Below are 144,179 nucleotides of genomic sequence, written 5' to 3'. Positions count from 1 at the left end.
TCTCCTCCGGAGGCACTAGGCACACATGTAAGCCGAACACCCAAGCACAGGATATTAAAACAAATAAATTTAAGACAATATTAAATGCCTTGGAATAAACCTAACTAAGGATAGGAAAGATCTATACATGGAAACTTGAAAGTGCTAAAGAGGGAAATTGAGGAAGCCCCTAGAAAATGGAAATACTTCTCCATGTACATGAACTTGCAAGATTAATTCTGTGAAAATGGCCATCTTACCAAAAGCAATCTACAGATTCAATAAAATCTCAATCAAAATCCCAATGGCACTCTTTATAGAATTTTTTTAAAACCTTAAAGTTCACATGGAAGAACAACAGACCCTTTATAACCAAAGCAATCCTAAGCAAAAAGGAATACTTCTGGAAATATCACCATAACTTATACTAAAGAACTGTAGCAATAAAACCAGCATGATACTGGCATAGAAAGTTAAATGGGTCAATGGAACAGAATAGAGGACCCAGATATAAGGCCATGCAACTACAGCCTTCTGAGTTTGACAGACACCAAAAATACACAGTGGCATGGACAGCATTATCAGCAAATGGTACTGGAAAAACCGTAAATCTACACATAGGAGAGTGAACCTAGATCCACATCTCTCACCCTGCACAAACCTCAATTCCAAATAGATCCAGGACGTCAGTGTAATGCCTGATGTTCTGGAGCTGTTGGGGGTCCAGGAAAGGAATATTCTTCAAAATATAGGCATAAAGAAAAAGAATTTTCTGACAGGGGTCCGATTGTTCAAGAAATAAGGCTAGTAATTGACAACTAAGGCTTTGTAAATTTAAAAGGCAGAGGGAAGCTGTTGACTGGAGAGACAGCCTACAGAATGGGAGAAAATATTTGTAGAAATATATCCAACAGAGGATTAGAGTCCAGGTTACACAAGGAACTCAAGAAACTAAACACCAAGAAAACAACCTACCAGTCAAAATGTGGGCTATGGCTCTGAACACAGAGTTCTCAAAAGAGGATAGAAGCCGGGCGGTGGTGGTGCACGCCTTTACTCCCAGCACTCAGGAGGCAGAGCCAGATGGATCTCTGTGAGTTCAAGGCCAGCCTGGTCTACAGAGTCAGATCCAGGAAAGGCGCAAAGCTACACAGAGAAACCCTGTCTCGAAAAACCAAAAAAAAAAAAAAAAAAAAAAAAAAAGAGGATACAAATGGCCAGCAACATTTTTAAAGTGTTTGGCATCATTAGCTATCAATGTGAATTAAAACTACTTTGAAATCCCACTTCACCCCAGTCAGAATGGCTATCATCAAGAAACCGAATGACAGCAAATGCTGTGAGGATGAGGAGAAACCTTATCCACAATTAGCAGATCCACTAACAGCCACTATGGAAGTCAGTCTAGACCAGTGGATCTCGAACTTCCAAATGCTGCAACACTTTAATACAGTCCCCCATGTTGTAGTGACCCCCAAACATAAAATGATTTCACTGCTACTTCATAACTGTACTGTTATGAATTATAATGTAAATGTCTGGTATGCAGGATATCTGATATGTGAGCCTTGTAAAAAGGTCACTTGTCCCCACAAAGAGGTCACAACCCACGGTTGAGAAACGTTGGCCTGGAGTCTCTAAAAGCTAAAAATAGAACTATAATATGACCCAGCTATACCACCCACAGGCATATACCCAAAAGACTTTATATCCTACTACAGAGATACTTGCACATCCACATTCATTGTCTCTATTCACAATAGCTAGGAAATGGAATCCACTAAGACATCCACCAACAGATATAAGGATACAAGAATATTATTTAGCTGTAAAGAAAATGAAATGATGAAATTTTTGCATGGAAATGGATACAGCTAGAAAATAATACGCCAAATGAGATAACCCAGGCACAGTAAGATAAATGCTTCATAGTCTCTCTCTTATATAGACATTGACCTTGAATTTTTTGGTTTGTTTGTTTAATTTGGAGTGTCTATAGAGGTCAGAAGACCAGAAAGGACTCATGGGGGATGCATTAATGAGAGATGGGGGTAATACTGGGTATTAAATGTTTAATTGGGGTTGGAGGCGTGGGGGAGAGGAGGTGGTGGGTTAATTAAAACTAAGGATGTATGGAAATGCCTTATGGAAACCTACCATTTTGTAAGCTAGTTGGTTGTTAAATTTTCTAAGTTTATTTAAATGGATGTTCTTTGCACGGGTAGACTGATATCTGTAGAAGACATGGATTATTAATGAAAACCTCAGCACCAGGCATGAGGTATCTCCCTATGAGTTACCTGGTCAGGGAGGCCCGACAGGCCTCCAAAACAACATGAGCTATTGCTATCATACTTGGTTGTCTGCCATAATTATGGTTAAGATACTATTATGGAAAACATCACACACTTTGATTGGAGGACACTAAGAAATCAATCTCCCCTTGGTATTTGTTTGATTGTTTGTTTTAGTTTTTGGTTTTCTGACAGGATTTCTCTGTGTAGCAATGGCTGTCCTGGAACTCACTCTGTAGCCCAGGCTGGCCTGGAACTCACAGAGATCTATCTGCCTGCCTCTGCCTCATGAGTGCTGTGATTAAAGGTGTGTGCTGACTGACAACTTCTTCCCCAGTGGCTAACTTTTATTGTAAGAAGCTATTATACAGATAGAGAAAAACTATCAATAGTCTTATCCGGTCAATGCATGCTGTAGTACCAGCCTGCCAGGCAAGACATGTCCTCGTTGAGGTTACTACTTCTGTGATAAAACACTATGACCAAAAGCAACTCAGGGAGAAAGGGGTTGATCTGGCTTATGCTTCCACATCACTGTTCATCATTGAAGGAAGTCAGGACAGGGACTCAATAGGGCAGAAATCTGGAAGCAGGAGCTGATGCAGAGGCCATAGAGGGGTGCTGCTTACTGGTTTGCACCTTGTGGCTTGCTCAGCCTGCTTTCTTATAGAACCAGAACCACCAGCTCGGAGCTGGCACCACTGACAATGGGCTGGGCCTTCCCCATCAATCACTAATTAGGAAAGTGCCCTACAGGCTTGCCTATAGCCTGATCTTATGGAAGCATTTTCTCAATTGAGACTCCCTCCTCTCTAATAACTCTAGCGTGTAACAAGTCAACATAAAACTAGCCAGCACAATGTACCTAGTGGTACAATAATGGCATAAAAGTTCTAGGGGCAACCAAATGCTTTCTGATTAGACTTAAGGCCTGCTTCTGTCTATCCAACTAAAGACTTAAGATAATAACTGTACCATTAGGGGAACATTTTGCTTCAGCTGTTTAAGTTGCACCATTTTTTCATGTATACCCCCCTACCTTTTAAGGAAGTTGCTCTCGTTATCCTGTTCAGTGAGAAGATTGGGCCACACCTGTAGATGCCTGTAACTCTAGCTACTCTGGAGGATGAGACAGGAGGAGAATAAGTTCAAGGCCTTCCTGGGCTACAGTGTGAGTTCAAGGCCAGCCCTGGCAACATAGTGAGATGCTGTCTCAGGGTATAAAATAGAAAAAGGAATCTGAGGATACAGCTCATCAATAGAGGAATTGCTTCAAATGCACAAGGCCCAAGTTCAATTTCCAGCACTATAGTAATAATAGTAGTAATAATAAATTAAAAATAAATAAAGGGCTGTGGATACAGCTCAAGGTAGAGCACTTTCCTAGCACATGTACTAGAGATTCAACCTCTAGTACTGAAGAGAGAGAAGACAGAGACACACAGACAGACAGAGATAGAGAGAGAAGAGCAAGCTGGGAAAGTGGGAAAGTTTGAGAACTTCCTCTGGCCCTCGGTTCAAATGCTGTCTCTGAGGAATCCCCTCTACAAAGCTTTCGTCCCTCCCCACTTCTTCCTTTTCCTCCCTGCCACTCATTTCTTTAACTATAACATAGATTAACATTTTTTAAATATATGTCATTTGTATTAACTATTTGAGGGTTTCATACAAGCATACAATGTATTTTGCTCTTACTCATTACCCATCCCTCCCTCTAACTCCTAGGTTTCATTTACTTTTTTATTGCCTATCCAACCCTTTTCACATATCAAATTCATGGGAGAACAGGGCTGCCTTTGTTTGCTGCTGTTTTCCCAGCACACAAAATACCTGGCATGGAGTTAATACTCAATAAATATTTGCAGAATAAAAAGAAATTATGAAAGCTGTCTCAGGCTGCAGAGCTAGTAGTTGGTAGACTCAGTATTTGGACTCAAGACTATAACCAGCTGTGGAATAATCCTTTTGTACACTGTGAATATGTGTTACTCTTGTTGGTTAATAAAGAAGCTGATTGGCCTATAGCAAAGCAGGATAAAGTTATGCTGGACAATCAAACTGAGGATATTGATGAAGAAGGGCAGAGTCAGAGAGCTGCCAGCAGAAGCAGAGAGAGGCAAGATTAGCATTCTGTGCTGAGAAAAGGTACCAAGCCATATGGCAAAGTATAGATAAGAAATATGAGTTAATTTAAATGTAAAAGTTGGCTAGTAACAAGCCTGGGCTATCGGCCGAGAATTTATAATTAACATTAAGCCTCTGTGTGTTTATTTGGGAGCTGCTGGAGGGACAGAAACTTCTGCTTACAATAACCCTCAAGCACACTGTCCTACATGTTGCTGTCAATAGAAGTCACTCAGTGTTTTAGAAGCCAGGGCTTCTACCACAAAAGAACAGAAACTAGACATTTATTTCTCATGATTTTAGAAGTTTGAGAAGTCTATGACCCAGGTAATTTTAAAAAATGGCATCTGAAATGAGGATCCACCTCCTGGTTCATAGATAATGTCTTCCTCACAAGCCTAATAGAACATGGGGCATCTTTCTTAGGCTACTTTTACGAAACAATGAACACCATTCATGAGGTCTTGACCCTCAGGATGGAATAACATCCATTCATAAGGCTTTACTACTGAATACCATCACTTGGGGGCTGGGATCTCAACATCTGAATGGGGGCATGCAAATAATCAAGCCCTCATACTTAGGCTGCTCTTTTCTAAGGACTCATCTGACTTCACATCAAAGTACTTTGCAGGAATTCCAGTCTGCCCTGGCCTTTTTCTGGTTACTCATCCTGTGGGGACTAAGCTGTTAGTATATTTACTTGAACACCACAGAAGGACACAGTGGAGTGGATGAGAGTCCTTAGTTGAAGTTCCATCAAACAGGGCAACTGAGAAAGAATTATCACAACTTTGTACATCTCAACAAACTTATCAGCCATGGATATTCTGTTCAGCCCTAATTGTCTTGCATTCCTAGAGTCAATATAAATGATGGGACTCCAAAGCATGCCAGAAGTCTCCAAAACCAAACCAACTTTTATGAAATTGAAATTGGAATATAGGTGTGTATATTATAGATAAGATTCCATTCCTACCCCACTAAACCAAATAACAACAATAAAAATAGGACATTCTCTAAGAAAACACATAAAAACTTAACAGCAGAGCTCTTCTGAACCAGGGGCAATTCATTTTCTTTTTACTCTTATGTATTTATTATATTATTTTTGTAACTTAAAATACACTGTTTTTTAAAAAGTTTAAAAGTGAAACAAAATGCTTCTGATACAGCTTTTCAGGCTAATAAAGTTTTATTAAAAGGACAGCAATCATCTGTTCTATAATTTAGACTGCCATTGAGTGATAAGCACTTATAGTTCTTCTAAGAAGACTGTAAGTTATTTTATAAAGCTTTAAAACAGCAGGAGTGCAGGACGGAAAGATATTACTGGCTGTTATTGCATTTCAAGCATGGATTAGACTTATCAGTAATATGCAGAAGACATACATAGCCCCCTACTCTGACCATCTGGCACTTAACTCCTTTTCTATACACAAAACAAATTGTCTCTGCTGGGTTTCCTCCATCCCCAGGTAAGGGTATTCAGGTAACACTGACCCAACGCTAAAGTCTGCAGTGGGTCTTAGGTGGCAAACACTGTCACCACTAACACAAGGTGAAAGTCCTCAGTTTGAATTCTGCCCTTTCTGCACTGGAGTGATCTCTCTGGACCACCCCCTCTTCTGGCCCCAGTGTCTCATTGCCCTCTTGTTCTGTGTGCCAGTCTTCTCAACTACATTGGCAGCCATCGTCTCTCTTCCTATGCCTTCAGATTTGACCAAAGCAGAAACATGTGCCTATGAGAAAGAGGGCCAAGAGGGAAGCATGTCCCATGTATAGACCCACCAATAGTCTTGGTGTCACCTTGTCCTCCAAGAACAATAGGGCAGTAATTAGCTGGGCTTAGCCAGCCAGCCAGCCCATGATAAAAGGCAATGAATGGCAGTAAACGAAAAGACAAAAAAAAAAAAAAGTTTATAAGCAGCATAGCTTTAAACATTTTATTATCATTTTAAATAAGAAGGTTCAGACCTTTAATTACATAATTAATAGCCCAAGAAGATACTTGTCTGGACAGAGGGCATACCAACTTCAAGCACCCAAGTGAGGATGCCCAAAAGCAAGTTGGACACAGCAAGGTACAAATTATAAATCCTTTTACAGACAGCAACATCTAAACTCCTCTGATCTGCCTCATGAATCTGCTTCCAGAAAGCAGGGTTCTGTTATCCCTGAGGGAGCCTCATAACTGGCAGTCAGAAACAAGGAGGGTAGACGACAATTAGGAAGGTGCTATGTGCTTTTAGAGAGAGCAACAGTGTTTCTTTCCAGAATAAAGTGCTCATTTCACAAATATCCTAGTCCTATCCCTCTCTCTCTCTCTCTCTCTCTCTCTCTCTCTCTCTCTCTCTCTCTCTCTCTCTCTGGGCCTAGGGTCAGTGCTGGATTTCAACTCCGTTTTGTTCAATCTTCTTTCACAATCATCTTGCTGCCAAGGTATGGTGAAGAATTAAGGAAGGTATCCTGAACCAAAGGTCTTCTCACTGCCACACTCTGGTTCATTTCCAAGTCTGTTTGCTTCTTGTCGAGATGATGGTGGTGGTGGTGGTGGTGGTGATGATGGTGAGGAGGAGGATGAGGATGATATGGTTGTTGTTAACAATGATGGTCATGATGGCCTCAGCCCAGTGGTTACATATGAGTAGCTGATGCTACAGAATCTTGACTGGGTGAAGGAGCAGCGAGTTACCCTGAGACTTTGATGTCAAGACAAAGGCAGAGGAGGGAATGCCAAGGTGACCATGTAAAATGGAAACCTCTAATGGAGTAGCCAGCTATCCAAAGGGACAGGGTGCAGAGGGATGAGATAACGCCAAGTTCAATGTTGATCCACACCTATGCTAATCTGAATTCAAGGCTCACAGAACCTGAGACAAATAAGCCTTCGAATGGTAAGAGGTTCTAGGTAAAGACCCTAGCCTATACAAGAAGTCTCTAGAGAGGCTTTTTTCTTTCTTCTTTTGTTTTTGTTTTTGTGTTTGAGACAGGGTTTCTCTGTGTAGCTCTGGCTGTCCTGGAACTCACTTTGGAGACCAGACTGGCCTCAAACTCACAGAGATCCACCTGCCTCTGCCCCCTGAGTGCTTAGATTAAAGGTGTGCACCACTATTGCCTGACTCCTCTAGAGAGGCTTAAGGAGTCCAGAGAAGCAGGCTGTGGTTGAAATCTAATTCTCAGAGAATAAAAAGTAATAAGGAATAAAGAGAAAGGTGACACATGCACAGCCATGGTCAGGCAACTCTGCATCCACAAGTGTGGAGAGCCAGGTATAAGGCAAGAAGAAGAAACTGAGGGATTAGTACCTTCAGCAGGACTGACTCAGGAGCTGACTCTGGGGGCCTTGGCATTGTAGCAGAGCTCACAGTACTGAGGGAAATCAGAGATGGCCTCAAGTTTCAGCATCTGGGCACTAAGTAACAGACAAGCCCCTGGAGGAAAGGAAATGTATTGAAATAACCATGAAAGATTAAAACTTGACATCTGCATCTACTCCAGGTTGAGGGTAATGGAAACCTGTTTGACAACTCTTTTGTGCTTCCACAAAGTGAGCATTTATGTAAAAATCAATACTCAGAATTCTTCAGCACCCTTCTGCTGTAGATGGGTAGAAAACCTAGTCCCTGGGGTCATGTGCTGCCTCTTTTGATATGAAGAAGACTGAGAGCCAGGTTAACCAAACCATCTTGCAAGAGATGCCTCTTACAAGAAGGCTCCCTCCAAAGCCAGAAAGAGCTCACAACTATGGAGAAACTTGAGCAAACTGGTATCCTACAACAAAGCTGAACTCTGCCCAGGCACTTCCTGACCAGCTTTTGGATGAGCACTGGCTCACCCAGCTGTGGACTGTCTCTTGTCTTTCAACACAAGGGAAAGTCAACACCTTGGAAACAGAGAGGCTCCCCAGAGCTTAGGTTTTCAGTTCCGGCTGCACCTAGAATCATTTGGAAAGTTTTCTTTGAAAACAACAGTTCCGTGGCTCTATCCTTAGAGAGTGTGACTTTCTCTGCCTGGGAAAGCAAGTCTGTCTGGGGATGTTTTGAAAGAACCACAGGTGATCCACACAGCTGGACTGGGAGTGCAGTTTCTCAAACTACTTATGAGTCTCTCACAACAGTACAAAACACACAGACAAATCCTTGTCTTTTGAGCTTCCTGCCTGGTCATACCCAAACTGTTTGTCCACAGGCCATATGCTGAGATGTGAGGGACAAGGACCTGTGACAGGAAAGGAAGGTCTACCTGGGGCTCCTGGTACACGGGTGTTCTCTGGTCAGCATACACCTTACCCATCCCAATCTCTGGACTCTGCTTCAGCAGTGGGTCTGGCTGAACAGATGTCCCAGGGCTCAGAAATGACCCTCTGAGTTAGTTATGATGATAAGCAAAAGCCCGAATGTCCAGTGAGTCTTCAAATAAACTAGGACAATGCTGATGGGAAGCCAACAGCCAGAGTCAAGCAGTGAACTTTTGAAAAATGAATCTGCTTTTGTTGTGCTTTGGCTCCGTTTGTGGGGAAAGTCCACGAGCAGAAGCTTGTGTGGCCCTGGCTCAGGCAGATGGCACACAGGGCTGTAAATGAGGAAGAGGGCTGGTAGAGATGGAGGGTTCCGCCAGCCAGAACAGAGTGCTACAGACCATATTGATAGGTGAAAAAAACCACTATTGCCGGGCCAGGGTCCCATCAAGACTTGACTCAATGGGTACCTCCTAGAGTGACTGCTACACTTGTGCATCTTGATCTTCCTCCCCACAGCCTCCTTCAACCCCCTTTCCTGGCCAAAAGTGTCCAGCAAGATGAACCGCACACCTCATTGAAGCATCAAATGTAGGCATTCTTCTTGCCTTACCTCCGAAGTTCAGGGACCATCTCCTCACCGGGGCTCCCAACACAGGGTTCCCCTCATGCCACCATCTCTCTCACACACTTCCAGTGACTGTGCTGAAAACACCCACCCTGTAAGACCCTGTCTCACTCACGGGTTTCTCTTCTAGTCATTCCAAACCACGGCCAGGCCTGACTTTCTCGATCACATCTAAAATATTCTCTTGTTGTCTGTGGCTTGACCATATGCTATTGCTCTCAACTTGACCATCTTTTCATAAGAATGTGGTGTATCTCTAGCCACATCATAAACTTCTGTTTGGTGTCCATGTCCTTTTATCTCCCTGCCTACTAGGGTTTTTTGCAAATAATAGATGCTTACTAAAATCTCTCTCATGTTCAACACAGTTTCTGAACCTGAGATTCCCAGAGGCAGGCAAGACTCTTGGGAATTTGTACTCACAGCCTTCTAAAACCAAGATCAAATGTCCTTGTCACCTTAGTGCCCCTTTAATGTGAAAGTCTTTTGCTGTTGTGTGGCACCTCACAGTCCCACTCTGGAGTCCCTCAAAGCCCTGCTTTAAGGTCAGACAGACATCCCATCTCCTCCAACCTTTGTGCTGGGTATACATCTATTCCCATAATGCAACCCTGGGGCTCATGCAATTTTCACCCCTCCTAAGGACTGCTGGGCTCCCTGCAGAGTCAGGTCTTCAGCCTGTTCCTCTGAAGAGAAAAACAAGAGGGTGTGGTTGGGAGAAAAGCAGAGTCCCAGCCAAATAAATGTCTCCTGGAAAAACCACTCATGCAGAACAAACAGGTATGACCACTCTGCTCACTCTGTGCCCATACAAGGCCACAGATGTGTCCACAGCAAGCCACCCAAAATTCTCTGCACCGACCCACAAAACATCTCTGGGGGAAGAGGGACTGCCTATAATAATAATAATAATAATAATAATAATAATAATAATAATAAATCACAGTCATGGAATATTCCCAGAGGAATACTTTGGAAGCAGTCTTGCTGGGGGGAGGGAGGTCTTCAGAATCACTTGGTAGCTGGTAGCTCTTGACAAACAACAGAAGAGAAGTGAGATACCTCAGCTATACATTTCTGCTTCTGCCCCAGGGCTCAGTGCACAGAATACCCCATATCCCTCCCCACCCCCTGGATACAGGGCCCAAACCACTGCTCTGGGCTGCATGCATGACTCTGCCTTAGCTGGATTATGTGTTGGCGTTGTGCACTAAAAGCTTCCCTGACTCCTCTCCCGTCCCCACTCCACCCCTACCCCTGGCTTTCTTGTCTATTAAGACAAACTTTTCCCCCTTACCCCATCCCTCTGCCATTTTAGAGAGGGGGAGAATTAAATTCAGGCAAGGCTGAGGATGGAGGAAAAGATTTTACCATTGAATTGCTAATTGAGGAAGTACCAACCTGAAGAAGCTAATTTGCACTGACCTATTTAAAACATCTAGCAGCAGATCACACATGAGTTGAGGTACAGCCCTTTTCGGCGTGAGCCAACTGGCTTTCTTTCAGAATCCCAACTATCAATAATTCCACGCTGAGGCCCATCTGATAGGCAATCAGCCGCCGGCCCCTGGAATGCCAGCATTCTTCACTGCTGTTTTCCCAGTTGTCAGCTCTGTCTATAAATTGTCCATTTATAGCAAATCCAGCACCTGCTAGGAACACCTCACCCTGCCAAGTGTTGGAGTGCATCTCAGAAAAAGCCACTATAGACACCCCCAAACCCCCGCCCCAGTGCGTGCCCCCTTCCTTTTTAACCTTTTCCCAACCTGGGAATTTGAATATTTGCATAGCAATTCTGAGGGATGGCTTTTTTTCTGCACAGGGAAAGCCAGATCATCAATTAAAAGTGAGTGTTTTGCTCCACTTTTTAAGAAGGAGGTGGGTGGGGTGAAGGGAGACAAGAAAGAGTAAATTCTTGATACAATGCTGTATTTCTTTGGGGACACATTTAAAATAACCCTGAAAAAAAATCAACAGGTTCAAAAAACCCCTGGAGACTTTAAGGGCAGGGATGGGGGGTGGGGGGTGGGGCTTCCTTTAAGTTCCATTATGTAGCTTTTAAGCTCATGGTCAACACCAAACCTCTGATGCAGTCTGCTACTTCAAAGTATTATGTAAAATACATTTCAGGACATTTTCCTGTACTAGCAATGTATCCTACCCCCTAGTTTGAGTTGGGTTTTTTATTTTTCCTTTGCCAATTATCCATTTGTAAAGTGCCTAGAAGTGATTCTCAAAGCCTCACTCCTCGTATGCTCTCAATTTCCTGTTCTTTGCATAAGATACAATCACTAGCATGTGGACCATCTATGGAGTGGTAGGCAGTTACCTTTCTGGGGATGATGATGGCCAGATGAGATGCTCTGCCAGACAAATTTGCTGAGTAAGGGGGGGGGGGGTAGGGAGACAGACCCCTTGATGCTTCCAGTGACACATTCCCACAGTAATCCTACTCAAGAATAAGATTGTCACCTTTTAAAGCCAGAGAGGGAGAGCCTGATTAAGACCATGTGGCAGAGGCAGCTGGTCTGAGCAAAGGACATTCCTGAGACCCGACTCTGCATTCAAGAAGGCAGCCCTGGATTTTCAGGGAAAGATGGGAGCCTTAATATTACTTTTTTTTTTTTTAATGTTGAGATGTCTGGATTAAAAAGGACACATGCAAGCTTGTTGTTAGTACCAAATCAGTAAAGTCAGATGGTCATGAGAACAGGAAAAACAGGAGTGGTTCCAGAGGAGAATTAGAGGGCTGGAATAAATACCTTTCACCCTTTACCAACTCTTCCCTGATGCTTGAGGCAAGGTGTTTTCCTTAACACAGTCTTCAACATTCTGGCCCCTCTGCCTCGAGGCTTTTGCTATACTTTATATCCAACAAGCTGATCTCAGATTACTCGGGTACCCACTATTTCTTTGCAAAATGCAACTGGGTTTCATGAATCCCATGCTCCTCCAAGGCAAATCATGCTTGCTTACTTCCCAGCCATTCCGTGGCCGGTCTATTTTATCAACCAGGATTCTTTCTCTGAGCACACCCCCATGGCTGAGCTGATCTCTGAGATGCCCCTGCTGGAGAAAGGAATGTGCAGATTAAGACACTACAAATCAGTTTGAAAACTCACTGACTCCTGCCCATAAATCTGTGTCCTTAATATTAAAAATCACTTGGAGGTGCTGAAAAGAAAAAGTAGTGATCTCTACAGAAAACAGCAGCCCGGCTCTTCCCGGGGCACCGATTAGTAGTGGAGAGGGGTTAGGCAGATCCAAATCCATATTCTACTACCAAAAATAGAAAAGAGGAAACCTTTGAAGCTAGAGAAGTCCTAAGAATAACTGTCAGCAAAGAGAGAGCCACACGGACAGGAAGCTATGCTCAAGCGGCAGTTTTGTGCAGGCTTCTCCCCTCCCCCGGTAGCTTTTCATGGTCATCCTGTTAAAAAAGACAGCTTTCAAAGGCTCCCCTTCAGCTCGGGCATGTCGGCCGGCCCGTACAGCCCGCCCTTCCACAGCAGCTCAGGGCCAGCTCTGAATGCTGCCTGCACACAGCCCTGGGTTTGGTGTCACTGTCCCCGGTGGCTCATTTCAATCTGTTTAAAGCTGAACAGTGACGGTTTCAGAGACTGCGCTGCACAGAGAGCCCTCAGTAGGAAACAGCTGGCTGAGAGCACTCATTTCCTGTTCGCCTTTTAATTTGCCATTGCACCCCAACCTAGCTTTCATCTTTCAGTGGTTCTGTCCTTGTGAAAGTCAAAACGATGAGGTTGGTGCAGTCTTTAGGGCAGCACTAAAGACGCTAGACAAACGTATCATCGAATATTTCCTATAAAACGGCATTGGTGATAGAAAAGGCCGTTGGAGAAGGCTTTGTAAAGATTGGCTGAACAAATATAGGACCAAGTAGGGGGAGGGCCTCGGATTAAGAGGTAGAGAAGGATCCTGATGTCCAAGGTGAGAAAACAGTGGGTAGAAGCTGAAAGAGGTATGAGAAAGGAAAGGAAGGAGACACTGGGGGTCACTGAGTCCTCCTGTACTTGAAACACAAATTGGAAAAGTGCACCCATAAACCCCTGCGAGGCACGGGGTAAGATTTTATCCCAGGCCCTTCCACAAGGCATAGCCTGCACCATGCCTTACATGGGGCCTCAGACAAAAATGTTCACAAGAGACTGAAAGGCCCAAATGGGGAACTAAAGACATAATGGAAGGAAGTGTGTGTGTGTGTGTGTGTGTGTGTGTGTGTGTGTGTGTGTGTGTGTCATAGATGCTTCAGTGGCATATCGGAAATCTGGCTGAAGTCAGAATTTTTCTGGTGGTTTCATGGACAGTTAGCAAAACTGATTTCTCCAAAGCCTCATTTTTCATCCGATGCCAGTCATATTGGTTTTATGGGAGCTCTGTTGTTAGTTACACCCAGTGAACTACTTCCAGAAATAATATGCTTTTTGTATTTGCTTGACAGGATCAAGATCTATGTTTAGATACAAACAGCTCCAATTATCATCTCAGCTCGACTCTCAACTAAATCATATCACTTGAGCTTCATAGGGTGATAGTGGAAATTCTTTTCCTTTTTAAATGTTTCTTAATATATGTGTGTCTGTGTGGGTATATTGTTGTGGTAGAGCAAGAGAGAGGGGCCTTGGTGGGTGGAGCCAAGGTGCCCCATGGTGGGTGCGAGACAGAGCTGACATGCAGACAGTGCTCAGTGGAGAGTTATTTGGTGGGGAGGAAGAGGGGGGGGAGGGAAAGAGAAACAGGGAGGAGAGAGAGAGGGAGAGAGGGGGAGGGGAAGAGGGAGAGGGAGGAGGGAGGGAGGGGGAGGGGAAGAGGGAGAGGGAGGGAGGCAGAAGGCAGGGGAGAGGTACATGCTACGTGCTATATCCTGGTGGCTGTGGCGAGCTGGGGAAGAAAGAGGCCCAAGGGGGAGGAGTCCTTTCTTAAAGGGACCCAGAACATAGAATGACGTCAGGACCCTAGGCAGGCCAGGGTATTATCTGCTTATTGGCCAGGATTCCAAGAAGTGGGGTCTGAATGCTAACATATATGCCGTATGCGTGTGTATAGGTCTTCCTCCCAGGGTCCAGAAGAGGGCGTAGGATCCCCTGGAACTGGTTACAGGCAGTTGAAAGCTACTCAAGTTGGGTGCTGGGAATCAAACTCTGGTCCTCTGCAAGAGCAGCAAGCGTTCCTAACCACTGAGCCATCTCTCCAGCCCCCACCTGAGAATTTTTGGGTTTATCTCAAAAATTCAAAGAATGTTCTACTGAAACAACTGGTTAAATGTCGGTCTAAAGTAGGAGACGTGACTCAGACCGAATTTTTATTTTATTTTATTTATTTGTAAGCCTTTAACTGGTACAACAAATCCTTGTCAAATTGGTCAGGTTAGGTCTATGAGTTAAATTTATGACTGGGTAAACAAAAGGTGTCCAAAAGCAACATCTCAGAGAAAAACAGAAAGAGAAAGATTAAAACAGGACCTTGCACATTGACTATTAAAACACAATGTTAAGCACTGAGGCTATAGCTCAGTGGTAGAGTGCTGGTCTAACACGTACAGTGTGATCCTGGCTTCATCCACCGCACCATCAAGCAGACACACACACATACTCAACCAACAATGTATCCCTCTGGTGACAGATGAGATGCTAAGAGATGGGGAGTGGGCAGGAGGCACACGGGAGCTCTGTACTTTCTGCTTAATTTTGTTATGGATCTAACACTTCTCTTAAAATTAAAAAAAGTCTATTAGGCAAACACAATTGGTTAAAGTTTTAAAAGGGCTTGTCTTCCAAAACATATCAGATGCATCATCTATGGACCTGGGGACAGACACCCTTTCTTTTCCCTGCTGTGGGTTCCATGCATTTTAGGCAGTGTGTATTTTGAACCTGTTAACACTACATCAATTGTAGTCTTTTAGATTCACTGTTCACTATTGCTTCTTCTTTTTTTGTTGTTGTTGTTGTTTTTGTTTTTGTTTTTGTTTTTCAAGACAGGGTCTCTTTGTGTAGCCTTGCTGTCTTGGAACTAGCCCTGTAGGCCAGACTGGCCTGGAACTCACAGAGACCCACCTGACTTTTTTTTTTCTTTTTAACTTCAACAAGGTACTTGAGCACCGGGCCCCATGGGCTTCTTGCTGACTTAATGTGCTGTTCAGGCGGACTTTCAAGATCATTCATTCTTATGTGGAGAGAGAGCCATGGTAACAGATTTCCTATCCGAATTTTTCCAGGGACTCTCCATGTCATTTATGAAGCAGGGGGCAGTAAATATGGTGGTTGCTGGGTTTTTTCCACTTTAGGAAACTACTTGATGTGAAATAAATAAGTATACACGTACATACATACAATTTTGGCTTGCACATAATAGACTTTTGATGGCAAAATCAAAGACGATGAAATATTAGTTACAAGTGGTTTCTGCTGTGCTTTAAAAGGGACGCTCTCTAGTGGTCTAGAAAACCCACTAAGCGCCCTATCTGAAGTCTGGGTTTGAGGCAGGGGGGCGTATTAGTTTGTTTTATTTTGTTCTAACCTAATTTCTCGTTACTAGTTTTGCCGGTGATGGCAGCTTCTCTTCACACAGCATAAACAATTTATTGCTTGGCCCTTCATTTTGTGACAAAGAGGGAGCCATTAGTATTTATATGACTGTTCACAGACCCTACTCTTCCTTTTACAGACACCATTCACTAAGAGCTCAGACAGCTCCTTGAACAAAGCATCATCTTGTCACTACCTCTCAGTAGATGAGGAAATAAAAAATGTGGACAAGTTAAAGTCTCATCCACGACCATACAACAGCAACTGACAGAATTAGGACTCCATCCTCTGGCTTTCCGCCCACATCGGTGATCCTGCCCACACAGCAACTCTCTGGTTCCTCTGAGACATCACCCAACAGCCTTGCACATCACAGACAGGTCCCTCGACTCCCAGGATGACAAGCATTCAGCCTGATGGGTGAAGGAGTGAACAGTAACTTATACTGACATCCTCATGACTCAGCATCCGGAAGATGTTAGCCTAGACTACTGTGTTCTCTACTGCCACTGACTCAGAAGGGTAACAACCAGATTAAAAGATATGATACTATGCCGATGGAATTGTAAGGCCAAAAGCAATATTAAGATCATACTTCAAACAGAACCGGTTTCCTGGGGTTTATGTTAGTTGTCTTGAACTGGTTTGGTGCAGTTAAGTGTGATGGTTGTTTTTAACCCAAGAGCATTTTGATGGATGTTACAGTTTGGATCTAGACTGTTTCCCTAAAGCCCATGTGTTATAGAAGTTATACAATAGTTGCTGCTATTAGGGGGTGGTGGAACATGTAAGAGTTGGGGCCTGGTAAGAAGGCTTAGGTCATTAGGGTATTCCTTATGGGGGATAGTAGGAACCCTGCCCCCTCCTATCTCTCTTTTCAAGGCCCCATTATGAGATGAAAAGCATTGCTTCTCCACATACCTTCTATCATGATGTGATGCTCTGTCTCTCCAGATGCCCAAAAGCAATGGGACCAACTGATGCTGGACCAAACTGATATCTCTAAAACGGTGAGCTAAACTGAGACTTTCTTCTTCTTCTTTTTTTTTTTTTTTTTTTTTTTTTTTTTTTTTTTTTTTTTTTGAGACAGGGTTTCTCTGTGTAACTTTGCACCTTTCCTGGAACTTACTTGGTAGTCCAGGCTGGCCTCGAACTCACAGAGATCCACCTGCCTCTGCCTCCCGAGTGTTGGGATTATAGGCGTGTGCCGCCACCACCACCCGGCTGACTTTCTTCCTGACAGATGTATTTTCTTAGATTTTCGTTACAGTATTGGAAAGCTAACAAACACGATGAACTTGAAAGTAGATCTTGCAAAGTACTCATGGGGCCAATGAGATGGTTCAGTGAATAAAGGTGCTTGCCGCCAAGTCTGACAACCTGAGTTTCAGACCCACATAATGTAAGAAGAAAGCTGATTCCCGTGAAATGTCCTCTGACCTGTGTGCTCATGTGTGTACACATGCACACACTTGGCAATTATAATTTTTTTAAATTTTCAAGACATTTGTCAAGATTTGGGAATAGCCCCTATAGGCTCATCTATTTGAATGCTTGGTCTTGAGGGTTGGGGATTTAGCTCAGTGGTAGAGTGCTTGCCTAGCAAGCACAAGGCCCTGGGTTCGATCCTCAGCTCAAAAAAAAAAGAATGCTTGGTCTTTAGAGAGTGGCACTACTTGACAAGGATTAGGAGGTGTGTCCTTCTTGGAGTGGGTGTGGCATCATTGGAGGAAGTGTGCCACTCAGGGGTGGGCTTTTAGGGTTTCAAAAGACCAAGCCAGGCTCACTGGTGCTCTCTTCATGCTGCCTTCAGATATGGATATAGAATCTCAGCTTCTTTTCCAGCACCATGTCTGCCTGCATGCCGCCATGCTTCCTGCCATGACAATAATGGACTAAACCTCTGAATGTAAGCCAGCCCCAACTAAATGTTTTCCTTTATAAGAGTTGCTGTGGTCATGGTGTCTTGTCACAGAAATAGAATACTGACTAGGACAATGTTCTTCTTGTTGGAGAAATAAGTTTAAAACTATAAATCAATTTGGATAGAGAAGAATGTTACACAGCAAATAAAAGTAATTAATTAGGTACACACATTTCGGAATGGTTATAAAATATATTGCAGAATAAAGAAACACAAATTGTCAAGGCGAGCCTACAAAGTGAATTCCAGGGCTGTTACACAGAGAAACTCTGTCAGGGGCAGGGGTGGGGGGGCAGAGGGCAGCGGGAAGAAAAAAAAGAAACACAAACTGAAAAGAGCTGTTTACAAGTTAGTATTTGAGTAAAACCCTAAAAACTATAGATACATCAAAATGTGATCAATGTGAGAAAATACTCTTGGGAATTTTGCACACTGTTTCACAGGTGCCCTGTGGGGAAGGATGGAAGCTGTAAAGAGAAGGTGTTCCATCAATATTCTTCAAAACTCTGGATGATTTCAGTTTCTACAACCCTTAAACCAGTAGAGTATTTGCATGAAAGCAGACAGGTCATCCAATAAAAGAAAATCATAGGTTTAAAATGTGTCCTCAAGGTAGAGTTAAAATGGTTTGGGAGAGAAGAATGGAGACTGAACTGGGGAAAAGTCTGCAGCAACTGGCACTGAGAAAATGGGACATCAAAAGTTAGGCCATAATTTATACTATATTTACAAACAGAGTCAAAGTGGATCAGAGTTCAATGGACACGCTTAGAAGAGAACATGGGAGAGGAGCATCATGGCTTGGGGTTCAATAATGATTTTTTTGTGACACCAAAAGTTTAGGTCCTAAAACATATATAAATTGGGCTTCATTCAAATTTCAGACTTTTATACATCAAAGAATACAGTTGAAATAATGGAAAGGCCATCCCCAGTGCTGCAGAGCATTCGAAGATAACTTTTCTGGTAGAGAGTTGATGTCTAGGCTTTAAGGGAAAAATACAAAAGCCATAACTTTAAAATAGCCCTGTCTCATCAATCAATCAATCAATCAATCAATCAACAAATAAATAAATGGTGAAAGGACTTGCTGGCATTCCTGCAAAGAAGATAAGTAAATAGCAAGTAAAAAGGTGTTTGCTATCTATCACTGGTCCCTAGGAAATGCAAATTAGAGAGATGCCACTTTACAGCCCTGAAGAGGAGACAGGGCCAAAAGAGAAGAAATGTTGAGGATAATGTTGAACAGTGGAAGCACAGCCACTCTGAAAAACAGCCAAGTGGTAAAAGGCTAAAAAGCACAGAACTGTTATATGACCCGTGCATTCCATTTCTAGGTAAGTTTAAAAAATGAATTGATAACAGGACTCAAAAAGATGTTTACACCTCAATATTCAGAGCCACATTGTTCACAAAACCATGGTAGAAACCACCCAAAAGTTCACCAATGAGTCAATAGATAAACAAGATATGGTGTGGAGATGCTATGGAATATGGTTCTGCCTTTAAAAGGAAGGAAGTTTTCTAGTGCATGCCAACATGAGTGAACCTTGAAAGCATTATGGTAAGTGAAAAAAGCCATACCCAAAAGAACACATATCGCCAAGATCACTTAGAGGAGTTACCTAGACTGGGAAGATTCACAAAGTAGAATAGTAGTGGCCACAGGCCAGGGGAAGGAACCATTGCTATTGCTTAATGGACCAGAGTTTCACTTAGGGATGCTGAATGAAAGGTTCTGAAGATAGATACAGGTGGCGTTGCCTCAAGTGTGAACACATTCAATTGGACTGAATTATATACTACTTGGGTTTTAAATGCACATTTTTGTTATATATATGTATAGTGTTTGTTTTAGGTATTGTTATATATTTATATATATATAATCTCAATAAAAGTGTTTTTAATCAAGAGAGATAAGTCAAATAAGACAAAATGTTAAAATTAAACCAATCTACACCCAGCAGTAGGCAGTGCTCTATTTCTAAGTTTCTGCATTTCCCTGTGGATTGAAAATGTCTTACCGTAATTGTGTTCCAAAGACTCATTCTGAAGAATCTGGGGCTTCCTGTGGCCTAAACCGAAGCCCCCTAGAGCTGGCACTGACTGTGCAAACAAATGACCTAGGAGTCATATTAAATGTCAATCCAATGGGTCTGAAGGGGCCTGAGAGTTTCCAGGTTCTAATCCCCGGGTGATAATGATGTCAAGTCCAAGTTGTGAGTAGCAAACTCCAGGAATGATAGGAATTACATAGATCTAACTTGCACCTGAAGTTTTCCTTTCGTTTGTGTGGTTTGGGTTTTGTTTTGTTTTCTGAGATAAGGACTCGTGGGATAGCTGGGCTGGGCTGGAACTCACTAGATTGCCCAGGATGCCTCAAACGCATGAAATAGTCTGCATGATTATCCTGGTTAATGTTTTGTCAACTTGATGATATTTAGAGTTGTCCTAGAGGAGGGCGCCTTAGCTGAGGAAATGCCCCCGTCAGATTGGCCTGTGGGACATTTGCTTGATTGATGATTGTTGTGAAAGGGCTAGCCCAGTGTGGGCAGTGCCAGGCAGTCCTGGAGAGCATAAGGAAGCAACCCATGAGGGGCAAGCCAGTAAACCATGTTCCTCTTTGGTTTTTGCTTCCGTTCCTGCCCCAACTCCCCTCGGTGATGGAGTAGGACTTGAGAATTGTACAATTCTCAATGAACCTTTCCTCCCAAGTTGCTTTTGGTCATGGTGTTTTATCACAGTAATAGAAACCCTAAGTCAGTTACATACCACCTAATAATAAAGGACTGAAATAAGCCATGAGGACTCTTGCATATAACATGCTAACATCTGCTCATTTGTTTGATAGATGTGTATAAGGCTGAATTAGAATTAAATCCTAATCATATTGAAAATGTTACAAACTTCATCATATTTAAATAATGCTGCCTGGAAACTTTTGGCTCTGCTGCCAAAAGCTAAAATAAATACATAACGTGGGCTATACTAATTCCTCTTCCCACAAATGATTTTTGAAACAGGGATTATTATGGCACAAATTTCCATTGATGACAAGTCACTTTACTTAATTATATGGGCCTTGAACAGCTTCTCTGGCATTTTTTCAATTGTAGGATAATCCCAGGCTAGGACCTAATAATTTCACCTGCTATAAAATGACTGATTAATTCCTAAATTGAAAAGACCCCTAGGAGAAGACTTCTTGCCAGAATTGTTTAGACTCTGTTCTGTCTTGTAGGCCTCTGGTCCCAATCTAATAAAGTTTTCAGATGCTCTGATGTCCAGAATTAGCCTAAATGCCACCCAGCTGAACAGCACACAGGGGCAAGCAAACCCTCTGCATCTCGGTTAGCATCCCAGTAGGTTTTCTCTGTAACCACAGTGGTCACGAGGAAGAACATCTCAGCTGCTAAGCTTTTCTTTGCAGCCTCCAATGAAGTTCTGAGCAGCACAAGGTTGTTTGCAACCTTCATCAACCTTCCATTAGCCTTGATTTCCAAAGGTCAAGCCATCTTTAATCCAAACCAAGAACCTGACACATGTTCTAGGTCAATGATACTTTTCAGACTATATGCCAGGCCTTTCCAAACAAAATACTAGCTTTAATAATAACAAGAGTTAATGGCTAAACTTTATGGTACCCTCAATAGTGTGCTAAGCCTTTTGTAAACATTTCATGTAAATTATTCCATAGCCCTTGGAAGATAGACATTATCATCTTCAACTCCTAATTTCAAGGAATCTCAGTAAATTAAACACATCAAAAGCCACAGAGCCCTGTTGTGTACTGTGATTGCACTTTTATTTTTTTCCCTTGCTCTAGCTCTCCTTCTAAGATAAGGTCACATTGCAGAGCCCAGGCTGGCCTACAGCTTGAGATAATCCTCCTGGCTCAGTCTTTGAGCTAGGGCTGCAGGAATGAGCCACCAAGGCTCTCCACTAGTAAATGCAATCTCTAACTGCTGCATAAAGGGTCTTAAACTAGGCTCCTCCAAACTGCCTCACAGCAGGATGATAAACAGAGAAACAATTTCTTAGCAAACATCCTCTTCCATAATATGCTTTTATTCACTCTCCCTCAGAGCATTTATTAGGCATATATGGATCTGCTAACTAATTACTGTCATGGGAAAAAGTCCTTACATATGGCAGAGAACCTGGGCTGTTTAACCAGAGGATCACTGGTGTGTCTGTTTAACGCTTCGGTTCCTGTTCTAATGGCCACTTAGCAGTTTATAGCAGGGTAAATACAATCTAGGAATTTGCTGAAATTCCTTTTTCTTATACTCGTTATTGTGTGTGAGAGAAATGTTAATGGGCACAAGTGGGGCTCAGCAGACAGTTTCTAGGAATCAGTTCTCTCCTTCAGATTCCAGATATCCTCAAGATTTCATTATAAGCACTTGACCGGCTGAGCTATCTTGCTGGCTTCTAAGGTTTCCTTCTGAACCACAAACAGTTGTAATGAAGACCTAATATGGCAAGTGCTGTTGACAAACATCAGCATGTTATCATGTCTAGAAGGAGTTGTATTGCCTTCTAAATGACTTACTTTCCTCAACAGAGAGGAACCTCTTCCTTCCTGGATCTGAGGTTTCACCACCAAGCAGAAGACCTTAAGGTGAAGACATCAGTAGCCCAGCAGAGCCATGTTCTCACCGACTCAGGAATCACTCCTACCTGTGTGTTGAGTCATGGGGAAAGACTGCCCAGGGTGGGCAGAGAAGAGAAAAGCTGAGAGGCTGACAGGATGGAGTGCCAAAGCAGAAAATCCAGTTGATCTCAATCTGTTTGCAGCTTAAATTACAACGTATGCTGACTACCTGTGTAGTAGATTGAATGAGAATATGACCTACAGACTCATATGTCTGGATGCTTGGTGCCCAGCTGGTAGAACTATTTAGGAAGGATTAAGAGGTGTGGCCTTGTTGAAAGAACTCTCTCTCTCTCTCTCTCTCTCTCTCTCTCTCTCTCTCTCCCTCACATCTTGCAGATCAAGATGTGAGCTCTCAAAAAAAAAAAAAAAAAAAAAAGATGTGAGCTGTCAACCACTCAAGCAAACATGCCTGCTTTTTGCTGCCACACTGCCATAAAGGACCCCTAAAGCCCTCTGAAAATGTAAACCCAATTAATGTATGTGTGTGTGTGTGTGTGTGTGTGTGTGTGTGTGTGTTGCCTTGGTCGTGGTATTTTATCACAGTCATATAAAAGTAACTAAGATAACAACTTTATTTCAAAAAGACATTTCTCAATAGACTGTAATTCTGTGACAACGTCCTTCCCAAACTGGTGCCTTATTTCTCTGGGTTTGGACAGCGGTTTTTATCAGGCCCTGAGGGCACTAATGATAAACTGAGATGAAGCAGCTTCGGAAAGGCACAGAAAATGAGAAATGATCCTTTTAAAAATGAACACTCACAAAGAAAATACTTTCAAAATCCCATTGAAAAGCAATTGTGTCGTTAAATCACAGTGGTTAACTATATAAACCTTAAGCATATTTCTCTTAATTATATGTTTTACTCTCACATATCTAGGGAGAAAATGGCAAAACAAAAGCATGCCTTTTGATTGGGATCAGAATTACAGGGTGGCCATTAAGTACAGAACATAAATACATTTTTTTGAAAATAAAAAAACAACTAATTGGAAGCCCTTAGTCACTTTGGGGGGCTGTGTAGAAGGCATCTGTTTATTTGCAACAGTCTGAATCAGAGATCTTCTGGGGCCTCTCATCACAGATGCAAATTCAGGGCTTGCTGGAAATTCTGGATCTGTGCATTATGTTCATTACAGTTTTGCCCAGTGGACTGTGTCAGTAAAGAAGAACAATCCAAAGGATGCCTATGTGTCATAATCCAGCGTGCAATTCATTCATTATGTGCAACTTGCCAGTGTGTCCAGACTTGAAGCTCACCCTACTAGTGCATTATCCTATTAATAGACTAATGCTTCTCAAATTGTCACATACTTAGAAATTACTGACGACCCTTGGTTTTTTGCCTTTTTTTTAAATAAAGCATGCTACATTTACCAGTGACTACTGTATTAGAAAGTAAACCAGAAAAAAAGTTACTTATTAAAGATTATAAATGATGAAAGCCTTCTTCCTGAGCTTCCATAGTTCCAGAAGGTGCTTTGCAGGCTGCCAAGGGAAGGAAGAAATCAATAGTCCGTTCCAGCTGTGATACCTCTGAACCACAACAATTACCAGCATGACCTACAGGTATAATGGGGGCATGCACGTCTTGGCAGCAACCAATAGCTATTTAACTGGACTAAAGGCCCACTCAATGGGAGGAAATGATGCCTGGTGCTGAAAGCTGAGCCAACCACCAGGACCGGTGAGGTCACTGATGTTAGAAGAGAATCTACTACCTCTACTTTACCAGACAGAGACCATTAAAGAAAACCACAACTGGCTATAATGTAGACATTAACTGACCATGGGGTGCCCAGCCCCCAGGGATGTGTCTACAACACAGCTCTAGCTCCTAAGACTGGAGTATCCTGGAAAGGAGTCAGAAAAATTTCAGAACCAGACGACCAGGAAGTGTGCTACAAGATGGTGTCTCCTAGAAATGACAGAGAAGTTTTAACCATGATGCCTCACAAATATGGCTGCCAAACCAAGGCCTAACAATGACAGCACGCATGTTAAAGTGCAAAAGGGAAATCTCACATGGCCTACACCTAGGGAGAGCTATAGGCAGCTAATGACTGTGGAAAGGGGGAAATTAGTCTTTTCGGGTATAAGCCCCCTAACTGGTTATCCAACACAAAGCGGTCCACCCTGAAATCATATACACATAAGCAACACTAAACAAATTCAGCAGGTTGTATTTGCATTGTGTGTGTGTGTGTGTGTGTGTGTGTGTGTGTGTGTGTGTGTAATAATCAAACTAAAAGGAGCAATCAATTTGAGGGGGGTGAGGAGAGGCATAGGAGGGAGTTAGGAAGGAACAGGAAGGGAAAACTTTCAAACTCCAAGAAATCTGCCCCCTGTACCTCCTAAGTGCTGGGATTAAAGATACATGCTGCCATACATAGCGAGGATTCTGTTTTTGGTTTGGCTTTTTTTTTTCTTTTTGTTTGATTTGGTTTTTTGTTTGTTTGTTTTTTGGTAAAAAAAAAAAAACAACAAAAAAAAAAACTCTGGCTACCCTGGTACTCACTCTGTAGACCAGGCTGGCCTTGAACTCATAGATATCCTCTTGCCCCTGCCTCCCAAATGCTGGGATTAATGGTGTGCGCCACCAACACCCAGTGGTTTTGTTTTGTGTTGTTCTATTTTGTTTGTTTGTTTGGTTTGGTTTTTTTATGCCAAGGATAAGTACTTTACTAGAGTATTCTCAGTTTGGGGAAAGGTTCAACTCACTGAGAAAATACAGTTCATAATACACCTTTGTTCAAAATAAGCATTGTAAGTATACATATTTATGGGATCCAATGTGATGATCAAAAACGTGTACAGTGTGAAATGATCATATCTGGGCAATTGGCAGTTCTCTCTATTCATCATTATTTTGTGTTTGGAGATTTAAAGATCCTCTCATCTAGCTATTCATACTAAGTGATGGGATATTATGAACTATGGTTGCCTCTGCTAAAGATTACTAGAGCGGTTGGGGATTTAGCTCAGTGGTAGAGCATTTGCCTAACAAGCACAAGGCCCTGGGTTCGGTCCTCAGCTCCAGAAAATTTAAAAAAAAAAAAAAAATTACTAGAGCTTGCTATTCTGTGTTGGAGAGGAGCAGTTCAATGACCTCTTCAGATAACCGTGAATATGCCTTTTTGATACTACTAAACTTCAGTAATAGTTTCTTTACAATTTACTGTAACATGGTATCTAAACAGTATCCATGAAGTTTTCACAGTTAACACTAAAATCCATTGGCCTCACATACTTTGAATGAATCTTTTACTAACCCTGTTATCTATGTATGTATGTCATCTATGTCAATTAGAAAATATCGACTCTCTGGTTATGAATATCTTCAAAGCACTGAGATATTAATTTACAAACAAATTATATTTGTCACCTATTAATAATTTAATAGATGCTATTAATATTTGTTATTAGAACACTCAGCTCAGAAAAACCCTTCAGGTATTATTTGGTAAGCTTCACTTCATGGTGAGAGATACAGTGTATTAGAATTGTAATGTTTGCTTGAAATCCCAGATGTTAACATTGGCAAACATACTACTGGCTGTTCTTCTTGGAATGGCAGCATTGTATCATTGGGGGTGGGGGGGGGAGATATCTGGCAAACACCTAGATTTTAATAGTCATGGTGTGCCAATCATTCTTTCAAGTAAATATGCTATTCACCAAATGAGATGGTTACAATGCCTTTTTTCAATCCAACCTTCTCTGCTAGCAAAACAGAACGCCCATACCATCACCAGAATCTTTAAAAAGTGTATCCATTGTGGGCAATGAAGAAGACCATGGCAGCTAAGTACCATGGGGGCTGATTTACATGAAACATCTGCAGATTCACCAACCACTGCTTTGGAGCCCACAAGTCCAGGTGACAATGGAGTTTGAAAGGGAAAGTCTTGTGGGTGGGGAGATGGCTCAGTCAGCAAGATACCTGCTGTGTGAGCAAGAAGACCTAAGGTGAACACAACTGTAACACCAGCACTGGGGAGATGAGGAGTCTCTGGGATTTGCTTAAAAGGCATTCTAGCCACTCAGTGAAACTGGTAAAAATCCAACACTGCTCTATCAATAATTCCAAAACATTTGTTATTGATGGAAAATCAAAAGCATGATCTAAAATGAATACATAGTCCTTATTGTATCTGAAACACACATAGGCCATTTCCACAAAGGATCAAACTTATACTAAAGACGTCTTGAGCAGTGTTTATTTAGTGCTTCTAAAATTCATTACATTGTGTAAGCCACTAAAGGGGGATATACAAATGCACAGGGCCTGATCTCTACCTCATATGTCATGGCTACGCCTTGTTGTGTTGAAGCTACTGTTTTAAACAGTCTTTGTAAATTAGAGTGAGTATCCCTTATCAAAAAAAAAAGCCTGACCAGAGTGTTTCAGCATCTTTCAAGTTTCTAAGCACATTTTTTTTTTTTTTAAGTCTGGAACATTTGCATGGTCTTTACTGAGTTAGCATCCCAAATTCAAAAATTCCAACTGCTCAAACACATTTCAACCACATCAAGCAGTAACAAGAAAGAAGCCACAAGGGATTTATGACAAGTTCCATTGGAAGAATTACACTGCAGTACTCATCCCTTATACCCTCAGCCCTTGGGTGTCTCAGTGTCTACTTTCTGAGAACCCAATTTGCAATCAGGGTGCATGGAATTCTTCCAACTTTATCACATGATGAAGATACAGTCCAGAAAGAGACAGAAAAAAAAAATTAACAGGATGCAATTGTCTGCTATCCTATGTTTCTGTGTTGCTATGAAGTGCAATCATTAACACACACACACACACACACACACACACACACACACACACACACACACACACACACACTCTTTAGGCTGTTTGAGTCCCATGTCGTTTCCCCCCAAACCTCCCCCCCACCCCCGAAATGTCTTAGGGTCTCTATTGCTGTGAAGAGACACCATGACCATGGTGACTCTCATAAATGAAAACATTAAATTGGTGCTGGCTTACATTCAGGGATTTTGTCATTGTCATCACAGTGGGAAGCAGACAGACATGGTGATGGAGACAGACATGGTAACTGAGAGTTCTACATATGGATCAACAGACAGCAGGAAGAGAGAGGGTTCTGAGACCTTGGGCTTGGCTTAAGCTTCTGAAACCTCAAAGCACACCACAGTGACATACTTCCTCCAAAAAGGCCACACATCCTAATCCTTTCAAATAGTGCCACACCCTAGGAGCCTATGGGGGACCATTTCCATTAAACCACCCCTCCCATGAAGGTTGTAGAAAGTATTGCTCATGTCCCCTAAGGGGATCTTGTATTACCTTTCATGGGAGAAGGCTACTGCTGTTTACCTTTCCAGAGTCAAGCAAGCCAGAGCACCAGAACCTAAGCCTGACCCTTTCCTCCACTGATGCAGATTTCAAGAACCACAGACTCATAGGATCTTGGAAGCTGGAAGGACCTGCAGTTCTGTACTCCTGCTTCACTGATAGAGAGGTTTCAGAGCATAATCATCCTTTTCTTGCCTTCTTTTGAGATAATGGCATGAAATCTAGAAGCCAGCCTTACCCATAATGTTTCCTCACAAAAGCACTCAAAAAGGAGAGATTCCCTTTTCCCTTTCTGTGATGTCTTCTTACCTATTCCTGATGTCCATAACTATGGTAGTCATCTAAGACATCACCACTATGCTACAGACAGCAGCACCATGAAACAGAGGAACCCATGTTATTCATCCTTGAACCGTGGACTGGCCCCCCGAAATAACTCAGAGTCCAGGGTTTGATGTGTGGCACGTTTCCTTAGTCTTAAAGCCATTTTTATTTGGGTATTCTGTTTTACATCCCAAAGCATTCTGATTAGGAATCATTCCATCAAATACTTTCTTTCATAAATAAAGCAACTGAGATTCACAAGACCCTGTCTTCCCAAAAAAGAAACAAAAACAAAAAAAAGAAAAAAGAAAAAGAAACAGACTCTAAATGCCTAAACAACTTGCCCAACGCCCCAGTGATTAGGTGAGACAGTTACAGCTCACAGCTAGTGTCCTGATTCTCAGGCTGAGCACTTCCCAGCAACTCCTAGAGAACAAACTAGTTACAGTCACATGAAAGTAAAGCCAGAAAGCAGCCTGGCTCTGCGGGGAAGCCATTCCAGAGCACTCAGGGAAAAGGGATTCCTGTGAGGAAGTACAGACCAAGGGGACAGGATCTGAGCCAACTGTGTTTCTTCTGCCTAATTCCGGATCTCTTAGCCCACCCTTACGTCCCAAGAAAGCCAATTAGAAACAAGCATTGACCATGTCCTTGTCCTAGATACACAAAAATAACATTACTGTACATGACCAACAGTAAACCAGATTCTCTGCATTTTTTTCCAACTTCCAAAAATAGTTAGGACTCACTGCCAAAGAGAGTGGGGCCTGAATTCCCAGGAAAAAAACCTTCAGTCCATGGCATTTGCTCCAGTGTAGAAATAATTAAATACACACTGAAGAAAGGAATTCTCAATGCTCTTTCACCCGATCAGCTTGCTTTCTGAAAGTTAAAAAAAAAAAAAAAAAAAATCAACAATGTAGCAATCATAGTGTTGCTGAGAATGTCCTAGATTTGTAATCAGGGTTGTCAGGGTTGTAGTCTGTAAAAAAAGAAAAGTTGCCACTCTTCAGTTAGGCAGTATCTGACCTTTTAAAATTAACTAATGAAATTTTTTTGGAGATTTTAGGAAGCCTTCAAAGAACCCATCTCTACTTTGTGTACATTTAAAGGGCAGACATTTACGTTTCCAGCCTCTCTTACAACTTGCTTGGGCACCTGACCTAAGTTCCACTGTGATGGATAATGGTATGTGCCAATTTGACCTGGGTACTGGATACCCAAATATTTGTTAAACATTATTCTGTACCTGTGAAGGTATTTCTGGACGACACTAGCATTTGAATCAGTAGACAAAGTAAAGCAGATTCCTCTCCCTGATGTGGATGGACCTCATCCAACCCACTGAAGAACTGAACAGGATCAAGAGAATAAGAGAGATTTTGTTTCCTCTGTCTGCTTTTCAGCCAACATATCCATCTTGTCCTTACTTCCAATTCAATCTGGAACACTGACCACTGGTTCTCCTGACTCCCAAGCCCACAGATTTAGATGGGGGCTGTGTCACTGACTGAGTCTTTCCCGGCTTGCCAACTACAGATCCTGACTTTTCTCATCCTCCATAACCACGTGAGCCATTTACTTATTTATATAGCCCTCTCTTTAGGTTCTATGCCATTTTCTCTGGGGACCTCTGATATATCCACCAACCAGAGCACCGTCAGCAGATGTTTAAGTGGGAAGTCTGGGTGATAAGGAAGTCAGAAATAGGGGTCGGCAAAGAGGGGGGGAAAGAATGGGTTAGAGACTCCTCATTGAGATTTTCCTGGAATTCTAATAAACAGTATGAGAGCTTTCCAGAAAAGATGGCTTTTGTTGTCTCTCTCAGTGGTGAGACACTGGACATGACTGATTTCACAAGTCTGGCTTTGATTATTGTCCACACAAGAAGCTCCAGGGGGAACAGGCTACCCTGGCCTATTTGCCATTGTATCCTCAGTAACTGCTTCAGTATCTAGAACTCCACAGCTGCCCAAGAAAATCTGCTGAACAAAGGAAACCCACTAGGCACAAGAACACGCCAGTCACTTCTTTTTAAGTTTATTAGATGGTGATGATGATGATGATGATGATGATGATGGTGATGATGATGGTGATGATGATCATAATGATGATGATGGTGATGATGATGATGATGATGATGATGATGATGGTGATGATGATGATGATGGTGGTGATGATGATGATGATGATGATGATGATGGTGATGATGATGATGATGGTGGTGATGATGATGATGATGGTGGTGATGATGATGATGATGGTGGTGATGATGATGATGATGATGATGATGGTGATGATGATGATGATGATGATGATGGTGATGATGATGATGATGATGATGATGATGATGATGATGATGATGATGATGGTGGTGATGATGATGATGATGATCATAATGATGATGATAAGGTGTGTCTACATGGATGTCTATGTACCACATTCATGCCTGGTGCCTATAGAGGCCAAATGGGAGTTTCAGATCCCCTGGAAGTGGAATTGTTTTAAACTACCACATGGGTGCTGGGAACTGAACCCAGGTCCTCTGGAAGAGCAGCCAGTGCTCTTAACCTCTGAGCCTTTCCTATAGCCCTGATACCAACCATTTCTTAAAGACAACATTGTCTATATAGCTAGTGATAAAAATATACAAGTAGCTTATGCCTTGGCTGGAAACTGGTATCTTCCAACCCATATGTCCTCATGCTGAGATGGTCTGGGAAACAGGTCACCAATCAAAAGCACTCTGCAGGGAGTTCTCATTCCTATCTTGATTGTTACATTTTTGCTGTTGCTGTTTGTATTAGTTATTTCCTGGTCACAATGTCCAACAGGAACAAGGAAGGGAAGATTTATTCAGCCTCACAGTTTCAGAGGGTTTGTAGGCCATCATGATGGGGAAGGCTGAGAGAAGGAGAATGTGAACCTGTTCATTTCATAACAGGCTAGGAAGCAGAAAGATCAGAACAGGAACCAAAGACAAGTAGACCCTCAAAGCCCACCCCTAGTGACCTGCTTTCATCAGCCAGGGCCTACCTCCTAAAAGTTCCAGAGGATGCAGAACAAGGCCACTAGCTGGGAACAAGCATTCAAGCCACAAACCTATGGAGGACATCTCACATTCAAACCGGAACACTACGAAGAGGTGAACCGAAACAGGAGAGTAAGCAGATGCTGTTTATAACTTCTCCATGTGTTCATTAATATCTCTAATAAAGAGAATTGAGGGATTGGGGATTTAGCTCAGTGGTAGAGCGTTTGCCTAGCAAGCGCAAGGCCCTGGGTTCAGTCCTCAGCTCCGGCAAAAAAAAAAGGAGAGAGAGAGAGACAATTGAGTTCAGAAAATAACCTGAAAGTTAGAGTTGTATTTTTTTTTAATTGCATTTCTTCTGCATTTAGGCGTGGCCATTAAAAAGGCAGGAAACAAAGTGGCTCCCAACAGTCCTTTATTGGCTCAGAACCATCTCTGGACTGACTGAACATATGATAGAAACAAGAGCCAACACCCGTGACTTCTCACGGCTGTCACTACCATTTTACATGCGCTGATGGAGAAACTCCTCACGAATCTCCATGGTATGCGTCACTGCCATCCTACCCACCTCATAGCTAAGACAAAGCAGACCCTGAGGAGTGAGTCTCTTGCCTGAGTTTGAGCAGCTAGAAGGAGTGTGCCCTTCACTGCTACACACCACAAACCCTGGCAGGGAAATGAGGCACTACCCGGCATGCCGAGCGCAGGGCTTACTGCCAACAGAGGGACCAGTGCTGAGTGTCAGTGAGGAGGAACTAGTTAAGAAAGAAGGCAAAGAAAAGTCTTTTTAAAATGCACAAAATCACCCCTACTATTTCCTTCTGAAATATAATATATAAACATGATATAAATATAAATCATATACTAATTAGAGAAAGTGTGAAAAACACAAAAAATATATTGAAAAGAAAACAGAAACTGACCTCTATCCATGGGTCTAACCTGCTGGTTATGCATCTTCTTTACCAATTCAGCATGCATTTGCCAAGTGCTGTGCATAGAACTGTAGACTAGTTCACTCTAGTTAATTTAGAAGAGGGAGTTAAACATACGTAAGAAATGTCTTGTCGTTTGTAATTGGAAGCAAGTTGTGATTAAAAGTGGGATTTGTGGAACACAGGGATTTGGGGGAAAGGAACTGTTCTACATAATACTGTCATGGTAAATGCCATTATAGATTGCTCTAACAAATAGACTAAACATGAATCTCAGTGCCAACTATGGACTTTGATGATCTGATGTGACAATGTGTGCTCACTGACTGTAACAAATATACAACCAGAACAGGGCAGTTACAGAATAGTAAGCTATAGACAGGGGTCATGGCATGTGACACTCTCAATTCTCTTAAACTTTGCTATAAACCTAAAACCACTCTTTAAAAAAAAAAAAAAAAAATCAAGTGTCCTTTCATCTCGCAAAGAGCAAGCTTTTAAGAAATTGATAGAAAGTTAAAATAGCTGATGCTTCTTGAGTGTATGTCATAGGCCACACATGATTCTATGTGAATTAACTCTTTCATTCTTCCCTTCACCAAAGGAGGCGAGAGGACCTTTAAATCCCTCTTTCATAGGTACGGACGGGAACTAAGGGGCAGAGAAGGGTCATAGCTTACCCAGACAATCATTGCTTGCTTAGAAGCTTGTATTGAATCTGAGCATAGCAATACATATCTAATGATTATGAATGGCACCTCAGTGGGGGTTCAGGGAAGGCCCCCCACCAAGGAGAGGAGGGGCCAGTGGTAGCTGAGACTTTCAAGAGTTTCATGAGAAGGGCAATGGAGCATCTGAGGTACATGAAGAATGGACAGAAATCCTTGGTCCTGACCCTGAACTAACCCAGAGCCTTACCATAGCCATGTTAGTTTCTTTGGAGGCCACAGTGTTGTTTCTGGTTTGTCTATTCTTTCCCAGGAGAGACAGCAATGGTCATAGCTGGTGTGTGGCTGGTGCTGCTACACACCACAGACACCTTGCATCTTTAAGGTGGAGTTGGATTCTCTGTCTCCAGTTGGTCATCTCATCCAACCTCCTTCTTCCTTCCCCTCAGCCCTCTCAGCCATATCTCTGATTGGTTCCTAGCAGTGGCATCTCCAGCCATGTTCCCTTCAGGGGTGACCTAGCATTCTCCACACCCTCCTTCCTGGCTTCTCTGCTGACCACGTGGTTTGGCCCTGGAGGTCTGAATTGGCCAGGGACAGCGTGAGCTGAACTTCGGGGAATGGGAAGTTCAGTGTTTGCCTGAGGCATAACTAGTCATTCAGCGATCAGGAACTTTTTACTTGTGAGCATTCCATCGAAGCTATGACTTCTCATGGCACCCTGGTTCTATTGAGGAGGGCCAACCCCAACAGGTTACTTCTGCTTCTCCTGTAAGAAACATTAACAAGATTACCTTCTAGAAAATCTTTTAAGAGGAAACATCAAAAGTCTATAAAATTTTATCAAACTAGACTTTAAATACATTTTCAAAAATAACCTGGACTCCAAAAATGGCTGCCAATCTCTGTCGCTTTCCCTAAAACCACATGCCACTCTTCCTTGGGGACTCTATTCCTTCTCATCCTTGAATCAAGATTAGTCTGAGGCTGCTGTCAATTGTAGTCTATGGCAAGAGTGCCACTGTTAGATCTGGACCCTCATCTTAAAGAGGATTATCAGCTTCTACTTCCTGCCTCTTAGGGCCCTGAGAACCATGGGAAAGAACCGATGTGCATGGAGAAGTCATGTCAAATGCCCCGTCCTCTGACTCCCAAGGGGGGCGGAAAAGCTGAGTTCAGCCCACTCACCCTACAGAACCACCAGAGGGGACAATAAGCTACTTAGGTTAAGGCACTAACCCAGTAATGTACTAACTTATTATGCAGCAACAGATAACTGAATTATGACTGTTCACTAGGAAGTAGTCTGAAATCTAGTCCATGGTTCATGAGCAAAGATGTTGACTTCATGTTGAAAGTCATTAAAAATAAGAAAAAAAATTAAGTTAATTATACATATGATCTATCATGCTACATTTAAATAATAATACATGACTATAATGTTAAAAATGTTTTAAAGCCGGGCGGTGTTGGCGCACACCTGTAATCCCAGCACTCAGGAGACAGAGGCAGGTGGATCTCTGTGAGTTCAAGGCCAGCCTGGAATACAAATCGAGTTCCAGGACAGCCTCCAAAGCTACAGAGAAACCCTGTCTCAAAAAAAAAAAAAAAAAAAAAAAGTTTTAAAAAAGAAGTCACTAAATTTAAATCATATGTAGGCTTCATGCATACATTTAGAAATGACTAGCAAGAAAAATAAATGACTTGAAATCATTTAACAAAAAATAAGGAAAAATGACAGAAGGGGAAGAGTATCCCTTGCTTGTTTACACTCCTTTTCTTTTCCTACATTTTCTATCATTGGGATTTATTTCGGATTTTTAAATCATAAATTGAATGCATGCATATTATAAAAGATTTAGAAAGCACAGAAATAGAAAAGGATAAAATGACCATCAGCCCAAGTCTACCTGATAGCCTAACTTCTGCTAACATTTTCATGTTGGTTATTTTCCAGTTTCTTCCTCTGGAGATGTCCACGTGTAAATGTGCTTTTGGAATAGTCTAGGATGCTGTCTGCTCTGTTTGCTTTTGTATTCTGATTTTTCTTTACTCTTGTTTTATAAGAAAATGCCAAAAGATATAAAGTTGATGCTATTTTTCTCAGACTAACCCACTGAGCTTTATCCCTTCCTCCACACAGGCCAGCACAAAGAAGACAAGCCCCCAAACACACACACACACACACACACACACACACACACACCACACCACACCCTAAGATAACAGAGTTAGGACTGACCACCAAGCAGTAATTCCCATGTTAAGAAAGCTGACCTAGCAAGACAGAGGCAAACTTTCATACTTCCCCTGCTTCTTCAATTGCTACTTCAATGTGAGGACCCCATTGGGTCTACACATCCCCCAGTGGGGAGAAGCTGTGAAGACAGTGGTGATGGGCTTTGTTCTAGTAGGGATTTCTGTTGCTGTGATAAACACCATGACCAAAAGCAGCTTAGGGAGGAGAGGGTTTATTTGGCACACTGGTTACAGTTCACCATCAGGGAAGCCAAGCCCAGAACTGGATGCAGGAACTGACTGATGCCATGGAGGAGTGCTTCTTGCTGGCTTGCTCCTCCCGGCTTTACTCAGTTTGCCTTCTTACACACACCAGGACCACCTGCCTAGGGGTGGCACTGCCCACAGTGGGCTGGGTCCTCACACATCAATCGTCAATCAAGAAAATGCCCTATGGATTTGCCTACAGGCCGATCCGTTGAGGGCATTTGCTCAGTTGAGGTTTCATCTTCTAAACTGGCGCTAGCTTGTGTCAAGTTGACTGAAACAAAAACAAACAAACAGACAAACAAATAAAACAAACAAACAAAAAAACCCAGAACAGGCAAACTATGCTCTGAATGAGACAGAATTCCTTTTCTCTCCCTCCTGGCTCTCCAACCTTGGCAAGTGACTTCAATTATGGGAGCTTCCATTTCCTCATCTAAGACAGGCCATTCTTAACAACCCCAAAGTAACACTGTAAAGACTGAATGGAGCAGTCAAGGGACTGTTTGGTAGGTTCAATTAATATCTAAATGGTGGTAATGTAGTAACTCTTCCTCTGTAGACAAGGCTGTTGCATTTGCTAGACCTCGAACCCCACTGAGACAAACCAGCATTCAATCTTCGATTTTTAAAAAAAGAGAGAACATAAATCAGTGGGCCATGGACACTGCACAGTGCATAGTATATATGAGGAAATTAAATGGGGATCCACAGTCTGTTAATAGTTCATGAAGTAAATTGACAAAGATAGTCTGGAGATAGCTATTAAAACATTGACATTTAAGCTTTTACATTGGTTTTCAGAAATTAGGCTTGACAACAGGAGGAAAATGGAAAATGAAGGAACCTATAATTGTTGTGTTTACTTTATCAAGTAATACACAAGGTGGGGAAGCCACAAAATGGATCATCCCAGTATTATTATCCCTATATTATAAATGAAGAGGCGGGCCACAGCTCAGTCATAGAGCAATCACCTAGCCTATACAAGGCCCTGCCTTTGATCTCTAGTTCTACAAATAATAACAATTAACAGTAAATGAAGAAACTAGGACTTAAGAAATTAATTTACCTGAGGACACACAGTGGTAAATGACTGAAGCAGGATTTGAACCCAGTACTTGATTCTAAGCTCTGGATATCACCTTTCTAACTGTTGCACAGTGTCTCTGTTCCCTTCAGCATGATCCAGAGTTAGTTCCCATGAGGGCTTCCATGGTAGAATCCTCAGATCTCTCTGAAATAGTCTCTTCCTCCTACCTAACGTGTATTATTTCCCAGATCAGAAGCTGATTTCATAGCTGAAATGTAGTATAACAAGCCAATCCTCTCAGGAAGGTGTTAAGGTCATAGGCATGGGTGAACCAAGACCTTGCCAGGTCTAGTGAGGCAGCATGAAGTGACATGGGCCTCCATGTTGATTCTGTGTGGACGTGGTGACCTCCTTATCTCACCACACTGCCCCCCCACCTCCCTTCAGGAATTTCCACTCTGCCTACCCAACTCCCATCCTAGGATGGTTCTTCTGTCCTCTCTCTTGTCCCCACCTACCTCATCAGTGACTTTGTCTCTTTCCTGAATAACCCATCTTCCTTTCAAAGCTTCCTAGTAGGCTTTGATGGAAGCAATGTCCAATTCATCACATCAGGAAGCATGGGAAACCTCTTTCTCCACACTTATGGTAAGAATTGGGGTGGGAAAGACAGAAAACGATCCTCCAGCTCACCAGCCATCCATCATTCCTAGAAACCTGTGAGTCCTATGTCTGATCTCCTTCTCACAGAGCTGCCCTGCTGACATCATTTTTGCTCCAAGAATTCAGCTCTTAGAAGCATCAGGCACTAATTTCTAGAAGGGAAAACTTGACTTGTTCACCAATGAAACTGCTCCAGAATCTGGAGAGATGGCTTGATCCATAGAGTGCTTCATGTTCTGGAAGACTTGAGTTTGGATCCCCCATTCCCATATGAAAAGCCAGGAATGATGGTATTCAGTAGTAACCCTGGAGCTGAGGGCTGCAGAAACAGGCTGGTCCCTGTAGCCTGTTAGTCAGCTCGTCTTAGCCCAATCAATGAACTCTAGGTGCAGTGAGAGACCCTATCGCAAGAAGTAAGGTGGAGGAAAATCCAGGAAGACAACAGATGTTAACTTTTTGCCTCCATGTTCTCTCTCTCTCTCCCTCTCTCTCATATATGTGAGCATGCACACATACACACATAAGCTCTGAATTAATTGTTGTCTCCATTGACTAAGAACTTCTGTGTGTTCTATGTCTGAATGAACCATTACCCAACATACTACCTTCTCGGGGCTGATGACACAGGTCACTGGTTGAGCAAGCTTCCTTAAGATGTGCAAGGTCCTGGGGAACCCCAGCACCACAAAAGAAAATAAAACACCATAACGAAATTCACTTCTCTGTATGCTAACCTTAAAATATAACTTAAAAAAAAAAAAAACTAGCAAAGCTCTAATAATAGAAACAAAACAGCTACCTCTGATTGGACTCTTTGATACTATATCTTCCCATTTTGATTGTTGATTTCCACTTAAAACTCTCACAGAGGCCATCAGCCACCATAAAATGTTTCTTTCTTTCCCCTGATAACCCCACAGAGAGGAGCTTTTGAGATAAATTAATGGTTTTCTTTTCCCATCTTTGACAGCTTGACATGACATGTCCCCAAGAAAAGCTTCCAACAGCCCAACTTCCTCTCTGCCTGTGGGTGGGAACCTGGGATGAAGATCTCCTCTGAGAAACTCGAAGCTGATTCCAGACTCTGCAGAGCCTTTCTCAAGCTCTGCATCCGAGAAGAACATCTGAGAAGAATCCAAGGCTTTGGGAGAGGGCAGAGCTTCTGTGCTGCTGTGAGGGGTCCTCTTGGCAGCGTGTTGGCTTCTTCACTCAACCCTCATCAGTAATTTCCTGTTTGTGGATGCAATAGATCCAGAGGTGCAAAGACACCGCCTCCTCCAGGAAGCCCCGAGCCCAGGCAGAGGCTACCACGGCTGCCTCCGGAACCCAGCCCTGCATCTGCAGCTGGAAGTTTTCCTGTGTCCTGCCTGGCCCTGAGGTCCTGCAGCTGCTGGTAAAATAATCACTCAGAGGCTTATATTACCTACCAACTATGTGGCCTATGGCAGGCTTCTTGCTGGCTAGCTCTTTCATCTTAAACTAACTCATTTCTATTAACTATTTAGTGCTACATGGCGTTGCTGGTCTGCTGACATCTTGCTGCTCCTTGGGTGGTGATTGGCATCTCTCCTTACTCTCTTTTCTCCTTTCATTATCTCCCCTGGATTTCCCCCCACTTCCTGCCTCCCCCTCCAACCCCACTCCATCCTGCCCTGCCATAGGCTAATGCAACTTTATTTATCAACCAATCAGAGCAACATATATTCACAACATACAGATATCCCATAGCACACATCCACACACAAGGTTACTTCTTTTCTAACTTGTGCCCCATACACCCTCCAAAACAGGGAAATGTGAACGTATATATACAGATATGTGTATGTGCATGTGTATGTATATACATATATAATTTAGTAACTTCTTGAAGTATATATATATATATATATATATATATATATGATGAAGCATCAATATATACTTCAAGAAGTTACTAAATTATATATGTATATACAATATATAATCTATCTGAGCTCTATCTGTAAGAGTTTCATTGATGAACAAGTCAAGTTTTCCCTTCCAGAAATTACAGTGCTTGACACTTCTAAGAACTGAATTCTTGGAGGAAAAAAATGTCAGCGGGGTAGCTCTGAGAGGAAATCAGACATAGGATTCACAGGTAGGGTGTATCTAGGAATGATGGATGGCTGATGAACATATATTTATATATTACGTGTGTGTGTGTGTGTGTGTGTGTGTGTGTGTGTGTGTGTGTGTGTGGTGGCAACTGTCTAGATGTGTGTTTTCATTTGTGAGCTCATTTCTCTTGAAGTTCAGCTTAAAGCTCTTCAGTTGAGTTTGTTAAACATTTGCAAATGAGACTTTTTTACTATAACAAATATTATCTGGAGAGGGGGATATAGACCATTTTAATTGTTCTCTATGCTTTTTCTAATGTTAAAAACCTGGATATTTTATTTTGGAATGAAATGTCATTTCATTCTGTTTTCCAAAAAGCTGGAGAAAGGGATGAAGACATCACACTTAAGTTAAAGCTATTTAAAACAAACAAACAAACAAAACCACTACCTAGGAACACTCAGTCCTAAACAGGATGTCACCATCAAATCTCTCCCCTCAGGGCTCAGGGAACTCTACAGAAGAGGCGGCAGAAACTGTGTAAGAGCCAGAGGGGATGGAGGACACCGAGGGAACCAGGCCTTCTGAACAGAGCATATGAGCTCACAGAGACTGAGGCAGTATGCACCAGGCCTGCTGGGTCTGCACTAGATAGGGTCTGAGAGCTGGGAGAAGTGTGCACCCACACCCATCCCTACCCTAGAAGCTAGCCAACTGGTAACACTTGCAAAGGAAAATTAGTTTTCACTGGGGAAACCACCCACCCTGAAGAAGACAGCCAACAGAAAACAAACCCAACATTTTAGGTTCTTCATCTCTTTTTTAATTAATTAATTTATTATGTATACAGCATGTATGCCTGCAGGCCAGAAGAGAGTACCAGATCAGATGGATGTGAGCCACCATGTGGTTGCTGGGAACTGAACTCAGGTCCTCTGGAAGAGCAGTCAGTGCTCTTAACCTCTGAGCCATCTCTCCAGCCCAATTCTTCGTCTCTTTCTCTCATAATGTGTCAAGGTTTTTGTTTCATTTTTTCTTTTGTTTTGTTTTATTTTTAAAGAAAAAAACCTGACAGGTCCTTTGTGTATATAGTTCGGCTTCCAGCTTTGTGTTTTTATGGGATTCCTGTGTATATGAACATGTTTGTCTCTGTGTCTGTGTTTCCTATGCTTTTTCTTTGGCTCTGTGTCTTCTGTTTTGTCCTGTTCTGATTCACTTGTTTTTGTTTTACCTTATTTTACCTTGTTATTACGCCTTAGATGCCTGTTTTCTAACTAGAGGCAGAAAGGGTGTGGAGCTGAGTGGGAAGGGAGGGGGAGAACTGAGAGGAGCTGGGGGGGACCATAATCAGAATATGCTGCATGAAAAAATTTAATAGAAGAAAATTATTACATAGTTTAAGTTTTTTTAAAAATGATCTAACTGAAAATCAGCCAAAATCCCAACAACCAGAATTTCCCCTGTCTGTATTTATTCCTTTTCTATGAACAGATAGGTATGTATAATTGAAGTTACTTTCTTTTTTTACATACCATAAAACTTGTTTTCTCCACTGATTATAAAAATGAATATTTTCCATACCATCAAGTAAATATTCTGTAAAAGAAAAATACATCTCGACTAAAAAACAGATTTTTCTTATTTGCATTTTTAGACTACTGCCTATACCAGCACCATTTTAGTTTCGTCAAAAGTTGTTACATTTTCTAACTGAAGAAAAAAGTTCGGAAGTTAAATACCTGAAGGCCTGGAATAGAACTTTTTAAGCATATGGTTATACTTTAACTGGATCTATAAGACAAAAATAATTGGTTTTCATGCAGATATTTTTCATGTCGACTGTAAGTATGAATGCTGTGAGCATTCTCCTACTTCTCCATTCCACACAAAATGTTACTGTTTCTGTGGCCCAACCCCCACGACCCGGTCTCGAAGTGTCTGCGGCCTCTGCTGAACGTGAAATGACCATCAGCATCACTGCGAACATCAGTCCGCAGACTATAGAAGGCCTAGTAAGGCAATGTTTGCAGCACTCAGCAGCTGAACCCACCGGGCCCAGAAGAAATGCCCCCATTGTCCTCCAGAGCAGAAATGACAATTCCCCACAATCACTTGTCCATCGCTGTTATAAATAGACTTTAATACACAGGCAGCTGTCTGAGGGTTTACAAGTGTTGACCGAAGGCACGGTAGGGAAGGGAAACAAGGGGTTCCAGATAGCCAGACAGCGGCTTGTCTACAGACCGCAGTAAACACGGATGCACACCGCACTCCGTAAAGTGCGTCAGCACGCCTGGGTGCAGGCTACAGTTATGGGAACAGCACTGTGGGCTGCACGTGGGAGTCTCTCGGGAGATATTGTATCCTGCCCTCGTGAGCATCCATAAATTCAAGATTGTGAAATAAATGGCAGTTACCAGCAAGCAGCTTGTAAAACGTCGGCCATGAGAGATATTCAGATACAGCGTGATGTGCCGCAGTTCGGCTTTGATAAGAACTGAGACCGCCTCAGCTCTCATCCATTTCCTGTTGTTTTCCTTCATCTTGCCGAGAACAGCTCTCTTTTATTCTGTTTTTCTTTCACAACTTTTCTCGTGGATAGTCGCTAGTGTTCTAGACAGTTCATTTTAAGCAGACCCAGTCCCTCGGGCATGATGGCTCAAGAATCTGATCAGGTGTGACAGAGCAGGGCCCAGAGCAGCCAGCCATGGACACATGGCTGGGCCAATGGCAACTCATCCCACCCACACTGCTCAGCCCCGGGGTGACAAGAAAGGACTGCAGGGGGCCGAGACTGAAAGTGGATGGGAGACTTGTTACAAAGTCCGGTGAGACCCAACAAACTGGACAAATGTGCCCTAGGGAGCCAAATACAGAAACAAAGAGGACACCAAAGACAGAATGCAGACTGCTTCAGAAAAGACAGTGTCCCCTTGCCCAGAAAAACAAAATGAACAAGAAGGCAACTCTTAACTGAATGTTACATCTTGTGCCTTTTAACGTATCTCTTTCGGGTGTGTCAATGTGAAAGATGATCTGAGATCCTGATGTCTTTCAAATGCCTTCCTTGTTTGACTCTCCACCTTTTAAAAACTTAAAGACCATCACCAATATTTTAAGTTACTTACAAGATAAAAAAAAAAAAAAACATAAGCCTATCATGATTGTCTTAAAACCCCCACACTCAATATCCATCCTTTAAGCTACGATCACTGTTAAATTACTAGAAGTGAGAAATGTACTGAGAGTTTTAATTAGAAAATTATTTTCCTTCCACCTGAGACAGTTTAAGGCCAGGGTCTAGTAATTGATAGCTGCCTGGAGGGGGAGAGTTAGTTGTCTTTAAGGGTGTGTCCTCTGGTAGGTGGATGGCCACACACCCAGGACCATAGCACTGATTGGACTCAGTGTGCCAAAGGGTACACAAAGTTAGCTATGGGATGGGGAAAGGGATCTGGAAGATTGGGATGGGGTGAATACGATCAAATTATAATATATAAAACTCAGTGAATTAATAAAAAATATTTTAAATGCTTCTGTTTCAAGATGACCAACTTTCTACTTAGTAGATAAAGGCATCTTCTCCCATAGCTGAGTCTTGACCTACTTGAGAATCTGTTGCTAGTGTGATGACTTGTGACCCCGGCAAGTCCTCTGCCTCAGTCTCCTCTTCTGGAAACCAGTACCTCCTCGGGTCTATCAAAGATCAACTGAGTTTCAGAAGCTTGCCTTGTTTCCAGTACTTAAAGTGAGCTAATTGGCAACAGATACACTATTAAGATTTTTTTTTCATTGCTTTTTCTTTCAAGGTAATTTCTTATTGAAGGATAATATACATGTGGAAGTACACATAAATACACAACTTGAATTTTCACACATCTACAAGGCCTCTGTTTAAGTATCCAGAACATTCTACACTTTGAGAGCTCCCCTCCTCTTGCAGTCTCTCTACAGCTCCACCTCCAGCAAGCAATGGCCGTTATGGTTGTTTTAAGTTAAATATTTTAATTGCGATGAAACACATATGGATTACTACCTTAACCATTGTTTTGAGACTGGGTCTAAATGTATAGACATCACTGCATATATGGAACTCATCTCATAGACCAGGTTGGTCTAAAACTCACTGAGATCTCCTGTCTCCTGAGTGCTGTAATTAAAGGTGTACCTGGCCCTTTTAAAATATGTATTTAAAGATTTTTTATTTTTTATTTTTCAATTGTGTGTCTGTGTGGGGATTTGTGTCCATGAGTGCAGGTATCTGTGGACGCCAGAGGCATCAGATCCCCCTACAGGTGGTTGTGACCCATCAGCTGTTGATGTTGGGAGTCAAAGATGAGTCCTCTGCCAGAGCAGATATATCCTTCACTGATGAGCCATCTCTCCAGCCCTGCCCTAACCATTTTAAACGCACAGTTTTGCACATTAAGCACAATCACGGCAGTGCAATTATTACCACCATCCACCAACACTCATCTTGCAAAACTGTACTTCACACCATTAGTTATCTCCCTATTTATCCTGCTCTAGCCCCAGGCAACCTTCAGGCTCCTCTGAAGCTGACCATTCTAGTTATCCCCATAAATGGAATACAGATGTGCATCCTGGACTTGCCATTTTCCATCTATACAAACGTCAGGTCACACAGACACCTCCTTTCCCATGTCTGCTCTCTTACCCCGAATCATGTCTGTGGCTTTCTCTTCCACTGTGAGCAGTCATATTTTATTCATTCTTATTATATCACCACCATTAATATAAATACCTATCATTGATAGGTATTTATAGTGGTTTTTCAGTTTGGAGTTCTTACATACAGCGTCAGTTTAACCTTCTGGTAAAATAAATGCCTGAGTGCAATTACTAGACCTTGGGATACACTATGTGTTCAGCACAGCAGACATCCTCAGGCCTCCACCCAGAGAATTTCCTTCCCAGGGTTCACCTACATTCATCACCCTCAACCTCGAACTCCCTGGACTCCACAGGGCTGCCTGCACTTGCCAGAACACTGTTCTCACACTCTTAACAGCCTTGCATCCTGTTCCCAACCAACAGTCCCCATTCTTCTGACAGTACTAGCTTTGTGGGTACTGTGTCATTCGGCCCACACACTTCCCGATTGGATTGCTAGCTCCTCATCACTCAGACCTCAGCGTCTTTGAGATGTGGTCCCAAAGGATGAGTGAAAGCATGTCTCTTCACACATGGGACCGAGTCTGTTCTAGTTCATTTTCTGCTGCTGCGACAACATTCTGACCCAAAGCGACCTGTGGAGGGAATGCTTTATCTTACAGTTTGTCCTACTTTGCCTTTTATTTTTGTGACAGAGCACTGGCCAGAACCAACACAAAGAGAAGAGGACTCACTTGGTTTACAGATGACAGCCCATCACTGAAGAAGCCAGTGCAGAAACTGAAGCAGAGACCATGGCAGGATGATGCTTACTGGCTTGCTTAGCGACCTGTCTGTGAGCCCTCTGCCCACGGATCAGGACCACTCACAGTAGGCTGGGCCCTTTCACATCAGTTGGCTATCAAGAAAATGCCCCCTACAAACACACCTGATGGCCAATCTGATGGAGGCAATTCCTCAGTTGAGATTCTCTAGGCTCATATGTCTAGATTTGCACTGGGTTGATGAAAACTAACTATGACACACTTCCAGGTCTTTCTCTGAGGAAAGCTGGTGCAGGAACTCCCAGCAGAAACCATGGAGGAACTTTGTTTACTTGCTGGCTGCCTGGCTCATGGTTACCTAGTGCATTCATGCAGTCGAGGTGCACCTGCATAGGGAGAGTGTTGCCCATAGTGGACTGGCTCTCTTACATCAATTATCAATCAAGAAAATGCCCTATAAACATGCTCACAGGCCAGTCTAATGAAGGCAATTCCCCAATTAAGATTTCCTCAGAGAAGTCTGGGTTCTGTTGACAGCTGAACTAACTAGGAAGCCTGTTTTTCATGTTAGAATTAAGGCTGACGCTCTGGAATTTCCCTCTTTCCCAGACAGTTTTAGTGTTTAGTGCTTCTGCTTCCCTATCTTTTAGGAGTTGTCTCTGGCAGTGCATCCCAACCTTCCTAATGCTATGACCCTTTAATACAGTTCCTTGTGCTGTGGTGACCCCAACCATAAATTTTCATCACTACTTTCATTGCTATTAACTAACTGCAATTTTGCTACTATTATGAATTATAATGTAAATATCTGTGTTTTCTGATGGTCTTGGGTGACCCCTGTGTAGGGTCATTTGACCCCAAAGGGATCAAGACACATAGGTTGAGAACTGCTGACCTATAGGAATATGCTCATTGTATGTAATGTAAATATTTTTGGAGACAGGTTAAATGGGGGGTTGTGACCCACAGCTGAGAACCACAGCTCTAAATCTTTATCCTTCATTCTCCATGGATGTATAGCATAATGCATAGAACATGTACAAACTCAACCCATTCAGATTGGCATCAGCAATCAGTTCAGTCCTCTTCCCAATAGTTAGTTGCCTATAATATCCTGTTGCTCTAGATGTTCTTAAGCCTGAGAACATACTAGAAAACAATGAACAGTGAATTAACACTACACAGAAAGACAAACACTCAAGTGAAGTTTTTCGGAAACTGAATGCAACACAGAAAATGCCACCCTGAATTGATATTTAAAATTGAACACACACATACCACCCCCCACCATCAAAAAAACTCTGAAAGTACATGACCTCAGTTACAGAATGAAGAGTCATGGATTGGTGGGTTTAAATGGGCCAAAAAAAAATTAGTTCTATTCACATTATCAACAGTAACCTGGACTGATCAGAAATAGTGTCAATAGAAATTGCTCATGACTTAAATGGCAAAAGAACACATTCAGATCGTTAATCATTCCTTACCTATGAAGTTCTGTCATGTTCATGGGTGGGAGTGCATGTCTTCTCTCTGATTAGCCTTTCAACTCAAACCTGTATCTGCATTTGTGGGGCTCAGCCAAGTCAAGAGGGGGGAAAAAAACCCATAACCTATCACAGTTTAATGAATACACTGAGCACACCCCCACAGAATCCTAAGTACATATTAAAGCTGCAGTAACTTAGTTGCCAATATTGACTTGAGAATTGACAGCAATAGACTTGAACAGAATGTCAGAAAAGTATTCATTTATAGAAGAACCAATACCCAGTAAAAGTGGGTGTTCAAGGTCAGTGGGGAACGTTTGAATAGTTGATGGAGTCAAGGCAATTGGTTGTTTAGATCAAGTGAGAGCTTTATCAGGATGCATTTGCTGGCTAATAACCTAAGAACAAAGCAGCGGCCAAAATCAAAAGAGATTTCTGATAGAAATCAACAATTGCTAGTATTGGACCCCCTGCTCAATCATGAACTCATCACAGGCTACCAGACACTCCTGAGAGCCAGTCACTGGTTTTGCTATGTTACTGTCACAGTTAGGGTTGCTATTGCTGTGAAGAGACACCGTGACCACTGCAACTCTTACAAAGGAAAACATTTAGTTGGGGCTTCATGGAGGAAAGGAAGCATGGCAGTGTTTAGGCAGACATGATGCTGGAGAAGGAGCTGAGAATTCCACATCCTGGTCCACCAGCGGCAGCAGCAGGAGACTGTGTCAATAGCTTGAGCATAGGAGACCTCAATGCCTGCCTCCCAAGTGACACACTTCCTCTAACAAGGCCACACCTCCCAATAGTGCCATTCCCTGTGAACCTATGGGGGCCAATTTCATTATTCAAACCACCACAGCCATAAACAAGAAATAATCTTTATGTAGCTCAAATAAGCTTGAGGGCCAGATTTTTTCATTATGTAACTTGGGAGACAGGAGCAAAAAAACTATTTTAGGACAAATGAAAGTAACATTAAATTTTAATTTTAATTCCCACCAATAAACTCTTATACAGCTCTGTTCATTTGTTTACATTTCCTCAAATGACAGTTTTAACCCTGGAAGTCCAGGATGGAGTGGGGGCAATGAGATTCTTCAGAATCTGCTCTCTGGCCCTTTACAAATGAAGCTTGCCCACTCCTGGCCTGCAGAGTCCAAGCTCCTTCAGCTTCCTTTGCTGGTATCCTTACATTGCCTTAGCAATGTAGTTCTTTGTCAGCACAGCCTCAGCCCTGGTTCTGAAACCAAAGCCTTCCTAGAATCCCAGCCAAATTCTGGCAGGTCCCTACCTAGAGGTGAGATCAGTCTCTCTCCCCAACCAGAAACAAGTTCCAGAAGGGAGAGGGTATGGGACCAAGACAGGGGCAGGAGAGCTGCAAGATATAGAACTCCTGTGATCTCTTCATAGGAAAGGCTACATAAGAAACCCAGGATCAATAAATATGAGTCTAATTTACCCCTAAAAACTCTATCCCTATAAAGCTAATTTATACAACTAATTTATCCCTAGAAAGCAGAGTCAACTAAAGCATATGTGCCACATTATTTTTTTCATTAAGAGTTTTACAAACCAAAAAAGGAGACTTAGTAACTCAAAGAATTCCGAAAGGCTTAAGAAATATTCAAATTCTCATTTTAAAAAAGATGCAACTGGAAATACAATGATGTTTTCCTCATCAGAATAACTTCCCCTGTAGAGAAAATGGAGACTCCCAGTTGCGGGGGAGGGGAGATAATGTGGCAATGTTTAGAGAAAAGCCTAATAGTTGGACTATGCCAATTCAGGACTCTTTAACTAGCAGCTGTCTACCATTTCTGCCCCAGAAATCCTTCTTCATGAAGGTATGTATTCAAAGACAACCAGCAACATAAGAGCCTAGGATTTTAAATTCCCATTTGAGTGTCTACAATAAAGAGATCAATTAAATGTGTTATTGAAGTCTTTAAAGTAGTGCTTTACACTCACACAGCAAAATACTATCATTCTGGAAACTTGAGTGGTATAATTTTGAAATGTCCCCATAGCACCTTGTTGAAGAGCTACCAACAAGAAAGCAGTGTCAAAGCGCCTATCAGACCTAACGCTATCCCAAGTCAGTCTCCGGAGACAGAACTGCATCCGAACAGTAGGGTTTTCATGTTGTTCATGATGTAGATCCTGCTATCAGAACCCAAGTAAATTACCCTTAAGTCTGCCAGAACTTGGACGGCAGGGGAGAACCAAACAAAACAGAGCCCACAGAAGATGAAGGCACTTGGCAGACAACCCGAGTTCAATCCTCATAACTCAATAGAAAACTGACTCCCACAGTGGTCTTCAGACCTCCACACACGTGCCACACACCCCCACCTTTAGAAAATTAGAAGCTACTACCAAAACCCACCTAGCACTGACAGACGCTTGGGCATCCCTGTTTACTTCAGAAACTCCAGCTCTTGCCAAGACAGAGCCCAAGAAAAGCAAAGCTGGGACATTACCCCAAGGCCTGCGGTGAAGCCAGCCCTCACTGCACCATTCCACAGAGATGCAGAGTTATGACTATCGACAAAGACACTGTCGTAAGGCAAGTCTGAGATTTCTCAAAGTCCCTAGTGTGCTCCTCTTCCCCTTCTGTTGAGGGGACAGAGCACATGACATTGGAATGTATAAAGTGTTTCTCTTCTACACAAAATCTGAAGGGTAATTTTGACAAGAAGCCCACACTGGAATCCTTCTCTATGTCTATTTTGGGCCATTTCAGAAGTCATTTGAGTGGATGCTAGAATAAACAGATTTATCATCAGAAGCATTCTCTTTTTCAGGATCCTTGACAGTGAGACTTGGAACCCAATATATACTCACTCATCTTGCTGTTTCAAGGAAAGGAGGTAGGGAATCCAAATTAAGAGACTCTCAAGTGATAGTACAACATTTTATTGAAGGTAATAAGAAAAAAAGTTAATTTCCACTAAGTTAAAGTTATTAGGCGGGAAGTCCCTTAAAACAGTGAGATCTAACCCTCCTGTGAGACAAAAGGCCTTCCCCCACTAGCCTGAAGGCAGTCAAGGGTCTTGATGTCCTCTACTCTTCACTAGCCTGTGACATCATACCCCCTCGACAGAGTTTCCACTCACTCCAGAGGCCAGGAATGTCGGGCTAAAGGGAACTGTCATTCAAAGGCTAGATCAGCTTCCATTCAGCCCCAAACCTATGGTTCAGACAATAGCAGAACAGCCTGGAAGGATCCAAAACAGAGCCCCATTTAGAGTAGAGTGTTAGCCCAACAGAGGGTAAATACATTCATTCAAGCTCTTCTTCCCCTGTCTAAGACTCCTCAAAGATGGCTGTTAAACCTGGCCTCCCTAGACAGTTCATGACAGGCGACTGAATACCCAATGGGCCCAGCCCCTCAGTGGTACCAATGTCTGAGAATAATAGTACAGAGGTGTCTGCCTTTAAAGAGAAGTATCCATGGAGAGGCGAGTCCTGAAACTCCATCTTTACTGTGCTTTGGAAAATAGGAACCAAATCCCCTCACTTATCCCCAAAGAGATCTGGAGACTATACCCTTAATAAATGACTAAAACTTAAATGAAGATCAGACCCACAAGAGGCTCCTCAGGAATCTCAGGAGCAGCCACATTTTTCTACCAGGGAAATGTTCATGTAGTGCACGCTCATCTTGTGCTCATCATCCTGGACCATCAAGGAGAAAGGACGGACCTTGGTAGGACTACAGACCTGAAAGAGCCTGGAGCAGGTGGGTACTTCCCTCTGCAGAATAAAGGACAGAAATATGAATCTATTGTTGTCCTGGGTCCATAGTTAATCAGCAGACACAGCAGGCCTAAGGGGGAAAGGAGGCTGGGCACATGGGAGAAGCCTCCAGATTAAGACTTGAGAAGGATCTTTTAAAAACTGGAGGTGTTCAGCTGGGCATGGTGGCTTACTCTTAATTAGAGGCAGGTAGATCTCTGTGAGTTCAAGGCCAGCCTGTTCTACATAGTAAGTTCTAGGACAGCCCAACCTACATAGGGAGAAATGACCCATCTCAAAACAGAACACCACAAAACAAAAAAACTGGAGTTGTGCATTATAACAAAAAATTAAAGTAAATAAGATCACATTGGGGGAAAGACATGACAAACTACGTTAGTGTAGATGACACTAACCCCACTTTCAGTGGCTTCTTTGGCTCAAAACGAGACATGCCCAGGAAGTCAAATGTTTAGTGCTATTCCAACATAGCCCCAAATAAAAATAAGGATCGTTTTGTACCTTGTAGTATTCGAAATTGGAGTGAAGGAGCTCACTGTTCAGGGCCAGGCAGATCCCTTGGCAGTAAGGGAAGCTGAAACTCTTGGGTGCCACGATACACTGGCCCCACGAAGCTCTGTGAAGGTTCACCTTTTGATCCTGCAGATGACAAAGCTTCTCTGTGGGGAGATGAGCGTGGTTAAGATCCAGCCGCTGGTGAGTCTGGTTTAAGAACAGCTGTTCCACATTGGGGATAAAGGGCTCCTCAACGTAAGGCAGGTGAAACAGAGGTGGCTGGGCATAGGACAAGGATGTGAACAGCAGCACTACATCTCGCTTGTCTTGGGTACTGGAACATTTCCACAGGACGGTTTCGGGGACAAGAGTGGACACAGACTTCTCTACCAGGAGGATAGGTACCACCTCCATCCAATACATTAGTAAACAGTAGATCTCCAATAACGATCCTCCTTCTGACTGATGAGATGAAAAGATAATGGGGAAAACATCCAGAAGGATTCTTTGTGAGTCGTTTTGATGGTTCTTGAACTCTAGAACGAGCTCTGAGGCATGAGGAGCAATCGGTACCCAGGCCCAGAGCTGTATTAGGGCAGTACCCTGAAAGGGAGCTGCTTCGAAGTGCAGAAGCCAGTAACTGTGCAGGAACTGGGTGCCTGTGGGGACAGAGGGAAGCTTCGGGAGGTCGCTCCACAGAGAAAGCTCACCCGACATCATTCCCCTCTTCCTCCCCACCACCCCAGACCTGCAGGTCAACCAGTCACTTAGCAGATCCAGCTGTGTACACCCACCCATGAAGCCAGCTCTTGATTCCATGGCAACCAGAAATGGATTTCTCAGCCTCTCCACTTACTACCCTGCAATTGGAATTGAGTCAAAGGATGACAGCCTCAGGGCTGATGACCGTACAGGCGCTGTATGATCCAGGATAAGCCACTTGCCCTGTTGCATTTCATAACACACTAGAATTGCTGGCAGGACACCTGTGTTGTGAACTTCATGCTTTAGAGCATCTTTGCATACAGAACACCAAGACATTTGCCATTATGTCTAAGGCCATCTTACCTCTGAGATCCATAGAGCTGAAACCAGGAGACAGACCTGAGGATAGCTAAGTAATCCTGCCCAGTATCTCCTTGTTCTACTCCCAAGGAATCCAGATGTCTGTGTCTCCCAACTAGCCCCACAAAATGCTACCAGATGGCTCCCAGATTATTGCCTCCCCAGCAGAGAACAAAACTGTAGTCACTTACTTTTAGACGTGAGGGTAAAGCCATGTTGTCTGGAAGAAAAGATGGTATTTATACCAGAAGGCAGAATATGAGTGGGACATTGCAATGCTTGCACCCGGCTAAAATTCATGCACCAAAGACCCAGGACGAAAAGACCACAGCTAAGCCAAGAGCTGCCACCCATGCCACAGCGAGCCCCCATCATACGTCTTTTCGAAGCTCACTGCCCCGTTTACTGCTTTTAAATACCCACCTACCCAGGTGTGGGCCTTAGGATCCCCGGCACAGCTTGGGCCTTCTCGGGAATCCAAGGTGAAGTGAATTCAGGTGGGGGAACCTGCCATTCTCCGCACAGCTTCAGAGCCTGCTTATTCCGTGGAGCTGTGAAAGTGATCATACAGAGTATTTCTCAAACTAAACTTAGAATGCACCATGATATCATTAGCAGTCAGACGCATTTATAGGGAATATGTGCATGGACGGGACGTGTCAAGCCAAAGAGTATAAAGAGGACAGGTATGGAGACTGACCCAGCTGCACTTTATCTCAACCTCAAGTCCTCCAGAGCATGGCTCTCAAATGTGAGATAACAGAATGGCCTCAGTGATTGTTTAAACAGAGATTGCTGAGCCCTTTGCCAGAGTTTCCCATCAGTTAAAGGAGTCTGAGTAGTTACCTTTCTAGAAAGTTCCCAGTCGATGCTGAGGCTGCTGGCCCTGAGACCAAACTTTTAAGAACCACCGATATCTGTTGTCTGTGTCACAGCCGGTACATAGCAGATGCCCAGTAAGTCTGCTCACTCATGAGAAATAAACAAGTGGTTCCTGGGTGTTGCAAAACTCTGGAATTCTTTATAGAAATTCCTTCACATTAGAAGGGTAGAATTCATTAGCTCTGGAAGTATCAAATCAAGTGCCCACATTGTCTTAATTGTGTTTGAGGAGAGGAAAAATGCAGATTGTCAAAACAATACAAAAATACTAAAAACAGGAGATTTCCACACGATCCTCTTCAAGAGTCAAGACGTAGTGATTGTTATGAGCACATGACACACATATGTAAGTAGAATGATAGAATGCATAGGATGAACTTGTCAATGAAGCACACAAGGTAAGACATGCCTCACTCACAGGTTAACCTGCCTGCCATAATGCTTGCTTTTATTAAAAGAACAAATCAGCTGGGTGGTGGTGGCAGTGCACGCCTGTAATCCCAGCACTCAGGAGGCAGAGGCAGGTGGATCTCTGTGAGTTCGAGGCCAGCCTGGTCTACAGAGCTAGTCCAGGACAGGCTCCAAAACTACAGAAAAACCCTGTCTCAGAAAAAAAAAAAAAAAATCACGTTGACATACACACAATCGTAAAGAAGAAACTTGCTTGAGGGAGATTCATGCTCATTAAAAAAAAATCTCAAGTTATGTAAATAAGCATATCAAAATTAATAATCAGTGCATTCTGTCTTTAAAAATGTTTCCCCAGCATCAGCTCACAGACTCACCCAGCAACAGAGAAGCTTGTGAGCTCAGCATGCAGATATTTGTTTTGCAGCTGGAAAATAAAAAAAGAAAGGTAAAGATCCACCCAAGGCAGGGTTCCCTCCGTTCCTAAGGCAAAGCAGGCTGTGTGTTAGGACAGTTTTTCTGGATTTTTGCCCTTTAAAAATCATGAGATATTGCCAGATGTGGTGACCCATGTCTTCAATCCCAGCATTCAGGAGGCAGAGCCAAGTGGAACTCTGTGAGTTCAAGGTTAGGGAGGTCTAGGCAACTAGTTGCAGTACAGCAATGGCTACATAGTAAGGCCCCTGTCTCTAAAATAAAATAGTAAAATAAAATAAATCATGAGCTACAGGGCTAGGGATGTGCGTCAATCAGTGTGGTGTTTGCCTAGCATATGTAAAGTCCTGAATTCAGTCTCTACCACCACAAAAGCCAGGCATATACATCTATAATCTCAACAATACAGGAGTGGAGGCAGGAGGAAAGAAATTCAAGGTCATCTTCAGCTACGTAGAAAATGTGTGGCCAACCTGGGCTTCATGAGACCTTATTTTAAAAAATAAATAAATAAATAAATTAATAATAATAATAATAATAATATCATAAAACTAGTTCAATTTGGAAGAAACTAGCTTTGGTGAAGGAATAGGAACTTTTAAAAGCTAAGGACAGAAAATTAACTTTGAAAGCAAATAATTTGTGTGCCCCTGAGCAGCCCACTAATTGCCAGCAGCCCTTCTGTTAATTTTCTATCCAGTGGGAAAGCGAGGGTAACTTCTCCGTGGAGTTATGCCTCTGCTTTTTAATGAGCCGATTTTATGGAATTCCAATTAAATATGTAGTGAGCTTATGGAATCTCAAGCAAACCCGGGTCTCCTTTTTGTTTACATAAATTAATCTTGAAATTCTCAGCAAGGCTTCAAAAGCTGCACCAAGTGTGAACGTGTGAAGGGAAATCCTTCCTGAATTTGCAAATTGCCTTCAGTCAACAGCTATCCCCGAATGAGAGCTTGTTTTGCTAATTTGTGGCTGAGCAGCTGTCATTTTTGTGAGCTTCTTTTACCAGAGAAAATTTGAAAATGAGTCAGGCAGAGAGGCCAGATTGCTTTCTCTGGTAAATGTTTTCATACGCTTCTCAGAGGGCATTCTTGTTTTGCATGGAAAAAGTCAGCAACAACAACAAAAAATCATTCATTAGCTACCACTCTGGAGAAAGTGTTGGCCAATGACACAGACACAGACACCTCAAATTGCAATGGATTATATCTCATGTGTCACACCATGCCACAACTGAGAGTGTGGGGTGGGAATATAGACCAACAAAATGGGAGCCAACTCCTCTAGGAGCCTGCAGGACCTAGCAGAGGCCGAGAGGGGCTAGCTGGTGCTGATGCTGTAGGCATAGGCCCTCACGGGGCCGTTCTGTACGCGTGGCTATCATGAGGACCAGAAGCAGTTGCAAACACTTCATAACTAATATGTTCCACCAATCAGGGTGCTTTGTAAATTGTAAACCGCGTGTCCCCTTCTATGGACAGGGTGTCATGTGTGCCTGTAACACAGTCATCTTTACGTTTCCTTGAGTACTTAGCCAATAAAAAGTAACAACTATACATGTTCAACCATTAAGAAACCAGGGCTGGCAAGATGGCTCAGCTGGTTAAGATGCTTGCTAGGAGAGTCTGATGGTCTAAGTTCAACCCCCAGGACCCATGTAAAGGTAGAAGGAGAGAGCCAAATGCACAAAATTGTCCTCTGCCCTTTACGTGTATACCTGAACACACATATTATGATGATGATGATGATGATGATGATGATGATGATGATGATAATAAATAAAATTTAAGAAACACTTTATAAATAATAAACCACAAGCAGTATATAAATACACCCTAAAACACAAAAACATAGAAATAGAAGAATAAGAAAAATACATAGGAATTCTATTTTTTAGTGTATTCTTCCTGCCCCAATGAGTTATCTGTGGAGATCTCACTCTATAGTCATACTGAACTTATGTGAAAATAAGGAGTAATAACCATAATTAACATTCACATAGGACATGCAAATACTGCTAAATATTACTAATTCTGGTGTTCCCACCATATTAACTTGTTTGATCTTGGTAATGGACTTACACAGAAGGTAAAATTATTGTATTTCTTTCTCAGGTGATGAAACTGAAGGCTAGATGGTCTCTTAATCTATCCATAGCCACACAATTACAAAGAAGTAAGTAAGGAAAGGCTTGAAACCCAGGCAATCTAAAGCCAGAATCCAGTGAACCTGAACCTGAAAAGCCTCGTAAGTTATCCCATACTAACCAGTAAGTGAAAGGGTTCATGTGCATTGGCTCCCATAGTGTCTGAGTGATGACATGTAACTTTCCATGTTATAATTGTTGCTTCAAATGCGTGTCTCCACTGCTAGTCTGAAAAGGCCTTTGGAGCAGAGACTGGGTTATGTTTGTTTATATGGCAGCATTGAACACCTGTACACATGCTCTTGGTAGGTATTGTTCAATGACTGTTGGGTAAAAGAAATAATATTTTTTAATTGTGTGTGTGTGTGTGTGTGTGTGTGTGTGAGAGAGAGAGAGAGAGAGAGAGAGAGAGAGAGAGAGAGAGAGAGAGAGAAAAGAAGGAGGAGGAGGAGGAGGAGGAGGAGGAGGAGGAAGAAAAAGAAGGAGAAGGTGTCAGATCCCCTACGGCTAGAGTTACAGGCAGTTGTGTGAGCTGCCTTGTTGATGCTGGAAACTGAACTCTGGTCTTCTACAAGAGCAGCAAGCATTTTAAACCACCAAATCTGCTCTCTAAACCCCAGAGTGGGGCAAAGAAATATTTTTCAAAAACTGGGTACATGGAAGAACTTACCCAAATCACTAATACGCACTGAAATTTTAATGTGCTTGAACTAGGACTGGAACTCTCTCTCCAATTAACAAAAATACTCAGACTTTTTTTTTTTTTTTTTAACTAAGAAATCAGTCTGTTGTTAAGCCAACACCTGGGGGAAATGGTCATGGATTTCATCAAGTTCCAAGCATGGATACTGTCCATTCATGATCTCCAGACCCTGAGCTTAGAGAACAAAGAAAAAAGATGAAAGAAGAGAGATAAGATTGGGCTGTAGAGGCACTATTCATGTCTCCTCTGATGGAAGAGTCAAACACAAAGAGCTCTGGAGACGATGGGAACTATATCTCATTGAAACAGTAGCCTGTGTATCTAGTTAGAAAAATAATAATAATTGAATAATTTTCAAAAAGAAATATGAGTGAACAGACAAGTGGTGGCCTTCCTTTGCATAAACCTGGGCTAGTATGGCTTGAACCCAGGATGTATGCTTTCACTTCCTTGACTGATATTTTGTCAAGCTACCCAGGCTGCAAGATCATGTGACAATTTACCCCAAACCACGAGAGGCATCCTTTTGAATAGCATGATTTGGGACTGAGATAATGAGGCCCAAACCTCAAAAAGTCTGTTCTGATATTTGCAGCTAGACAAACTCCAGGGCACATTGATTTAAACATGAAGTCTGATAAAATGTCTGTATCTTTTTACACGAACTGTTTGTACCCATAGCTTAAGATCCAAAGCCTCCCAGTGAACACAGTGACTGTGCAACTGTGTTAATAAATTACTACTTAGTATAACAGGATGAGTTCCATATAAATAATTTTATCGGTTTTCCATTGCTTTATATTTTTTTCAAATGAAAGGCAGTTTTATGAAAGTTGAATGCTGACCTCCATTTTGTAATTTATTTGACTGTTGACTGGTGAATGTCACTCTTTGGGGGCTTCCTTTTACCAACTGTTCTGTAAAAATGTCTATTTAATTATGTCACTGAGAGAGCTGTGACTGCGTTGTCTTTATTTCCTGTTCTCCACAGTGACTGTAAGGTGTTACCCAACTGTATCACCATTGAACTGTTTTTTGGTGGTGGTTTTTCTTTTCTTTTTTTTTTTTTTTTTTTTTTTTTTTTTTTGGTTTTTCGAGGCAGGGTTTCTCTGTGTAGCTTTGCGCCTTTCTTGGAACTCGCTTTGTAGACCATCTCTCATAGAGATCCACCTGCCTCTGCCTCCCAAGTGCTGAGATTACAGGCATGTGCCACCACTGCCCGGCTTACCATTGAACTGTTTAGCAAAGCTGGGCAGCTTCAAAGATAGTCATCTCTCTCTGTCACCTTTATTTTTATTTTTGCATACTAGTGTTTTGTCTGCATGTATATATGTGTGCCATATCCAAGCAATACCCAAGAAGACTAGAAGCAGGGCCTTGGGTCCCCTACAACTGGACTTACAGGCCTTTGTAAGCTGCCGTGTGGGTGCTGGGAATCAAAGGAAGGTCCTCTGGAAGACCGGTCAGTGTTCTTAATCTTCGGTGGTTTTCAGCCTGTGGGTCATGACCCCTTTGGGTCACCTAAGACCATTGGAAATATCAGATATTTATTTTACAATTCATAACAGTAACAAAATTACAGTTATAAAATAGCAACAGAAATAATTTTATGGCTTTGCAGGGAGAGCTAGGGAGGTCACCACACCATGAAGAACTGTATTAAAGGGTCACAGCATTAGGAAGGTTGAGAACCACTGCCCTAAACCATCTCTCTGGCCCCAAAGACATTCATCTTAAGGAGCAGAGAAGTCCGAGGAGCTGTGTTACTCAGGGAGTGGTTAAATGACCCCTCGAAAGATCACCAGCCTCCCCCAACCAAGCATCTTCAAATACAGTATCCTGCAACTCTTGAGCCTTAACATGCCTGAACCAGGAAGATTAAAAAGCAGGTTCTGATTCAGTGGGGCTGGGAAGGGGCCAAGATTCTGCAGTTCCTAAGGCTCCCATAAGAGCTTATCCAGTGCCTCAGGACAGTCTGAAGCAAGAAAGCAGCTGGTGAGGAATCCACACCCTCCAGGTCTTCTGCCAACAGCAAAGGGGTTTCCCGGGAAAAGTCAGCTATGGGTGCACAAGTGATTGATTAGCCAATCACCTGGGATAGACCCTTTACAGTTGAGGGCCTGGACTTCAGTAGACCATGCTAGTTCTCTGTAGGTTATCACGCTGAGTTAAACACAGGAAGTACCTCAACTAGTTTTCTGGTAGTGCTGACATTGTCCCTTCTATCCAGCTTAGGTGATCCCACTAAGACCAGCCAACTGTCATCTGAAATGGTTATTTTTAGGAGGGACGGAATCAAAGATGCAATTCTCAAGTAGAAAAAGAGGGCTTGCCTGTGTGAAGGTGGGTTTAAAGCTTTTGTGATCTAGTGTGCCGAATGCTACAGAAACCAAATAAAGAGATTCCAGAACTCTCCACCAGTCTTAGCAATAACCAGACTGATTCCTTCACCAGCTTCCTCACGGAATCAGTTTCCTAAAAGGAAAGGAAGGTTACAAAAGGCACTAGTGAATTCAATTGGCCCCGTGAGTGATGTGAAGGCAGAAAGAGGCCCCTGAGGGGTGGGAGGAGGCGAGCAGGGTACATGCTGGGAAGGAAGAGCAACATGTTTTATATTAAATGCCAAAATGAAACCTACTACTCCATGTGCTAGTTAAAAGGTAAAAAGCAAACAAAAACTTGTTAAATAAATGTGGGGACCCAATACCGCAAACCAAAAATCAACTGGCTTCTCTACATCAGTGGTTCTCAACCTTCCTAATGCTGCGACCCTTTAATACGGTTCCTCAGGTTGTGGTGACCCCCAACCATAACTTTATTTTTGTTGCTATTTCATAACTGTCATTTCGCTGCTGTTACGAATTGTAGTGTAAATATTTTTGGAGATACAGGTTTGGCAAAGGGGTCATGACCCACAGGCTGAGAACCACTGCTCTACATCCACATCCTCCAAGTGTGGTCCCAGGATAAACAGTACCATCCCTGGAATGTCTCAAAGAAACAAATTCTCAGATCCCTCCCTGTCTCTACAGATCAAAAGCTTCAAGTAGGGCCAACAACTCAGTTTTTTAAGAAGTCTTCACGCTAAAGTGTGAAAAATACTGTTTTCCTGATAATTCTCTGGAATTACCGCATCATTTTCCCTCAGAATTTAAAGGGCTTTCAGATGAAGGTATGCAGCTGCAAGAATTTGTATATTCGTGTCTGTAGGGGTGCATGGGAGGGGTAAGATGTATGTGGGTGCACCTGTATGGAGACCAGAGTAGACATTTGATGTTTTCCTCAATGTGTCTTCACTTTATTTTTTGAGACAAATTCTCTCACTGAAGCTGGAGCCCATTGATTGGCTAGAATGGTTGACCAGCAAGCCCCAGGGCTCCTCTTGTCTGTCTCTGCAGTGCTGGGATTGCAGGGGTGTGCTGGGATTGCAGGGGTGTACTGCCATGCCTGGGTTTCAGAAGCATGCGGGGATTCAAAAGCAGGTCCTCATACCCATGTGATAACTACTGACTGAGCCATCTCCCCACCCTATGAATTTTGTTCGCAGCATAAAAACAATGTAAGCCCAGCCATGATGATGCACACCTGTAACCTCAGCACTTGGGAGGTTGAGGCAAGAGGGTAACCCCAAGTTCTGAACCAGTCTGGGTTGCGGAATGAGACTGTCTTAACAAGGAAAAGGAAGGAAGGTAGGAAGAGAGGGGGAAAGGGAGGAAGAGAGAGAGGGAGGAAAACCTAGTTCCAAAAAATGCAGAAGAAATTGCAGTACAGAAAGCCACCAGCAAAACAATTACAGTGATCAGGGTGTCCCCAGGGGCGGAGCTTAATCCTCTTAGTGGGAAAGAGATGGGGCCTGGGCAAGTGAGGTGTGAACTCAAATTAGCCTGGTCTGTAAGTCAAGGGCCCTAAGGAAAAGGAGAGTTGGGGAGTCTCTGCCCCTCCAGAGAGCTGCTCTTTTCCTCTCACACAGAGCCAAAAGCAAAAGCCTGACCCCAGCCACCAGCTGAGCCCTGCAGAAATGTGCAGTCAGGCTCACCGCACTGCAGGGTATGGAGAGCCCAAGAAATCCTGAAGCCCCCCAGCACAGCAGAGGCCAGCAAGACACCACCCTGCAGGAGTGTCCCCACAACCCCGGGTACAGTCCATTGTACTGTGGGGCTAGAGAGAAAGGAGCCCCAAAAAGACATTTCAAGCTAAAGACTAGAAGAGGGATGGAAGTGGATGTTGTATCCAGGAAGAAAATTTTACAGCTTCACAGTACAATGTAAGAACCTAAAATGAGCAAAAGATAGCAACACATATTTCTCCAAAGAAAAGTGGATGGCAATGGGCATGTGGAAAACTGCTCAGTCCCATATATGCTCAAGTCACACCCAGGATCTCGGTTCACTTCCTGTTGCCTTTGGATCAAGATGTGAGGACTCTCAGCTCCTGCACCATGTTTGCCTGCATGTCTCCATACTCCCAGCCACCATGCTTCCGCCATGATGGTAATGAACTGAACCTCTAAAACTAAGCTACCACCTTTTTCTTTATAGGAGTTACCCTAGTCACAGTGTCTCTTCACAGCAATAGAAACTCTAAGAAATGTCCATTTTAATCCTTTGCTCATTTTAAATTGAGCTTTCGTTTATTATTAAACTGTACAAATCTTTTATGTTATAAATACAAGTCCTTTATCAGAGTTTCTTCTGTTTCCAGATGACATCCTTTGAGACACCAGCTTTTAGATTTTCGTGTAGTCCAACTTACCAATTTTTCTTTTATTTCTGGCATTTTGGGTTTCATACCCCAGAAATCACTGTCACATCTAATATCAAGAAGCTCCCCCATTTCCCACACTGTGTTTTCTTCTAAGGTTTGTTGGTGTTGTTTGTTTTGCTTCTTGGTTTTTGGTTTTTGGTTTTTGTTTGTTTGTTTGTTTGTTTGTTTGTTTGTTGCTTGTATACTTTTGTCTTTGGTCCATTTGGAGTTCATTTTTGTAGCTGCGCCCAGGGATCTGATTTCAGGCTTCACTCTTTTCATGTTACTGTCTAGTTGTTCCGGAATCATTGGTGAAAAAAAATAGTGTCTTTCCCCATTGAATTTCTTCAAGATCCTTGTCAAAATGAATTGGTTCTAATGTGAAGGCTGGTTTCTAGAGTCCCTGTCCGTTCCATGGATCTATTTCCTGTCTGTATGTCAGTACCACACTGTCTTGATTACTGTCACTCTGTGGGAAGAAAATATCAGGAAACGTGAGTCTTCCAACTTTCTTTTCTCATAATTGTATGATGCCTATATATGCCTATATATGATATATATATTACATATCACTTCTAACCTACTTATTTTACGTATATATCCTTTTTATAGTTTGCTACACTACCAAAGTCCTTCATTTTGGTTCTTCATAAAAGCCATCTTTTCTTCCTTGTGGAGATGTCCTGGCTGCTTCCTGTGGGGACTGCCATAATCAGCAAAGCGGAGCCTTCTGGAGCTCCCTCTGTGAATGCTGGTGAACAAAAGGCTCTCTGTAACAGAGGTGGATCTTCCTTCTCCCTCAGATCTGTTCTTGGGCCAGGTGTCTCTTCACAGCATTGTTGTTTTAAACTCTTGAGGCCTTTAAAGATAATTATTCTATGATTATTCCAGTTAAATTGTTCAAACTTGAACTGAGTTCATTCCTTAATAACAGATTCTTTGGAATAGTCTTCAATGTGTGTATATAAAGCATTCATACAGAGATGAGCATAATTCATGATGGCAAAGATATATATAGATATAGATATAGATATATAATTATGTTATGAGAGCTGTAGAGACACATACATACATAGATACCTATTTTTACTTGTAAGCTTCTACATATAACTTCTTTCCTAATTGCCTAATCAGTCCCCCAAAGAGTAAAATTTCAGTTCAAACTAACAAAAGAAGCTGTCCCTCCTTGGGCATTAGGGTATCTATGCCAATTCTTTTTGTGCCATGAAAGACACAAATCCCTCAGTACCATCACACCAGCCTTTAAGAAACTCTGAGACTAGTAACATTAAGTTAAAATTCTAACAAGTCTTTTCCTATGGCGTGGAAGACTCCCTGCCATAAGAGACTTGATTATTTTCCAAAATTTTAAGCCATCCAATACGTATCTTAAGAAACTGTTCTAAAAAATTATCAAGAAAGGTCTCCCCACAAATTAACAATAAGCAAGAAAAAAGTGATAAAGATAGGCAGCGTGGTGTTTATGTGGGCAGCAGACCTGGTTTTAAATCACTTCTCAACACTGTCTGGGGCTGTGAGAAGGCAGTCACTTCGGCAAGTCTGAGAAGGAAGCTTGTAAGAGCATGGATGTTAAATGTCCCCAGAAGGCCCACAGGCTACAGGCTCTGGCCCCAGGTTGGTGCTTTGGAGAGATGGTGCAATCCTCAGGTGGAGCTCAGTGGTGTGTCCTTAGATCACAGCAGGACTACCTTGGAGGGGACTCTGAGAGCCTGGCCCCTTCCTCTTCTTTTGCTTCCAGGTCATGAGGTCAGTCAGCAGTTTCCTCTGCCTGCATCAGGCACACTCTCCCAAGTGCAGAAGCAATGAGTCCCTGTATAAACCTTTTCTCTTTATAAGCTAATTGGACCAGGTATTTTTAAAACAGTAACAGGAAGCTGGCTAAACAAACTTGTTGCTAGCAAGCAGAAATGGATTTACAGACCAACATGAGTGGGTGCCATGGGGTTCTTTATGGCTGGTCTATTGTTAAGCCTGAGTTACAGAGTACTCATGGACTTCAACTATGGACTAAGGAAGACAATTGAGAGAGGGCCCATCTAGGGATTCCAAGTGTGCACAGCTGAAGCTATTTCCTCACTTGAACCTTGGGGACAGTGCAAGGCCTCAGATGCTAACATCCGATGGGCAATAGTAAAATACTTTGATGATACAGACACTAGGAGCATCGTGCTGTGTATGTGGGGGTTAGGAATAACCCCAAACTTCCATGTGGTGAGCATCACCACCCTGAGGAGCAGAAACTAGAACCTGGAAACAATAATAGTTGACATGAACTTCAGGGGAAATAATAATTATTTTTCATAGGTTAACTATGAACAGTAGCTGCAGTCATGAAAACATCCAGTTCCTGCTCCTACAAAACCCAAATTAAAGCTCAATTCTAGATGTGGGTGGGGAGTGTATAGTGGGAACAGTGGCAAGGGAGGGGACCGAACCCTCTTCTGCTCTCATGGTAAGAAGGCAGAGGATACCCAGGTCAAAATAACCAGAAGCAGCAACATCACATTTTCAAAGGACACATAAAGATGAACCCAGATCAGCAGCTGAGTGGCAGTGACCAAGGCTTCCTCGGAGAGGGGAATGTGAGAGTGGGATCAGAGAATCAGTCTTTTTCACGACAAAACTCACAGAGCTGATTGATTACCTAAGCTGTTTTTATTGAGAAAATGTAAGAAAAAGGAAGAGGAGGAGGAGATGAGAGCATCGAGCTGAGACATAAATCACTCAATAGTCTAAGAACAACTGAACTCAGCCAGAACTGATGGAAATGGGGAGACTGGAGCAGAGAAGTGAAGACCGTCTTAGAAAACATGAGAAAAGCTCAGTGTTTGCTGTGTGGGGACAAGAGATACTCAGATGCTCACATCTCAAACCAGTCTGCTTGGTAAATGGGATCTACCCACCTCACACAATGAACATATGCCTATAAACCACAGGTTCCCAACCTGTTGGTCAAGACCCCTTTGGGGGTCAAACAACCCTTTCACAGGGGTCACCTAAGACCATCGGAAAACACAGATGTTTACATTACAACTCATAACAGTAGCAAAATGACAGTTATGAAGCGGCAATGAAAATAATTTATGGTTGCGGGTCAACACAACATGAGGAACTGTATCAAAGGGTTGCAGCATTAGGAAGGTTGAGAACCATTGCTCTAGACTCTGCTTTTTCAAATGATGGGACTAGGGAATGGAGTCCTTGATTTGTACAGGGCTCTCATATCTGTGAACTACTAATGTCCACATTGTTGTTTTAACTCTACTATATGAAGATCCTCCAGTCCTACCTAGCCAAAGATACAGCAGATTCTCTGTGAACAACCTAGGGCGATTGGATGTCTTTGTAGAAAGTGCAGACTTGAATGCTGACCACTAAGGAGTGACAAGAAACACCAATCTGTTATTTCGTCACAAGTTACGTCACAAGAGTTAAAGGCATGGCTTCACAGAGAAGTGTAACGGTGCACACTTTGGGGCATCTTCTTCATCTCTTTGTGTGTTTCAATCATTCACTCCTCACATTGACCCCATAGGCAGGTGTGTGATAACCCGTGCACTGTATATTTTATACAGGAGGAAGCCAGTGCACAAATGGGTTAAGTACTCTGCCTGTGGTTGCCAGAAAAAGACAGTTGGGCATGGATTCTTGGAACAGGTTTTCATGTACATTACAGTTGGTTCCTCGTTGTTTCAAGTAAAACCAGACTTGAGTTGGGCTGACTGCTCCTTCAGCTCATTTGACTAAAGTGACTACTTTTAGATATTATTTCTAACTCAGCAACATGCATCTAAGAGTGTGGGAGTTAAAATCTAACACCCAGAGTTGCAGTATAAAGTCTCTTCGCTCCACTCACGTAAACAAACTGCACCCTAACTGTACTTCAAGAGCAGTGCTGGGGCCTCTTCTGCCATTTTGAGTTCAGTTACATTTTAATTGATAAAGGGAAGTGAATCAGAAAGGGGCATGGCTTTCTCCCATGAACTTCTCTAAAGTTAAGCATTGACAAGCAAGGAAAATCTCACCTGTGACTACTCACTCACCTGGGACGAGACACATTGTTTTGAGTTATCTTTGTTCCTGCACTATTCAGTTTTGAATACCTCCATTCCTCCCTCTCCAATGGACTTGTGTGAATCCTACTGGATGCTAACAGCAGAGTTTAGCATTAAACATGAAGATTAAGTAAGACACCCCCTGTTTCAGGTATTCACAATCCCTGGGGTTACATGCTTTGCAGCTGGAGCTGTCCATGTTAGCCCAAAATTCAGTGTCAAGGCCTTCAGAGAGCAAAGTGTTTTCATGGCACCATTGTTCAATTCCTTTCTTCCTTATTCATGAATGTATCTTCATAGCAGTGGTTCTCAACCTGTGGGGTCACGACCCCTTTGGGGTTGAACAGACTACACAGGGATTGTCTAAGACTACCAGAAAACACAGATATTTACATTATGATTCATAACAGTAGCAGAATTACAGTTATGGAGTAGCAGCTAAAATAATTTTATGTTTGGTGGGAGGGGGGGGGTCACCACAATATGAGGAAACCTATTAAAGGGTTGCAACATTAGGAAGGTTGAGAACCACTGCTTTAGAGGGCGGAATTTCTGAAACTGATTTTCTCAAAGATGAATGTGAAGTATTCAGTTTACAAAGCAAAGAAAATATGTGAATACAAGTATTACATCATTCACCAAGTTCAGAGGTATGAGGGTGATGGTGGCGCATGCCTGTAATCCCAGCACTCCGGAGGCATAGGCAAATGGATCTCTGAGAGTTTGAGGTGAGCCTGGTCTACAGAGAGCTCCAGGACAACCAGGATAGTTACACAGAGAAACCCCATCTGGAAAAACAAACAAAACAAAAAAGAGCTGCCACCCACAGCATCCCCTTAATAAACAATAGGAGAGGCTGTCCCTCGGTCTTTCCATCAATAATTATGACACATGTATCTTGTTCTCTTGATTATTTAGTCCTCTGTCTGAAGCAATCTACGATTTTTGACAAATTGCAGAAGTAAAACAAAAATGAAGAGAATATTAAAAATCAAAACAATTATTAAAAAAAAAAAAAAAAGTAAAAGCACTTAGTGCTCCTGCAGAGGACTAAGGTTTGGTTCCCAGCATCCATATGGCTGCTCACAGCCAACCACTTTTCCAGGGTATCCAGCACCCTCTTCTGGCCTTCACGGACTCCTGCATGCAGTGGTACACATAAATTCATGCAGGCGTGCACACACGCACACACAAATATAATAAATGAATGCACAATCTTTAAAAACTAGCTGAGAGCTGTTCTTATATTTCAGGAAGTTTTCCTTTCTAGTGATATGTCTATGCACTTCTTTAAACTTTCTTTCTATTTATTCTTTATGTCTTTCACATCATTTCCTATCCCTTCATATCTACCCTCTGCCCTTGTAGCTCCCTGCCAATAAAATTTAAGTTTCTGCTACACTATCAATGCTGGTCCCTCACTGGAACTCCTCTTGGTTATCCTGCTGTTGCCCTGTGTTGTGGAAATCCTGCAGTTTTGAGTCTGCAGGACCAGTCCCTTCATGTGCTCCAGCAGATCACAGATGGGGTGGATGTTGGGGTGGGCCAACTTATTACCCTGGTTCTGGACCTGGGAAGTTGCAGGGTTGGTCAGCCCACCAGCTCTCCCTTGTCCTCACCACCAGCGTGAACTCTCCTACATTGCCTTGGCAAGTTCACACTTCACAGCCATGAACAAGGGGTGGGACCAGTTCTCCTGCTTTCATGTCCTCACACCTACACCAACACCTTCAGGGTCAGCTCTACTGTGTTGCCCAAGTGTGGCATAGGGGCCACTCTCTTGAGTCCTGCAGCAGATGAGGGGCAGGGCCAGCTCTCCCACCTGCTTCAGATACTGATGGGTTAGGAAGGTGTGCATCTCTTCCCCGCCCATACCGCCACATGACAGATGAGTAATGGGGACAGCTCTCTCATGCTCACAACTTCGGGGCTGGCTCACCCACACCTCTGCCAACAGGATTGGCTCTATTGTGCTGCCCAGGAGAGGTGCAGGGCCTGCTCTCCTGAGTATTGCTGCTGGTCACGGGCAGGGGCAGCTCTCCTGCCCTTCTGACCTCAGGGCCAGCTCTCCCACCTGTCTTGGGGGTTTCTATGCACTTTTCACCCTTGAACATACATACATACATACATACATACATACATACATACATACATAAACAAACAAATAAATAATAAAACAAAACTTGAATCTTCTCTAGTTTAGGTGCAATTCATTTTTATAGTATTTTTATTTTATAATTAACTTAATTTCACATATCAGCCACGGATTCCCCTGTCCTCCCTCCTCCCCCCCCCTAGCCCTCCCCCCCCCAATCCACCCCCCACTCCCACCTCCTCCAAGGCAAAATCTCCCCTGGGGAGTCAGCCCAGCCTGGCAGACTCAGCCAAGGCAGGTCCAGTCCCCTCCTCCCTACACCAAGGCTGAGCAAATTGTCTAAGCATAGGCCCCAGGTTCTAAACAGCCAGCTCATGCACCAAGGACAGGTCCCGACTCCACTGCCTGGATGCCTCCCAAACAGTTCAAGCTAAACAACTGTCTCACTTATCCAGAGGGCCTGGTCCAGTTCCATGGGGAGTCCTCAGCTATTGGTTCATAGTTCATGTGCTTCCACTAGTTTGGCTATTTGTCCCTGTGCTTTTTCCAATCTTGGTCTCAATATCTCTTGCTCATACAATCCCTCCTCTCGCCGACTGGACTCCTGGACTCCTGGAGCTCCAGCCATGGATCTCTGCATCCGCTTCCATCAGACACTGGATGAGAGTTCTATCTTCAACAAATGGTGCTGGCATAACTGGATGTCAACATGCAGAAGACTGCAAATAGATCCACATCTGTCACCATGCACAAAACTTAAGTCCAAGTGGATCAAAGACCTCAACATAAATCCAGTTACTCTGAACTTGATAGAAGAGAAAGTAGGAAGTAGTCTTGAACACATTGGCACCAGAGATCACTTCTTAAATATAACGCCAGTAGCACGGACACTGAGAGAAACAATTAATCAATGGGACCTGTTCAAACTGAGAAGCTTTTGTAGAGCAAAGGACATGGTCAACAAGACAAAGCGACAGCCTACAGAATGGGAAAAGGTCTTCACCAACCCCACATCTGACAGAGGGCTGATATCCAGAATATATAAAGAACTCAAGAAATTAAATATCAAAATACCCAACAGTCCAGTTAAAAAATGGGCTACAGAGCAATTCATTTTGTCAATATCTTATAAAGCAATATCCTAGTGAAGGAAGCAAATATTTAAAATAAAATGTTCAGAACCTCTGAGATCTCAAAAGTGGTTTAGAGTAATCATAAAGTAAATTTCCAAGTCTCCTCTGCTTGGCCCAATGTTTAGGGCTGTTTATTTGTCTGTATGTCATTTTTTATGTATCTCTCTTACATGTATGTATATAGATGTTTCCATGTGTATGGGCATGTGTGTGAGGTGCGTGTACACACGGTTACACACGCATGTGGAGGCCCACTGTGAGCCTTTGGGTGCCTTCCTTGATCACTCTCCACTTTATTCACTGAGGCAAGTTCTCTCCATTGAATATAGAGCTCACCAATAAGACATCGTGCCATACTCTGTTACACCATAGCCCAGTAGATCTTCTGCCCACTATATCACCTGATACAACAGCTGTATTCCTCAATGCCAAGAAGTGTGTATGAAGAGGGGAGAGGGCTCTTCAGAGAGAACTTACACCTCAGAGTTGCTGTTTGGATGACTGGTTCACTGTTCATCTTGGAAATAATTTTCTTTTATTCAGGCATGGCGATACGCACCTATGATTCTGGCACTCAGCTGCCTGGGGTGAGGGGATTGCTATGAGTTCCCGGGCAGCCCACCAGGCTACTCTGGTAAGACCTTGTTTCTAAAACTTGCAGAGAAGGGGTTGGGGAGATGACTCAGTGGGTAGGAGCACTGGCTGTACATGTACAAGGACGCAAATTCAAGTCCCTAGACTCCCACATCAAAATCTGGGTGTGGTCGTCCAGGCAACTATAACCCCAGTGCCGAGGGAAGGGAGCTGAGACAGGAGGATTGCTAGGTAGGGCTTACTGGTCATCGGCCCAACACTCGGTTCAGCAAGAGACCCTGTCTCAAGAGAATAAATAGAGGGCAATGGCAGGACATGAGATACCCTCCTCTGGCTTCACGTGCACATACATGGACTTGTGTACACACATGTAAGTCCCACACAGATAGACCACACACCCTTACATACACACACACACACACACACACACACACACACACACACACACACAATGTAAGTTAACGGAAAAAAAAAACTTAAAAGAAAAAAAGCTGAGCGTAATGACTCACTCCTGCCATCCCAGACAGATAAGAATTCAAGGTCGGCTTTGGCTACATACCAAGTTTGAGACCAGTCTGGGTTGCATGAGACTATGTCTCAAAACCACATCGAATCAGTAATGTCTCCTATAATGAAAGCTTTAGAACACTTTGTTGCTCCTCTTGGTTCCTGGATGAAAGCCCTCTGTTCTGATTTTCACTCAAGAATAAAGATAGAAGGAAACAGGGGGACCAGATGTCTTCTCCTCCTGCTTCCATCCCCTAAAAGATTCAGACAGGATGAGTAAGTTGTGGTTTTGTAATTAAAATTTGGGCCGGTGTCCACATTTGATAAGACTTCTTTAAAATGACAGCTGAAGTGAATGTACGTCCCTAGCTCAGTACCCACACTTTGGAAAGTATGGTGAGAACAGAGACTTAAATAATTCATCCAACATCACTCTGGTGGCCCCAACTGCTACATGCTGAGTCTTGCTAAGGGCTTTTCCAGCTCTTTCCTTCCAACTGATTGTCAGTTTTTCTACAACATCTTCACTGCTGGTAGCTGGTAAGATCTTCTATCAGCCACCTTTCCACTGCTATGACAAAATACCTGAGACACTCAGGTTAATACCTGAAAACGTTTGTGTTGGCTTGCATTTTCAGAGGTTTCTGTTCATGGTTACTACCCTGTCGAAGTGGGCCTTTAGCAATTATATGGTAAACAAGGCCTGTTTACCTTACAGTGACAGGAAACAAAGACAGAAAAGGAACAAGGACCCCAGTCTCCCCTACAAGGACAATATCCTCAATATCCCCTACAAGGACAATATCCTCAATATCTCCTACAAGGACAATATCCTCAATATCCCCTACAAGGACAATATCCCCAATATCCCCTACAAGGACAATATCCTCAATATCTCCTACAAGGACAATATCCTCAATATCCCCTACAAGGACAATATCCCCAGTATCCTCAAATGACCTACCTTCCTTCTAGTGGAGCAACCTACCTCTAACAGGGTCCACACTCTTCCAGGAGAAGTACAGATAGGCTGGGGGCCATGCCTTTAACATGAAGCATGTTAAAGCTTCCCTGTGACGATCCAAATAATAGGGATATCATTTACTATTAAGCATAACCAAGTCACCATGGAAGTATCACCAAGAACCATTTTTTAATAGAAAACCCACCGTGCTCTATCTTTGTGAATATCTCTGCGATGGTGGGTTTGTGGCAGTGCTTTCTAAGGAATCTGTTGTTTGTTAGTGCAACACTGGGATCCTGGCACCTGTCACTTTATAAACATGACAAGTACAAGGTCAACACAGTATCTGAAATAAATAACAAACCAAGAGTTGTTGACACAGACCAGGACCAAAGCACACCAGAGACCTTAAAGCTTTTAGAAACCCCCATCCTCCAGCCAAATGACACATGGAGATTGGCGTCTTGCCAGAGTACGTTCTGGAGTTAACGTCATCTGCTTGGGTGGAGCAGAGACTTCCGTTTTAATGATCATGAAACTATGGAAAATAATGAAAATTACAAGTCATTGAAGGCAATCCACACATTAGAACAACTGAGTTTTAAATGCACTATTTTGATGCCTGGGTAATTAGCTATCATACGGTGGTGTCAATGGGTCGTCTGGACATCAGGAACAGCTAGCATTTGTAGAGAGCTTTGCTTACGCATATTTTTTTTTTTTTTTTTTTAGAACTTCAACTTTTCTGACTGGTCTCTCCTCTCCTGCTTTGAGCTCCCCCAAATGCAGACTGTGGTACAGGGTTCTTGTCGGTTTGGAAAGCAACAGAAACTGACTGGAGTGTGAAGACCTGGGACAGAGAAGAGAACCAAGGAAAGCTGCCTTCCAAGCTGGCCACCTCTGGTGGGGGGGTGGGGGAGTGGAGCTTAATCCTGCTTGAGTTAAAAAAAAAGTCTCTCTGGAGAGAGAGAGAGAGAGAGAGAGAGAGAGAGAGAGAGAGAGAGAGAGAGATCTGTGGAACATACCTCTGAATTATCTCACCCACAGGTGACAGACTAGCACACACTGGTCAATATTTAACAGCTAGCTCTGAGGGAGGGTGGGGGAGCTATGATTTGCAGTGCCCGCCAGTTTCTGCTGTGTATATATCCCCATGATAGCCAAGTTCCAGCTACCCAAGCATTAGCTCTATCTAGACTTGGAATTAGGAAGAAGTGTGCACTCCAAGATCTCATCAATTGGTACCAGCATGCTCCAAGGCACTACCACTGCTCCTATCACTAGCTGAGGCCTGCCCAGGGTAAGAGGCCACTTCTGACTTGCCATACAGTCAGCAAAGCAAACCTCAGGGGCCAGAAAGATGCTGGCATTGCCGTGGAAACAGCTTTGTGTGCACCAGAGTAGTGGTATGGGTGAGAGAAGACAGGGAAGCCTCCCATGGTGACTGCTACTTCACCCTATTAGTGGTGGGTGAAGGGTATGTATCTCATTGATATGAAGGTCTCCCACTGCTTGTCATGGGAGAGCTGATGCAGACACAGGCCTGTCAGGTACCACAGCCCACTTGTCACTGTGTCACGCTCCTTCTGCCGTCAAAAGCTGTAAGTCTTATAACACGTGAGTGGACAAAGAAAATTATATTGCATTACTTCAGGAAGATTACCATATCAAGTAGGTCCATATATTCAAGTAATAGCTCAAGACAACAAAATAGCTTTATTCCTCAGAATAAATTGAAGTTGTCTAGGAAACTGTTCTCCATCTGTACATCCAGGGATCCTTTTGTTCCGTGATTCTGCAACTGCCGAACCATTGTAGTCATCTGCATCCAGATGTGCCGTTTCTCTAAACCACAGCTTGGATACTTAGCTGCAAGGCATTCTGGGATACACAGGCCCTGGCAAGGTGATTAGTTGCTTCCTCATTGTGCCTGGTAGTGGATAGAGAAAGAACTTTATGAGCAACTGTCTCCACCGTACTTTTTCATAGACCATTTATCCTAAGATATTATTTTCTGTTTCTTTTTATAACGAATTTTAAGATCCACAGTAACTTGGAAGTTTTATCTATGAAGTTTATATCCGGTCAGAATTTTGTTTTTCAAATAAGAGGTTTGATTCAACTTTGAATTTAGGTTTAAAAAAAAAAAAGAAAGAGAGGGACCATAAAGTGTAGTATCCTGTTCCCCTTTCACAGGTTTTTGGGTAACGAGCCTCTTGGCTTAACTTTCACTTGAGAAGTTTAAGGAGCCACTAGGGAATTGTATGTACACTGAGAGAAGACCTTCGAAAGGTCTCATGAGTGTGCTCCTGTCTATCAAGAAAGCAATAGCAACTAACCTCAGGAGGTCCTCAAACAGCTTTGAGGTTAAAGGAATGTGTTGGGAAAACAGACTATCTAAGTTCAAATCTTCCGTCTCCTGGTTGCTAGCTGAATATCCTTGGCTGAGTTACTCAACCTCTCTGTTTCATCTACGTCTGTAAAATGGAGGTGATTACAATACCTGCTTCAGAGGGTTATTATGTAGATTAAATGTTAATGATCTGATGCACTTACCACTGCTCTGGCACACAGTAAGTAATCAAGAAACATTTATAATTATATTTAATAATATTTAGCGCCTGCTCTCTAGAAACGTTTAGAATCCTCTTGCTCTATCCTTTGAAATGTGTTTGTGTTTTCGAGACTTTTACCCCCTTAGGTTTCTATTCCATATGTCCACTGACTTTTGTCTTTATGAACCACAGTTGTACCTGAACCCCAAGCCATTTTTCAAAGTTCTGCTTCCTGTGGTGACTCCCACTGTCCTCACTGAGGGCCAAGTGGGCCATAAGCTCCTGGCCCTGGAGGCCTTTCTCCGTCCTTGGGAAGAATGAATTTCACACACATGGGTGGCATTCTCCCCCTGCCTCCCTCCACCAACAGTCCCACAGGCTCCAGAAGCAAAGCTTTAAGGTCTGCGTCCACCACCCTTTATCTTCCTTAAGCTTTCCCAGGAACTCACTGCAAAACTCTCTGCCTGTCATCTCTCCTCGCCACCAATGATCCTCAAAAGAGACCGTGAGAAGGGCTGTGGAGATTGCCCTGGTCAGTAAAATGCCTGTCACATGAGTAGAAGGACCTGAGTTTGATCCCGAGCACTCAAGGACAAGCCAGGCAGGACTGTAACTCCAGGACTGGGAGGGCGTAGGCAGGGGTGGAGGCGAGAGATCCCTGGAGCTCACTGGCCAGCCAGCCTGGCCAGGTCAATAACCTCCAGGTTCAGTGACCCTGTCTCAATAAATAAGATGAAAAGCAATAGAGTAAGACAACTAATATCCACTTCTGACCTCCACACATGTTTACACACGTGCCTACATACACACGCCCACACCCCACATGTATGCGTCATACACACAGAAAAGACAATTAGATCATGTATAAACAAATCCTGAGTTTTTTCTAAACTGAATTCACAAATTTGCAAATGAAGCAACATTACAAGGATATTTCATGTTTGTCCCCGGTGGGGGGTGGGGGGTGGTGCAGGAGAGGAGTTCAGGGCCATAGCCTAAGAACTTTTAGACGGTGTTTTGTAACCACCTAAATCAGCTCCTATTTATTGAGTATCTGCTAGCTAGAAACCCTGGAGAGGTGAGTGAGGATGGTGAAGCTATGGGTAGCGCACTTGGAAACGTGGACCTGCACAAAAGCAGTCCTAACACAAGAAGATTTTGTAAGTTGCCCCAGACAACAAGCTATCTCATCTTCTCTACTCCAAGAACCTGGAAGAATGCCCGTCCCTTAGCAGGTACCCAGCAGTACCTCCCTCAGACCTGGGCAGGGGGAAACTCTGCACTTGACCTTCTGCTTTAGAGTGTACTGGGTGTCCCAAATTTGGGAAAACAAATTTATTAAAGGACCCCCGGCATTCGGTGCTGTCACACAGTGGTGGCTCAGCATAACCCATCACCCTAACTATACGCCCCACAAAACCCCAGGGAAATGTTACTTCACATGCTTGCCTATAACCTGAAAGGACCAAGGTTCACAGATGTGCTGCCGACACTGGAGAACATCGGCTTGTAATCAGGTGGGGTGTTACTGGTCGAAGTGTTTAGTAAGAAAATAAATGAATAATATATTAACTTGCCAAATTAATCTCTTAAAATAGTAGAAAGCTGGTGGATTCTGGAATAATGGCACAGGGCACCCTAGTCACCTGAGGGTCAGAACTCTTGCTTCTCTCTGTGGCCCATTTGGTGAGTTCCCAGAACTATTCATACCTTAGTAATATTCACATCTGTACACAAATGCTAAAGAACAGAGCTGGAGAGATGGCTCAGGGGTTAAAAGCACTTGCTGCTCTTGCAGAAGACTTGGGTTCAATTCCCTGTACCTACCACAAGGCAACTAACAACCATCTATAACTCCTGTTCTAGGAGATTACCACCCTCTTCTGGCTTCTACAAGCACTGCACACATGTGGTGCACACACACACACACACACACACACACACACACACACACACGCAAAACACCCATACACATAAAATACAAATAAATCTTTTTAAAAATGCTAAGGATAATTTTATATTATTGAGAGCTATGTATATTTAAATGTATATTTGTGTGACTAAAACAAAACATATGAAGTGTGTTGCTATTCTATACATTGTTAACTATGTGGCTGTGAATTGGTAGAATTATAGTTGTATTCTAATAAAATATTTAATAGCATTCAATTTTCAAGTTTTAGTACCAGCTCATTTAAATAATTATTCAAATTTTAACTAGCCATGAACTTTGTATTTTAAACTTATTTTTGCCTTTTAAAAATACATAAGAAAGTTAATTTAAAGATAAAACTGATATTTTATTGAATTGTTTTCATGAATTTAACATAAATTATGTGAAATGTAATTAGAATGTTTAAAAATAACATTCAAAATCATTTCACAAACTGGGCAGGGCGGCATACACATGTAATGCCTTGGAGCACTAGAAGCAGAAAGAAATTGACACAGGTTTGAGGATATCCTGGCCTACATAGTAGTGAGTTAGAGGCTAGCCAAGGCTGTATGGTAAAACTCTGCCTCAGAAAGCTAGGCAATTTTCATTTTAAAAGTTTTAAAATTATGCATAACTTTATTCCTCATGCCAACACAATCAGCCATCAGTGGAAAACCCTGATGTACTCAGCTACATACAACCAACTCTGTTACTTTGTCATACCAGCTGAGGTAGTCTGAATGTAATTGGCCACCATAATCTCACAGGGAGTGCCACTATTAAGGAATGTGGCCTTGTTGGAATAGGTGTGGCCTTGTTGGAGGAAGTGTGTCACTTGGAGGTCTCATATATGCTCAAGATACCGCCCAGTGTATCACACCACTTCCTGTTGCCTGCAAGATATAGGACTCTCAGCTACATCTCCAGCACCATATCTATCTGCACACTGCCATGTTCCTCTCCATGATGATAATGGACTGAACCTCTGAAACTGTAAGCCACCACCTCAGTTAAATGTTTTCCTTTATAAGAGTTGCTGTGGTGATAGTGTCTCTTCACAGCAATAGAAACCCTAAGACACTCATTATAACAAAACTTAAAGTTGCAAACACAGTTCAATTATGTATTTATAAAAAATATTCTGTTCAGGTTGGGGCCTCAGGAATGCATTTACTGTTGACTCAGATATTAATTAAAAATGTTGTGTGGGGTCACCTTTTGTACGGCTGTTCTGTTCTTGATGGTATCAGAAGGGTGAGGGTTTGGGCATGAAGTAGATTTGTTTTCTTTTTCTTTTCTTTTTTTTTTTTTACTTTCGAGACAGGGTTTCTCTGTGTAGCTTTGTGCACCTTTCCTGGAACTCACTCTGTAGCCCAGGCTGGCCTTGAACTCACAGAGATCCTCCTTCCTCTGCCTTCCAAGTGCTGGGATTAAAGGCGTGCGCCACCACCTCCCGGTGGATTTGTTTTCAGAAGGTCTTTCCAGGAGAAGAGGGTCCAGGAAAAAGTATGGAAGAACTCACCTGATGTGCAGTGAGGTGAGAACGGAACAGTTGATGGTAGTGGGTATAGAGATGTGGACACTTGGCGTGCCGTACAGGTAGAAGCCACAATCTTTGATCTCTGGGCTATTCCTGTGACAGGTATGAAAGAGTAGGTTCCATACTCTATGCTGAGTTGAACCGTGAAAGAATTTGAGAAAAGGAAACAGAATCAGAATGATAGCTAAGAAAGATACTCTGATCAGTCATCAAAAGTTATTTGAAAGGGTAGATTCCCAGACGTAGAGAAGCTGAGTTGCTAAATTGTATGTTATTAACGTATCTGCCATTTCTTCTGTTTTCTGAATATATACAGGTGGATATTGTTTGTCATATACCAATATGCCCTAATCAGACATTCTGCAGTCCATAAAACTCACAAGTCTTAGACATGACCGTCACAGAACTTGCTGTGTGTTACAGTAGCCACAAGCAACATATGCATCTGCGATAGTTCTCAGCCTCCCTGAAACTGCAACCCTTTAATACAGTTCCTCAGGCTGTGCTGACCCCCAACCATAAAATTATTTTTGCTGCTACTTCATAACTGTAATTTTTGCTCCTGTTAGGAGTCGTATTATAAATGGCATCCTGAATGGGGTCTCAACCTACAGGTTGAGAACCAGTGATCTAGAGGGCTGAGAGCCTGGAGTCTGAGTTAAGATGTTTGAGACATTCTATAAATATAAAACACACCAGTTCCGATGAAGAAGATGACACATATAATTAGCAATATTTTGTGTACTGTGTGAATATCCGTTTAAATATTTAGGGTATAAAATACATTGCTGAAATGAATTTTACTATTTTACTCACTCCTAAGTGTGATTAATAGAAAAATAAAATTATCTGTGTTGCTTGAATGTGTTCTGCATTATATTTTACTGAATATCATTCTTATAGTGGATATCAATATTGCATAGCTTACCATTTTGGCCTCTAATTGGAAAAAAAGAAAAGGAAAAGCCACCACAAGGCATGAGGACACATGCTTGTAATCCCAGCACCTAGAAGGGGGATGACCAGAAGATAGTAAGTTTGAACCCACCCTGGGGTACCAAGCAAGACCCTGTCTCACAAACTTTCCATCAAGAACCAAGATGGCTCACTCAAATGATTTGAAGATCAGGGCATGTTAGACAGGGTAACATTTTGCTATGAAGGATGACTAAATTTAATAACTCTCTACCCTGATGTAGTGGCCCACACCTTTAGTCCCAGCACTCAGGAGGCAGAGGCACGTGGATCTCTGTAAGTTCAAGGCCAGTCTAGTCTACAAAGTGAGTTCCAGGACAGCCAGAGCTACCTAGTAAGACCCTGTCTCTAAAATAAATAAATCAGTAAATAAATTTCCACTTTATTCTTAAATTTAAAATCTCTTTGACTATGTTTCATCATCATAAAATTTACTTCCTGGTTTTAATTACAGTGCAGGTAAATGCATGAAAATTCTGTTGATATTCCCTACTCAAAAGGAATTATATGCATACATGTACCTTAGCCGTTTTTACTCTCCTTTAAAAAGCAGGGCTTTGTTTTGTTCACTTTGCTGGTTTGGGGTTAGGACCTGGTGGTGGGATCTTGGGGGTGTTTTTTGTTTGTTTGTTTTGTTTTGTTTTGTTTTCTTAGTGTAGGGCCTCTGCTTATACTTCCTTGTATCTGCCTCACAGTTCACCCTGCCTACAGATTGCATTGTTTTTATAAGATGGTATTCATAGATACTTGCAAAGCAAATTCTTCTAAATGGGAATACTCTCTTCCCCATATTTTATACAACAATCACAACCACGATCGATTTAACAGCGAGTGTTTCCCACGCCTTGCCCTCATTCATTCTTTGAGGCACTTAGTTCAGTTTTCATTGACATTCAGACTCCCATTTTATCACTCTGCTAGTCAATTGGATAACATCTCCTGAAGCTTCACAAGAGCAGTTGTAATAGATGTCATCAGGTTCGACATCTTCACTGGGTTCTCATGGGCCCTGTAACTCACCATGTGTGAGCAGAAGTGTGCAAGTACACTCCTGGCCCAGGCCATGAGTATTTACTGCACGGTGGCTTCCCTCGGCATGTTCCATGGCACACCACCACGTCAGAGGCAGCTGGTGTGTGCAACTGGATGAACTAGTCATGTGGACACTAGTTAGGAGATTTGCTACTATAATGTCACCCACAGTGTCGACAGATGACTTAAAACATCTGGAGTCACCTGGGTAATAGTGTCTGGGGAAAAAAAAGCATGAAGAAAACAAGGTCTAGCTTCACTTCTCTAGCAAGTATCCAAAATAAATATTTATTTGAAAAGGATGACAAAATGCCAGCTTGTGTCTCAGTCTCAAGGTTGTCTTTAAAAAAAAAAAAAAAATTCTTATTTTTACTTATGTGTGTATCTGCATGTATATGCTGTGTGTGAGGATGCCCAAGAAAGCCGGAGAGGGCGTCGGATCTCCTGGAACTGGAGTTATAGGTGGTTGTGAACTGGGTGCCGGGAACCAAACTCAGGACTTCTGGAAAAGCAGCATGCAGCCTTATGTAACGGCAGCCATCTCTCCAGCCACCCATCCTCACACTGTCTTCCTCGCATACGGATCTCACACACATATGAGCATATGTCAGTCAGCCTGACAAATACCCACCAATAAAAATATTTGTAGATGAAAACATTTTATTCTGGTAAGACAATCCACAATACCCTCGGAGAGGAATAAAAAGCCTTGCCTGTGCAAAGGAGGAGCTGAGTAAATACAGGCTGAAATGGTCTGCTAGTACATAGGTTTTTCCATTTTTCACGCCCTGCTATTCGTGCACAATGAGGAAATGCCCCGTGTTTATCCTCCAAATGAACTTGCTGGAGCAGCTCAAGTGTGACTTGGACCATTCCCGGCAGCACTCTGTGGGAGCGGTGACCTGGAACGCTCGGTGTAAAAGTTACTGAAACTGTCGGTGTACAGGAAATCACTGCTAAGCTTAAGTCCAAGTGAGACTGGAAACCAAGAGGTTGGAAACCACAGCTGTGGAGATTTGAGGGGGAAATGGCATCAAACTCATGCCATGCAGAGCCTACAGCAGCCTGCCGTTGGACATATGCCTCAGAGCAGGAATACAGCGCAGGATCCAAACAGTGCCAAACCAGGGTGGAGGTGGGGGTACTGTGTGTGTGTGTGTGTGTGTGTGTGTGTGTGTGTGTGCGCGTGTGTGTGTGGTGGAGGGAGGAGACACTTAACTATGCTTAAGACTCAGAAAGTTGGGTAGGAACCTATCCACTTAACTGCTTTCAAAGAAGACTTTATATCAACATATAGTAGAGGGGAGACTTCCTTAGTCAATCTGATCCTTTGACTATCTCTGTAGGAAAATCGTGTGTCCATGTGTACATGCAAAATGACAGCCGGAATACATCCATGAAAGGCTAAAGGAAATGGGACCCAGAACCCCAGAAACTATGGGAAAACAACACTTAAATTTCCCCACCGAGTTATGTGGGGGCCAGAGAACTGTAATTAATCATCTGTGCTTCGTTTGCTGGTTCCTCATCTTTGCACAGTTCAACCCCTGTACAAATAAAGAGGCCAAAGTCACCTTTTCTTATTGTTTTACTTTGCCACTCAGGCCAAACTTTCAAAGCTGGTCCAAAGATGGAAGGCTAGAGGCCTGCCCTGGCTTTTCTCACTTATAGGTACCTAACTATGAGTGTGCCAATTTCAAGTTTATTTTAGATCTCAGTAGAAACCAGGGAAGCTAATCCTTTTCAATTTAGGATTTGGTGGGTGTGGCGATCTAGGAAGACCTGGGAAATAACTACTGTTTGGTTTGGATGTGATGCTTGTCTACCATTAAAAGAGCATATAATTATAGCCTAAATGTAGACCTGGAGCTTGAACAGACTAATCTAAACTTTCAAAACTTGTACCTTTCAATGTTAACCATTGAAAAGTATAGTATGCCAGATGTTGTAGCACTGTTCAAAATATTGAGCTTAAATTGAAGTCAGGACCCTTAAAAATTCCCTTTTGTATCACCTTACTCTCCAGCCGGCATTATGCACCTGAGGGGGTGGGGGGACCTCATTTGATCCATTTTAGAGAAGTTAAATGAATTATTGTAGATAGCTCAGGCTTTTGTCTAAATGCAGGAGCGCTCCCCTCTTTCTCGGCGCGCGAGAAAAACCCTTCTTACCCCTCCCCCACGCCTCATGTCTTAACGTTTCACAAAATAAATCTAGAGCTCCTGGGTTCTGCGAGATTGCCTATTCTAGGCAAAGTAGCTAGAGGAAAACAAGGGGCGGCGAGATAGAGACATAGCAGCTCTCTCCCGCAGAAAAGCGGTCCGGAAGAAAAAAAAAAATCACTATCTCGTACAGACTGCTTTTCCTATCCCCAGCACCTCCTCTGTTAAGTCTCTCTCTCAGGCAGTGGAAAGGCGAGGGACACCGCGTAGGACAACCTGGGAGCGGCAGGGGGTGGGGGACCCCGGAACCCGGGCTGTCACCTGACTGCCAGGAAGACGGACGTGCGGCGGGGAGCATCGAAGGGGAGGGGTGGGGTGGGGGGAGGAGGCGCTGGTGGAAGATGGCAAGATCCAGCGCTTCCTGGCACCGCGCTGGCTCCTTCCCCAGACGCGCTCTCCCGCTTTCGGTCGGTGCCTGCCTTTCCAAGCCGGGGGAGTAACCGCTGGCAGAGACCCGGGTTGGTCCCGCGGCGGAGCCGGTGGGAGTGGGGGAGAAGGGTGTCCCAAACCAACGGTTTCAGCCGTGCACAAGGTGGTGCAGGAAATCTCAAGTTTGTGTTATTTGTGGCACGAGGGCGGGCCAAGAGGTCTGCTTTCCTAACAGAAGGCTTCGCGTCCCTCCGGTGAACGACGACCTTTGCAGTCTGCTGCAGGCGACAGTCCCGGGCGCCACCACCTGCGCGTCGGGCGCGGGCCGGGGGGGGGGGGGGGGGAGGGGATCGCCCTCCCCCCGTTCCCGGGAGCCTCCCCCACACCCCAGCTCGCCGCTAAGCGCGTGCAGTGACAGGCTGTGAGTCCTCCGGCTCGCGTCCCCTTCCAGCGCCACCGACTCGAGCCCCGATCGCTGCTTGCTCAAGGGGCAGGCGAGCTCCCGCCGAGCCACGCGTCCTCCCCCCGACCCCATCCCACCTCCCCAACCCCCGCCACCCCGCCGCCCCGCACTACCTGGCGGCAGCGGGCTCGCGGCACACAGCGCCCCGCGCGGCCCCGGCCCTCCCACCTGCGCCTGCCCGCCGGCCCGCCCGCTCGCTCGCTCGCTCGCTGCGCGCCCCCGGGCCCCTGCGGCGCGGCCCCGCTGGCGCTCGCGCCCGCGCACTCGGCGCAGCGCGCGCGCCCGGCCCCGCCGCTCCGCCCGCCCCCTGCGCTCTCCCCGCCCCCTCCCTCCCCCGCAGGCACGAGCGAATGTAGCCCGCGAGAGAAAATGGCGGCGGCGGCGGCGGGCGATCGCGCGTCGTCGTCGTCGTCGTCGTCGTCGTCGTCGGGATTCCCGGGCGCCGCGGCGGCGAGCCCCGAGGCGGGCGGCGGCGGCGGCGGCAGCGGCGGCGGCGGCGGAGCTCTCCAGGGAAGCGGCGCGCCCGCGGCGGGCGCGGGGCTGCTGCGGGAGACGGGCAGCGCGGGCCGCGAGCGCGCGGACTGGCGGCGGCGGCAGCTGCGCAAAGTGCGGAGTGTGGAGCTGGACCAGCTGCCCGAGCCGCCGCTCTTCCTCACCGCCTCGCCGCCCTGCCCATCCGCTTCCCCGTCGCCGGAGCCCGCGGACGCGGCTGCAGGGACGAGCGGCTTCCAGCCCGCGGCGGGATCGTCGCCCCCCGGAGCGGCGAGTCGCTGCGGCGCCCACCCTGCCGAGCTGGCGGCCGCGCGGGACAGCGGCGCCCGGAGCCCCGCCGGGACCGAGCCTCCCGCTGCAGCGGCCCCCTCCGGGTGAGCGGCGGGCCGGGCCGGGCCGGGCCGGGGCAGGTCGGGCGGGCAATGAATGAAGCGAGCACGGAGCGCGGCTTCCGGGGCTCCGCTCGTCGGGGGCCCCCCGCGTCCCCTAGCCCTGAAGGTCGGGCGGCGCCCGGGACGGGACGGGAACGTGCGGGAGAGTTTGTTATTGTTTGCGGACATGTGACAGGCGTGCAAGCCGCGGAGGTGCGGGGCTCCCGGGGCCGGGCCGAGGGTCGTGAGAGCCCCGGGGAGTGCAGTGAGTAGGGGGGACGCGGAGCGCGAAGGTGACGGCGGTGGGTCGGCGCGATGTGACAGGAAAGGGCTCCCCGAGGCCCCACGGGGACGCGCGCCCGCCGGCAGGTACCGGGCCGGGCGCAGGCGGCGCGCCCCGGGCGGCGGCCGGGGGATTCCGGGGACTGCGGGGGAACGCCTGTCAAATGGACGCGGGCGGACGGCCGGGGTGGCCGGGTCTGCGGGGACTCGCGGCTCCCCTGGCTGCGTGTCCTTGGGGATCCCTACGGCACCTCTCAAGGCGAGAGCGCCTGGTGCTTGGAGTTTGAATTCGCCTTTGAAGTTGGCGTTTGGCGGAATGCTGGAGGATCCAGGACCGGATGTGTCAGCCATTCAGTTTCAAAGCGGTGGGCACTGCGCCCCGCAGCCCCGCTGCGTGGCGGGGGGACAGGGACGGTGCGGGGCTGCGGGCTTCGCTCGCAGGGGTCTTCCGGTGCACCAGAAGTAGGATGTGCGTAAGATAGTTTACACCAACGGCTCTTTCTTCGGCCTCGCCCTTTTTTTTTTTTTTTTTTTTTTTTTGGACTACTGGAAATTTTTCTGTTAAAGGAAATTCTTTGAAGTAGATGATACTTTTTTTTTTTTTTAATTCCTGATTAAAAATACACAAAAGGCTAAAGTCTGGACGGATGTGTGAAGTTGCTGGCTGTTTTTTTTTTTTTCCGTGATAGTCGCCCGGTGGCCCGGTAGAATTTCTTGACATTCACTATGGGTGGAGAGTGTTTTATTGTGTGTCGAATCTGACAGTAGGAATCCTTGGTTTCGGTTAGTTATCTAAAGTGATTTGACCCTTTTTGTGCAGTGGATTGTTTAAAATCACGGTCCGTTTATTACTTGGAGGCGGTTTTTTTCTCCCCCAACACACACACACACACACACACACACACACACACACACACACACACACACACACACACACACACACACCCCGTTGTAAAAAGTATGCTGAGCCCGTCTGTACTCCGGCAGGCAGTATGGGAAGAAGGTAGGCAGTATCCTTCTGCAGCGGATACCTTCCTATGGGGTTTCCTGTTTCTGTGAGGATTAGAAAACCTAAGCAGAATAAATCTTAGGTGGCAACTGTTACTGTAGGTCGTCTGCAGGTGAGAGAAGAAGAAAAAAGAAGTAACTCCAGCTTTGAGGAATTAATTTTATCTAGCCCTATGAAACCTGTTTTTTTTTCTATATGACAATACAGTCTGCCTCACTTAAGCATTATAGTCAATATAATGGCCTATGAGTGTAGTATAAAAACAACTACAAGAACGCCATAGAACTTTAGTGTTGCCACTAGACACGAAATCAGAGGACCACGGTGAAGGCAGGTAGACCTGAATGACTGAGTAATCTGGGATTAACTTTTGCATGTTCTTTTTCTTTTTTTCCTTTTTTGAGAAGTGGAGTCTTTAAAAATAAAAACTGTCAGCGAGAATGCTGTTGGTGCTTCTCCAGTGTCATACGTGAAAGTTTCATTTGCAGTAAAATATTGCTTCTCTGTATTTTAAAATATTCTTTTAAATTTACTTCTGAAATAATAGTGCCCCCCCTCACTTTTGTAGCACTAGGTTGATATTTCAAATCTGCTGGTATAAAACTTACATCACAGAGAAAAGGTATGCGGAATTATTGCCATGTATTTTGTGTTTCCTGTTACAATGCTTTATTGTTTTATCATTTAAAGTCCTGAGGAGATGATTATAAAGCAGTCCTATAAAATCTCAGTTGAACAGTGCTTCCCTTTCCAAGTAGTTCACATTCATACTTTAAAGAGAAAAATTTAATACTAATATTTTGTGATTTTATACTCAGGGCTGAAGACCCTTTCCGTCTGTCTGAAGGCCTATTGCATCATTTTTGTTGGGTTGCTTTTGTTTTTTAATCCAGTTTCCAAATTTGAGTCTAAAAATTGAAAGTGTAGAAAATACACATTTGTAAACGATAATTTATGGGACCTTCATTAAAATCAAAGATTGTCTGCCCCTTCTCCTTCAGAGGAATAACTGACTGAGGGCAGTGAACATCTGTGCCTGTAAGTGGCGCCCAAGGGCCGGGGATTTTTCCTTACACTACAGAATGAGGGGCTTCTCCTTTCTATTTACTGCCTTTGAAGAGAAATTACAGAGTTACTCTCCATTGAGCAGGCTGTTGTGAGTTTGGCAGATATAATTACTCCATCCTATTTTTGTAGCTTCCAAACTATCAATTTGCTGCCCCGTGAGAGAGCAAGATATGCTGTGCTTGTTAATGTTAGCGTTGCTTAAAACTAAAGATATTTCATAAGCTGCCTTTGCTTCCTCAGAGGCCTCAGTTTCACTTCCTTTTAGAAGCTGTTAGGTTAAAAATACAACTGACCCTTTGCTAAGAAGGGAGGTATAAGAACATTAATAATAAGTCCTAAAAATAAGTCCCTTCAAACCTCGAGTGGATGATTCTCTCAAATCGTAGCGGTAGCCCCAGAAGGTAGCCAGCCTTGCATGAATTCCTAGGGTTCTGTACTCAGAAATTCTCTCCAGGTTTTGTTTTAAATCAGCTAAGGAAATTACTGTATTTTTAAAAGATTAACCTTATTAAATAGGATTCTGGAAGAGAAATATCAGAGCGAGAGTGGTTGCCAGCTTTTGTTTCTCTTCCTATCTGATCTTGGCAAGGGTGACTGGTTAGCCAGCATTCCTTACTATATGATCTCCAATACACCATAAGGACTCCATTTTGTCAGCCAGGGCTCCGTTCTGCAGCACTTCAAGCATGATGTGGTGCATGTTTTGGAAATGGTCGCCGAACTGTGGCCCTGAAGAAGAGTTCAAAATGTGCAGAGAAAGGGTTGTTGTGGTGTTCTCAACCAGAGCAAAAAAAAAAAAAAAGAAAAGGCCCAGCTACAGTTTGCCCAGGCTGCGTCTGCTGCTCTGTCCTTGACCCTGATGGCCAGTTCCAAAGGAAGAAGTGAGGGACAAGTAGTCAGGGGGAATGGGTTATCCTGAGGAAAAGCGAGGGGTACTCCACGGTGCTGAGCTAGCACTGCCTTTGCCTTCTGTGTTCCAGGTGCTTGCTTGGGCCGAGCTCGGCTGGGAATGTGTATGGAAGGAAGTGGGAAAGGCTTGCCTGTGGAAGATGCCCCTGAGCTCTGCGTCTGTGCACTTTTCCCTGTAGAGGTCACATGTGCCATGTCTATCCTTTAGACCTTCTTGTCTTCCTTAGTCCTGGCCTTGCTGCATCTTTAGTTAAAAGTTAGAGTTGCTTAAGAATGTAAAAAGAGCCTGTCTTGGAGCTCAGAGGTAGAAGAATGCGTGCCCTTAGCATGGTGAGCAAGGCCTTAGGTTTGATCCCTGAAATGTGCAATATTAAAAGTAACAAAGTTGTCTTTAAGAAATAATTTGAGAACATTTTTAATCACGAAAGAAGTGAGGGCCGGAATGAAAGTAAATGACTCACCCGAGTGGGGAAGGTAGTCTGGTCCTCTTCAGATTGCTAACCATAGGGGTTTACCTGTGGCTAAAAACACTTGCTGGCCTGGTAGATAGATGTGTATGTTTTAATATAGTTGCCTCCCTTGCCTTCTGTGTGGCAGGCGGTGATGTAGGCCACCTTGTTCAATCATCACTGCAGCCTTCTCAGGCATGAGGATTTCTGTTTGGGGAGGTAAAAATGAATTGGAGATATAAAAACCCCGTGATCACTCAGCTAGCAGACAAGAGACAGGATTCAACCCAAGTCAGCCTGCCTCCGTTGCCCATTTCCTCCCATTAGTTTTTGCTATTTCCATTTTTGTTTTCAAGTTAATTGTTAACTTAATTGATGAACTTTAAAAAGTTGTTCAGTAGGAGTCATGGGAGGGCTGGCCTGGACTCTCCCTTGCTTATACAGCTATGACACATGTCTGTGACCCAGCCTTGCACGGGCACAAGTATTTTACAAGTAAATACTGTTTATACCCCTCCGCTCCCTACACACACACCGCTTTGGAAAAGAGAATAAATGGTTAGTGTTGAATGTTTCTTAGATCTGTGCAGCATTAAATCATTAGTGAGAGGGGACAAAGAAGCTGGAATAGTGTCCTCACTGTCTTAGATTTCATTCATTCGGTGTAGATGAACTTTGCAAGACAGTGGTCTGGTTGATAAAAAAAAGGTCACCAGTACAGAGCCTCTGTTTCAGCTTGTGGATTGTAGAGGGAACATGTTTCACCATACTATGTTAAGTGCAGAAAGAGACAGACAGACAGACTGACTAAAAGCAGTGCTCCGAACCTCACCCATACCATTAGGTGAATACAGCCACACCTTCCCAGCTCCCAGAGGCCAGTTACTGGCTACCCAGCGTCTAAGTCAGTAGCTAGGAGAGCTGGGCTTGCCCTCTCCTGTGTCTGGCTTGCTTGGTGTTTGCTCTTGTCCTCCGATTTCCTTCTCCTCTCAGAACAGACACTCTGCAGGTTTGGGTCACAGCACTAATGAGTAGACGTGGTTCACACCCTCAGCCTGCTCTGATTTAGAGGGATATAGACAAAGCAGCAAGTTCAGGCATGCTTTGTTTTTCCCCTGTTCAAAGAGAAAATTTAAATGAGCGTATGGGAGCAGGAAATTCAATATCTGCCAGCACTGGTTTTAAAACTCAGTCCTTAGTCGTAGTAGAAACAGCTCTTGATAGTTAGGAACACGGTGCAGGGGAACGCAAGATGTGCTCCAGGGCATAAGGTGATCATGATAGCCTTGTCTTGTTTGCTGCCCTGTGATGCGCCCCAGTTGATTCGGGTATGTTGTGTGGAAGGGAGTGTTGTACTGTCCGCGTTTGGGTTATTGGAAGTATTTTGATGTTATAGACTGAGTTGTTACAGAATGCTAAAGCAGCATTTTTGAAGTCCTAACTAGGTACACATTTAAAGTATTTGGTTGTCAGCTGGGAATTCTTACTGTGGCCATTGGACCTCTTGAAGACTCAAGAGGAAGTCTCTGGAGCCACGTGGTACAGTATACACTGCTAGTTAGTGAAATAAGTAAGTTAGTTTGTCATGGATCTGTCCGGGGCATGTGTGGAGTGACGACGGGGAGGGAGTGTAAGATACTTGATGGCCGGTGGGAGCTTGGCTTTCTGGATGGCTCAAGTAATCTTCATCTGGGAAGTTATCAGTCTTCAAACAGGTCCTACAGCATTCTGAATACCAGGTATCGTATCAGGACCGTGATTCTTCACCCCTTTTCCCAGCATGAATTTTTATGTTTTGTACCTTGCTTGGTATGGAGCAGCAGTTTGCTGGTATTTAGTTAGCAGTCATAGGACATGTTGACAGTTACAGTGTCAAAGCTATGACAATTATCAGCATATTTCAGTAACTTAAGTGTAATTATAAAATAACTTAGCTGTTCTTCCTTGGAGACTGTCCTACCTTTGGGACATTAGACTTCAGTCCTCGGGGTGGCCCTTAGCCGTCCCTCCTGTCTCCTTACATTGGCCATTCAGAATAACTCTGGAGTTTGTTTTCCTGGTTGTGACCTCTTTGGACTGCAGACTGCATCAGAACCTGCTATCCTTTCCAGACCATCTGCTAACCCACTCCTGCTAACCAGGTGCAGAGAGAGGACCTGGGAATCCTCCTTGGCCCCGGCCTCCCTCTCCCTCAGCCTTGTTGACTCTCAGGGCCTGGCCTCCCCAGTTGCGGCATCCACCATCTCTCGTAGACCTACAGATGGGCCTCTTGAGCACCCTGTTTTTCACTCCCGCCCTTCTAGACTTCATTCCCTGGTACGTGCCTGAGTGACCATTTAAATGTAACCCTAGCCATGGCTTCCTCCCTCCAGAAAAACAAAAAGAATTCTATCAAGTCCAAAAGCGTTCTAATGCTCTTCGTTGAGATAAAGAACAAACGAATCCATAACTTTCTCTCAGGATTCCCTGGGTGGCTGGTTCGCTACCTCTCAGCTCCATCCTGGCTCACTCTGTACCCTGGGCTCCCCCACCTTCATTTCCTCAAACTCCGGACTGCCTCCTGCTGGGGGTCTGTGCTCTTCCTGTCTCTTCTGCCTGCTCTCCTCTCTCGGGCCCTGAGGCAGCTCACTGTGGAACTCTTTGGCCCTTTCTTAGGGAAGCCTTCCACTTGCCCTGTCTGGCTTTTGTGTCTGCGGTATCACCACTGTTGACATCGGCGAGGTTTTAAATTTAACTCCTTTGTTGAATGACTGCTAGCCCCAGAAGTCCACGTGACCTGAGTGGGCAGGGCTGCGTCTGGGTAGGAACGGAGTACCCAGCAAAACACTGGGTGCGAACTGAACACTTGGCAGCTGTATGTTGGAACAGAACGTGAGGGAGAGCGCCATGGCGTGTTCAAACAAGTGGATCCTCAGTTCTACCCTCTGGTCAGATGGAGTTTATGACCTAGCCGAGAAGGGGGCTCCAGCAGATAAAGCGTAGACTCGACTTACAGGTTCTGGGTAGGCTGGCTGGGAAGTTTCTGGACCTGTAACAGTGCCTGGTGCCTCCATTAAGTAGGTCAGCTCAGTGTGGTCTAGAGCACGTGACTACATACTACCTGGTCATGCCCAGGTAGGAGTTTGCTCAGTGCCTAAGATTCTTCTGTACTTACTGGGGAGTTGAGGGTGCACACAGGAATAAGTTCACCCATAAGAAAGAGTGGTGGGCCTTAATATAACTATTCTTTTACCAAGTTCTCAGGACATTGTTTAAACTTAAGATATTCTTTCAGGATTTTTGTCTTTGAAAACTGGCTTCTAAGATTTATAATCTTGGTAAGTCACTTGGGGATGAGTAGAAGTTCACATTCACCTTAAAGAAAAGATTTGCTAGGCTAGCACTGTATGAGATTTCAGGCGCCGTGGATCTGTGTAACAGGAACCAGACAGGCAGTAACTGAAACCAGCAGTCCCTTACCTAGAACACGGTTTAGTACTGAGAGAAGGCCCCGGCAGCCAAAGGGGGCGGGGCGGGGCAGGGTGGATTTGTGAAGCCCTTTGATTTTACACTGCTGGGCGTTTGTGCAAGACTGACACTTGCTTAGGGTGTTGCAGTCTTGGTTGTTTGGTGTTCTTGCCTCACAGTAGTTAAAGGAGCACAGTGTGAGCATTTCAAGCAGCAGACAGGTTCCTTTATTGCAGAGGTATGGCAGGGCCGCCTGGTGTTGGGACAGTTAGCTCCACCTGGATAGACAGGGTTGGTTGTTAAATCATCGCATTCCATTCCGCATCACCATTTGGGGCATCAGTTTTTCCTGACCCGCAAAATGAATGGAATCTAGGTATACAATCACTTTGATTTCTAAATAAGAATCAAGTTTGGCTTCTTATTTAAAGTTTTCATCTGTCGGTCATCTCAGAGCTTGTAACAGAAATTTTCTCAGTTATTAGAAAGCGTTTTAATGCGTCAGGTGGCAAGCCTCTTGACTGTCTGGAATCTGCAGCTCCACAGTCTGGATGATGAGTAAATGAAGTGTACTTTAGAATTACATACAAGTCAATTCTGCCCCTTAGAAACACCCTGTGGATCCTCCATGTGGGAAAACCTCTTTGTTTTATTTGTTGGTCTGGGTCATTTTAAACCCTGCAATTTCAATTTCTTTGAAATAATAATAAGCATTAAGCTGCCACAGTATATCCCGACCTTTCCCCTAGATTTCCACAAGTCAGGCGCTCAGCTGCAGCTCCCAGCATTGACCAGATTGGGTAAATTACTGAAAGTTTAGCATTAATGATATAATTGCTTGCAGAACATTAATTGTGCATGTGTTCTACGATAGGATAGTATTCAGTTTCTGTTCTTTTCCCTCCTAAAAGCATTTAATTGGCTCTATCTGTTACTGATTTTCAAGATTTCATCTGGTGCTTTTTTATTGGCCCTTAGATTTTTAGGAAGATGTGACAGATTGGGAGGTAACTCATAAAGTACGCTTTCACAGCTCAGAGGCTGGGCAAAGAAAAGTGAACGGACCGACAGGCAGAAAAAGATGTGCCGAGCAGTGTAGATGTTCTCTTCTTTTTTGTAGAATTGAGCCCAAAGTCTCCTACGTTCTAGCCAAGGGCTCTCCCCCTGAGCCAGATTCTTGAAAGGGGTTTTGTGTCTTGGGGGGGGGGGGTTAACATAGGGCAGTCTTACATAGCTCAGCTTAGCTTTAAACTCAGTATATGGCCTGTCTGCTAAATCCCTCCGCTTCTGCTTTCCAAGTTCTAGGGCGTGTGCTACCCCACCTGGCTTAGTTTCTGTGTCTGTATCTAGTTTTATTTTTAATACCTGGTATACTGGCACCTCCCTGCTGTTTATCTCACAGTGAGGCTCTAATGGCATTTGTCATGTTTCTGGAGCTTGGTACTAGTCACAGTTGAAAGAGGTAAACTTCATCAATAAAATGATAAGACAGTCCTTTGGAAAGCAACAGAAGAATTTACGTGTTAACAGTTTCGTTAACAAATGGGATCTTGTTATACACAGCACTGTAGAAGTTGCCTTTTCTCCTTGGCAGTAGTTTGCTACTTTTAGCAAGCATAGCTGTTTATTAAGGAACACATAATAGTCTCAAATAATATTTCATTAATTAGACAGTTTGCTATCTTTAGACATATTGTTTTGAGTTGACATAAATTACTAAGTCAGAGGTCATGCATATTTAAAACGTAATAATGTAGCTGGATTGCCCTGCAAAACATTGTGCCAGTTTACATTCACTTCACAGTAGGTGACAGTGCCCATTTTCCAGCCTTATCAATATCATATATAAATCACAGTAGTTCTTCGTCTTCCATCTTGGTCAACCTGGGGGATGAAAGAGGGTGTCTCACTTTAATTTGCATGTCTTAGCTTTTGAGTATGAGTGTCCATCTTGTGTTTCTAGACAATTTAATCTGGAAGAAAGTTATTATTCTTATTGATACACTCTTTGTATATTAGTAATACTTATTGCAGTTTTCTTGTTTTGTATTATGACATTAAGTATTTTCACATTAAGACTCATTACAAGTTTGTTTTCATATTTCAGTTCTTTCTTCTATGTTTAGGTCATAGAAAGGCCTTTTAGGGTGTGTATGTAGTAGTGCAGGGTACAACACAGTGTGAGTCAGGTTTTCACCACTGGTGCACTGGAGCTGGAAAGTTGGTTGACTACTTCATATCTCCTTTTCCTTAGCTGTGGCTGTAGATGTAAAGTCTACTTCAGAGTTGCTAGGGCGGCTGGAAGAATTCACATTTGTGTGGCTCTTTCAGAAAGTGCTTGATGAACTACATGCTGTATAAATGATTACTACTATTCTCTTAATATTTTCTTGGCTTTGAAGAATAACCTAAATCCCAGCCCCATCTGAACTGTAAGAGGTGACTTGTTTTAAGAGGTAGCATTGTTTTCTTCAAATAGCTGGCGAAATGTCACTGCATTACTGTTTATTGGGTAAGAAAAAATTGTTTTCCCTTACCATCTATTAAATTTTCAATGTACTTGAAAATTCCCAACATGTATTTCAGATCTTTTCTGGCTTGGGGTGGGGGTGGGGTGGGAGTTCCCCATTCCTATATCACCAAATTTCAGAATGTCTTGTGAAAGATAAAATGAAAGCCAGCCATTGCCCAGAAACAAGGGCATTCTGCTGACTCATCCATGGTGGTGTTTTGGTGTCTGAGGCCTTGGCTTTGGTGATGGCACTCTGCATCCGGCTGCCACCTGGGTAGTCCCCCCATCCCCGTTGGGAGGATAGTTCTGTCATGAAGTGCAAGTCCTCTGGGTGCTGAGCTTTGTCCTCCCAGCCCTTCCATCCTCACAGAGTCTTCGGCCTGTGAGGTGCCTTCCTGGGTAATGCTACCACCATCTCCCTGATTGCTCTGCCTCATTCTGTCTTCCACACCATCAACCTTGTTCACCCTGAGTGGGCCTACCCCCTCTGCCACAGCTGTCAACCCAGCCCCTCCCCACCCTCCACCCCTCACCCCCGACAGACTTTCCTCCATCCTTAAAATGAAGCCCAGACTTGATAATGCAGTGTAGATGCTCTGGGTGCAGTGTAGATGATGCCCTGGGATGCACTGTAGATACCCTGGGATACAGTGGAGATGCTCTGGGTACAGTGTAGATGATGCCCTGGGATGCAGTGTAGGTGATGCCCTGGGATGCAGTGTAGATGATGCTCTGGGTGCAGTGTAGATGCTCTGCGATGCAGTGTAGATGATGCTCTGGGTGCAGTGTAGATGCTCTGGGATGCAGTGTAGATGATGCCCTGGGATGCAGTGTAAAAATGCTCTGGGTGCAGTGTAGATGCTCTGCGATGCAGTGTAGATGATGTGCTGCAATGCAGTGTAGATGATGCTCTGGGATGCAGTGTAGATGCCCAGGGATGCAGTGTAGATCATGCTCTGGGTGCAGTGTAGATTATGCTCTGGGTGCAGTGTAGATGCTCTGTGATGCAGTGTAGATGATGCTCTGGGTGCAGTGTAGATGCTCTGGGATGCATTCTTTTCTTTCCTCTTGCCACTCCAAATCCCTACCCACTGAACACCTGCTCCCTCCCGTGGTCACCATTTAATACCCCAGATGTGCTTTCCCACTGGAGTACTCCTATCTAAATGCTCGTTTTGTTTCCTCAGGGAGGGGTGTGTGTGTGTGTGTGTGTGTGTGTGTGTGTGTGTGTGTGTGTGTGTTCATTTTCTTTGAAATAAAGAATTATTGGTATTCTACTAAAAATAAATGTGTCTATTTGTGGAAGTCAGTACTGTGCTATAAGAACTGTTGAACTTTTTGACTTAAACTTTTCTGTGTTCACTGTCTTTAAAGCTTTACCGCTTTCTTTTCATCATTGTATACAGGATCATGTCTTTCAACACACCGGTATTTACAAAGAGGTGTCTAAAGCACACTTTGTTGTAAAATGAATCAAATGTTCTAACTGATTGGTGTTAAAATTTCAGACGTGCAGTGGCAGGGGAAAAATGTTGGTACCAAGCCAAGACTGCCCTTGAGACTAATCCAAGGCCATCACGGGTCAGACAAATAGGCTCAAATGCTTCAAGCAGAGAATTTGGCTGGGCATGACCACGTCTGTGGCAGGTCTGTATCAGCTGTCTGACCTTCACAGCCCCTCTCCATGGACCTGGAGTGGTGTTTTTAGAGAAATGGAAGGGTAGAGTAGTGAGTGTGCCAAGGTGAGTGACCTCTTGGGGACACAGTAGTGAGGATGTCTCTCTTGCTGTCAGCTGTCCCATGGTGTTGTCCCCGCCCAGGGGTGTGCTGCTGTCATCAGCCTGGCATGGGGGTGGGGGTGTAACTGGGAAATGCAGGGTGCTGCTCAGCCCTGAAGCATTCATTCTGAAGAATGGGACACTCGCATGGGCCTTTCAAGAGATTTCATGGACTACTCAGTGGAAAGTACAGAGGCCCAGGAGTCAGTGGTCAGTGGTGATTACAGACATGTCAGGTAGAGTTCTGGCAGCCCCACCTAAATGGAACAGGGTACAGATGGGGCTCAGAGACCAAGCTGAGGACAAGGTCCCTGGCCCTGGCCCTGGCCAGCTGGAGAACTAGGCAGAATTCTCTGCCTGGGTTTTACTCCACTGACTGATGCTGAGGTCTCAGGTCTTAGAACAAAATAAAAAGCCTTTGTAGTTGGACAGGTAACCACAGTGCACCAGGAAGTGGGTCAGCAGGCTCAAAGGAGGACTTGCAGAGCTGGGAGCCAGACCCATCAGCTACGGATTGCCAGCAGGCTCCTGGGAACGATCGCCACTCCTTCACATTTCTCAGCTCCAAAATGGAGTTCGCAGTGGGAATAGATGGTGGACAAGACTCCTTTGAAAGTTTCTCATTAACTATGTGTGATGCCACTGCACACTACACATGACCTTAAGGGCTTGGCAGGAAGAGCTCCTTCCAGGTCGCCCTGCCGCTACTGCTGTTTTAGCAAAGGCCGTTTGTGTGCATAGTGATCATCCTGTTAGAAATTCACTTCCCCTTACTATTTTGAAAGGTTTTTCCAGGAAAATGGAAAACCGCAGCTCTTAGACTCTGATACTGGGTAAAATAGATGACAGGTCGGGCTTTTGAGGCTGAAGCCCTGACACCCCCACACTGTCCTGCTCAGGTGGAAGTGCAGACCCAGAAAGGAGCGGCAAGGAGCCGCCGAGACCACAGGGGGCCACCTCTGCAGACTTCTGCTGCCCAGACTGTCCCGCCCCGCTCTGGTCCAGCTCCTCTTGGAACCTTCTGACCTGCTTCATGGTCCACTGGTTGCTGTAGCAGACCAGCCTTCTCACACTAAGTGAAGTGTTTGGTTTGCACACCCCTAGTTTTCCTTTATGTTCTTGTCCCTTTCTGAAACTTAATTTGAAAAGGTTTTTTGTGTGGCTAAATTTATTGAAACTTTTTTTTTAATTTATAAACTCTTGTAATTTCAAATCTATTTACCACCCATAAAGAGAGGCTTAAATGAATGTAAAGAGAGACAATGGAGGGTTAAACATGGCTCTATACACCTGTAATCCCAGCACTCTGGAGACTGAAGCAGGAGGGTGTCTCAGGCTAACCTGAGGGACATAGAGATCCAGTCCTAAAACACATACACACACACACACACACACACACACACACACACACACACACACACACACGGTGGGGGCAGTGAAGCCACAGGAAAAAAAAGAAAATATCATGTATGAAATAATGTTACAGAGCTTGTAATTGTGAGGAGAGTATTCTTTTGCAAAGCGGAGAAAGTAGAATGTATTTAGCAGGCAGTACCTAGTTAGGAAGCAGGCCTGGTAGGAGCTATAAATCTGCTTTCTGATAACTTCTGCTACCTTTTTAGCTGAGAGTTAATTCTGTAAAGAGATATTCACCAAGGATAATCTCTGATGAGCAAAGCCACACTTCAGCTTCCTGTGTTTAAAAAGACTGGTTCATAAACACACATATGATGTGTTTTTTCCTTTTTTTTTTTTAAAGTTAAAACTTGATAACAGTTTCTAATTGTGAAAGTTCATAATGATGTCTCAGGCTTCTTTTCACATAATTTGGAAAAGAGTGGCAGTTTCTGGAAACTCTGAATTAACTGTAACTCCTTTTGTGTTTCTTCGGCATCTAATAATTTTGTTTCCAAACTCCAGAAAATGATTGCATTGAACTAGATCTGGAATAAGACCATTTGACTGGTCTAGGCCTCTTGATGACCCCAGCGTGGTGTGAGTACCACACTGAAGCCGCTCAGAACTCACTGCCCAGCACTGGGCCTTTATCAGTAATTGCTCTTTGTCTTGGATTGGTGGTGAAGAATCATTGACCCTTCCTGCTTCCAAAAGCCCTCCCCATCACAGCAGTTGCCTGGGCCTCGGTGTTGCAACCAGATATGGAATGTTCATATGTTCCCAGCATGTGATTTCCAGACAAGGCAGGGTGAGGGGCAGCAGTTGTCAGGGACCCTGATTCCCAAGGCACCATTCGGAAGCCGTTGTGACAGATTGCGATAGCTGGCTGTATGTTCTGTCACTAGGAAATAAGGCAGCTGGAAATAAAGCACCGTCATCTGCACAGTGCACACTGAGTTCGTCCTGCAGGCTGCAAAGTGGAGAGTGAGGCATCCCCTCCACTGAGGAGCGGTTGCTAAGGGTGCTTCAACAGCAGTGCCAAAGATATGGGGGAGCAAAGCCTTCCCTCTGGGGCGGAGCCCCAACAAGGCTCTTTTGGCATCAGAAAGAAAAGGTTTATGCTCAAGAACTTGTTGCTTTCTCTTGTGCCTCCTTCCGGGGCCAAGTTTTGTTGATAAGATACAAAGTCATTAGTGTCTGGAGTCAGCTAATCTCCGAATCCAGCAGCTTGCTAAGAAATGCATCCAGAATTCTGTTGTACAGTATAATGCTGTGTCTGCATAGATGGGTCCCCAAAATACTGAATGTCACAGATCTTAATAAATACAAGTAAGTTAGCAGAAACCTCTTCTCTGGGGCTGGGGGTGTAGTTCAGTTGGTAGTATAAGCCTACTGTACCCGAAGCCCTGGTTCGATCCCTAGTACCATGTGAAACTGGGAGTAGGGGAACTCGCCTTTTACCTCAGTGCTTAGGAAGTGGAGGCCTGAGGATCAGAAGTTCAGGACCAGGCTGGGGTGCCTGGAACACCGTAGAACAGTGGTTCTCAACCTGTGGGTCATGACCCCTTGGGGGGGGGCCCTTTCACAGAAGTCACATGTCAGATATTTACATTACAATTACAAAATTACAGGTATGAAGCATCAACAAGAATAATTTTATGGTTGGGGTCAGCACAACCTGAGGAACTGTATTGAAGGGTCCCAGTGTTAGGAAGGTTGAGAACCACTCACTGCTCCAGACAGAGTGCCAAGGGCTGCTCTTTGGCAAACTGGTCGCTCCTGTGCCTTTCCCCTTAAAACAATGGTCCTGAGTGCCGCCTCGTCACCGCCTGCTCCCATGCTATTCTGCGGCATGCTACCACCGTGTCTTCGTGTCTTCGTGCGGTTCCGCACAGCACTGCCGTGCACACTCGGAGTGCCCGTGTACTCTGTCTCCCTTTTGTTTTCTCGGTGTGTTGTTTAAACTAGATCCCATGTGTCAGGCACTGTGTGGTTCAGCACTTGTTATGCCATGTTACTGGTTTGGGGTTTTGTTTTTTAGTGCTTAGGGTTACGGAAGCAGGAGTGTGCACACACATGGCTGTGGGTCCCCAAGCAAGAGTGTGCACGCACACACACACACACACACACACACACACACACACACACACACACGGCTGTGGGTCCCCAAGCAGCCACTGACACTCCTTTTCAGGCTGGAGCAGGAGATGGAGAGCAGGAAGGTGGGGATCAATCCCCAGAACTAGTGAACTTCAAAACCCTCTTTCTAGGGAATTAGCCCTCTGGGGAGGAAGAGAGGAGGAAGGGTCCCCAGAAACTCTTGGGCCTCCTAATTGGTTTCTGCAGTGATAATGAGAGAGAAACCCAGTCTCAAGTAAGGTGGGAGGCGAGGACCGACCCAGGAGGTTGTCCTCTGACTTCTACATATGCCCATGGCACAAATGCTCCCGCACCCACACACATGCTATACGTTCACAATCCCTGTGAGACTACACCCAGACTTAGGTTTAAATGTGTTCACTGTGGCAAGAGACTAGACTCCAGATGTGGTTAAACTTCCTTACCAGACACTCACTGTTTTTTGGAGTCTGTTTTGTTTTGCCAGCAGAATGAGAGCTGTGTGGTGTACGCATTCATTAAGAGTAATTGTTAGCACCTGTGAGGCGCTTTACCTTGCTCTGAGACCTTGCCCCCACCCCCGCTCCCCTGGGGGACTAACTCATGTTTCGCAGATGGGAACAGTTCAGGAGGTTGGGTGGGAAGGGAAAGAGTGGCCGCTCCAGGCCTGAGCCGTGCCTCGGCCCATAGCCCAGTGAACTGTGCACACTCCCCGGAGCCAAGCCACCTCTGCTTCTGCAGGCGTTGGGAAGTTACTTCTTAATGAGCTTGCCTTAGCATAGCATCGGCTCCTCATGAGTGGGTCTGAGAATGTTTCCTCTTCCAGCAGTTACCATTTTCAGCTCATTTCACGCCAGTGTTTCTTTTGTGGTGGTGTGTTTTAATTGTTGGTCAAGCCTCTTAACTAATTTGACTGAAGACCAGCATCCAGTATAAAGTGCTGCCTACAACGAGTTCAGACCATTTATTCTCTCATTGATAATTGTCCCACTAGTGAAGTCAGTTAACGAATGCCTGCCAAGTGTGGACCTTTATTTTGTGGTCAGTGACAGCTTTGATAATTAAAAGAACTTAGTGGCTCTGAGAGAATTCAGTCATCTGCTGTCCCAACGAAGGAGATTGCTTTTGAGTTGAACTATGGAGAGGGGTACCCAGACGAGACGAAGTCTTAAGGGAAGGTCTTCGCCCTTGACTCCGTCCCTCACGGAGGAGTATCTTGTTTTCTACAGTACTGATAATGTATTTGCCACCCCTCAAACCTTATACGTTGGCGCTTTAACACAGTCTGCTGTGTGGGTGCCACTGTGCCAGAAACTAAGCTGTCCCCAAGTCAAAGCTGGAGTTTGGGAGGTCCCCTTGGGGTGATGCTTGGCGCTCTGGCCGCTCTCTGATTCCTGGGAGCTAGTGTCACAACAAGCTTTTGAAGAAAATCAAGGCACACACGGTGGTGTGCTCCCCTGGGAGGCGATGTCTCCTGGGGATGCTGGGCTGAGGACACCTGGAGCAAACGACCTTGTGTAAAGTTGATCTCCTGTCTCCCTCCACTCTAGTAATTACCTTCAGGACTGTGTCCCCTCTAATGTTACCTCTGCTGAGAACATGACCGACAGAAATACTGATTGGGAGGAGTCAGTGGATGGTCCCCAGTGATAAAGGCAACTCCTTGATGGGTAGGTCCAGGACACGTTTGTATCTCTGAGATGGCAGCAATGAATGTCGCATCTGGTTGTTCCCTGAGACCAGTGTTTCCTGAAAGAGGGCAGGGGGGGCCCTGCAGAGGAACTGGGACATTGCCAAGGGAGGGATACAAGAGGCAAGAAAGAGGGCTTTCCCAAGAGCAGGTGGCTGGCCAGAGGACCGTCACAGAGGGTGCCGATGACTCCCAAGACAGAGCAGCCGAGTGGACTGGTGGAGAGGTAGCAGCTGTGCTTCAGTGTGGGACAGAAGGCAGGTGGAAGCACAGGCTAGCTCCAGGCAAGCCTGGGGAGGAGGGAGAGTGGAGGGAGGGGTGAAGCCAGAGGGCGTTAGGTTGGTGTCAGGAAAGGGCAGGTTTTCAGAGGTTTTTGGAGGGAATTGTTTTGTTTATTAAGTAGTGATTGTGCTTTTCTGAAACACGTTTCTCTAGGAGGGGCTTGACGGGGGTGGGGACGCGGGGGTTAATAGGAAGCCAGTCTATGCCAGAGGTTGCCATGGTAATAATACAAAGTACACGCATAGGAGTTTTCTTGTTTAAATTACTATAGTTCGTGGTGTAATAAAACACTGGCTCCGCAGATTCATTAGGAATTGGCAAACACTAGGAGGACAGCAGAGCAAAGCACCAACGCCTGCCCTCACAGACATCACGTGAGGAAATGGTTCTGAGAGGGCCCAACCCATTATCGTGATCCGGTCACATGGGTTTTTCCTTGTTTCTTGGGACTTGTATTAGGATGTTGTAAATGCATCCTTTACCACTTCGTTCCATTGTCCTGCTGTCCGAATTGTCCTTTTAAATTATCTTGTACAGTGGCTGTCTGTCCACAGTCCAGCCTGCTCAGCATGTTTGTGACCGGTGACAATCCAACTTTGCTATCTTAGAAGCAGAAGCGCAGCAGCATCTAGTGGGTGGTGTGAGTACTCAGAAAGTGAGTTGCTATCAACGTTTCAGAGTACTCGTTTAGAAAAACAGTTTGAGACTTACGTAGACATACTGTCTATAGCTTACTCTCTTGTACATGGATAGCTTTCCCAGATGGACAGTGTAAGAACACAGCTGCTAAGATATGGAAGTTTTATTTGATTGTTTTGTTTTGAGACACAATCCTGCTAAATAGCCCCCGCTTGCCCCCAACACATCCTCCCACTTTTGTGCTGGGATCAAGCCTGCCCAACCACCCGGCTCATTCCTACTGTTCTGCTGGTTTCTTTTGTAGCGCTTGCTAGGCAAGTGTCATGCCACTGAGCTACACCCCCAGCTCCAGAGTGCGGTCTGTCTTACAGGACGGACTTGGAAGCATGAACAAAATTGAGTTTTGTGGCTTGCTTCAATTCATTTAAGTAAGTTGGTCACATACTTTGTTACTTAAACTTTTGCTGTGGACCTGCACATCTCGCAAATCTTAGAATAAACTTGAAACTTTAGAAATAAAAGCACCACTGTTGTAATTTTAAAAACAAACAAACTGGCATTCGTCCGTGGATTAGAAGAGAGGACCAGGAAAAAAGCCGGGGTGCAGCCACCTGAGTGTCTTTATTTATTTATTGCAGAGAAATGGTGGCTTTTAAAGAATGAAGCTGGGAAAACTCTGTCCACATGCAGAAGAATGAAACTAGATCCCTGTCTTTCATACTGTGCAGGCCAGAGTAGATCAAGACCTTAACATGGGACTTAATTACTGACATAGGCACAGACAAGGACTTCCTGAAAAGTCTGCAGTGGCTCGGGAAATAACTGCACGGCATGCTTGCCAGCTGCTCACTTGGTGGAATTAATGTCCAGGATATACAGAGAACTAAAATCCATAAAAACAACCCAGTCGGTAGTTGAGCAAATGAACAGACAGTTCTCAGAAGAAGCGCAAGTGGCCAGCAAGTGAAAGTGTCAGCATTCCTGACCATTAGAGAACTGCAAATCAGAAAATACATTCAGCCAGGTATGGTAGTATATAGGTGTGATCCCAGCCTTGGGGAGTTGGAGGAGGAGGTCATCAGTTACATAGTAAGTTCAAGACCAGCCTCGGCTACTTAAGATGCTGTCTTAAAAACTCAAAAGGAAAACTGCATTGAGAGCCCTATGGAAAACAGGCTACTGCTTGCAGGAAATGTTAACTGGCTTAGTCAGTGTGGAGAGTCCATAGAAAAACACAAGTAGAATGCTCGAGTGATCTGCCTATACCACTCGTGGGTACATTTCTAAAGAATCTTAAGTCTGAATACAGCAGCGATACCTGCACACTCTGCAAGATGTAGAGCCTCGGCAGATGAATAAAGAAAATGTGTGAGTATATACAAGGCAGTTTTATTCAGACATAAAAAACAAAACCATGCTGTTTTCAAGAAAATGGGCAGAACTGCAAATCATTGCGTTAAACAAAATAAGCCAGACTCAGACAAATGTGGCATATTTTCTCTAATATGTATAATATGTATATATATAAAACACAATTATGTATGTGTATTGTGTGTGTATATATGTGTGTGCATATATATATATATACACATATACATATACACACAGTGTGTATAATGTGTGTGTATATATATTTAAGGGCCTCAAAGTAGAAAGAGAGCTCTTTGATAATAAGGGGCTTAGTGGGATGAGGTGTCAAGAGGGTAACAGTGGTGGGTGACCCATGTATGAAAATGTCATAATGAAACTCACCATTCATACTGTTACTGTATTCGAACAACACAACTCAACGTCCTGTTTCTTACACTTCAGATTCAGATGCTTCCTGCCAGCCCTATCTTCCCCTGTGTCTGGGTTCCCAGTTCTGGGGCACACACACACACACACACACACACACACACAGAGTTCTGACACACACACACACACACACACGCACGCACAGGCTGGCTCAGTTCTCTCTTGCCTCCCTGTTGCCTGCCTTAATAAGGCACAGCTCAAGGCTTCCACCTCTTCCCTCCTAGACACAAAACCTTGAGATTTTCCTCAGGGCTTTGGTTTCTCGCTAACCTTAGGAAAATCAAGTTAACTAAATTCCGTGGGCAAGTTTCAAGTGCTGGGAAGGTTGTTCTCAGTGAGGATAAATGATCTAGACTCAATGGCTTCTTTACTGATGATGACTTGGTATTTTCATGGGGACGAACTCTGTCTTCGAACCCTGAGCTAGTGTCTGACCCCCTCTTCCCCAGCGCCCCCCAGAGATGCTCCTCAGAGAAGCTTGTCTGCCGTTGGGGATCTTTGCTTTTAGGGGCTCCTGGTGAAAGGACATTGCTTGCTCACAGCATGTGCAGACCCCAGGGGTACCACTCAGCACTGCTTGCAGAGTGAAAGATGAATAAGTCAGATCTCGCCCTCAGGTAGACACAGCCGGAGGAGAGAGAGCAGTCCACTGTCTGTTCAGCTTGTACCGATCTCGTCCTTCCCTTGTGCCGACCTCTCTACCCAGACAAGGCTAATCGAGTGGAGACCCACTTCTGCCCTCAAGGATCTCATTCATCGTCTGCTGCTAGAGACAGATGAAGGGTGCTGTGTGCGGAATGGGGCCGAGGAAGGTTCTCTTCACTGTGTTACAGGGACTGTGACCAGTAGGGGAGCTGAGGGTGGCATCTGGGGTGACCCTGAGGCCTGTGAAATGTGACCCTATAGGTTATTAAAAAGACCAGGGCCAGGGCTGGAGGGACCGGAGAGATGGCTTATTAGTAAAGAGCACTTGTTGCTCTTGTGGAGGGCCCAGGTTTGATTCTCTCCGGTCCCCTCTTCTGACCTTCTCAGGTGCTTGGCACACATGATGCACAGATGAGCATGCAGGCAGACACTCACATAAAATGAATAATTCTAATTCAAAGGTTTAAAAATAATTTTTTAAAAGACCAGTGGACATTCCTAGCAAGAGCAAACAAAGCAAATCGCAGACTTTCCTTTAGTTCTTCCACAGTGCTAGGTGACCTCGAGTTTTATCCACTTCCGGTGGTTTCCATGTTTCCACTGGAAAGCTGTGAGGCCTATAACTCTAGTCCGTTATCAGCCTCAGTGACAGTGAATGGAGTGTAGCTGTTCTTGATTAAAGGACTGGTTGATTGGGGCGCTTGTGAAAGAGTTGCTGGGGCTGGGGATTTAGCTCAGCGGTAGAGCGCTTGCTTAGCAAGTGCAAGGCCCTGGGTTCGATCCTCAGCTACACACACACACACACACACACACACACACACACACACACACGAGTTGCTGTGGGGTTGGTGGGAAGAACAGTTTCTGTCTCATTCCCCTCTGTATCCACTTGGATTTAAAACTAGAAAATGGTTACGAGGCAGGCTTTGAAGCATGTACCTGACAGTTGGGAGCCAGACCCTGGCCCGTAAAGTGAGAGCCATTAGTTGTTACGGCTTTTGCTAAGGTGAGAAGAAGCTGACAGTCATGAACAGCTTCAGGATTCTGCTGAGGTGGGGAAGACGTTAGTTACTTAGGAAGACATGACTTCAGCTGTATTGGGGGCAGGATGTCAGAGTAAACAGGGATTTGTGGGCAGGTACCTTTGCTATTAATAATTGCCTACATTGCATTTTTAAGGGAAGAGTGCCCCCTACTGAGTAGAGTGTAGTTTATCTTGAACCCTTTCCTGTGATCTATTTTCCTAGCTATGGCACTTAACTCAGTTAGTTCATCTTGCAGTAGAGGGACCACCTCAGCCAGGGCCCTCCAAAGACCACAACAGCACTTGGCGAGTTCCGGAGTTTCGCCATATACTAAGTGGTCAGCTGTTTTTCTTTGTCTGGTAGACAGGGGGGGGGGCTCTTCTAAAGAGTGAACAAGGGAGAGTGAGCAACACGTGGCCTGGGCCAAGATCTATAGGATTAGTCCTTTAACGACAGCGTGTTCTCTGGTGACAGGTTAAGGACATGAATGATAGCAGACACTCCAGTGTCAGAGCTAAGGCGTGTTATTTCACAATTTCGCAGTCACTGTTTTTAGTCTGTTGATACGCTTTTGGTGGCATGGCTTAATCAATTACTGGGCATTTATCTTAGCTTTTTCTACTTTGATGGACTATACAAGCATGAGGTGACATGTGAGGATATGTAAACTACATGCTGAATGGATTTGGACTTGGTGTGTTCATTTGTATGGTATAATTCATGAAAGGTTGATGTATTAAGATCATGAACTGACTAATGCAAGTACAGGGGCTAGAGAGAGAGCTCAGCAGTAGAGCCCTGTGCTCTTGCAGAGGACCTGGGTTTGGTTCCCAGCACCCACATGGCGGCTCACAACCGTCTGTAACTCCAGTTCTGGAGGATCTGACACCCTCTTCTGGCCTCCATGGAGCGTGCACACATGTGATACACAGACAAACACTCACACACACACACACAAAAAAAAATTTTTAAACACCACAACTATAAAGTATTAGAGCCTAATGTTTCTGTGTCTGAGTCAAATATGCCACCTTTGTGTCCAAAAAACCAAATGTTATTCACAAGAATTTGGTCACTTGTTTTGTTGTGTTTTGCTTAAGGTGTATCTTGAAGAGACAGATGCCTAAATAATGAATATTAATTGACTGAATAGCAAATAGTCCTGAGAAGATAGTTTTAATAGTATAAAATATGTGGTTATGACAATAGTTATGCTTTCAGATTAGCCTTCAAAAGGCTACCATAAACCAGATATGTGAGGCATGCTTGTAATCCCAGCAAAGCCAGGTGTGTGGCACATTCCTTGGAAAGTGAGGATAGGCAGATGGGGAGCTCAGAGTCGTCTTTGGTCATAGTGAGTTGGAAGCCAACCTGGCATAAATGTGACCCTGTCTAAAAGTAAAAGATAAGCCGTCATTTCTTTGACTTGACACAGAGTAAGTGTCTCTGGTACTGTTCTCCCCAGTTCTCAGCTTGGTAGGCCAGATGGCTCCGGGGCAGCTTGTCCTAGAGAGTTGGAGTTCAGTGTAGGATATCAGCACAGCCGGGACTTGGCTGTGGCAGCTATGCTTCCTTCCTCTCCAGCCCTAGTGTTTTTTCATTCCCTGCACTTAAACATGGAGAATTTGGCGGGGCGGTGGTGGCGCACGCCCTTAATCCCAGCACTCGGGGGCAGAGCCAGGTGGATCTCAGTGAGTTCGAGGCCAGCCTGGTCTACAGAGCAAGATCCAGAACAGACATCAAAACTACTTGGAGAAACCCTGTCTCAAAAACACAAAACAAAAACAAACAAGCAAACAAAATGGAGAATATGTCTTTTAAGGGCGAGTATTAATGATGTAGTAATTTTTTTAATGACCAGAATAGTAATGTTTTAATGTAAAACAGCCTGGACATCCATGCTTTGCACTTACTACATACTTAAATGTTCCTGTAACCCTTTTTGATGTTTCCAAGAGAGCTTTTAAATGATGTTCACTCTTAGTAATTAAGTTGGAACTGCTTTATAACAATACAGTATTCAGTGTCTTCCTAGGCCGCGTTATCACAGAGAGCATATGATCCACAGAGCTTCTGTCTAGATGTCACATGATCATGCAAGAGTCTCACATTTAAAAATGCTGGTCACCAAGGGTGTCTGTGGCTCTAGGAATCTTTGTTTCTGATGCTCTGTCTCCTTGGGCTGTAGGGAAATCGCACCTGCCATGTGATCCTAGTACACACACTAAACTGCCCTGATCTCTTACCCCAAACCCCAGATCAGCCTCCACAGCAGTCTTCATGTTCTTCATGACTCTAGTCAACTGTTACCTTCTGAACCTGACAGGAATAGGCGGCAGCAGGGCAGGTAATGGTTTTGTTTTGATGCCTTTGTGTTTTTTAAATAGTAAATATTGTGTAGAGAATTAAGAAGCAGCACAGTTTAGGAAGGAGAGGACAAAGCTTTGGGGCCAGGAAGACCTGGTTCTAAAGCCCCCAAGTTCCCTAGACTACTTAATCTTTCTGCTGGAGTCTGGCCTCCTCAGTGACGATGAGTCTCACCCATAGCTGTGCTCAGGCCTGGAGCCACTGAATCTGGAGCAGCACCTGGGACTGAGAAGATCTCCGTAAGGATAGCGTTAACAATAGTAGCAGTAGTCATGGTTACAGTATCTCCATTATCTCCATTGTACACAAGAGCTTAACGGAGATATGGAAGTTAGCTTCCTAAGTACTGCACACGCAGATCCGTGCTCTGGTACCTGCCTTGTATGGTAGGTTTCATTAACCCCACTTTACAGTGAGGAATTGAGGTACAGAAGTGGTTGAATAACTTGGACCTCAGTTACCTAGCTGGGAAGATCTGACCCTTGGATTGACCCTAGGCGGCTTGCTCCAGAGCTCACTCCCCTGTCACTGAGCTCATGTCTGACCTTGTCCACACCATCCTAGGCACGTACTTTGTAAGAGCTATCTCTGTCGGCGATGAAACCTCCCGGGGTTTGTTGCATACATGAATAACGTGTGCATAAATTTTCTCACTGAGTCCAGCTTGTTAAGTGATGTCCCTTTGATGGACGCTCCCTCAGGTTTTCTGGATTTGGTGGCTAGTGTCCCATTGGTGCCTCTAATAGTCACCACACACACACACACACACACACACACACACACACACACACACAACACCGCCCCATAAGGCTTCCTCGTGCTCTCGGTGTGAGTGGGTGAGTGGCTGTGGTCTACATGCCTTTTCTGGAGCTCACTGCTCTGGCTGTCAGCATCACTTCCTTCAGCTGTGCTGGCTGGCATCCTCTTCCAGGTCCTGATGCTGAGCATCCTCCAACATGATTCATAGGTCAGTCACTGCCAGTGGCTCAGCTGTGTGTGCTGAAGGTGCCCCATGCTGTGTTTGTCAGAACCCTGGGCTCTGTGACAGTGAACAGAGAACACTCTTGAGGCCCCTTTAAAAGTCTGTACGTTGGGGCGCTCTTGTAGCAGTAGAGAGGTTTTTAGAGAAAATGGGGGTTCTGAACATCTCTGGACTTAACTCCAGAATGCCCTCCTTGGCCAAGAATAAATGCATTAGACTGGTGTAGCTGATGAACTTGGGCTCTGCCAGGGCTTGGATTGAGTCAAGCTCCAGTGTCTGAGAACCGCTTCCTTCACGGAGGGGAGGGGATTCATATCTGGAGACTGCTGGCACATGCTGAGTAATCTTTTCCCACCCTAGTTTAGCTCTTGCCTTGAAGTCAGGGTGAATTTTGTGTTCGCTTAAGCCCTATGTTAACCCATAAGATAGTTGGTATCGGGTTCTTCTCTGGGTTCTGTGTCTTAGGAATACTGGCTCTTAGAACAGGGGCCTCTAAGCAAAACCCAGAGCAGTTTTCTTGCAGTGTGTTCCATGGAGCAGCACCTCCCTGTCAGACATGTTCTGTTAAAAAGAGTTTCCATGCCGTGGACCTTCTTGCCTGCCATTCACCTAGGTTTTCACATTAGACTCTGAGATACCCTGCAGTGAACAGGTTCAGCTGTCTATTTCCGCTAGTATTTTCTCGTCTGCACACAGTGATATTTGCAGTTATAAGGTATCAGCTCTTCAAAAGGTGGCTTCTGTATACTTTGTGTACTGTTCAGTACCATTCATCCTTCGCTGGTTCTGTCTGCCAATCCTGCTGTTGATAATTGTTCAGGCACCACCACCTCTAGATCTTTCTAGACCTTCCATAGGTAAGTTAACAATGGATTGATCCTGCTGCAGCATTGTGGTACTTCCCAGCCTTTCTGGGATGGCAGACTCTGTCCAAATGTACCTTTTTGCATTTATTTTATTCTTCTGCCTGACCCAGTGCTTACATGGGTAGGGTGCCACTCCTTGAGTAGAGAGGAAAAGTTTTGTTAGGAAACCATTCTTCTAATTCTGAACATCCTAGCTAACCCACCTTCCCACCCGCCAGAAGGAAGGACTGTAGCCCTGGCTCTCCCTCAGGGTTGCAAAGGCTGTAAGAGAGCATTGCATTCTACCTCAGTGGGAACTCTTCTATTAATTTCAGAACATTTATGTATCTAACCACTTTCCCTAAAATATGAGGTAGGAATCTGTAATTACAGAGTACATCCCTCAGGACTAGCCTTGGTTAGTGAATCTCTTAGAAAGATGCTCACACATTTGGGGAAGGTCCCAAAGAAAATCCACACTGTCACACCGCACACTTGGGATCTTCTGGATGTAAAGCAAAGCAGCAAAAGAGCAACCACCATCTCTGCCAGTTGCCTGCCTCATGTCACATGCTCTGGGCAGTGCCCGGGAGGGAACAGGCTGCCTTGCTGAGAACCATGCCACACAAGTGGAGGCCCAGTCTGCTTCTCTGGTGGAGTGTGAGATCTCATTAGGCTTATGCACCGCCGTCTGGTAGACTTTCCCAGGCCTGGATGGGAGCACAAAGGGGTGGAGTTCTTGAGAGGAAATAGACAGCTAGCCAAACACTGTAAAAGAGCATCCTTTTCCGTGCCTACTAAGGAAAAGGGTGCTCACAGCATCCCATTCTAAAGGTCCATCGAGTATCAAGGACACAGCCAGGACAAGTATAAACACTGGAATTTTTAGCAGTGACTATCAAAAGAATACAAGCTTTCATGAGTGTTTATTGGAAAAGAACATGTGGGAAATGGGACTGTTGATCGTAAATTCCCTTGGAAAACATGGTCACTCAGAAAATTATTTGCATTAAATCTGATAGCTTTTCCGAATTCCCTCTTGAAGAGAAGTGTTTAGAAGTACTGTTACAAAGATGACTTCTTTGATGTGTGAGAAAGGATTTAACTTATTTTTAAGTAGTAAGTGTCCCAAGAGCAACCAATGACTTTACAGCCTCTCTGACCATCTGTCTGTCTGTCCATCATCGTGAGGTACTTGCTTCCTGTCTCTGCACTTCTCATACATTTCCTAAGTGACAATTCATGAAAAGAACTACTCGTGTTTCTGCCCACTTCTACCATTTCCCACTGTCTACATAAATACTACAAACTGAAATTGTAGTTCCTCACTCCTGACGGCCAGTGGGCTGCACTGAACTTGAAGGCAGGCGGCCGGCTGGTTTCACTTGAGTCTGGCTTGGTTCCTTTCCTGTCCGTATGCATGAACCCCTTACCCTGACAGCACATCTGCCCTCGTCCCCTTGTTCTCACAGCTGCCTTTGTAAAAACCTTAGCTCACACTGCCTGGTGTCTCCGCTAGGCGCTCCCCGACCAGCTCACTTCATTAGTAACCTGCTTTGTCTGACTTCTTTGCATTTCTTTACTGGGGTGTATTCTTGTCTCCCCCAACCCACCCCCGTTGCTGGTGTCTATTTGATTTGTCTGAGTTGTCTTTTCCTCCTAGCAAGCCTTAATTTCTGTTGCATTTTGATGTTTGCTCAGCTTGTCAGCGTACATAATTGTCCTCATAACTTGACAGAAGACATGTGGTACGTTTTCATTCTTATAAATTTATTGATTGTCATATTCATCCAGTAACATTCAGAATAATTCTTTTACCACATGTAGGTACAGCATTTCAGTGACGTCACCAGTGTTGTGGAATAACTTGAATTCGGTTGGTTTGGCTAGAATCTTCAGCTGCATATCTGGGCTACTTGGGGGTGCCGAGGAAACACTGTAGTCCACCCAGTGTTGCAGTGTTATGTTAGTTCTTTCTTGGCCTACTAAGCAAAGAGATTATTTGCCAAATGCTTGCGCTCCGTGGTTTTCTGCCTTTGGCTTAAGCCACAGGGAATGGAGCGTGAGTGTGGCAATGGTCATCTGTAACTGTCCACCTGAAAGGTGAACCTTGTTGCCTTTAAGTGTGTCAGTGGCTCTGGGGTTAAATGTCTGTGTGCTGGTTTCGCAAGGTTTACTTTGCTTCGAGGCAGTTTTTGAATACTCATGTGAGTATTTGTGATCAAGAATGATACCTTTTAGTCATTTAAAAAAACAAAATCGCTTGAGCAGAGTTGAATAGTAGTGTAGTTTATTTAAAAAAAAAAAACACAAAACTTTTCATGTAGTAAGTTTTTCATTTCTAAATTATGTGCCCTTGTAGTATTCTGTATAACTGATCTTAAAGTTTATGAAGTGTCTGAATTGAGTTACTGGTAATAATTTACCTAGCAATCCCTTAGAGTTTATTCAGCACGCTCATACATTTCAAAGGGAGAAGGCACGTGGTATAGCGTAGCTGTGTGATTGAAATATGGTTTCTTTGGTTCATTGACTTGTCTTCTAGAAAGACTTGGGGACAGCATCAGTTCCTGGACCCACGTGTGCAAGGAGAGGACCAGCTCCCAAGGCTGTTCTCCGATCTCTGCATGTGTGAACATACGCACACACAGTAAACACATGTAAAAAGATTTTAGCAAGACTTGGTGTGGAGTTAACTTCCTAGACTGTCACAGGTGCCTGCATGACAAGGATGGAGGGGAGGGGGGAGCCATCTGTATCTGTTCACTTTAAAAACTCATGAGAGGGAAATGGGTCATGTAAAAGCCTGCCCTCCTGAGTTCAGTCCCAGCAGTCCTGTGGGGACCAGAGAACCAGCTAGAAGCTATAGGCCAGCTAGCCCAGAGGACGGGGAAGAGACAGAAACAAGAGACCTGCCTCAAAATAGCCCCTGAAAAGTTGACAGCAGCTTCCACGCATGCACCAAGGGCACACACATGCTGGCACTAACACACACATGTACATGCTGGCACACGCAGTAAATTTGAGAAGTGGTTTATGCTGACTAGTAGCTCTCTGACATTTTATAAATCCGTTATTAAATGTGCATGGTGGCTTTTCAAACAGTTTCGTCCAGAGTCCTGATTTAGAAGTAGGGAGACCTTTTAGAATCCTCTAGTTCTCTTTGAAATTGTTTACATGTCCCCACAGGCACTAATCTGTGGCGGGAGCTCCAGTTTGTGAGAGCTGGGACCATCACACACAATATTTCTCCAGGTCTGTGTTGATCAAAGATGATAGTCATGGTCTCCATTGCCATTAGGTTTGCTTACAGAGGACAGGAAGAAACCTGCTCCCAAGCAGCACTGTCTCCTGAGTCAGGGAGCCATGATTGCAGTATGTCTATGTATCGGTCCGTTAATGTTACACATAACCTCTGCAACCGTGATTAAGATCGCTTTTAATCTTAAAATCACGTTGGATGATACTTTAATAGAAACTAGTCCATGAATCCAAGTAAGTGAATTTATAGCATGTATATGATTAATTGGAATACACTGTAAATGTCAATCAATCAAAATTACATGATGGAGCCAGCTGTGGTGGTCCACATCTGTAATCCCAGTACTCGGGACACTGAGATGGGAGGATGACAAGTTTGAGACCAGCATGGTCAGCATAGCAAAACTACCTCCAAACAAAAAACCAGGAACAGCCGGAATGGCTCAGCTCAGTTGCTGAGTCCCTTTTCACCCAAGCCTGATGGCCTGAATTTGATCCTGGAGGAAACAGGCCAACTTCTATAAGTTGTCCTCAGATCTCCAAAGTGTAACATGTGTCTGTGTATAAAGTTCCATACATACATACAACACACATACATGCAAAATGAATAAATGTAATAAAAATGTGTAATCACAGGTGGTATGTGTTGTTAATAGTCACACATTATGATGTAGTTCATCAGAATATGAGCTTTTTGAAAGTGAATTCTTTTTATCCACAAAAGACTGAGGAAGTTTTCACATGTTAATAGAAATAACCCAGTCCCCAATGATTGCCAGTATAGAAACTTGTGTACATCTGGCACAGAGAGAAGCGGAGTAGAGAGGGTGGCTGGAGTAGAGAGGGTGGCTGTCCGCAGCAGTGAAGACACCCCTAGTGAGGACCAACTCCCAGGGAGGCCTCTGACCCCCTGGAGATACCTGCCTACACACCCTTAAGAAAACAAAACTCCAGTCTGTTGGTGGGGTGACTCAACACCTCTAATCCAAGCACTCCTGGAGGTCAAGCTGCAGCTGTGCCTGCAAGAAAGGAAAGGAGGGCAGCCACGGTTTCTGGTTGTGCCAGAGAGAATGTTCACCCAATTTGGAGGAAGTTAGCTTGTTTCTCCGCAGGGTAAATAGGAGTTGGGTTTTCACTCTCAAGGTGCATGCAGTGTTACTGAAAGCCTAGAATAAAGTCTCCCGGGAACTTGCTCTGATGGTATGAGCATTTTATGTGGCATTACTGCCCGTGCAGACTTGAATGTTGCACTGGGCAAAGGTGGAGGAGCCGCCCTTCCCCGTGGCTCTCAGAAAGCCGGCCGTGGCCCGTGACCGTCCATCCTGAGAGAACACAACTGGCCCAATCCTGAAGGACAGAATTTTGTTTTGTTACTGTTTTACTGTCCACACATGTTCCCGCTAGTTGAGTGGACTCCAGACGCTTGTCAATACTCATTCCTTTTTGTCACCTGTCGCAGAAAAGAGACTGACGTCACTCGTAAATGTGTGTTGGTTTTGTTTTTTAAGTTAACGTAAGGACTTGTTCACTGTGCACATAGAACTTTGCCTCCCTTGGCTTTTCTCACCTGTGCAGTGGGACAGTGTGAGCCCCAGCTCCTGAGAACTGGGCCTCTTAACGGGAGCAGTCAGTGCTGGGCCCCAGGCTGCAGCGTTCTCCGCCTGGGCACTCATGGCACACTCACTCTTTTCTCCCCTGGCCCCTTCCTTTGCCTCTCTCCTCTTTCCTTGGCAGCAATATGTGCATTTGATGTGTGAGTTTCTGCTGGAGTGAGGGCCTTCCAGTAGCTATGAGCTGTGTGTGTCTTTTTCCAAATGTTCTCTTCTGGACACCAAGAGAATCAAGAGTCTCCTTTGTACAGTTACCCAAGATCTACACTGTGACTACTAGTGACTTCCGTTATGTGCTCTAATAATGAGCAGAATTAATGCACTTCTTTAATTCTGGCAGTAAATTGGTTGCCACAAAGAGAGAGAGAGAGAGGCGCGCAGTATAATTGGTGTAGCCTAGGCTGGCCTGGAGTTTGAAATCTTCCTGCTTCAGCCCCTCAGGTGCTGGGATTACAGAGTTGTGTCCCAGACTTGGCTCACAACATCAGCCCTCAGCAGCTGAGCCGATCTAGCACGCATTTAGTCCTCCTGCTGTTACTAAGCCAGTCAGGGATTTCTCCATGGCAGTAGTTAGCGCAGTATTTCCTAGCTAAAATGAACCATTTAACTCTTTTTATATGGTAGGATTCTGCGCATCCTTGATGTCTTCTGTGTCTTTGTTGTGTAGAGCTGAAGAAGTCCTTGTCGGGTTCTTTGGGATTTTTGCAGGGGATAGAGAGTGTTAGAGTGTTTCATTCCAGACTAGAAATACTCTGGGTTATATTTGTAGATTAATTTAAGAATGCTGAAAACCCCTCTTAATAAATAACATTGAAGTCTTGGCTTAGTTTGTTAAAGAATCTGCGAGAATTCCCTCACGGAGACATGCCTGTGGCCCCTGAAGAGTTACAGCATGTCCCTTGGGGTGGCATTAGGGTGGCACTAATTGTCCAATAGCTGCCAGGGGACCCAGTAAAGCCCTCGTGCCTACTTTCATTACTTCTCCCTCGGGAGCTGTGTGCTCCCGAGTTCTGTCTCCTCCCATATTCCGTCTCTGCATCTGCAGCATCCTCCGTTTGCTTTATCTTGATACCATCGCCTATGCAGTGACACTTCTGTGTATCCTGCTTTCAAAATCTCAGGGTGGCCAAGGTGTACAGTCCCACCTAGTGTAGAGTGTCTTTGAACCAGGGCACATTTTGGACCAGCCAACAATGAACTACAGGATGGGTTTGGTACACAACAGGAGAGGTGACAGCTGGGGAGAGCCTATCCTAGAAAGTCTCCCAGTGCCGTGAGGCAGACCAAAGTTTAGACAGGTCCCCAATTTTATATTGTATTACAGTGGGTATGGTCTCACACACACACACACACACACACACACACACACACACACACATATTTGCATTCTATCTACAAAGACTGAACTGCTGGTGTACTTCAGAAGGAAGTGTCTTAATGCTGTAAGAATGGGCCATGCCTGGCATGTAAGGCACTCCAGGAAGGGGGTCCTAGTTTATGGACCCGATAGGGTTAGTAAGATGACTAGACCCGGACATTAATATAACAGTAATAAATAGTATAAAAATGGCCTCTTACAAGAAGGGAAGGATCTTGATGCACTTAGTGTGTAGCAGCTGTATTTTTTCGCTTTATAAACCTAACATCAGACTGAGGAAGGCCTTTAAAGTTCTAGGTCAAGCATAAAATGTCTTCGGAAGAATGCTTAGGAAAACAAGGAAGGAAGCCGCATGTACCCCAGATAAACAGGAAACGGAAACCCCCCCCCCATCTGTTAGTGTTTATTCTTTAGGTTTATCTAAGACCTTATTCTTGCATTTAAGTCTTCAAGGTAGTTTTCCCAGATGTGTTCTGGCTTTACTATAATCAGTTAACTTTAAAGGTCAGAAATGTATGAGCTATTTTAGCTAAAGCAAGCATGTTTCTAGGTAGTAATAGCCGTGGTTCACCTCCAACACACGTACACACACAGCCATGCTTAGGTTCATTAGCAGTTCCTAACTAAGCGTCAGGCTTTCTGATTATAGCAGCTTTGGTTAAAAAGGGAGTTTGTGCTCTGTAGCTGTCGGATTCCGGCTGGCAGATCATTGCTGTATACATAAGCACACATCCCTGACAGGCTAGGAACCCTGTCTGTCATGGATGGAGGGTATATTAGGGTTGTGAGGGAGCCATGTAAGCATGTCATCCAGCTTTCATTCCTTCCAGCGGGCTGGTTCCCATTTCAGAGACAAAAGAAGCCAGTTAGGTATGGTTTCTTCCTGGCATGAAAAATGGGATGAGCTGTATGTTTTGTTGGTTCTGAGACCCCAGTATCTGTAAGTTACACCAGTTTATATGCTATGAAGGAGGAAAATATTCCTATAAAATTACAACTTTTGATTGTGTAGAGCTATTCAAACTTCAAATGATAAAGTATAAAAATGAACATTTTAGAATTATAAAATTATTTTGAGAGAACTAAAACATGTTTATATTTATAGATTAATTTAGGAGTGATAAAAATTCCCTTAATAACATCAGAGTTCTAGATTTAATCATAATTACAAAGTGATAAGAATATTAAGTAATATGAAAAAGTCATTCAGTGTTAAAAGGACATCCCTTTTAGGCCCGCCGAAGGTGTTAAAGGAGCATTCATGTCCTCTGTGTGTCACACTCACTCTGCACTCCTGGGCTTTGGTTCGCAGAGTATAGACAAAGAAAGCATGTGCTAGCTAGCTACTGCAGCACAGTTGGCAGCTGGTGAGAGCGGGAGCCGTGTTTGTAAATTACAGGGATCACTTGGAAGGAGGCCTGTGGAAGGATGAGCTGACAAGGTCTCTGAATAGTTGAGGAAAAGTAGAGTGAGTAGAAATGAATCCAGTGAGCAGTCGGGAGTTAAGAGATAGCCCATGCAGGAGAACCCTGAGCCAGGTGTCTTGGAGGCCCAGAGGAACGACACCAACCCCGCCACCAACCCCGCAACCCCGCCACCAACCCCGTGGGGACCAGGCGGAGGGGGAGCCGGGAGGCGGGAGTGAATGTGAGCTTCAGAGACGCTGCCAGACTGGAGTGCCCCCTGTCCCTGGCAGTTGTTACTGTAGCCTGGGACAGGGCCTGGGACTCTTCTAAACTGAGGGGCTTCCGGGGCTCCTCAGATTGTTCCCTTCCAGGTCCTTCAAGTCTTAGGGAGCCACCCTCCGGCAGGGAGCTTGTTCAGTTCAGGGGAAATAGGTTCCCACGTTCTACCTCCTGCCTCCTCTCCTGTCTCCCCCTCTCCCTTCTGTCTGCCTTTCTTGCTTTCTCTCTTACTCTGCCAGTGACATCATCATCATCAACAGTAGCACAGTACTCAATCAGCATGGCAACAGCCAGATACTGCTGAGTACCTGAACCATCATGAACAACGGTGTGCATCCTGCATGCCTTCTTTCTTCGGAACAGTCTGTGGTAGCAGGAATGTTGGCTGTGTGGCCTGACTGCCCATTTGTAAGATCCAGATCAGATGTCGTCCTGAATACATCTAGGGCCATTCCTGACATTGTGCTGGCTGTGTGGTTCCCAGCCCTCCACGGTGTTGGCATTTCATGGGAGTCAGATGAGCATTTCTGCTCTGCTCCTGTTTATCTTGTGTTTTGTTTGTTTCGCTGAAGCTGCTGCCTCTGAGTTATGATTAACTGGAAAATTCCTAGACAAGTTCAAAGTTGACATTTTAGTAAGTTCAAGGTCATCATTCCTGGTGTTTCCACGAGAGCTTCCTTTTCCTCTCAGGGTAGAAAAGTATTATTCTCTAGCTTTACTGGCTTTCCAAAAACAGTTATTGAAGTTAGTCTAGAATTATAAAACTTGGTACTTCTCCCAGAATGCAGGTACTTAATCTTCCCTGAGAATAAGGCTTTGAAATCTGTGGGTATGTGTTTGCATATGGGTACGTTTTGAAATTAGTAGTCTTCCAGAAAGTGCCACTTCTCCTGTTAGACTGTCAAGTTAGTTCCCCAAAGTTCCTAGCTCAAAGATGATCTTAATTCTGGGGACTTGTCATTATGAAACAAAGGTCAAAATGTTTGTGGCAGATCGTTTCCAAGAACACCAAGAGCTCCATCACTGTGTTCCTGCTCCAGGGACATGCAGACTTGAGCATTCAGACAATAGGACGTTATTTCAGGATACAGTTCTGTTTAGATTCTGGGTAGTTTGTTCAACCTTTACTTAGTTCGTTAAGAAAATAAGCATACCTCCCCAATCCTGTGTGCATTGACACCAATAGTTAGAAATTCTGAAATAAGGATAATAAGATACAAATAAGATATTTCTTCCTTGTATATTATAATATCGGTGTGGTGGGCAGTCTTTGTTAAAGCAGTGGTTGATGTTTTGGATTCATTTTGGTAACTCCTGGGAAAGAGCCTGCATTGATATTTTTAGTAAGCCTACAACCTTGAAGTAGAACCTCGTTTTTTAGGGATACTGTTAAAATTGATGGTAGCAGACAACATTCAGCAGTATCCACCTTAAACACAGTCAGGATCGTGTACACTGTTTTCATACCTTACCTCAGTCTCTGGTGGGTTTTATCACCTGTCTTTTCAGGTACCTGTAACCAGACTAAAACAACCACACTGTTCACTTGTCCTTGGAAATGGTTTTTTTGTTTTGTTTTGTTTTGTTTTGGGGTTTCGTCAATCTGACTTTTCTCTTTGTCCCATTTCTCCCTTGATTTTAGTCGAGAGATGGAGACTAAAGAAACCCTCAAAGGATTGCACAAGATGGACGACCGCCCGGAGGAGCGGATGATCAGGGAGAAACTGAAGGCCACCTGTATGCCCGCCTGGAAGCATGAGTGGCTGGAAAGGAGAAGCCGGAGAGGTCCTGTGGTGAGTGCGGTGGGCACCGCTCTGGGGAGGGGGGCAGAGGAAGTGGGAGACCCTGCTGTCGCTTCCTATCTACTGAACTAGGTCAGAATTCAAACCCCCGCTCACAAAGCAAGTTCAGCTACTGTAGGAATGTGTGTCATGGAGTGCTGCAAGCACGCTGCCCTCCGGGTCAGCGTCTGTACCCTTGGTAGTTTTATAACATGCTTTCCGAATCAAAATCATAATTCATTTGTGATGTTTCATCTCTGATAAGGCCTAAGAATCTTATTTCCAGAAATCTTTCAGGAAAGCTGGAAACAATTAGATTAAATAGACCCAGGAGCTAGAAATTTATGAAATTTGTCAAAAGAATAACGAGGTTAAGAAAGACGAGAATACTGTGTCCTGTGCCGTGGTTTTCCCACTAAAACAGTTGAGGATAGGATTGTGAAATGTGCTTCTGCATTCATGCACAGGAGGAAGTGCCCGCTGCCAGTCTGTTGATTGCATTTTGTTTATATTTTCTTTTGAAGTAGAAATAACAATGATAAGATTCATTCCACTCTGGCCAGGACCTGATAAAACCTCACCACATAGTCTTCTAGCCTTCATCTTCATCCTCATGGGCCTATTTAAGGTTAACTGAACACGAAAGTAAATATGTAAACTTTAAGTTTTATTTTATGTGTATTAGTGTCTTTGCCTGCATGTCGTCTGTGTATCGTGTGCATACCTGGTACCCACAGAGGCCGGAAGGCGGCCTCGGATGCCCTGAGACTGAATGTCAGGTGACTGTGAGCCACCATGTGGATGCTGGGATTCAAAGCCCAGGTCCTCTGGAATGACCACAGCCGTAATAGTAACTGCAGAACCTTCTCTCTGACTGACCCCCAAAGTTTCAACTTACTTGTCAGCCACACTAGCCACCTTCAGGTGCTTGATAACTGTGTGACAGTGTGCTCCCCACTGTCCGAGCGCTGTGGGGGCCTTGCAGCTAGCAGTTTCTCAGTAGCCCCGAGGCTTCGGACTCCTCTGTTGGGTCGCTGTCCGCTGTGCAGATGCCGCAGGGAAGATCGAACTGTCCTCTCCTGCTATCTTTCTCTGCTACCATGGTGCCCGCCCAGCTAAGCCTCTGCATCTTTCCTTCGCTTGAGGCTTCTGGTGGGATCCTTCACCGTTTTACTCACTGCAGAAGATGGAGAGAGAAATCATGGACCGAGCTTAGGACATTTTACTGGAACAGCCTGTGGAGGTGGCAGTTAAGAGGCCTTATTTCTACTCAGTCGCTGTGAAGCACTCCCGAGCTTGCTCCTCTCCAAGCTCGTGGAGCTGGAGTTGCTCTGTGGTGTCGTATATCAAAGCCAACCGCACTAATGTTAGATGGGTTAAAACAAAATTTCTTCTCACTTTCTGCTTTCCAGCAAATACTTAAACACCTTGCCTGTGATGTAGGACAGGAGGGAAGAGAGAGGTGTAGAGCAAGAAATACAACATGTAATCCTTGAACATAATTGCCATTCCTGAATTTTATTGCTCACAGATTCCAAATTACCCTTAAGAAGTTTACTGTCTACTTGGGAGGTCTAGTTTTGTTTATTTTTATTTTTTTATTAAATTGCTTCAAGCCTTCTCAAAACAGTAAATAAAAAATAAATATCTCCAGATGGGAAATTAAGGCTCATACACAGTAAGTCGAGTAATGTGTAAAATAATGCAAAGCCCTTAATGAGTAGGTGCCAGATGTGCAGAGCGAGCAGAAGAACAATACAGAGTTCAGAAAGATGAAAAATGTAGCCTAGGGGCCAATAAGATGGCCTAGTGGATAAAGGCTCACCCAGGTCAGCCTGTCGGCCTTTGGCCCTCAGGACCCACCCAGTGGAAGGAGAGAACCAACTCACACACGTTACTTTCTGACCTCTACATGCATACCATGGAGTGTGCATGCACTTGGAACCCCTGACCCCACATGTACACACATACAAACAAACAAATAAATAAATAAATGCAGCTTTTTAGAGGTTAGAAGGTGGCTCAGCTGTTAAGAGCACACACTGTTCTTTTGAGGGAACTGAATTTGGTTCCCAGCAGCCACATTAGTTAGCTTATTATTACCTGTAACTCCAGCTCCAGGGAGATCACTGCCTCTATCATCCTCGGGCACCTGCACTCTTGTGCACATATCCCCCACCATTAAAAGAAATTTTAAAAAATTCAAGAATGTAGGCTGCATTAACAGAGGTTTTATGAACAGTAGGACTTTAACCAGAACTTAAAAGGTGGGTGAGTTTCCCTCAAGTGAAATGATACTGTACATAGGAGGAGGCTTCAGCTGGACTGAGGATTCGGTCTGAGAGGCCTATATTTAAACATGGCAATAGCAGCAGCAGGTTATGTAAATTGCATGTTTCCAATTTAAGAAATTGGTCTTTAAGCTTGAAGCATCCCTGGCTTTTTCTAGCCCCTTAATCTTTTCCCCTCTTCCTATTCAGATTTGAACCAAGGGCCCCAAGTGTGCTGAGCAATCACTGTGCCAGTGAGTGTGCTCTGGCCTCCCCCTTCGTACTGAGATCTGAACCCAGGGCCCCGAGTGTGCTGAGCAATCGCTGTACCACCAAGAGTGCTCTGGGCCCTTCCCTGGCTTATCTGTACCTTAAAATTATTGTAAAATAACATTTTCAATGATAGTTTAATATCATCAAATTGTATTTGACTACTTGAATTAATACCCATTATTACTGTTTTTATGGCCTACATTTTTTTCAAAACAAATGAGCAGTTCTTGAAGTGCTAATTTAACTCAAATTTGTTTCCCACTCTGTGATATTCAAGTGTATTTATATACATATGTTTAAGTAATCAAAACATTGAACTATTTTTGTTTGATTTAGGTGGTAAAACCAATCCCTATTAAAGGAGATGGATCTGGAGTGAGTAACGTGGCAGCTGAGCCTCAAGAAGGCCAAGTGAGCTCGGCTTCACCAGCCCCTAAAGGCCGCCGCAGCCCGTCTCCTGGGAGCTCCCCGGCAGGGCGCTCAGCGAAACCGGAATCCCCAGGAGTGAGGCGGAAGCGAGTCTCCCCAGTGCCTGTAAGTTAAGATTTGAACCCTCCGCAGGCTCCGGTCTGGCATTTGTTGACTCACAGCACAGAAGGGTTGCCCAGCTGTGCAGCAGAGGCACAGCTGTGGAAGTGTGATCTGAAGGCCTGTGGGGGACCAGGGAGATGCTTTCCAGGGTCTGTCAAGCCAAGACTAGTTCTGTATGAAGACCAGTGTGTTGATAAAGTCCTGGTGCTCTCACCCCAGTGAACACTAGACTGCGACATTAGAATTGAGGTTTCCCTTCAGTAGTGTGTATTCACTGTGTGAGAATCGGTTTGTTACCGCCTTTTCATGCCTCCTGCCCCCTGCATTTACTCTGTCTTAGAGAATTTTTGCTCTTTTTTGCTATATATTGTCCGGGGGGGGGGGGGGGGGGGGGGGGGAGGCTACTTTGTTTTAAGAATGCCTTTGTCAAAGAAACTTCTTTTTGACTCTCATCCTTTTTACTGCTCTGTGGTGTGTGATGAGATGGGACACTTGGATAACGCGCCTCTGCCACACACTGAAATACCGTCACCGTGGAAGGGAAAGCCTGTGTGCCGTTGTTGGTGTCACAAGCTGAACCAGCCATCCTGTTTTCGTAAAACAAAATTATTAATTGAAAGAATGGCCAACACGTGTGGCTGTTCAGACATGTACTCAGCAGACATTTTCCCCAAAGTGAACCAAACGAACTGTCTCATCAAGGGAAAGCGTGTTTTTACCACTGAGGTTGGAGGTTCCAAAGCAAAAATTAAAGTTTTTGGTTTTTTGGGGTTTTTTAAGTTGAGGGTTGGGGATTTAGCAGCACTCTACCACTGAGCTAAATCCCCAACCCAAAAATTAAAGTTTTAGAACACGATTTCTACTATGCCTTACTGCTTCTCGGTATTTAGACTTTTCTCAGACTGACAATATAAAATGGTTTTTTTACATTAAATAATTAAGTATTTTCCAAATAGATAGTATATATTGAAATAAAATCACTCACAAGCTCCATTCAGGGTGTAAAGCATACCATGTGGATTTACTGTGCCATTCTGGAAAAGCCAAGACCATTCCTTGATGTTCACTTCCCAGCTGCTTTCCATGAGGCTGGAGAGGTGGCTCAGCAGTTAGGAGCACTGGGTGCTCTTCCAGGGGACCTAGGTTCTACCCCCAGCACCCACAGGTGGCTCACAGCTGCATGTAATGCCAGTGTTGGGGAATCTGATGCCCTCTTCTGGTTTTGTGGGCATTGAACATACACAGTGCACATACAAAGTTGTAGGTAAACACTTGCACACACAAAATAAACAAACAATGTGTGTAAACACTTGCACACACAAAATGAACAAACTATCTGTTGTTTGAGCTTTGGGCTTATATTTGGGGCCATGTGATCATAGAAAATAGGCATAATTTTGTGGAAAGGCTCTAAAAAGCCCCTGGTAGCCAGATTCCTTTTATATGTGTACTTTAATCACCACATCCCACTGCAGACATGTTAAATCAGACATCAGAGAGGTGCAGAAGGACGGTCACGCGTGCTGGTGGTGGAAGTAAACACACACTGAAACCCTTCCTGGGTTTGAAGAGTAAGCGGAAGGATGGCAGAGTGCAGGGCTGAAAGCAGAAACCCGCAAAGCACTCTGTGCTACCAACACGGTACTTACTAGCTCATACATTTGGAAGTTCGGGCCAGGAGCTTGTCCCTGCTCCCAATGGCCTCTGCTCAAGCCAAGCTTGCTTCCCGGCCCATGCACTGCCTCATTTGCAAAGCTCAAACCGATGGGGCTGTTGGCGTCTACCTCCCAGCATGGCTGCTGGGTTGGAACAGAGGCTGCTGGCCTCCGAGCTCTTCTTAGGCCCCCCTTTGCATCTTGATTTCATGAGGCCTCAAAGCAAAGGAGGACCATGAATATATATATCAACAGAATCGCACCTTCCCATCCTCCCTCCCCAGACCACCCCACTTTTAAAGCACAGTAAGGCCGAGCTAGACACCATTGGCCTGAAGTTGTTTCTAGACTTGGAAATCAGACAGCTTTAGTCAATCACAGACAGACAGACAGCCTGTTCGTTACATAACCAGGGTGTGCCCATCACACACACCCCGATATGGCAAAGGCTCATTGTAGCTGGTCCAGCCATTGCTTCACCTTGCTTTGTGTTCAGCCTATAAAAGCTGGCTGGACATTGCTAAATCAACTCTCTGAAACTCCAGGTTTGAGTGCTGCCCAATTCATGGGATTGTTCTTTGCTCCAATAAACTGTTGTTTATCTCCAGTTTCTGTTCACAGCAGTCTCTTCATTAGCCCTAGGCAATTGCTGGCCTATTTTGCCTATGTGTTTGCCTTTTATGGATAGTCTTTCATGGCAGGCACCATGACTGGGTCCTGTCACAGCATGCATCAGTGCTCCATTTTCAATTGTTGACTATCCTGTGTGCCCCTGCACCACGTTTTGTTTATCTGTTCATCAAATGGGCTGCATCTTCCTTTGGGCTGGTATGATTAATACTGGTGTGAACATTCACATACAAGTTCTTGTGTAGGTATAGCCTAATTTCTCTTGAGTTCATACCTAGGGGTGGGATGCCTAGGTGGAAAGTTTAACATTTTCAGAGACTGTTAAACTGTTTGCCACAACAGCAGCACACTTTACACACCGCCAAAGGGTTCTGGGATGCTTCCTGGTTTGGCAACCACTTATTCCATCTAGGTGTCTCCACCATTCATAATTCCTGCTGGATATTGATGACAAGACCAAGTTCTGGGGCAAATGAGTAGGGTGGCGAGCGTGCTGTTGTGACTGACCACAGGTTTTGGTTGGCCTCTGGTAGGGAGTTTTGAAGGAGGAAGAGTCTGCAGAGTGTGGCCGGAGGAGTCCATGGCCGTGTTTTTGAATCCCATCCTATTGAGCATTCTCCAGAGCCTTCAGTAGAAGCCAGCAGATTGCATGTTTGCACTCACTGCTAAAAACAGTATTTTCCTGCTTATGGTGGTCACTTTTAATACCCTTAATTTTGGTTTGCATAGTACTTTAGAAGACCCAAGTTTATGGAGTAGTTTGTAAAATGACCATATGATTGTATCTCAGGCAAAGATCTTTCATCACTTCTAGGAATGACTGAGATTTTAGAAGTTCTTCTAAAATGAATGTGTCAGATAACAGCATTTTGCTTTTCCGTATACTTCATACATGAAGTCGTGTGTGTGTGTGTGTGTGTGTGTGTGTGTGTGTGTGTCCGTCCGTCCCTGAATATAATCTGCCACATGACTTTCTGGTATGACCTGTTTTTGAATATTAGCTTCTTATCAGGAAGTGAGAAGTAAACCTAACAGAAAGCAATGTTGTCAAGTTTCAGAGCGGCAGAACCACACCACCCCGGAGAGCCCCGTCACCAGATGGCTTCTCCCCATATAGCCCGGAGGAGACGAGCCGCCGTGTGAACAAAGTGATGAGGGCCAGGCTGTACCTCCTGCAGCAGATAGGACCCAACTCCTTCCTGATTGGAGGAGACAGTCCGGACAACAAGTACCGGGTGTTCATTGGGCCACAGGTAGGGTTTGGCACTGTTTTATGTTATGTTAGTATATGGTCCCATTTTAAGTCTGTCCTGTTTAATCACTTTGTTTCTTTTTCTGTGGTTAGAAACTGCATGCACAGCTTCATGTTCATTGTACAAGTATTACCTCATTCCTAGACATAGGCTTCTTTTAGTCTCTCCTTGGGTGTTTTTTGGTTTGGTTTGGTTTTTGCAAGACAGAGTTACTCTGTGTAGCCCTGGCTGTCCTGGAACTCATTTTGTTGACCAGGCTGGCCTCAAACTCAAAGATCCACCTGCCTCTGCCTCCCAAGTGCTGGGATTAAAGGGGTGGGCCACCACCACCCAGCTTTGTTTTCATTTTGCTTCAGGGTCACACGTGCGGTCCAGCTTGCTTCAGATCCCCTTTGTAGCCTACGCTTGCCCTGACTTCACAGTGATCAACCTGTTTGCACGTGCTTAAATTACAGGCATGTGTGCCTGGCTCTTAATCTTATAAAGTGAGTTTGAAATGCATCCAGGCTATGTGTGATTTTTTTTACTATAACAGTACCTTGAACAAGATAAATTTAATCTGTTGAATAATCTCATTGAAAGTAGATATTGTGGAAATATCTGTATCTTTATATGTGAGGATAATGAAAAATATTAATAGGAACATTAATAAAATAGACATAGAAATGCCCAAGCAGGATAGGCCTAGATGTTCTGATGGAACCTCCCAGGTGGATTAACCCATGGGCTTTCTTTCTGTTCCCCAGAACTGCAGCTGTGGGCGTGGAACATTCTGTATTCACCTGCTGTTTGTCATGCTCCGAGTGTTCCAGCTGGAGCCCTCTGACCCCATGTTATGGAGAAAAACGTTAAAGAATTTTGAGGTAATTTTTTAATATACAGCTACAGTATAAAATTGACAATAAACTTGTATGGTACATCGTGAAATATTTCCAAGATCTCTGAATCTAAATAGACAGTGGCTGTGTTGGACATCTGAAGCTACTTAAGAATTATCTGATGCCTTGAAAATTCTCTGGTGATTTATTGAGGTGATAAGTAGTTTGGGTTTTTTTGTTTGTTTATTTGTTTCTAAACTGTAAAAGATTTAAGGGCTGAGGATTTAGTTCAGTGGTAGAGTGCTCGCCTAGCAAGCGCAAGGCCCTGGGTTCGATCCTCAGCTCAAAAAAAAAAAAAGATTTAAGTAAACACTGGCCTGCTGTAAAAAGCATTGTCCTTAGTAAACTGCATTCTTATGTTTGAAGCCCTTAAATCAGCTTTATGCAAATTAAGATGAATAATCCACCCCTTCATATGCATAATTATGGCATCACTATCATTGACACTATCTTTTTCCAATGTTAGGTTGAGAGTTTGTTCCAGAAATATCACAGTAGGCGTAGCTCAAGAATCAAAGCTCCATCTCGTAACACCATCCAGAAGTTTGTCTCACGCATGTCAAATTCTCATACACTGTCATCATCTAGCACGTCTACATCTAGTTCAGAAAACAGGTCAGTACTTGGCACAACACTGAGCATCGACCGAGTGGTGCATCTTAATTTAGGAATGATTTTTTATTTTACTTACTAAGTTGCTATACGACGATGTAATTATTGAGTCTCGGTTTCTCATGTTCAAGCAAAGGTAAGGGTTCTTCAAGGTCACCTGAAGACATTTTGCTCTCCGTACTGTACATTGGAAATGACCCATTAACGTGATGCCCCTTCTGGTGAGAAAGCAGGCAGCAGCTGTAAAGTGATGGCAGACGTTACCTTAGCCAAGCACCTGATAGCACTGGTTCATCCTATTAGAGAAACCTTGTGGATTTCATCACTGTTCTACAGACAGTGAGGCCAAGGCAGTGAGAAGTAGGAGGGAACACCTGTGATTCTTCTAGAAATAAATTATAGACGGGCAAAGTGGCTTTCCAAATGACTTTCAGGTCTAGGATTTTTATGTTGTGTAACATCAGTTCTTCATGCACCGATGTTTTCAGAGAATCTTTACCTGGGAGAAGATAAGCATGTCCTCATTCAGGAGGCTGGTCAGCCATAGGAGCAGGCACAGGAGCTAGTACTCACAGTTACTTCTTACAGTCCACAGTGCTTCGCAAACTCTGCATTGCCCAGTTGCTGGAAAGATGGCAACAATAAATTCTGGAGGACACGAAATGCAGCCTAAAATAACAGCCGTGGGTGTTTCCAAGTCTCTAGCGTGACATGGAGGCTCTCATCCTCTCCTACTCGGTGGCCCTACCTATGGGTGTGACAATGACACAGTTCGTTACTGCAGAAGGGAGAAAGGGCGTCTGTGGTCCTGAGCACCCTGGTTTGAGCAGCACTGGCTGTCCAGTGTCATCTTCGAGATCCCACCAGTCTCTCGTGTCTCGACCACCTCAGGACACGGAGCACAGGGTGCAGTGGCCACTGGGTGAACAGGGCTTGGGGTTTTTGGTTGTTTGGTTGGTTTTTTGTCTGTGGAAAACACAAATATTTGAACTTTTTTAAAATTTGGATTCAGTGGATTGACTTTAGAATCCTAGAGCGTTTGAAGTTACTTTTGTGAAACTAAAGGTCTTGTGGCTTGCTTAGAATGGATGAACCCAGGAGAGGTAATAACATACCAGAATGTGGGTGTCTTGACTCCTAACTCAGCTTTCTTTCTGTTCTTCTTTGTCTCTTCTAAAAAGAAGGAAGGAAGGAAGGAAGGAAGGAAGGAAGGAAGGAAGGAAGGAAGGAAGGAAGGAAAGAAGGAAGGAAGATTTTTCTTTATTGAACTTCTAAAACTAAACTTACTTCTTTCTACTTTATATTGAAGAAAGAGAATAAATATTTAAAGCTTAAATCAGAAGTTTTTAAGATGATCAAAGATACTTTCTTACTATGGACTGGAATTTGAGGTTTCCAGGTATATTGGTATATTGGCAGCGTGGGCACAAAAGTTTCTCATATTGTATATATATCATGTTTAAGTTTTTGTTCATGTAATCACATTTTTATAGAAAAACTAAAATCAATTAAAAAAAAAACCCTAAAGGATATTCATCTAGGGATCTAATTTTATAAAAATTTCAAATGGTATTTCCACAGAATGGAAAATAGAGACAGGGCTGGAGAGGTAGCCCGGCTGCTCTTCCAGAGGACCCAGGTTCAGTTCCCAGCATCCACATGGCAGCTCACGACCATCCATAACTCCAGTTATGGGATCCAGCATCTTCTGACCTCCACAGGCACGAGGCATGCATGTGGCACATATACATACACACAAGCAAAATACTCATACACTTGCAATAAAATTTCAAAATAAAAAAAAAAATTAAAGCAAATTGAAAATACACAAAACCCTTCCAAAAACTGAAAGTGCAAAGATGATCCCAGAACCTCAGTATACAGATAAAATGCATAAAGAGAGACTATAATGACATGTCTGTGTGGAGATGCCATCGTGAAATCCATTACCTGGTGCTTTTTACACATATACATATGTATGGGTTGTAGTTCCCTCATTACATTGCATTCACAGTAAGAACAGCCTGACTCACAGCACAGTCTGTGATTCTAGATTACTGAGTGTCAATAAATGACTGCCCTGCGGTTATCTGGTGATGCGGTCAAACAGGCGTCTCTGGTTGATAGGTGCGTAGTCCGGAGGAGCTGTAGACTTCGGTGCTCAGTGTTCTGCTTCCCTCCCTCACAGCATAAAGGACGAAGAGGAGCAGATGTGTCCCATCTGCTTGTTGGGCATGCTGGATGAGGAGAGCCTGACTGTGTGTGAAGACGGCTGCAGGAACAAGCTGCACCACCACTGCATGTCCATCTGTAGGTGGCCCCTCTGTCCCCGTGCTCAGCCGCTCTATTTACTACTGCAGCATGGCTTGTGGAGAGATTAGGGAGAGCAGAAGAAAGTCCTGCTTAAGCTGCCTGCATGAGAAAGTGCAGTGTGATGCGGGTGGAAACAGAAGGCATACAGTCTTAAAAACTCCCAGCCCAAAGACATGAGGTGGGACGGAGGTGGAAGACCTGGCCGGCCTTTCCAGAGGGTGAATCTGAAAGACTAGCCACAGAATCAAGCAGGGCAGAATGCTTTGAAGGATACTAAGCAAAACAGTGCTGTTGTGAGTGATAAGGTAGCATTTGTGTGGGTACAAGCATCGGGATAGCTTACTCTGCTGCATTGGCCAGCTTTAAGATTGATACCCTGTCAAATTGTATGAGGCTCTTTCCATAGCAGCCTTACTACACTAACTGTTAGGAATACTCGGAATTTAGAAATACTTAAGGGTAACAGTTACATTTTCTAATAGTTTTTCTTTATATTTTTAGGGGCAGAAGAATGTAGAAGAAATAGAGAGCCTTTAATATGCCCCCTTTGTAGATCTAAATGGAGATCCCATGACTTCTACAGGTAATAATTTTGAATTACTAATTTGTGTATATCTAACAAAAAAATTAAAATGACATTCTCTAGCCTCTCGTGGTGGCACACACCTGTGATCCCAGCTTTTGGGAGGCTGAGGCAGGAGGATCATGAGTTCAAGGCTAGCCTGAGCTACAGTGAAGCTTTGTCTCAAACAGAGTACAAAGTGTGACTTATATCTGTTAATATTTTGCAGCAAATTTTGTGATCTTTCATTTTAGCCACGAGTTGTCGAGCCCAGTGGATCCCCCTGCCTCTCTGCGACCTGTTCCAGTCTCCTCCCCTCAGCAGCCTGTGGCTGGGTCACAGAGAAGGACCCAAGAGGGCAGTTTTAACCTGACTCACTACGGAACCCAGCAGATCCCTCCCGCTTACAAAGATTTGGCTGAGCCGTGGATTCAGGTAAGTAGTTATCACCTTACTTCACCTCTGGTGTCCGTCTCTTTCCCTCGGTTGTTTCTGATTTTGGAACACGCTTCGCTGGGTGACTCTAGCATGCTGGAGACTTTAACCCGGCTCTTGGTGTCGGTTCCTTTCCATATGAGTGTTGCACAGCTCACACTTGAAAGTTTCTTTGTGGTCTTCACCCCACCACCACCCCCCACCCCACCCCCCGGTGTGTCTCTTCCTAAACTAACGAATGTAAGAGGCTGTGCAAGGACAGAAAATGGGGCTCTTCAGTGCTGCCTTTGCCCGTGTGTAACCCCATTCCTGGCGAGTGATTCTGTTGTCTGCCGTTTAACACCGGTTCCCCTCGCCGTGTACTGGTGTCTATCAGGCGCTTGCCGAGAGGACAGGTAAGGGTTCAGAACGGACTTGGGTGTGGTATTCCGTTGCCTTTACCTTTCTTGTCTTCAGTAAACACAGGTTTTGGTTGGCCAGCTTATAAATCATTTTCTTGGTTGCTGGGTACTTACTATGTGACTTTTAAAGGTAGGATCTATAGCCAGTGCTCCCAGATAATGAGATAGTAGTGAGGCCAGTGGTCAGCGTTTTGCTGGTTGGTAGGCTTCTGAGTGCTGTGAAGTTTGTGAGACGTTAACTCATTCAGTGTCCCATCGTAGAGTGTTCTGCTCTCCTGCTTTGTAACCTGCCCTTCCTGTTAACCCCTGCTCCTTAGCAGTCTGATAAAATCCACAAGATTCACAGACACACCTTCCTCTTCCATCGGATTGTGAACGGTATTCCGCAAAGGCCCTGTCTGTTTCAGGGTCCCAGAGAGCTCTTGGAGTTCATTGCGAGCTGTCAGATGCCATGCTGGAAGCTGTCATGAGCTGTGCTGTGCTTATATGCCTTAGGGTGTTGTGCACACCTTTAATCCCAGCACTCGGGAGGCAGAGGCAGGCGGATCTCTGTGAGTTTGAGACCAACCTGGTCTACAGAGCGAGATCCAGGACAGCTAGGGATACAGAGAGAAACCCTGTCTTGAAAAAAACCAGGAGAGAGAGGGAGAAAAGAAAAAAAAGAAAGTGCTCAGTAGACATTCTCAGACATTTCTAAATCCCATGACGTTGACAGTCAAGGAGCTGGGCAGATAAACAGCTCAGTGAGTCAGGTGTTTGCATGGGACCCTTGAGTTTGGTGTTCAGCACCCTGTAGAAAGCTGGGTGTGTTGATGTATTTGCAATTCCAGCTCTGGAAAGGTGAGACAGGTGGACCCTTGGGGCTCAGTGGCTAGCTAGCCCAGCCTAGTTTGTGAGCCTGATAGAAGACTCCATCTCAAAAATAAATAAAGTCAAAGTGTACAGCTCCTGGGAACACCACCTGAGGTGAACCCCTGGCCTCCACAGTGTGCACACATGTACATGAGTATCCATGGCCTCACAGAAGACTATGTATATATTATTAAAGTTTTCAGTTGTAAAACATTGACAATCAAAATTGTCTATCAAATATAGTAAAGAATTGAGAAGTGGCCAGTTTTTCTTTAATCATCAGAAACTGTTCTTAACATGCCATAGGTCCATTAATTTCTCACCCCATTGTGTTTGTTCAATGCAGGTGTTTGGAATGGAACTCGTTGGCTGCTTATTCTCTAGAAACTGGAATGTAAGAGAGATGGCCCTCAGGCGTCTCTCCCACGATGTTAGTGGGGCCCTGCTGTTGGCAAATGGGGAGAGCACTGGAAACTCTGGGAGCGGCAATGGAGGCAGCTTGAGTGGCGGAGCGGCCAGCGGGTCTGCCCAGACCAGCATCTCCGGGGACGTGGTGGAGGCGTGCTGCAGCGTGCTGTCCATAGTCTGCGCCGACCCTGTCTACAAAGTGTACGTTGCTGCTTTAGTAAGTACATCGTTCACTACCATGTCTTTATGAGTTGCCTTTCTTTGGGCTTTTGCAGGTATTTATTTTAAGAAACAATAAATCTACTTTACCTAATTTAACTTTAGAAAATCCAAGTTTTTTTAGCCTATAGTCCTAAGAAATTGCAATATTCCATTTTATCTCTATATATAATTTAACTGATTTTTTATCTGTTCATGATTTTTTTTTTAAAGATTTATTTATTTAGTATACAGAAGAGGGTTCCAGATCTCATTATAGATGGTTGTGAGTCACCATGTGGTTGCTGGGAATTGAACTCAGGACCCCTGGAAGAACAGTCAGTGCTCTTAACCTCTGAGCCATCTCTCCAGCCCCTGTTCATGATTTCTTATGCACTGTTTACTTTTCTCCCGTGTAGTAGTAATGTCTTGCTATTCATTTTTTTTTTTTAAGATTTATTTATTTGTTATGCATACAGTGTTCTGTGGGTATGTATGCCTGCATACCAGAAGAGGGCACCAGATCTCATTATAGATAGTTGAAAGCTACCATGTGGTTGCTGCGAATTGAACTCAGGACCTCTGGAAGAGCAGTCAGTGCTCTTAACCTCTAAGCCATCTCTCTAGTCCCTCATTTGTTTTCTTGAATGAATACATCACATATGACCAAATTAAAACTTCTTGATGGCCTGGTGTGGTGATGCACTGGAAACCCAGCACTGGAAAGGGGGAAGGTAGAGGATCAGGAGTTAAGTTGATCTTGAGCTATCCAGGGAGCCCAGGGCTAGCCTGGGCAAGAGGAGACCCTGTCTCAGGAAACAGAAAGAACCAAGTAAAAATAGGACTAGAAAATGTCCTTTGAGTTTTGTTGTTTTGTTTGTTTGTTTTAATGTTTGGAAACATTAATGAGTATTTATTTTTAATAAAAATTGTTCTTGGCTTCAGTAAACATTGTGAGAAAATTCAGAAAATGGTCCCGTGTTACCTTGGTTTCTTTCCTGTAATGGTGATTAAAAAAAACAAAAACAAAAAAAACACCCTGACAAAAGAAGCTTCAGGAAGAAAGGGTTTGTTCTGGCTCATAGTTCCAGGTTCCAGTCCATCATGGCAGAGAGGCCATAGTGACAGAAACTCCTGGGAGCTGGCCACATTGCATCCTGGCAGGAAGCAGGGAAAGATGGCTGTATGCACACTTGTACATGGCTCACATTTACCCATGTAGCCAGCTCCTTCACAGAGAAGATGCTAAGCACATCAGTTAGCAAAAATCAAGACAGTCCCCAACATGGGCCCAGAGGCCCATCTCCTGGGTGATTCCAGATTCTGGCAAACTGACCGTTGGAACTAACCATCGTGCATGCCATAGACATAGGTTGTTTTGACTGTTAGGGCTTGTCTCTCAGGAGTAGGATACCATGATGAGAAGGTCATTGTGCAGACTCATTTGACCTTTTCCACTCTGGGACTCCCATCTCCTCGAAGCACTGCTTCTCAGTCTCAACACTGGTGTGTGGGCCAGATAACTACCTGGGGTAGGGGACACCAGAGATGCTGTCACTGTAGGATGTTTCAAACTGAGCCTTCTAACCACTAGATACTAGTAACAGACCTCCACCATTGTCTATCATGATGAAGAATGTCTTCAGGCCTGGAGCTCAAATTCACATACCCTCCCCAAGAATCCCTGCCGTAGGGTAATTCTTGAAAAAGAAAAAGGAAAGAAAACATTTAGTGGAGAGGGATAGGCTGTGTGTTCCATAGCTGTGTGTGGAAGAGAGGCCCACTTGCAGAACCATTTAGCTCCTTCCATGTGGGTTCTGGGACTCAAGCTCAAGTCTGTCGTCTTTGGTGACAAGTTCCAACGGCCACTGAGCCGTCTCACTGGCATGGCTTCTTACCTAATCTGTTTAAACTTCAGTCTCTAAGCTATCTCTTGCAATCTTTTTTTTTTTCTAACTCACCCTAATAGTGGGGTCTAGTAAGTGGCCTTTTGAGAAGCGTGAGTAGCTGTGAATATCAACTGGGATCAGAATTCAGTGACCTCGGAAACCTTCACAACTAGAGTGCTAACCGTGCTAGTATGCTGGGAGTAGCTAAGGATGTCTGGACATGGAGCAGATGTTAGAGACCTTGATTCCACCTCTCACTTAGGTCGCTCACCACTACTTTGGGAGCACCGCTGTGGCTATCCATTTCTCTTATTACTTACTTGTTTGCTCAGATCATCTCAGCTTAGGACATTGTCTCTGGTGCGTTTTGAAGGTAGTTAAACTGACCTTCAGTTTTTTTTCTCCCCAGAAAACACTGAGAGCCATGCTGGTGTATACACCTTGCCATAGTTTGGCAGAAAGAATCAAACTTCAGAGACTTCTCCGGCCAGTCGTAGACACCATCCTAGTCAAGTGTGCAGATGCCAATAGGTAAGGCCTCGCTTTCAAATACCTGGGACCATACCTCACACTTAAGGTTTGATACATACGTGCTAGTGAATTTCGCCTATTAGCACTTCGTAATGTGAGATCTGAAATTAAAACAGGGCTTAGAGCTCGTAAGGACTAGGGAAAGAAACCCCAGTGGCAAGTAAAAGCCAGGCCAGCAACCCACGTGGAGCTGCACATGGGCTGTATTGTGATTGTAGGCTTCTAAGCTGGAGTCCAGTCGACAAGAACACTAACTGGCATCCAGAACCATAAGGAGTAAACGAACTGTAGAGAACATGTAACATTATACCTGCCTCTGCCTCAGGTGGATTAGAAAAGAGTCCTGTTCCATTGTGTGATGGCACTTTACTGTAATTATGAGAGTTCTTAACTGTTTTTAAGTTCCACATCTTCCCACAATAGTCTTCAGAACTGACCGTGAACGGTGGTGACGGTAGACGTGAGCACAGGCCGTACCTCGTTTAGATCAGTGGACAGGAGAGCTCGCTTTCAGTTAGTAAGCCGTGAGAGGTACCGTGGCAGTTCCGTCTCCACGTCCCAGCACATCCTGATTGGCCAGAGCTGCTCCATCTCCCTCGTTCTGCTGCTGCTGCTCAGTCCAGAGTGTCCTCACTCTGGTATTCCTCTCTCCACGTCAGGAGTTAGTTTTGTAGGGAGTGTGTCAGTGTGCAGAGCACATCTTGCTTTTCAGGATGAGGATGGGTTTAGATGGCTTTCTGGAGCTCTGCAGTTGGGCTATTGATCCGAGGTCATTGGTAGAATGATGGCGGACATCAGGAGTACGGTAGAGGGATCTCATGGTATTGCTGCCCACCACTGAGTTGCTGCTCTTCTCTCTCGGTAGCCGCACGAGTCAGCTGTCCATATCAACGCTGCTGGAGCTGTGCAAGGGCCAAGCAGGAGAGTTGGCAGTGGGTAGAGAGATACTGAAAGCTGGTAATAACTTCTCATTTAACCTAATGGAGCACGGTTCATTGTTTTCCTTGACCTAAGATTTCTCAAGGGACTGTTATAAAATAGTGGAGTAATTTTATAAATTGATTCATCCAGCTATTTTAAAAATAGGAGTTAATTCAAGAGAAGTCCTTAAGACTAACAACCCACAGTGTTTTTACGGATCTTTCCACCATCTGATCATGTTTTGTTTGAGAATTCTGTGACGCTGGTTCTCCGCCATTTGTTTCTACTTCCGTAGGGTCCATTGGTATTGGTGGTGTTGATTATGTCTTAAGCTGTATTCTTGGAAGCCAGGCTGAATCAAACAGCTGGCAGGAACTCCTGGGCCGCCTGTGTCTTATAGACAGATTGCTGTTGGAATTTCCTGCTGAATTTTATCCTCACATCGTCAGCACTGACGTCTCCCAAGCTGAGCCTGTTGAAATCAGGTAATTTCCCTTGTGAAAATCAGTACTCCCCTCTTCCTACTTGCTCACATATCCCCAAGTTGCATACTAGTACCTTAGTACTTGACTGTAGAACCCTGAGGAGCAGGCTACTTTTAGTTAAACATTTACCTATTCCTCGTGCACAGATTGTTTTTGTGTGCAAGGGCAGGCATAAGTTGCCAGTTTTAAAATGGCCGTATTTGTTCCCCAACTGGAGGTGTTTTGCTTTGTTTGTCTTCAGGTATAAGAAGCTGCTGTCCCTCCTGACCTTCACTTTGCAGTCCATTGATAATTCCCACTCCATGGTTGGCAAGCTCTCTCGAAGGATCTATCTGAGTTCTGCAAGAATGGTGACGTCGGTGCCTGCTGTGTTTTCCAAGCTGGTGACAATGCTGACTGCCTCCAGTTCCACGCACTTCACCAGGATGCGCCGGCGTTTGTTGGCGATTGCAGATGAGGTAGAAATCGCTGAGGTCCTCCAGATGGGCGTGGAAGACACTTTGGACGGGCAACAGGACAGCTTCTTGCAGCCCTTGGGCCCGACCAGCTCTCCAGAGAACAGTTCCCTTGAGCACACAGTCCATTTCGAGAAAACTGGAAAAGGATTATGTGCTGCGAGACTGAGCGCCAGCTCAGAGGACATTTCCGACAGACTGGCCGGCATTTCCGTAGGACTTCCCAGTTCAGCAACACCAGAACAGCCAAAGCCAGTGGTTCAAACAAAAGGCAGACCCCACAGTCAGTGTTTGAACTCCTCCCCCTTGTCTCCTTCCCAGATGTTTCCAGCAGTGTCGACCCCTTGTTCCTCTGCCCCATCTGTCCCAGCTGGCTCTGTAACAGATGTTGCTAAGCATAGACCTCAGGCATTCGTTCCCTGCAAAATACCTTCCGCATCTCCTCAAACCCAGCGCAAGTTTTCTCTACAATTCCAGAGGAACTGCTCTGAGAACAGGGACCCAGATAAACTCTCCCCAGTCTTTACTCAGTCAAGACCCCCACCCTCCAGCAACATACACAGGCCAAAGCCATCTCGACCCACCCCAGGTAGTGCAAGCAGACTGGGGGATGCCTCCCAAAAGAGCATGACACTCGATCTGAACGCCGCCGCTTCCAGATGTGATGACAGTTTCAGCTGCAGCAGCAGTGGGAACGCCATTATACCCAGCGACGAGACAGTATTCACCCCCGTGGAGGACAAGTGCAGGTTAGATGTTAACACGGAGCTCAACTCCAGTATCGAGGACCTTCTGGAAGCATCAATGCCTTCAAGTGACACAACGGTCACTTTTAAGTCGGAAGTTGCGGTCCTCTCTCCCGAAAAGGCTGAAAATGATGATACCTACAAAGATGATGTCAGTCACAATCAGAAGTGCAAGGAAAAGATGGAAGCTGAAGAAGAGGAAGCTTTAGCCATTGCCATGGCAATGTCAGCTTCTCAAGATGCCCTCCCCGTAGTTCCTCAGCTGCAGGTGGAAAATGGAGAAGACATTATCATCATCCAGCAGGACGTGAGTACAGGCTTCAAAACCGTTTACAGTCTCCTTGGGGCGTGGGAAGGGTCTAGGGGAAATGCTGCTTTTGAGGTGATTGAGGGTTTGCCACGTATAACAAGTGTGTAGTAATAGTTTTGAGTCACTGCAAGAGCAGTACTCACGTATTTCAGAGAATGTCTGCCTGATTCTGAAATGATTCTCACTTACACATGTGGTACTCTTGTTAACATTGACCTTTCAGAGGTCAAATTCATAGGTGGTTTGGGAATGACAGTAGTATTTTCTCAGACTAATTTACAAGATCTTGCTCTTCTAACAGAGTGATTGCTTTTATTTAATATGCAGACACCAGAGACTCTACCAGGACATACCAAAGCAAAGCAACCTTACAGAGAAGACACTGAGTGGCTGAAAGGTCAGCAGATAGGCCTTGGAGCATTTTCTTCTTGTTACCAAGCACAAGATGTGGGGACTGGAACCTTAATGGCTGTTAAACAGGTTGGTATCAGGAGTCCAGGGTGAAATTGTTCAAACTGTGAAGTGAAGCGTGCGCAGCTAGAGAGACAAAGGGCGGGATGCTGGTGTCTTCGCGCTTTAGTGTCAGAGTTGGGTTGGGTTTGGTTTCGGAGACAGGGTCTCACTGTGTAGCCCAGGCTGGCCTCAAGCTTGGCACCTTCTTGCCTCCACTTCCCTAATGTCTGGATTACAGGACTGTGCCACCACACTTGACAGTTCTGGAAAGCTTCAGACTCAAAGTAGGTGTTACCAAAAGCAGCACAGACAAGAATTCTGCTATGGAAAGTTGAAGCTGGTCATTGTGAGATCCAGTGTCAAGACGGCCTGAGAAATGCTTTATCATTCCTGCCCCTCTCCACTTGGACCAGTTGAAGATCTCCCAGTCTATGCTTCTGCCTTCTGTTCTGAGCACACTTACAAATGCATGCAATGAGCATGTACGCATAATACATAGAGTGAGCATACATGCGTGCAAAAATGACGGCTTCATTTGAAGTCACGGTGTTTGTCCCTCTGTAATTGGCTGGTCTCGTGTTTACTGTTACACAGTTCCGGTCTTGGCTACAGCACCCTCCCCTTCACCGTTTTTCTGATTTTCTTCAGTTTCTTAAGCTACGTTCTTTTTTCTTTTTTTCTTTTTTTGAGCTGAGGATCGAACCCAGGGCCTCGCGCTTGCTAAGCAAGCGCTCTACCACTGAGCTAAATCCCCAACCGTTTGAAAGCTACATTCTTACTGTCTAAAGTTACCTGACTTGTGTTCCCTGTTGATCTGTTGGTTTTATGTAAAGAATACTGCATCCATGAAGGTAGATGACTAAATTCCATTTGCTGTTAATATTTCAGATGGTTTAGGTTTGTCCATTTTAGGTCAGGTTGTTTGGAACACAAAGAACATCAAAACTCCAAATCTTATCAATGTGTTTATTAAAACAGGTGACGTACATCAGAAACACGTCTTCTGAGCAGGAAGAGGTGGTTGAAGCCTTAAGGGAGGAGATCAGAATGATGAGCCATCTGAACCATCCGAACATCATCAGGATGTTGGGCGCCACGTGTGAGAAGAGCAATTACAACCTCTTCATTGAGTGGATGGCAGGTCCGTTCACAGTGTGAGGCATGCCTGAGTGCACAGACTTAACTTTCTTCTAGTTAAGGACAGTTGACTGAATACTTCATTTAAAAATAAATACCTTTGGGTCTCTAAAAGCAAATCATTCCTAATATACAAGCATACACAAACAAATAGTCTATATTTTAGGTATAATAAACAGTAACATTTTTCCATCCTGATGTTTTCTTTTGGTGTACTTGGAATTGAGCCCAGAGCCTTCCTTGTACATTCTAGGCAAGTATGTTACCACTGAGTGACAGTCCCCAACCCAGCAACCTTTCTCAACAGTGATTTTGTGGCTTGGGATATAAGAATCTTTTTTTTTTCCCCCAAACCTGGATTGTATAAATCCTGTATTCTTCTGGGTCGTCTTCACTAATTGTGTACATGTAAGAAATGTTTCTAACAACATGAAAGTTGAGCAGCGCCTGTGCCTGCAGTCAGAGTACTCAAGAGGCGGAGGCAGCAGGATGGGCTGTCCAAGCCCAGCCCGTCCTCTAAGAGGGGAGACTGTCTCAAAAGGAAAGCAACTAACTAGCCAAACTACATAAATTAATATATCATTTGGAAACCTTCCTGCAGATGAAACAGCACTGAGGTATACAGTTAAACTCGTCCTCTTGAACATAGACTGTAATCTCTAACATGTATAACAGCAACAAAGTCGTGTGACGACTTGGTTATTTAGCCAATTGTTTAAGTTCTTATGTGAGTTTTAGTTCGTGTGTGTGTGTGTGTGTGTGTGTGTGTGCTTACTAGCATGGGTATGTGCACATGTGTGCATATAGATGTTACCTCTGTCTCTCTCCACCTTTGTTTTTTGAACATCTTTTTTTTTTTTCTGGAGCTGAGGACCGAACCCAGGGCCTTGCGCTTGCTAGGCAAGCGCTCTACCACTGAGTTAAATCCCCAACCCCCACCTTTGTCTTTTGGGACAGGGATTCTGAACATGACGCTCAGTTAGGCTAAGCTGGCTGGCCCCTACCGAGGCTACAGACACACACCACTATGCTTGGCTTCTTAATGTGGGTTCTGGGGATTGAACCCAGGTCTCCATACACACATGCCAGGCCCTCTACCTACTGAGCTGTCTCCCCAGTGACACCCTGTTGATTTTCATGGGGATATACAGAACAGATAGGCTGGCTCTCATGAGTACTTAGGAGGTTCGTTGAGATTCTGACTTTGGTACATGTATTTGATGCCTAACTGCCTTCTTGCTCCTCCTCTGCTCTTTACCTTCTGCTAAATAACATATCAGTGTTGTTTACTTGATTCTGGAATAGTGTACACACTCTGATTGAGAAAAGAAAGGCATAGAATCTACACTACACAATTCGTTCAATCTAAAATGTGTAACTTCTAGTGCTTTCTGGAATCTTGGCCCTGTAGTAAGCTGGTTTTATGAGGGTTGTGAAAAATGTTTTCTAATATACAGTTGGAGGGACTATAGGAGATCAACTTTACTTCTGTATGCTATGAGTTCAACATTTCCTATGAGCTCATATAGTGTAAGCTTAAGAAACTAGAGTGTAATAAACAAGTGTAGTTCTGGCCAGGTTCACAGCAGTTGTGTTGGTCTTTCAGGAGGGTCTGTGGCTCATCTCTTGAGTAAATATGGAGCTTTTAAGGAGTCAGTAGTCATTAACTACACTGAGCAGTTACTCCGTGGCCTTTCATATCTCCATGAAAACCAGATCATTCACAGAGATGTCAAAGGTAAGAACCCCAATACTTTCTAGTGACAAGAAAGCAAATGTAATTTTTTTTTTTTTTTGAGCTGAGGATCAAACCCAGGGCCCTTGTGCTTGCCAGGCAAGCACTCTACCGCTGAGCTAAATCCCCAACTCTCCAAATGTAACTTTTAACCTTGACCTTTGGTGGTTTCTAACACAAGTTTGGTATTAAATAACCCTATGAATATTAGAACTAAAAGGACCCTTAAGTGTCTTACAGTCCACCAGGCAGTGGTGGCACAGGCCTTTAATCCCAGCACTCAAGAGGCAGAGGCAGGTGGATCTCTGTGAGTTCAAGACCAGCCTGGTCTACAGAGCAAGTTCTAGAACAGCCAAAGCTGTTACACAGAGAAACTCTGTCTCAAAAACAAAACTAAGTCTTCAGTCCACCTTTCTGGTTGTGTAGGACAGTGTGTTCAATACAAGAAAGGGTGTGACTTGACAGGAAGTGTAGAATCGAGTTCACTGATCCCCCGTCTTGGCATCACGATGTTTTCCCAGAAGATCCCTGCTCTTGGTTTTTCTGAGATAATTGTCGTATCATAAACTTAAGAAAATCATAGCCGGGCAGTGGAGGTGCATGCCTTTAATCCCAGAACTTGGGAGGCAGAGACAGGCAGATTTCCGTGAGTTCAAGACCAGCCTGGTCTACAGAGCAAGTTCCTGGACAGCCAGTGCAGTCACACAGAGAAACCCTGGAGGGCGTGGGGGAGAGGGACAGACAGACAGACAGACAAACAGTCCTGTCAGATCTTGCAGTTCAGATTATATCTATTAAAGGCAACTTGGGTTTTCTGTTATGAATCTCTTTAGTATTTGACAGTGTATTGAAGTGCTGTTGGGATACTAACTTTGATTAGACTGTGATTATGGAATAAGCATATAGTTTGAATTGGCCGTGTTAGTATGTGTCAACAAGACTGTTTTAAAATGTAAATTGTACCAAAATTTGAATTCTGGATAGATTTTGCTGAAATCATCATTTTAAAGGTTTTGAATCCCTGCTTGAAAGTGTGTATTCCTTTATCTCCATGGGCCTTAGGACCTTGACCTTCAGAAATTTCCTTCTGAGGATTTAGGTTACATCTACCCAGAGACCCTAGTATGCCTTCAGCAGAAATGGACCAAAGGAAGACAGGAGCAGCTTTCTCTGAGGCTGTGACTGTACCCACATGGTTTAGTTCATTAGTGGAACTCAGGAGGCTCTCAACGTGCCCTTATGTGATTCTAACATACCAGGTCACTTGCTGTCTCTGTTGACAGGTGCCAATCTGCTCATTGACAGCACAGGTCAGAGGCTGAGGATTGCAGATTTTGGAGCTGCCGCCAGGTTGGCATCAAAAGGAACCGGTGCAGGGGAGTTTCAGGGACAGTTGCTGGGGACAATTGCATTTATGGCACCAGAGGTGAGAAGTGGCTTTGAGTGTATGAATCACTGTGCCAGGTTCTTTCACAGTAAAGCCAGAACGCACTTCCTCATTGCAAGTCCACAACCTAGAAGTTGGTTTTTAACAGTACCTTGCAGTTTAGACCCTTCCTCTCAGCCTTCCCTTTTTTTGTCTTAACAAGATTACTAAAAATAAATTTTCATAATTTGCTTCAAGGCTACTTCAGCGCAATTTACACAAAGTTAACAGAAAGCACATTTAACACAGAATTGTGGGGTTAGTTTGTAATACTTGTTTTATAGTAAAACAAAACTGCATGTGGTAGAACTATGCAGAAGTTCCCTTTCCTTTCTGTCGATGCCTTAACACAGTCCGCACTTGTGAATGTGGCCTCTCCTGAGCTCACAGCCCTCTGTGCTCAATGTGGTGAGGAGCTGTTTCCTGCCCCGTTGTGGAGGAGGAGGGGCTGCTTTAGAATCCTGTCGTACTCTCTTTGTGCCACCTGGACAGTAGGCTTGTTATTGAGATTTCATGTATTCCTGCACTGGCTGTTTGTGCCACTGTTTACTCTGAACTCGTGTAAGGAAGTCACACGTCCAGACTAACTGCCTTGGTGCAGGTGCTCAGAGGCCAGCAGTACGGCAGGAGCTGTGATGTTTGGAGCGTCGGCTGCGCGATCATAGAAATGGCCTGTGCAAAACCTCCTTGGAATGCCGAGAAACACTCCAATCACCTTGCTTTGATATTTAAGGTAATTATGACCGATTTTTTGTACTAAAATTGAGGAAAGTCAAATTCTCATGAGTTGTCCCTACCAATCGTCACTCGCTTGTGTATTTCATGTTAAGCGTGGGTATTTTGCCTGCACATATGTCTGCGCACCACATGCATGTCTGGCACCTGCAGAGGCCAGAAGAGGGAGTCGGAGCCCCTGGAACTGCAGTGGCCGATGGTACTGGCCCCCAACCTCCAATTTTAAAAAGATACGTACTATTGTACATGGATTACATATGCAGGTGTTTGTCCATGAGAGCACAGGCGTGCCGTGCCGTGTGCAGAGATGAGAGGACAAGCTAAGGAGTCGGTCCTCGATCTCCATCTTGTTTGAGGCGGGGCTCCTTTGTTGGCCACAGTACTACTGCCTATTCCAGGATTTCTGGCCTCTGGACCTGCAGGAGATTCTCCTGCCTCTAATCGCACTGTAGGAGAACTAGATTTACGGAGAAACATCCTCAGACCTGTTTTTTACATGGGTTCTGGGGACCCAAACTCAGGCCATCAGGCTGGCTTAGTGAGCGTTGTTTCCCAGTGAGCCAGCTCCCTAGTCTGCTCCCCGATTTTGTTTTGTTTTGGGAAAGGGGAGGGTGGTAAGACATGGCCTCTGTGTAGCCCTGGCTGGCCTTCAATGTAGAGGTCTGCCTGCTTCACCTCTTGAGTGCTAGCATTAAAGGTGTGCCTCCCCACACCCGGCTCTACTCCTTATAAGGAGTTTACTCCATGTTGTCAAACTCAGGACAGTGCACTGTGGATAGAGCACTTAAACCTGAATTAATGGAAGTATCCAACAGAAATGTTTCATTTTTTTTTTTTTTCCCTGTGAAGGAAAAACAAGAGCAGTGAGTGGTTTCTCTTAGCAGGTGGGAAGGGATATCTTTTTTGTTTGTTTGTTTTGGTTTTTCAAGACAGGGTTTCTCTCTGTAACTTTGCACCTTTCCTGGAACTCACTTTGGAGACCAGGCTGGCCTCGAACTCACAGAGATCCACCTGCCTCTGCCTCCTGAGTGCTAGGATTAAAGGCGTCCGCCACCACCACCCGGCGGGATGTCATTTTTGTCTTATTTTGTCTTATGTGTTAAGAAATATGTGCAGCCACTCAGTGGGTGTGTCTGCATCTACTCAGTGTCCTAGATCACAGACTTTAGGGTTGTTTTTTCCTTCTGTCAATTTGCATTTTTCAGTAATCATTCATGAAGTTGCTAAGGTGAGGGAAAGGGAGTTTTATTGTGATTGTGAGTACGTAGGTTTAAATTAGTTGGATTCATCCTTTACCTGATTATAGAATAATCGGCTTAGGGCTGGAGAGATGGCTCAGAGGTTAAGAGTACTGACTGCTCTTCCAGAGGTCCTGAGTTCAATTCCCAGCACCCACATGTTGGCTCTCAACCATCTGTAATGAGATCTGGTGCCCTCTTCTGTATACATTATAAATAAATCTTAAAAAAAAAAAAAAAAAGAAGAAGAAGAAGAAGAAGAAGAATCAGCTCTTATCTGGGAATGGTAGGACACAACTGTGGTTGAAGTACTCTGGAGGTGGAGCAGGCTGTGCTGAGACCTTGTCGAGAGGGGGAGGTTGTACTAGTTGACACTAAGGTTACGATTTGTCCGACACTGAGGAGAACTCAGTGGGTGCACACTGACAGAGGCTGTGAGACTGACGTCCGTGTTCTGTGCCAAGTTCAGTCTCCGGTTCTGTCTCCTGCAGATTGCTAGTGCGACCACTGCGCCATCCATCCCATCCCATCTGTCCCCTGGCCTGCGCGATGTGGCCCTGCGCTGTCTAGAACTTCAGCCTCAGGACAGACCCCCCTCCCGGGAGCTCCTGAAGCATCCTGTCTTCCGGACGACGTGGTAGTTAACCGTTCAGACCAGCTCCAATGGAGACAGGATGTGCAGCAAGGAGAGGATAAAAAGAACTTGTGGGCGACCACGCTGATAACCTCCTGGCCCTCATACCACTGAACAGCTAGAAATGAGGCCGGTGGGGAACCCTTACCTAAGTATGTGATTGACAAATCATGATCTGTACCTAAGCTCAATATGCAAAAGTCCACAACTTGTGTCGAAACTGTAAACCGTGCCTTTCAAAGGACTGGCTCTAGGTGAACAGGAAAGCGATGGGGTTTGCATGATTAAGTAACAGAAGATAAATTTATTTTTGGAGCACTTTTTCAGCAATATTAGCAGCTGAGGGCTCAGGATCTGTTTTAATGTGTCACCTCCTTCCATTTCATCTAGCAATCACAGCAGGGGGTCTACACTTCCCTTTGGGGTTTTTGTCACTGGCTATAAAACAAATCAGTGTCTGCCTCTTTTAGGTCAAGAGTATGCTGAGTAGCAGAAAATACATGTGTTTTTAAAAGTTAATAACTTCTTTATGACCCACACTTGACCTTTTTTTTTTTTTTTTTTAAACTTCTGGTCGATTGTGGTTCATTGTGCATTTTACTGTTGGCCCGTTCATTTCGTTTTTGGAAAATATGGTTCTGTATTTTCATTTCACCTTCATTTGTGTTTAATATTCAGGGAAAGGTGATCTCTTCAAACCAGAAAAAAAAAAAAAAGAAGAAGTAGGTGTGAACTAGTTTATTAAATCTGTGCCTATTGCAAGAGTTCTGTTTTCTTCTCATTGGTGTATGATGAAGTACTGGCTTCAGGGAGTCGGTCTCCACCCTCGCCATTCAGGGTAAGCCTGTACTCACTTCAGACAGTCAGCTGTTGAGATGCAGCTCACAGGCAGGGCAAGATTATCCAAAAGTTAGGTGGATTGTTCCGTATTATTTCCTAGCCTATAGGGAACACCTGCCATTGAAATCTTCCTCTTGGTAACAATCCATCATTCATTCCCACCGATCGCAATGAAACGGCTGTTTCACCTGTACCATGCACGACGTTTTTATACTAGACCCGGCTGAAAAACTCTTCGACTCACCTACCAATCAGCAGTGTTTTCAAACAAACAATAAATTTGCTTTGCATTTTAAAAATGTTCAGACAGAAAAGTAAAGTTGAATTTCATTTACACACTAATTCCTGGAATTTGCACAACTATTTAATTGTCTTAACCTCAAGATGAATTCAGATGCATGGAATCCTGAAGGAAAATGGTAGATCTTTGCATGTGTGTCTTTTAAATCAAGTACTGATTAGCTTTTAAATGTAACTTTGAAATGTTAGGTTTTAACTCTTCAGAAGCCAGTGTGAAATAGAATTGGTTATTCTCAAAGACTCAGGATAAACTAAATAAGCTATATATATGCAGTACATTTGACATGTACAACACAA

At 44.3% G+C, this 144,179-nt stretch overlaps 1 protein-coding gene across 1 annotated transcript; it reads left to right on the top strand.

Moving 5' to 3' along the window:
* The first annotated feature begins 81,313 nt into the window (after nucleotides 1–81,313).
* Nucleotides 81,314–143,282, top strand: Map3k1 (mitogen-activated protein kinase kinase kinase 1). Its single transcript, XM_036207105.1, has 20 exons — nucleotides 81,314–81,822; nucleotides 116,638–116,788; nucleotides 119,656–119,853; nucleotides 123,188–123,388; nucleotides 124,135–124,251; nucleotides 124,733–124,881; nucleotides 127,067–127,188; nucleotides 127,693–127,774; nucleotides 128,008–128,188; nucleotides 129,788–130,066; nucleotides 132,346–132,467; nucleotides 133,333–133,424; nucleotides 133,684–133,873; nucleotides 134,115–135,381; nucleotides 135,712–135,864; nucleotides 136,816–136,978; nucleotides 138,581–138,712; nucleotides 139,993–140,135; nucleotides 140,737–140,868; nucleotides 142,600–143,282. The coding sequence occupies exons 1-20, from the start codon at nucleotides 81,326–81,328 to the stop codon at nucleotides 142,747–142,749; spliced, it is 4,521 nt and encodes a 1,506-aa protein (XP_036062998.1). The 5' UTR covers nucleotides 81,314–81,325; the 3' UTR covers nucleotides 142,750–143,282.
* The last annotated feature ends 897 nt before the right edge of the window (nucleotides 143,283–144,179 follow it).

This window comes from Onychomys torridus, chromosome 15 (assembly GCF_903995425.1).
Source record: "Onychomys torridus chromosome 15, mOncTor1.1, whole genome shotgun sequence".
In the NCBI taxonomy this organism is placed as follows: Eukaryota; Metazoa; Chordata; class Mammalia; order Rodentia; family Cricetidae; genus Onychomys; species Onychomys torridus.
This window is presented reverse-complemented; position numbering and strand designations above follow the sequence as displayed.

Bases quoted from the DNA above. Each gene is read 5' to 3' on its own strand.
- Map3k1 (XM_036207105.1), top strand. From the start codon at position 81,326: ATGGCGGCGGCGGCGGCGGGCGATCGCGCGTCGTCGTCGTCGTCGTCG. The intron at 116,789-119,655 runs GTGAGTGCGGTG...TGTTTGATTTAG, and splicing joins GAAGCCGGAGAGGTCCTGTG to GTGGTAAAACCAATCCCTAT. The intron at 133,425-133,683 runs GTAATAACTTCT...CTACTTCCGTAG, and splicing joins TAGAGAGATACTGAAAGCTG to GGTCCATTGGTATTGGTGGT.